Source organism: Aquarana catesbeiana, linkage group LG02 (assembly GCF_042186555.1).
Source record: "Aquarana catesbeiana isolate 2022-GZ linkage group LG02, ASM4218655v1, whole genome shotgun sequence".
NCBI classification, from domain to species: domain Eukaryota; kingdom Metazoa; phylum Chordata; class Amphibia; order Anura; family Ranidae; genus Aquarana; species Aquarana catesbeiana.
Window position 1 is genome coordinate 15282064 of NC_133325.1, and position 144179 is coordinate 15426242.

A 144179-nucleotide genomic window follows, 5' to 3' on the forward strand; every position below is an offset into this window, starting at 1 on the left:
AAGCCCCACCGAAGCCCCGCTAAGCTCCATCGAAGCTCAACCAAATCCCCAGCGAAGCCTCATTGAAGTCTCATTGAAGCCTCATCAACGCACCAAGCAAAAGCAGGTGTAAACAGGACTATAAGCTAACCAGATACAAGAGCTTTGAATGGCATTCAGAGAGCTTTAACAGAGCCTGTCTGAAGCCATGTTTTGAAGCAAGTGTAAACTAGCCCTTAAAGTGGAGTTCCACACACAAAAAAAAAAAAAAAATAGTAATGTGCTTAAAACAAATTTTGGAGCAAAATTTTTTTCTACTCACCTCTAAATGCCTGTTGCTAGGGGGTCCCTCGTAGTCTGCCTCCTTCGGTGCCTGGGCTCCTGACGTCACTTCCCTCGGCACAAGAAGGGAGATCGCCTCTCCACCCTCCCTCTTGTCAATCATCTGGGACACGTGACTGGTCCCAGATGATTGCAAGGCTAGTGACGGCACGCGGCGCGGCTCGCGCATGCGCAGTGGGTGCCCGGCTGTGCAGCCACAGCTGGGCGCCCACAGGTTAAATGCCGGCGCCGCTGAGTGGAGGGGGGGGGGATGAGCGGGGCTTCGATCTCCCGCATCGCTGGACCCTGGGACAGGTAAGTGTCCAATTAAAAGTCAGCAGCTGCAGTATTTGTCGCTGCTGACTTTTTTTTTTTTTTTAAATGGGAACCCCGCTTTAAGAGCATTCAATCCTAGGATGAAATGTCCCAAGAACATTCGATCCTATGAGAAAATGCCCTAAAAACATTTGACCAGAAGAGAAAATATCCCAAGAACATTCAATCCTAGGAAGAAAAATCCCAAGAACATTCAGAGGAAATGCCCAAGACTTCACTTCATCACATGTGAAATTACCCTAAAAGCAGGAGGAAATACCCTAAGAACATTCAATCCTAGGAGGAAATACCCCAAGAACATTCAATCCTAGGAGGAAATACCTTAAGAACGTTCAATCCTAGGAGGAAATACCCCAAGAACATTCAATCCTAGGAGGAAATACCCTAAGAACGTTCAATCCTAGAAGGAAATACCCCAAGAACATTCAATCTTAGGAGGAAATACCTTAAGAACATTTAATCCTAGGAGGAAATACCTTAAGAACATTTAATCCTAGGAGGAAATACCCTAAGAACATTCAATCCTAGGAGGAAATACCCCAAGAACATTCAATCCTAGGAGGAAATACCCTAAGAACATTCAGTCCAAGGAGGAAATACCTTAAGAACGTTTAATCCTAGGAGGAAATACTCCAAAAACATTCAATCCTAGGAGAAAATACCCCAAGGACATTCAAGCCTAGGGGGAAATACCCTAAGAATATTAAATCCGAGGAGGATATACCCCAAGGACATTCAACCCTAGAAGGAAATACCCTAATGTCCCGTACACACGATCGGAAATGCCGCCAGCAAAACACTGTGAGAGGTTTTGGTCGGAAAATGTGACCGTGTGTACGCTCCATCCGACTTTTGCTGTTGGAATTCCAGCCAGCAAAAAATTGAGAGCATGTTTCTATTTTTCGGTCGGAAAAAGTTCCTATTCGAAAATGCGATCATCTGTATGCAATTCGGACGCGCAAAAAAATCACACATGCTTTGAAACATCAATCCTAGGAGGAAATACCCTAAGAACATCAATCCTAGGGGGAAATATCCTAAGAATATTCAATCCTAGGAGGAAATACCCCAAAAACATTCAATCCTAGGAGAAAATGCCCTAAGAACATTCAATCTTAGGAGGAAATACCCCAAGAACATTCAATCATAGAAGGAAATACCCTAAGAACATTCAATCTTAGGAGGAAGTACCCCAAGAACATTCAATCCTAGGAGGAAATACCCTAAGAGAATTCAATCCTAGGAGGAAATACCCTAAGAACATTCAATCCTAGGAGGAAATACCCTAAGAACATTCAATCCTAGGAGGAAATACCCCAAGAACATTCAATCCTAGGAGGAATTACCCTAAGAAGATTCAATCCTAGGAGGAAATACCCTAAGAACATTCAGTCCAAGGAGGAAATACCTTAAGAACGTTTAATCCTAGGAGGAAATACCCCAAGAACATTCAATCCTAGGAGGAAATACCCCAAGAACATTCAATCATAGAAGGAAATACCCTAAGAACATTCAATCTTAGGAGGAAGTACCCCAAGAACATTCAATCCTAGGAGGAAATACCCTAAGAGAATTCAATCCTAGGAGGAATTACCCCAAAAATATTCAATCCTAGGAGGAAATACCTTAAGAGCATTCAATCGTGAAAGAAAATACCTTAAGAACGTTTGATTTTGCATTCACACAACAGCCTCAGCTTTATACATTATGCAAAAAAACTCCCTAAAACAAAGGAGTGCATGCTGGTGAATTCACACAGAACGAATGTACACGCACTTTTTCTGGACGCACAGCTGTGCAAACTTTTGGCTATTTTTCAACACTTTGGCGGTTTTAGTAACATGACCTAAGTACAGAAAACCTCCTGTGTCCTCCTACACCTTCTACATCGAAGGTCAGTAAAACTGTCTCAAGGACAATGTATATAATCCAACCAATGAAAACCATTGTACAGTATATACAATGTATCCATAAAAACATAACAATGTGAGAGTGCGGAGTTGTGCGCAGGGTGGCGGGGAGGGATCGCTCCCAGATGGTGTTTGTCTCACGGCTTCTCTCCTCTCACTGAACAATTACATTTAATGGTGAGCAATCAGCGCTGACAGGTTTATACCTGAACGACCTCGGCTTTCCTCATTATCCGCCCAGACAGAATCGCGTGCGGCACTGGACGGAGGAGCGCAGAGGACGACTGTCACTGGGGCTGGTAAGTCGTCTTCTACATTCCAATTGGGAACTTTTCTTTTTTTACTTTTATGTTCTAAAAACTTCCAAAAAGAAATGAGGGTGGAGCAAAGGAGAAAAATGATTTGACTTTCAGGGTGAGGAGGTGTTCTTTACGGGAACAGCGCTAAAGCCATGAAATTATGACCCCCAAACATAAAAAATTAGGGAGGAGCAAAACGGAATGCTTTTAACTTCGGTTAAAAACTTTGCCATTTCGGTTTAAGCGCGTTGGGGACAATGGTGAAGGCGTCTTTCATACTGGTATTATGTTCGCCGCTCTCTGAAAAGCGATCTAGTGTGGAAAAAACGTGGCTCGGCCTCCTGTTTTTACCACCCCAAGGCCGCCTGTGTGAAAGAGCCACGATTGCAAAATCTTGATTATTTCCTATGAGCATAAGTGCCAATTATTTGACATAATATGTGTAATATGTTTATTTCCTATGATTGTCAGCACCATCTAGTGGTCATAATGCAGTATTTTTCTTTTTTCTGAAATCCCTCAATCGGATAAATACCACATTACGGCCACTAGATGGTGCTGACAATCATAGGAAACAATCATTGAATCATTATCAAACGCTTGAGAGCCGACAGGAGGCGGTCCCGATCATGTGACCGCTGTGACGCCCAATCACATGACCAGGAGATTCCACTCCACCTCAATCAGAACCCCTTAAAGGGCTGATGGAGGTCATCAGCTGTACAAATGTGACAATTATTCCCTTGGCCGCAAGGTAAATTCACCATATGTCCTTTCATTTGATTATTTCCTGTGATCATTAGTGCCACCTAGTGGCCATAATGTGGTATTTTTTTCTGAAATCCCTCAACGGGTAAATACCACATTATGGCCACTAGATGGTGCTGACAATCATAGGAAACAATCACTGAATCATAATTAAACGCTTGAGAGCTGGTGTGAGGGGGGCGCTCGCAATCATGTGACCACTGCGACACCCAGTCACAGCGGTCACATGACCAGGAAGCTCACCTCCACCTCAATCAGAACCCCTTAAAGGGCTGGCGGGAGTCATCAGCTGTACAAAATGTGGCAAACATCCGTTCGGCTGCAAGGTAAAAATCACCACATGTTGTTTCATTTGATTATGAGTGCCACCTAGTGGCCATAATGTGGTATTTTTTTCCTAAATCCCTCAATCAGGTAAATACCACATTATGGCCACTAGATGGTGCTGACAATCAAAGGAATCATAATCAAAGGATTGGGAGCTGGTGTGAGGGGGGCTCGAGGACCAGGAACCCTCCTCCAGGACCAGGAAACCTCCTCCAGGACCAGGAACCCTCCTCCAGGACCAGGGAACCTCCTCCAGGACCAGGAAACCTTCCTCCACCTCAATCAGAACCCCTTTAAGGGCCGGCAGGAGTCATTGACTGTATAAATGTGGTAAACATTCCCTCGGCTGCAAGGTAAAAATCACCATATGTTGTTTAATTTGATTATGAGTGCCATCTAGTGGCCATAATGTGGTATTTTTTTCTAGATCCCTGAATCAGGTAAATACCACATTATGGGCACTAGATGGCACTCATAATCAAATTAAACAAACATATGGTGATTTTTACCTTGCAGCCGAGGGAATGTTTGCCACATTTGTACAGTCAATGACTCCTGCCAGCCCTTAAAGGGGTTCTGATTGAGGTGGAGGGGGGTTCCTGGTCCTGGAGGAGGGTTCCTGGTCCTCGAGCCCCCTCACACCAGCTCTCAATCCTTTCATTATGATTCCTATGATTGTCAGCACCATCTAGTGGCCATAGTGTGGTATTTACCTGATTGAGGGATATTGGAAAAAAATACCACATTACGGCCACTAGATGGCACTCATAATCAAATGAAACAACATATGGCGATTTTTACCTTGCAGCCGAACGGATGTTTGCCACATTTGTACAGCTGATGACTCCCGCCAGCCCTTTAAGGGGTTCTGATTGAGGTGGAGGTGAACTTCCTGGTCATGTGACCGCCGTGACCGGGTGTCGCAGTGGTCACATGATTGCGAGCGCCCCCTCACACCAGCTCTCAAGCGTTTAATTATGATTCAATGATCGTTTCCTATGATGGTCAACACAGTCAGTGGCCATAATGTGGTATTTTTTTCCTAAAACCCTCAATCAGGTAAATACCACATTATGGCCACTAGATGGTGCTGACAATCATAGGAATCATAATCAAAGCATTGAGAGCTGGTGTGAGGGGGCTCAAGGACCAAGAAACCCCCCTCCAGGATCAGGAAACCTCCTTCCCCCTCAATCAGAACCCCTTTAAGGGCTGGCAGGAGTCATTGACTGTACAAATGTGGCAAACATTCCCTCGGCTGCAAGGTAAAAATCACCATATGTTTGTTTCATTTGATTGATTCCTGTGATCATTAGTGCCACCTAGTGGCCATAATGGTTTTTTTTTTTCTGAAATCCCTTAATCAGGTAAATACCACATCGTGGCCACTAGATGGCGCTGACAATTATAGAAAACAATTACTGAATCATAATCAAACGATTGAGAGCTGGTGCGAGGGGGGCTCGCGATCATGTGACTGTTTGTGACACCCAGTTACAGTTGTCACATGACCAGGAAAGTCACCTCCACCTCAAATCGGAACCCCTTTAAGGGCTGGTGGGAGTCATCGGCAAGGTGTTAGTAAACCTTCAATCACGCAGTCATTGGAGGTCGATGTAATGAATTCATCGTATTTTAGACATTTTCTTGCCCTGTCCAAACTTTTATACCGACGCCATTTCACAAAAAGCTGCAAAAGAATGATATCAGGGACATTGGGCAATCCTGCAATGTTTATGTGTGGGTATAGTCGTATATAACGGTGACATCTCTAGTAATAAATAATTTTCGTTAGTGCTCAGAAATTTCACAGTAATAAATCACAGCTGAGAGATCAGCCACCAGAGGATCAGACGATCCCAATAAAATACCTCCATTCCCAAGGCCGGTATAGACATTGGTGGGTGCAGGCCAAATCAGTTACGGCAGAGAGACAAACCGTGCTCAGAATCTGTTTACAGAAAGATTGTAGGAATGTAGCTAGTCTGCCACTAGGTGGCTCTGATCCAGAATAGAACAAGTAAAAAGGCGCAAAGCACAATTACCTTCAACAAAACCAATTAGTCCAGAAGCTTAAAATAAATGAGAGAAATGCATGCAAATGTTCATGCATATGTGTTAGGAGGACATAAATGTAGGTCAGTCAGGGCGGCCACCGATGGAGCCAAAAGCGGGATCCAGCAAGCTAGAACAATAACAAGGAAAGGGGCGCCTCTGAATATATATCACAAACAAATTTTATTAAAAACAGCAATATCCACTCACATGAGGGTAGAAGAAGTTGCGTTCAGGTCAGTTGGCTGAGCAGTGGAACTACAAGTCGCAGCGGTTCCTGCAGGGGATGTGAGATCCAGAGATGGGAAATAGCTGGTGCAGCCAGATGCAGACTTTAGTAGTAATCAGTCCAACACATATCCTGTGTTTATCCTGGCGATTTCCTGGATATCAGGATAAGGGTTCCAGATAAGAGGACAGGAGAAGGGGGGGACGTCACTGCGACCGTAGAGCCGCGCTGCCGCTCACCGCTGTTAATGGAGCGCCTCTGAGCTGTAACACGGCCGGCCGTGTGAGAGACCAAAGCGAGGCTTGGAAGGCAAACAGAGCATGGCAAAGATGCTTGATAAAGGAATGCGGCCATTCTACCATCAATGTCAAGCCGATTCAGAAACGCGTCGCACTAATGTGACGTCATCACCGGGTGCCACGCTCTGTTTGCCTTCCAAGCCTCGCTTTGGTCTCTCACACGGCCGGCCGTGTTACAGCTCAGAGGCGCTCCATTAACAGCGGTGAGCGGCAGCGCGGCTCTACGGTCGCAGTGACGTCCCCCCCTTCTCCTGTCCTCTTATCTGGAACCCTTATCCTGATATCCAGGAAATCGCCAGGATAAACACAGGATATGTGTTGGACTGATTACTACTAAAGTCTGCATCTGGCTGCACCAGCTATTTCCCATCTCTGGATCTCACATCCCCTGCAGGAACCGCTGCGACTTGTAGTTCCACTGCTCAGCCAACTGACCTGAACGCAACTTCTTCTACCCTCATGTGAGTGGATATTGCTGTTTTTAATAAAATTTGTTTGTGATATATATTCAGAGGCGCCCCTTTCCTTGTTACTGATCCGGAATAGTGTCTGGTTACAGCAGACGGTGTCATCAGGTGTTAGGCCCCTTTTAGTTAAAGCCGTCCTGCAGTGATATCATGGATGAGTCAGCGCCCAGTTCTAAGCCAGGTTGGGAAGAGCCTTAGTGCACTTGGGGCTTGGGAACCAAGTACCCCCCCCCCCCTCCACACCAGCACAGATGTAACCAGCATGTGGAGGCCCTGTACAGGCCAGGAGGCCCGGGAAGGAGTAGTCTTCCACCCAGGAGAGCTGGCTGTAGACTTTCTATCCCCTGTGGAGGTGGAGGCTAGAGCGGGTTGCAAATGGCCTTTTAGACCAGGCCAAGAGTTCCCTGAGTAAACCTTTTCCTAGAGTTGCCCGGACAGTACGGGTTTTGAATCATGTGTCCGGGTTTCAGACCGTCACAAAACCTGGACACATTATTTAGAATGGACTGCGGTTCCATCAGAAACCATGAAATCAGGCCAAGACAGAAGTACAGTTAAATCACACTTGTTTAATAATAAAAGTAAAAAGAACAAACGTAGTCAAGAGATAGCCAAAGTTCAGTAACCGGAAAGGATAGTCAGACAAGCCAAACGTCAGGGATCAATGTAGTGGAACAGCAAGCAGGATCTAGAGCCAGAAGGGATGTCAGCAAAGCCAGTCTTTAAACAGGAATGCAGGAGATAGTTTCTGTGATGTTGACCAAGGCGAAGGCAGAGATCCTCTGGGCTGGACGACTTAAGTAGGCAGGACTGATGAGCAGGATATCATCAACAGCTGAGTACCTGTGGAGAGATAGGAGCTGGCAATTAGCCGACAGCTGAGCGGCCAGCTCAGAGAAGGAAGGGCTGAGCCCAGCCCTGACAGGTTCCCCAAGTAACCGAGTACCACAACCACCAAGTACGTAGGTGTGCGCAGGGGCCCCACCCCATACATGTACAGGAGAGGAGAGACGGCTCCTCCTCCTCCCACCCTTACCCCTCGGTCTGCCCACCCACACTCCAATCCCTGGCGTTGTGTGCCTCAGGAAAGGGATGGGTGAGCTGGAAGTTTGAAGCTCGGCAACCGGCAGATACATTGAGGATGAAAGGTGTCGATGTCTGAGCCTCCATCCTCAGGGAGTGAGCGTACCATCCACTGTCTGCGACTGAAGTCTCTCCCTTCCCTCCCTTCTCTCTCCTGCCTCTGAGTGAGTACACTAAGAGAAGAGGGGCTCGGATGTAAGGGGGGCCCTGTGGACTCTGATGTAAGGGGGACAACACAACATCCACAGCGTTCGCCCTTAAAGGCTTGAAGTAAAGGTGGCAACCCTAGCTATTCCCCTGGAGGGTCCCAATTGAGGTGTGCCTATGGAGAAGGTGACTACAGAGAGTCCAGTCCTGTAGGTACAAATGACTAGAGGTGGGCTTTAGATGTGTTTGGGGGTCCTAGTCCCAACCCACCTGCCCAATCCCGCCAGGAAGCCATCACTGCACACCACCAATCAGAGGCAGTGAGATATTTTCCGGTCTATGCAGCTGCGGATCGGGAAATGTCTCACTGCCTGTGATTGGCGGTGTGCAGTGATGGCTTCCTGGTGGGATCAGGCAGGTGGGTTGGGTCTAGGACCCCCGAATATGCCTGAGCCCATCTTTATTATTTACCCCAGGCAGAAGGAAAGACTGTAAGGGAGATGGTTGCTGAGGTGCTGCATATACTTTTAATGCTTTCACATGTGACTACTGTGGACTGTCCACTGAATGTGCTTGTTTAATGTCAAGTGACTCCAGAAAGTTCATCAGTAAAGTGCAGCAATTCTACTTCTATGTGTGGACATTCCTTCCTTGGGATATAAAGGTCGACAGCTGGGAATGTTGTGTGTGGAGGCCTTTGACATGGAGTGGAGCACAATATGGGGGGGGGATTGGCCTCGGCAGGAGGGGCAGGACTAGAACGGGAGTAGCCAATTCTAGCCAACCTCGAAAGCCCCTCAAGATGAACACTGTATCCACAATGATTGGTGACTTGTCACGGGTGGAAGCTCTTGTTGCATTTATAATGTTTCCCCAATGAATGTCTTCTAAGTATTGGTCCAGTTGATGGTATGATGATGAAAGGGGTTCACACCAACTTTACTTTCTTTGAAAGGACCCCAGAAAGTTCATAGGGCGGATAGAGAGTTGAGCACACACACGTATGCATAGTTGCCAACTGTTCCAAAAAGTTTTTAGGGATACCTTTTTTTCCGTGTCCAGAAAGCATCACTTTAATTGGGGGGGGGGGGGGGGCATTTATGTATTATGGGTGTGGTTCTATAAGAAGGAGGAGAAATAAAAAAATGTGTGGTTTAAAATACGCTAAATGTTGGGAATTGCCCCCCCCCCCTATGCTGTTGCCTCCTGGTCCCCCTATGCTGTTTTCACATTGGGCCTCCTATGCTGTTCCCTCCTAGCCCCCCTTATGCTGTTGCCTCCTCCCCCCCCTGCTGTTGCCTACTGCCCCCCCATGCTGTTCCCTCCTGGTCCCCCTATGCTGTTCCGATTGGGCCTCTTATGCTGTTCCCTCTTTGCCCCCAGTGCTATGCTGTTCCCTCTTTGCCCCCTATGCTGTTCCCTCCTGCCCCCCCTATGCTGTTCCCTCCTGAGGCCCCTATGCTGTTCCCTCCTGGCATCCCAGTGCTGTTCCCTACTGGCGTCCTTGTGCTGTTCCCTTCTGGTGCCCCTGTGCTGTTCCCTCCTGGTGCCCCTGTGCTGTTCCCTCCTGGCCCCCCATGCTGTTCCCTCTTGGCCACCCTGTGCTGTTCCCTCTTGGCCCCTTTATGTTTTTCCCTCTTGGCCCCCTTATGCTGTTACCTCTTGGCCCCATTATGATATTCCCTCCCGGCCCCCTTATGCTGTTACTTCCTGGCCCCTCTATGCTGTTTCCGTTGAACCCCCTATATTGTTCCCTCCTGCCACCCCTATGCTGTTCCCTCCTGACCCCCCATGCTGCTCCCTCCTGGCTCCCCTGTGCTGTTCCCTCTTGGCCCCCTTAGGCTGTTCTCTCCTGGCCCCCTATGCTGTTCCCTCCTGGCCCCCCTGTGCTATGCTGTTCCTTCCTTGCCCCCCTGTGCTATGCTGTTCTGTCCCAGCCCCCCTATGCTGTTCCGTCCCGGCCCCCCTATGCTGTTCCCTCCTGGCCCCATGCTGTCCTCTCCTGCCCCTCCCCCATGCTGTTCCCTCCTGGCCATACTATGCTGTTCCCTCCTGACCCCCCTATGCTGCTCCCTCCTGGCTCCCCTGTGCTGTTCCCTCTTGGCCCCCTTATGCTGTCCTATCCTGCCCCTCCCTAATGCTGTTCCCTCCTGGCCATACTATGCTTTTCCCTCCTGGCCCCCCTGTGCTATGCTGTTCTGTCCCAGCCCCCCTATGATGTTTCGTCCCGCCCCCCCCCTATGCTGTTCCCTCCTGGCCCCCATGCTGTCCTCTCCTGCCCCCCCCCCTATGCTGTTCCCTCCTGGCCATACTATGCTTTTCCCTCCTGCCCCCCCTGTGCTATGCTGTTCTGTCCCAGCCCCCCTATGCTGTTCCATCCCGCCCCCCCCATGCTGTTCCCTCTTGGCCCCCTTATGCTGTTCTATCCTGGCCCCCTTATGCTGTTCTCTCCTGGCCCCCTGTGATATGCTGTTCCTTATTTGCCCCCCTGTGCTATGCTGTTCTGTCTAAGCCCCCCTATGCTGTTCTGTCCCAGCCCCCCTATGCTGTTCTGTCCCAGCCCCCCTATGCTGTTCCCTCCTGGCCCCCTATGCTGTCCTCTCCTGCCCCCCTATGCTTTTCCCTCCTGGCCCCCCTGTGCTATGCTGTTCCCTCTTAGCCTCCCTATTCTGTTCCTTGTAGCTGCAGAGAGATGAGTGTCCAATCACTGCGTTTCAGTGTTCTAGAGACTCCCACTGCTCCCTGTGCCCTATCCAAGTTATCCTGTATTAAACTTTATAAGGCAACCCCTAGACTATTCATTAAGCCAGAAGAGTGGATGTTGCTGAGTGCCTGGCTGTTGCTGCACATATTGGGAAAAGAACCTGAGACAAGGGGTAGTGCTACATATAGAGTACAGTGTTCAGAAGAAAGCAACAAAGTGTAAGGATCAGGAGTATGGAATGCTCAAAGTGCAGAGGTCAGGAGTGTGTAATAAATGAAGCGCAGGTTCAGGACTATGTATCAAAGTGTAGTGGGCAGGGGTATGTAATTCTCAAATGCAGGGGGTCAGAAGAGTGTAATGTATGGAATACAGAGTTCAGGAGTATGTAGCAAAGTGTAAGGGTCAGGATTATGGAATGCTCAAAGTGCAGGGGTCAGGTGTGTGAAATATACAGATTGTAGGGTTCAGGAGTAAGCAACAAAATGTAAGGGTCAGGAGTATGTAATGCTCAAAGTGCAGGGGTTAGGAGTGTGTAATGTATGGAGTCCAGAGTTCAGGAGTAATCAATAAAGTGTAAGGGTCAGGAGTATGTAATGCTCAAAGTGCAGCGGTTAGGAGTCTGTAATGTATGGAGTCCAGAGTTCAGGAGTAATCAATAAAGTGTAAGGGTCAGGAGTATGTAATGCTCAATGCACAGGGGTCAGGGGTGTGCAATGTATGCAGTACAGGTTTAGAAGTATGTATCAAAGTGTAAAGGTCAGGAGTATATAATGCTCAAAGTGCAGGGGTCAGAAGTGTGTAATGTATGGAGTGCAGGTGCAGATCTATGTATCAAAATTTAAGGGGCAGGGGTATGTAATGATCAACGTGCAGGGGTCAGGAGTGTGTTATGTATGGGGTCCAGGGGTCCAGAATATTTAACAAAGTGTAAGGGTCAGGAATATGTAATGCTCAAAGTGCAGGGGTCAGATGTGTGTAATGTATGGAGTGCAGGTTCAGGAGTATGTATCAAAGTGTAAGGGTCAGTGGTATGTAATGCTCAAAGTGCAGGGTTCAGCAGTGTGTAATGTATGGCGTGCAGGATCAGGAGTATGTATCAATGTATAAGGGGCAGGTGTATGTAATGCTCAAAGTGCAGGGGTCAGGAATGTGTAATGTATGGAGTACAGGGTTCAGGAGTAAGCAACAAAGTGTAAGGTTCAGGAGTATGTAAAGCTAAAAGTGTAGGGGCCAGGACTGTGTGTATTGTAAGGGAGTGCATGTTCAGATCTATGTATCAAAGTGTAAGGGGTAGGTGTATGTAATGCTCAAAGTGCAGGGCTCAGGAGTGTGTAATGTATGGAGTACAGGGGCCTGGAGTACTCAACAAAGTGTAAGGGTCAGGAGTATGCAATGCTCAAAGTGCAGGGGTCAGAAGTGTGTAATGAATGGAGTGCAGGTTCAGGAGTATGTATCAAAATGTAAGGGGCAGTGGTATGTAATTCTCAAAGCACAGGGGTCAGGAGTGTGCAATATATGGAGTGCAGGGTTCAGGAGTGAGCAGTATATGGAGTGCAGGGTTCAGGAGTGTGTAATGTATGGAGTGCAGGGTTCAGCAGTGTGTAATGTATGGAGTGCAGGGTTCAGGAGTGTGCAATATATGGGGTGCAGGGTTCAGGAGTGTGTAATGTATGGAGTGCAGGTTTCAGCAGTGTGTAATGTATGGAGTGCAGGGTTCAGGAGTGTGTAATGTATGGAGTGCAGGGTTCAGGAGTGTGTTATGTATGGAGTGCAGGGTTCAGGAGTGTGTAATGTATGGAGTGCAGGGTTCAGGAGTGTGTAATGTATGTAGTGCAGGGTTCAGGATTGTGTTATGTATGGAGTGCAGGGTTCAGGAGTGTGTAATGTATGGAGTGCAGGGTTCAGGAGTGTGTTATGTATGGAGTGCAGGGTTCAGGAGTGTGTAATGTATGGAGTGCAGGGTTCAGGTGTGTGTAATGTATGGAGTGCAGGGTTCAGGAGTGTGTAATGTATGGAGTGCATGGTTCAGGATTGTGTTATGTATGGAGTGCAGGGTTCAGGAGTGTGTAATGTATGGAGTTGCAGGGTTCAGGAGTGTGTAATGTATGGAGTTGCAGGGTTCAGGAGTGTGTTATGTATGGAGTGCAGGGTTCAGGAGTGTGTAATGTATGGAGTGCAGGGTTCAGGTGTGTGTAATGTATGGAGTGCAGGGTTCAGGAGTGTGTAATGTATGGAGTGCATGGTTCAGGATTGTGTTATGTATGGAGTGCAGGGTTCAGGAGTGTGTAATGTATGGAGTTGCAGGGTTCAGGAGTGTGTAATGTATGGAGTGCAGGGTTCAGGAGTGTGTAATATATGGAGTGCAGGGTTCAGGAGTGTGCAATATATGGAGTGCAGGGTTCAGGAGTGTGTAATGTATGGAGTGCAGGGTTCAGGAGTGTGCAATATATAGAGTGCAGGGTTCAGGAGTGTGTTATGTATGGAGTGCAGGGTTCAGGAGTGTGTAATGTATGGAGTGCAGGGTTCAGGAGTGTGTAATGCATGGAGTGCAGGGTTCAGGAGTGTGTAATGTATAGATCTCTGGAGTCAGGAACACATGACACACAAAGAGCAGAATTCTTGTGATCAGTGATCTTGTGGGTCAAATTGAGTCCTGCACATAGAACTTCAGCTGTCAAACAGTGCAATTCAAATAAGAGCCACTCCCCTTCGTCAGGATAAGACATGCAAAGGTTCCAAGTCCTCTCCTGGATTTGCATAATATTGCCCTTTCTATACTTATCAGCAGATGCAAATCCAAAGTGGTCATCATTCTATCCTACCAGCCCCGAAGCATTGTGCTGTGTGTGCCCAGAGGTGCCCCCGGTCTAGAAGAACTCTAGAAACACTTTTGGCAGGACTCTCTTCCTGACCTGTCAGCTCACCGGCTACGAGCAAATGGTGTTCTATTAACGATCAGACTTTTCAACAGGAGGATGTCATTAAGGAAGTATTATGAGTGCCGTAGATGAACGTAACAAACTCTTCCATTTTGACAGGTAACTAATCATTGTGGATACATCGTTGTTCTTCCTATGAACACATTGTGAGGATTACTTTTTTGGATTACTAAAAACAGAAAAAAAGTTTTACACTTCTACTATACGGAGTGACAGTGCAGTCTCATGGACACCACAAACAACATGGATAATTTGGGGTCAATTTAAAAAAAAAATGAATTGTCTGAATGCCTCAAGGATGTACATGGCCATCAAGAATACTGTGTGTAATATGTATATTTGCTATGATTGTCAGCTCCATCTAGAGGCCATATTGTGGTATTTTCCTGATTGAGGTATTTTGTGAAAATGTCATTTGTTGGCCACGAGATGAAGCTGACAATCCTTATGACACATTATGTCAATTATTCGTGATGGTTGTGGAATGCTTGAGGAATTTGGACAGTACATTTTTTAATGTTTTTAAAAAAATAGACCCCCTTGTGTCTCCCTCATGCTCTTGCATCAGGTCTTTCCTTCTGTGTGCAGCTGCTGGCTTCCTGCCAATTAGAGGGGTTGTCTTAAAGGGCTGGGGTGTGGGTTGCTTAGGCTCGGTTCACACTAGGACGACTTGTCAGGCGACCTAGGTCGCCTGACAAGTAGCGTCCCTTTTAGTACAATGGAACCATTCTAATCGGAGCGACGCAAGTCGCTCCGACTTAGAAAAAGGTTCCTGTACGACTTTGGGGGCGACTTGGGGCGACTTGCATAGACTTCTATACAGAAGTCGTTTTGCAAGTCGCCCGGGCAGTCGTATGCAGGTCGCCTCGGTGAGGCGACCTGCAAGTCGTGCCGCCTCTGGTGTGAACCGAGGCTTAGTGTTTAAGCAAGGCAGCCACATGCTAGCAGCCAAGCCCCTTGTGTTCCTCAGCATATTCTCAAGTGTTTTCAAGTGTCTCCCAGTATTGGCCTTAAAGTGTTCCCAGTGTCCTTCAAGCCTGTATCCAGCTCCTGTGTGCCTCAGTGGTCCCAGCGTCATCAGTCATTCCAGCCTTGTGACCTCTGTGTACTCCAGCTTCTGACCCCCACGCCTGATCCTGTGATCCTTGTGATCCCCAGTCTGGATCCTGCTTCAGGAGCTCTGCTGAAGGAAAGCCGGCTCCTTAGACTGGTTCCTTAGACCCGAAGGTACTGGTGGAGAACCCAAAGTCCTTGAAGGACAGGAGAAGTGAGAGCCCAAAGAAAGGTTGAGGTGCAGACCTCAACCTTTCTTTGGGCTCTCACTTCTCTTGTCCTTCAAGCACTTTGGGTTCTCCACCAGTGCCTTCAGGTCTCCAGCTCATCCCAGACTCCTCGTAGGCACCTGTGTCTCCTCCATGGCCAATGCCACTGGCTAGTCTCAGCAGTTACTACTAACCGCTGGTTACCTGGCCCACCCCCTAGTGGGAGCAGATTTCCTATTCTATGACACCTTGTCTAAGCCCGCCTTCATTAAAATAAATGGAAACAGAACATTGAGACAATAAACAGTCATGTGTACTCCAGCTTGTGACTCCATGCCTGCTCGTGTGAGTACATACAGGGGTCGCTGGGGTTCACAATTGTGACTCTGCCCCATGTTCATGACAGCAGATTCTCTATTCTTTGACACCTTGTCTAAGCCAATCTTTTCTAAGTAAATAGAAACTACACAGAACATTGAGACAATAAACAGTCATGTGTACTCCACCTTGTGACTCCATGCCTGCTCGTGTGATCCTCGTGATTCCCAATCTGGATCCTGCTCCAGGATCTCTGGTGAACACAAGGTTGCTCCTTTACTCCTTAGACTCCTTAGACTCTACACCTCAAACTTTTCTATGGGCTTTCACTTCTCCTGTCCTTCAGGCACTTTGGGTTCTCCACCAGTGCCTTCAGGTCTCCAGCTCATCCCAGACTCTTTATAGCCACCTGAGTCTCTTCTGTGGCCAATACCACTCAGCTAGTCTCAGCTGCTATTACCAACTCCTGCTTATCCAGTCCACCCCCTTGTGGGAGCAGATTCCCTATTCTGAGCCTACTGTACCTTCTATAGAATGATGGGAAACTACACGACAATGTTGAAAACATGGGAGTACATACAGGGGTCGCAGGGGTTCACAATTGGGACTCAGCCCCATGTTTCAGGGAGCCCTCCTAGGCACTTTGGGTTTTCCACCAGTTCCTTCAGGTCTCCAGCTCATCCCAGACTCCTCTTAGCTACCTGTGTCTCCTCCGTGACCAATGCCATTGTCTAGTCTCAGCAGTTACTACCAACTCCTGGTTACCTGGTCTAGTGGGAGCAGATTCTCTATTCTTTGACAGCTTGTCTAAGCCAATCTTTTTCTAAGTAAATAGAAACTACACAGAACATTGAGACAATAAACAGTCATGTGTACTCCACCTTGTGACTCCATGCCTGCTCGTGTGATCCTCGTGATTCCCAATCTGGATCCTGCTCCAGGATCTCTGGTGAACACAAGGTTGCTCCTTTACTCCTTAGACTCCTTAGACTCTACATCTCAAACTTTTCTATGGGCTTTCACTTCTCCTGTCCTTCAGGCACTTTGGGTTCTCCACCAGTGCCTTCAGGTCTCCAGCTCATCCAAGACTCTTTATAGCCACCTGAGTCTCTTCTGTGGCCAATACCACTCAGCAAGTCTCAGCTGCTATTACCAACTCCTGCTTATCCAGTCCACCTCCTAGTGGGAGCATATTCCCTATTCTGAGCCTACTGTACCTTCTATAGAATGATGGGAAACTACACGACAATGTTGAAAACACGGGAGTACATAGAGGGGTCGCAGGGGTTCACAACTGGGACTCAGCCCCATGTTTCAGGGAGCCCTCCTAGGCACTTTGGGTTTTCCACCAGTTCCTTCAGGTCTCCAGCTCATCCCAGATCCTCTTAGCTACCCGTGTCTCCTCCGTGACCAATGCCATTGTCTAGTCTCCGCTGTTACTACCAACTCCTGTTTACCTGGTCTAGTGAGAGCAGATTCTCTATTCTTTGACACCTTGTCTAAGCCAATCTTTTTCTAAGTAAATAGAAACTACAGGGAACATTGAGGCAATAAACAGTCATGTGTACTCCGGCTTATGACCCCAAGCCTGCTACTGTAATCCTTGTGTTCCTCGGTCTGTATTCTGCTTTAGTGACACCCAGGGCCAGGAGAAGGAGGAGGGGTGGGATGGCTGCCCTGGGCACTGGGACACATGTGAGGTGGGGGGCTCCACAGGAAAATTGGGGAGGGGCAATTTGGGGGCCGACAGGGGTAAGAATTGTTCTAGTTGTGGAAATTCTGCGTGGGGGGTGCTAGGAGTGATGATTTAGGGGATTTACGTTTGGTAGGGGGGGTGGTAGGGTGGAATAGGGTTTGTGCTAGAAGGGGGGGTTTGGGGGATTTGTGCTTGAAGAGGTGATATGGTAGAGGGGGAGGTCATTTTTTCTGTGAGGGAAACATTTTTTTGTGGGGCAGGGTTTGTGGTTGGAGGGGTGATTTTTTTTTTTTGCAGGGGGATTTGGGGAGAGAGAGGAAAAGAGGTAGGAGAGGGGACGGGGGTGCAAATATTTGTGCTGTTAGGCGCCTTGTGATAGCAATAACATTAAAGTGGTTCTAAAGGCTGAATGTGCTTTCTATGCATTAAGATAAAAAACCTTCTGTGTTCAGCAGCCCCCTAAGCCCCCCCTAATAGTGACCTGAGCCCATCTTGATCCAGCTGTGTGCACAAATGCCTCTCGCTCCTGATTGGCTGAGACACAGCAGCGATACCATTGGCTCCCGCCGCTATCAATCAAAGTCAGCTAGACAATGAGGAGAGAGAGGGGGGCAGGGCCGAACCGCGGCTTCAGTGTCTGAATGGACACAGAGAGATGCAGCTCGGCTCAGGTGTCCCCATAAAAACAAGACTTTAATATCACTTTAAATCACTTTATATAAAAAAAACTGTAAAAAAAAAAAAAAAAATACATTTTGAAAAGTAAATTAAACAAAAAAAATGGAAAAAATTTATTTATAAAAAAAATACATTTACAAAAATTAATTAGACAAATAAGTGTAAACAATTTAATTATAAAAAAAAAATGTAAAAAATGAATTAGGCAAAAAAAGTGTAAAAAATCAAATTATAAAAAAACGTTAAAAAAAATAATTAGGCAAAAAATGTGTAAAAAAAATTAAATTATAAAAAAATACATTTTAAAAAATTAAAATCAACTCCATTGCCCCATGCACACTTGCAAATGTGTGCATGTGGCACACACGTATATTTAAACAGTGATTGCGTCATACATGTGAGGTATGAGCGAGAGCAATAATTCTAGGGTCATAATTCACAGTTAACTGTAAACTGATGACTTATAAAGGCTTTTAAAGCATCACCTATGGAGAATTTTGGGTGCTGTCATCTTTTGCCATTTCACCCTCACGTTAAATTTGTGTGGCCTCTATTTACTCAAAACAACCCCATCTTTTTCATTTGAAAAAAAAAAAATGGATTATATTGCATTTATGTGCACTAAAATTAGTTTTAGTTTTTTTTTTCCTGAAATTATAAATTTGATAAACATTTTTTTAAAAATGCCTCAGACGCAAAGTAGAAACATGGGACTATATTGCGCTTGTGTGCACTAAAATTCATTTTAGTTTTCCCTGAAACTACTGGAATGGTACCAGCTGATTGGAGAAAAGCCAATGTAGCACCAATGTTTAATAAAGGGGGCCAAAACACATCCTGGGAATTACAGACCAGTTAGCCTAACATCAATAGTATGTAAACTCTTGGAGGGGATGATAAGGGACTATATACAAGATTTTAGTAATGAGAACGGTATCATTAGCAGTAATCAGCATGGATTCATGAAGAATCGTTCTTGCCAAACCAATCTATTAACCTTCTATGAGGAGGTGAGTTGCCATCTAGATAAAGGAAGGCCCGTAGACGTGGTGTATCTGGATTTTGCAAAAGCATTTGACACAGTTCCCCATAAACGTTTACTGTACAAAATAAGGTGCGTTGGCATGGACCATAGGGTGAGTACATGGATTGAAAACTGGCTACAAGGGCGAGTTCAGAGGGTGGTGATAAATGGGGAGTACTCAGAATGGTCAGGGGTGGGTAGTGGGGTCCCCCAGGGTTCTGTGCTGGGACCAATCCTATTTAATTTGTTCATAAATGACCTGGAGGATGGGATAAACAGTTCAATCTCTGTATTTGCAGACGATACTAAGCTAATCAGGACAATAACTTCTCCGCAGGATGTGGAAATCTTGCAAAAATCTGAACAAATTAATGAGGTGGGCGACTACATGGCAAATGAGGTTCAATGTAGAAAAATGTAAAATAATGCATTTGGGTGGCAAAAATATGAATGCAATCTATACACTGGGGGGAGAACCTCTGGGGGAATCTAGGATGGAAAAGGACCTGGGGGTCCTAGTAGCAATGGCAATGGCATGCAATGCCAAGCTGCTGCTAATAAAGCAAACAGAATATTGGCATTAAAAGGGGGATCAACTCCAGAGATAAAACGATAATTCTCCCGCTCTACAAGACTCTGGTCCGGCCTCACCTGGAGTATGCTGTCCAGTTCTGGGCACCAGTCCTCAGGAGGGATGTACTGGAAATGGAGCGAGTACAAAGAAGGGCAACAAAGCTAATAAAGGGTCTGGAGGATCTTAGTTGTGAGGAAAGGTTGTGAGCTCTGAACTTATTCTCTCTGGAGAAGAGACGCTTGAGAGGGGATATGATTTCAATTTACAAATATTGTACTGGTGACCCCACAATAGGGAGAAAACTATTTTGCGGAAGTGAGTTTAACAAGACTCATGGCCACATATTAAAATTAGAAGAAAAGAGGTTTAACCTTAAACTACGTAGAGGGTTCTTTACTGTAAGAGCGGCAAGGATGTGGAATTCCCTTCCACAGGCGGTGGTCTCAGCGGGGAGCATTGATAGCTTCAAGAAACTAGTAGATAAGAACCTGAATGACCACAATATACAGGGATATACAATGTAATACTGACACATAATCACACACATAGGTTGGACTTGATGGACTTGTGTCTTTTTTCAACGTCACCTACTATGTAACTATAAGATAAATTTAAAAAAACATTTGCGCAAATATCGTGCAAACCTAAAAAAAATTGCAGCTGCTGCCATTTTATTTTTCAGAGCCTCTGTTTTCAGAAAATATGGAACTGTTCGGGTGATTTTAGGTAATTTTGTAGCAAAAAAAAAAATGCATATTTTTAAAGTGTGTAAAAATTGCCTCAGACACAAAATAGAAAAATGGGATTCTTAAAAGACATAAAAGTGACAATTTAAAAAAAAAAAAAGAAACAGTGTAAAAATAAAAAATAAAAGGTAAAATAAATAAGAATACATTTTTTTTTTTTAACCGCTTGGCATCTGGAGGACGTCATATGACGTCCTCGACTTTCGGGGCTTATATCTGAATGATGTCTGAGGCTACAGACATCATTCAGATACCGGCATTTTCAGCCGGCGATTCCGTACACCATAGGAATGATCATAGCGGCTGTTCCGCCGCTTGATCGTTCTTACGGGCGGCGGGAGGGGACGTCCCCCCCCTCCCGCCGCCCTCCGGTGCTTCTACCGACTCACCTCAGCGATCGGTGAGTCGGATAGCGGATCCGCCGGCGCCGGATGTTCACCATAGAGATTTCCGGCGGACCAGATGGTCGCCAGAGTCTCTATGATCGTTCGGAGGCCGGGCGCGATGTTATGACGTCACGCCCGGCCTCTGCATTCAAAAAAACGGCGCCGCTTCGGTTGTGAAGCGGCGATCGTTTTATTTTTTTTTTTTATTTTAGGCTTCCCAGCCTAGAGGTGAGATGTGGGGTCTTATTGACCCCATATTTCACTGTATGGAGGACTGATTGTGTCATATTCCTATTACAAGGGATGTTTACATTCCTTGTAATAGGAATAAAAGTGATCAAAAAAAAAAAAAAAATTTTTAAAGTGTAAAAATAAAAATTTTTAAGTAAAATTAACAATAAAAAAAAAAAAAAATGTTTTAAAGCGCCCCTGTCCCCGTGAGCTCGCACGCAGAAGCGAACGCATACGTAAGTCCCGCCCACATAAGTCCCGCCCACATATGAAAACGGTGTTCAAACCACACATGTGAGGTATCACCGCGAACGTTAGAGCGAGAGCAATAATTTTGGCCCTAGACCTCCTCTGTAACTCAAAACATGTAACCAGTAAAAAATTTTAAAGCGTCGCCTATGGGGATTTTTAAGTACCAAAGTTTGGCGCCATTCCACCAGCGTGTGCAATTTTGAAGCGTGACATGTTAGGTATCTATTTACTCGGCGTAACTTCATCTTTCACACAATGCAAAAAAATTTGGCTAACTTTGCTGTTTTGTTTTTTTTTAAAGCATGAAACTGTTTTTTTTTCAAAAAAAACGCGTTTGAAAAATTGCTGCGCAAATACCGTGCAAGATAAAAAGTTGCAATGACCGCCATTGTATTCTCTAGGGTCTTTGCTAAAAAAAAATATATAATGTTTGGGGGTTCTATGTAATTTTATAGCAAAGAAATGATGATTTTTGACATGTAGGAGCGAAGTGTCAGAAATGGCCCGGATGCGAAGTGGTTAAACGTGCCCCATCCCGACGAGCTTGCATGCAGAAGCAAACGCACACGTGAGTAGCGCCCGCATATGAAAATTATGTTCAAACCACATATGTGAGGTATCACTGTGATCGGTAGAGCGAGAGCAATAATTCTAGCCCTAGACCTCCTCTGTAACTCAAAACATGCAACCTGAAGAATATTTTAAACATTGCCTATGGAGATTTTTAAGGGTAAAAGTTTGTCGCCATTCCACGTGCGGCGCAATTTTGAAGTGTGACATGTTGGGTATCAATTTACTTGACGTAACATTATATTTCACAATATAAAAAAAAAATTGGGCTAACTTTACTGTTGTCTTATTTTTTAATTCAAAAAAGTGTTTTTTTTTCCAAAAATGTGTGCTTGTAAGACCACTGCGCAAATACGGTGTGACAGAAAGTATTGCAACGACCGCTATTTTATTCTCTAGGGTGTTAGAAAAAAAATGTATAATGTTTGGGGGTTCTAAGTAATTTTCTATCAAAAAAAAAAATGTTTTTAACTTGTAAACCACAAATCTCAGAAAGAGGCAAGAATGCATATTTTTTTAAGGTTAGTGAAAATTTTAAAAATGGCCTTAGTCGCAAAATAGAAAAATAAGATTCTATTGCGTTTGTGTGCAGCAAAATTCAAATTTTAGTTTATTTTTTTCCCTGAAATGATACATTTTGACAAACATTTGCGCAAATATTGGGCAACCTAAAAAAATTGCAGCTGGCGCCATTTTATTTTTCAGAGCCTCTGTTTTCAGAAAATATGGAACCGTTTGGGCATATTTTTAACGTGTGTAAAGATTGCCTCAGACGCAAAATAGAAAAATGGGATTCTATTGCGTTTGTGTGCACTAAAATTCATTTTAGTTTATTTTTTCCCTGAAATGATACATTTGATAAACAGGAAATATAGAACTGTTTGGGGGATTTAAAAAGAAAACAAATGCATATTTTTTATGGTTTGCGAAAATTTAAAAAATGGCCTTAGTCGCAAAATAGAAAAATGGAATCCTATTGCGTTTGTGTGCAGCAAAATTCATTTTAGTTTAATGTTTACCTGGTTCTGGCGCACTAACGTTATTAAATCGAATGTTATGCCTCGATTTGATATATTTGTTGCAGTCACTACCCGGTGCTTCCTAACCACTTGCTTACCGGGCACCTAAGCCCCCCTCCTGCCCAGAACAATTTTCAGCTTTCAGTGCTGTCACTCTTTAAACGACAATTGCGCGGTCATACAACACCGTACCCAAATTAAATTTTTATCATTCTTTTCCCACAAATAGAGCTTTCTTTTGGTGGTATTTGATCACCTCTGGGTTTTTTATTTTTTGTTAAAAAAATTAAAAAAGACCGACATTTTTTTTAATAAATACAAAACCGTCTTATATTTTGTTAATAAATTTTTCAAACCGGTATTTTTTCTCTTTCATTGATGTACGCTGATGAGGCTGCACTGATGGGCACTGATAGGCTGAATTGATGGGCACTAATAGGCGGCACTGATGAGGTGGCACTGATGGGCACTGATAGGTGGCATTGGTGGGCACCAATGGGTGGCACTGATGGGCGGCACTGAAGAGCACTGATAGGTAGCACTGAAGGGCACCAATAGGTGGCACTGATAGGTGCACTGATAGGCTGAATTGATGGGCACTAATAGGCGGCACTGATGAGGTGGCACTGATGGGCACTGATAGGCTGAATTGATGGGCACTAATAGGCGGCACTGATGAGGTGGCACTGATGGGCACTGATAGGCTGAATTGATGGGCACTAATAGGCGGCACTGATGAGGTGGCACTGATGAGCACTTATAGGTGGCAGTGATGGGCACTGATGAGTGGCAGTGATGGGCACTGATCGGCACTGGTAGGTGACACTGATAGGCAGCACTGCTGGGTGGCATTGATGAGGCACCACTGGTGGGCATGGATCGGTGGCACTGATTGCTGGCACTTATGCACTGATTTGTGGCAATGTGTGGGCACTCTCAGGTGGCACTGGAATGCGGTAAAGGTGGGCACAGATGAGGCGGCTTCGCCTCTTTCTCTTCGGGACCGATATTCTTTCCACTAAAGGCAGTGATCGGCTTTTTTTTCTCCTCACACTGTCAGCGTCAAAAGAAACTCACGTAAAAAAAAAAAAGATTACCAATCTTCTCATTGGCTGACAGCTGATCATGTGGTAAGGGTCCGGGATCGATCTGTGATCACCCGAGTCTCGGTGACTCGATGATCACAGCGCGCGCAACGCGCACCCCGCAGCGGAGCATGCAAAAGTGGAGGACGTCTATTGATGGCCTCCCGGCAAAGTAGATCCACGCCATCATTTGGCTATAGCGTGGATCTGAAGGAGTTAAAGGACCTGCGTGCAAGGTTTTTGACGTTCATATGGGCGGGTAAACCAGCGAGGGTGCGTAGATCTATTTTGACACTTCCAAAGCCAAAAGGTGGTATCGGTTTCCCAAACCCAATAAAATACCATGAGGCAGTCCATTTATCTAGAATACTCAACTGGTGCGCCCAACAAGAAAAAAACAAAACAATGGGTACATTTAGAACAGGTGACCAGGGGGTTATACCGATACCGTTAGCTTGATTCCAAGGGATGTCATTCCAATAGAGGACAGTCAATACCCTTTGGCGGGAACCACCCTTAAGGTGGCAAGATCGTTTTTTTAAACATACTGACCTTTCACCTTCTCTGAGTCCCCTAATCCCAATTTTGGGCAATCCATCTTTTTCAACTGGACTCGATCTCCAATTTGATATACTTATTCGTCGGGGGTCCTCCCGTTTGTTGCTTTTTTGTCAAGAAAATCGGCTCATGACAAGCCATGAAATTGGTACCGTGTTTCCCCCCCGAAAATAAGCCCGGGTCTTATATTAATTTTGGCAACCAAAAACACAGTAGGACTTATTTCCGGGGTAGGGCTCGCCATTTTATGTGCTGTCTTCTCTCCCCCTCTCCCTCCCTACCTGGCAGGAATCCCCAGTGTGAAGTGAAGTAAAAGTGGTTGTAAACTGCTAGAATCCTCTCTATTACAGTAGTATATAATGTAAAAGGCGTGTGTTTCTGTAATCTATTGCGTCAAATACCTTCTTATAGCGCCGCTCGGCACTTCCATAGCACGCCGCGATCCAAGCATTGCAGAGGGAGGGGGGCTGAGATCTGACAGGCAGGAGAACAGGAGGAGATCAGCTGATTGCCGAGCACCGAAGTTATTTGACTACAGATTATATGAAAGAAACACACACAGTTTACAGGATTCTAGCAGTTTACAACCACTTGAAACTAGGGCTTATATTCAGGGCAGGGCTTATATTGCAGCCCTTCCCGAATATCACAGTAGGTCTTATTTTCGGGGGAAACACAGTAATAATTTTTCCCAAAGTTAGGACTTCCTCCGCTGTGCTCAGCTGGGTGCATATCTCCGTACTATGCCGGAGAAGTGTTCTGAGATAATAGACCGGACCACGTTCGAACAGACCTGCCTTGCAGGGAAGCCAATGAGACATTCACTATGACATCTGTACTCCTTGTCGATAAAGGCCAGCGCTCCACAGAATCTTCCTTTTCTTCAACAATGGGAAAGAGATCTAAAAAGTAGCTTCACACAAACTCAAAAAGATAGAATTTTATTATTTGCTCATAAGATGCAAAGTCGATTTTTTTTGTTTATTTATCAGCCTATAAAAATTCTTTAAAAAAGCCAGAATGAACAGGATATTCATTTTTACATTGTGTCAAACCCCTGAAAACGATTCAGGTATACAAATCAGAGTTATTGCCCGATGTTCCGTTTGGTCTGCTCATGAAAAGGTCAATGTGTCATAATTAATCTTGCTGTGTTGTTTTCATCCGGTAACATGTTTGCCAGTTGGCTGCCCATATCGGCCAATAGGAAGTCAGGATGAATCAGTAACCTTGACATTACTCCGATGATGACATAGCGCGGTATTAGCTGCAGATGAATTGCACTGATAATCCCTTTGTACACACAACGCATTTCCTGCCCGCAGAGGAGTGTGTGCACACAGGGGAGGGGGTCGCCTCCACATCATTTCTATTCCATCAGCCTGACATCTTCCTGAATTCTGCGAGTGGCACCCTTCCACAGTATTGTGACCTGTCTAGAGCTTTACAGGTGCATCCGGAAAGTATTCACTTTTTCCACATTTTGTTATTTTAGAGCCTTATTCCAAAATTGATTAAATTAATTATTTTCCTCAAAATTCCTCAAACAATCCCCCATAATGACAACGTGAAAGAAGTTTGTTTGAAATCTTTGCAAATGTATTAAAAATAAAAACAAAATCCCATGTACATTAGTATTCACAGCCTTTGCTCAATACTTTGGTGAAGCACCTTTTGGCACCAATTACAGCCTCAAGTCTTTTTGAGTATGATGCTACAAGCTTGGCACACCTATTTGTGGGGCAATTTCTCCCATTCTTCTTTGCAGGACCTCTCAAGCTCCATCAGGTTGGATGGGGAGCGTCGGTGCACAGCCATTTTCAGATATCTCCAGAGATGTTCAATCAGGTTCAATTCTCAGCTCGGAGACTTGACTGAGTTGTCCCGTAAGAGAAAATAAAAAGAGAAGAGGGCGCACCGACCCGGCAAATGAACAGCACCTCCTCTTTACTAAAGAGGGACCTTCACCATGTCCACCTAGATGGAGATCCCATACCTCCCAACATTTTGGTCTCAAAATGTTGGGAAGTATGGGATCTCCATCTTGGTGGACATGGTGAAGGTCCCTCTTTAGCAAAAAGGAGGTGCTGTTCCTTTGCCGGGTCGGTGCGCCCTCTTCTCTTTTTATTTTCTCTTTAGTTGTACGAATACCCATTGTTCTGAAGAGGGCTGCAAGACTTTAGATTTTGCCTTATATTCAAGAATGGACCACACTATCCGTGTCTAGCAAAACACTGGAGCGCAGGAGATTATTGTTTGGTTGAGTTGTCCCGTAGCCACACCTTTGTTATCTTGGCTGTGTGCTTAGGGTCGTCGTCCTGTTGGAAGATGAACCTTCGCCCCAGTCTGAGGTCCAGAGCGCTCTGGGGCAGGTTTTCGTCAAGGATGTCTCTGTACATTGCTGCATTCATCGTTCCCTCGATCCTGACTAGTCTCCCAGTTCCTGCTGCTGAAAAACATCCCCCACAGCATGATGCGGCCACCACCATGCTTCACTGTAGGGATGGTATTGGCCAGGTGATGGGCGGTGCCTGGTTTCCTCCAGACATGATGCTTGCCATTCAGGCCAAAGAGCTCAATCTTTGTTTCATCAGACCAGAGAATAGTTTCTCATGGTCAGAGTCCTTCGGGTGCCTTTTGGCAAACTCCAGGCGGTCTGTCATGTGCCTTTTACTGAGGAGTGGCTTCCGCCTGGCCACTCTACCATACAAGCCTGATTGGTGGAGTGCTACAGAGATGGTGGTGCTTCTGGAAGGTTCTCCTCTCTCCACAGAGATACACTGGAGCTCTGTCAGAGTGACCATCGGGTTCTTGGTCACCTCCCTGAATAAGGCCCTTCTCCCCCGATTGCTCAGTTTGGCCGGGCAGCCCGCTCTAGGAAGAGTCCTGGTGGTTCCAGACTTCTTCTATTTATGGATGAAGGAGGCCACTGTGCTCATTAGGACCGTCAATGCTGCAGAAATGATTCTGTCCCCTTCCCCAGATCTGTGCCTCCATACAATCCTGTCTCAGAGGTCTACAGACAATTCCTTGGACTTCATGGCTTGGTTTGTGCTCTGACATGCACTGTTATCTGTGGGACCTTATATAGACAGGTGTGTGCCTTTCCAAATCATGTCCAATCAACTGAATTTACCACAGGTGGACTCCAAGTTGTAGAAACATCTCAAGGATGATCAGTGGAAACAGAATGCAGGCAGAGGTCTATGTGCATAATTCAATTACTCGCTGACAGGGCCAGATTTATTGATTAAAGTAATATTAAATATTTTTAGCACAATAAAATAAACAATCCATGGTAAATTTTTTCTTAAAATGTAAGAAGTAGACCAATCCCCAACTTCCTCCCCAGTCCAGTACTGTCCTTGATCTGCTCCTCAGTTCAGTACTGTCCTTGGCCTCCTCCTCAGTCTTTTACTGTCCTTGGCCTTCTCCTCAGTCTTGTACTGTCCTGGGTGTCCTTCTCAGTCCAGTACTGTCCTTGGTCTACTTCTCAGTCCAATACTGTCCTTGGCTTCCTCCTCAGTCCAGTCCAGTACTGTCCTATGTGTTTTTCTATATAGCAGTCTGATGTTGTTATGGGTGCTTCTCTTAGACGTAAGGCTATTAAGCAAAATGGGTCTGCAGGACTCACATTTCAAGACATATTTACCAGGTCTGGGAATAAAGATCTTCGTCCATAGTAACAGTTTTTTTATATACATCCTGATGATTGTGTGCAGAACTGGGGAAAGCATTTAATTATTACCTATATACCATTCCAATAGTAGGCCATCAAGCTAGGGTTTTTTTTTTTGGCTGGAATAATGAAATAGCGCCTATGATCTCCTGAGTAGTAGTGGTTCTATCGAAGAAAACACAATGGCCTGGAAAGGGCTGCTGAAAGGTCAAGGGTTCCAGAAAGTTCTTGCCTGGAGGGATTACCCAGAATTTGTATATAGCTGACCACAGGGGCGTAACTAGAAATAGCAGGGCCCCAAAGCAAAATGTTGTATGGGGCCCCCCTGCAAACAGCCCCCCCCCCCCACAGCTGCCCTAGTGTCAATGCAGCATGACCTGTGCCACATATAGCATGACCTGTGCCCAATGCAGCATGACCTGTGCCCCATACAGCGTGACCTGTGCCCAATGCAGCGTGACCTGTGCCCCATACAGCGTGACCTGTGCCCAATGCAGCATGACCTGTGCCCCATACAGCATGACCTGTGCCCCATACAGCGTGACCTGTGCCCAATGCAGCGTGACCTGTGCCCAATGCAGTGTGACCTGTGCCCAATACAATGTGACCTGTGCCCCATACAGCGTGGCCTGTGCCCCATACAGCGTGACCTGTGCCCAATGCAGCATGACCTGTGCCCAATGCAGCGTGACCTGTGCCCAATGCAGCGTGACCTGTGCCCCATACAGCGTGACCTGTGCCCCATACAGCGTGACCTGTGCCCCATACAGCGTGACCTGTGCCCAATGCAGCATGACCTGTGCCCAATGAAGCGTGACCTGTGCCCAGCGCAGCGTGACCTGTGCCCAGCGCAGCGTGACCTGTGCCCCATACAGCGTGACCTGTGCCCCATACAGCGTGACCTGTGCCCAATGCAGCATGACCTGTGCCCAATGCATCGTGACCTGTGCCCAATGCAGCGTGACCTGTGCCCCATACAGTGTGACCTGTGCCCCATACAGCGTGACCTGTGCCCCATACAGCGTGACCTGTGCCCAATGCAGCGTGACCTGTGCCCAATGCAGCGTGACCTGTGCCCAGCGCAGCGTGACCTGTGCCCCATACAGCGTGACCTGTGCCCAATGCAGCATGACCTGTGCCCAATGCATCATGACCTGTGCCCAATGCAGCATGACCTGTGCCCCATACAGTGTGACCTGTGCCCAATGCAGCGTGACCTGTGCCCCATACAGCGTGACCTGTGCCCAATGCAGCGTGACCTGTGCCCAATGCAGTGTGACCTGTGCCCAATACAATGTGACCTGTGCCCCATACAGCGTGGCCTGTGCCCCATACAGTGTGACCTGTGCCCAATGCAGCATTACCTGTGCCCAATGCAGCGTGACCTGTGCCCAATGAAGCGTGACCTGTGCCCCATACAGCGTGACCTGTGCCCCATACAGCGTGACCTGTGCCCCATACAACGTGACCTGTGCCCAATGCAGCGTGACCTGTGCCCAATGCAGCGTGACCTGTGCCCCATACAGCGTGACCTGTGCCCCATACAGCGTGACCTGTGCCCAATGCAGCGTGACCTGTGCCCCATACAGCGTGACCTGTGCCCCATACAGCGTGACCTGTGCCCAATGCAGCGTGACCTGTGCCCAATGCAGCGTGACCTGTGCCCAATACAGCGTTGCCTGTGCCCAATACAGCCTGGTCTGCCTGTGCCCCATACAGCCTCACCTGTGCAGAGGAAGAGGCAAGCCACCCGGATCAGCAGAGAGCGGGATTGCCCGCTGTAATAGCTTTCATTTGAATTTCCCGTCTTCCCGGGGCTCATCGTCACATAGCTCCACCTCTTGGCCTAACGCCTTTGATGACGTCACACATCCCGCATTGGATTGGCGTTCTGTCTATCACAGGCGCCGAGCCAAGAGGTGGAGCTATGTGATGTGAGCCACGGGAACACTGGAAGTTCTAATGAAAACTCTTACATCGGGCAATTCAGCTCTCTGCTGATCTGGGTGGCTTGCCTCTTCCTCTGCACAGGTGAGGTTGTATGGGGCACAGGCAGACCAGGCTGTATTGGGCACAGGCAACGCTGCATTGGGCACAGGTCACAGCTTGCCTCTTCCTCTCATCTCTCTTCCCCTGGCTGGGAGACTGTGCCGACGGTGCTCTCATCCTCTCTGGGCCCCACTTGCCTGCGGGCCCCATAGCGCCCACATGGGTCGCTATGGTGGTAGTTACGCCCCTGGCTGACCATACAATTGAGCAAATGCTTTAATAGTTTGCCATGGTTCAGTTGCCAAAGTGTTAATGGAGTTCACAAACCTGGGAATGGAGGACATTGGAATTGCCAACCAGGACAAGAAGGCCAAAGCTTTACTGTTTTTCCCCCATGAGCTTTAAGATTGATATAGAAGTGATTCCACCAGAACAGATTGGGTACCTGGTAGTGGGTCATTAGCTTAATTTGTTTTTCCCTGTTTATTTTCCGTCTCTAAGGCCTGTAGCGTGCTCTTAGAAGCTTTCTGAAAAGTGGATATGTGATAAATAAAGGTGCCTCTGATTACAGCTTTTAAATCATCCCAAGTGGAAGAGCTACAAGAATGAGTAGAGTTTAATAGCCATTAATCCTCCATTCCCTTTCCTATCATTAATGTGTACAGTCTCTTTAGATAGCCATAAGGGCCTTAATTTCCAGTTTCTGAATAAGGGCTCATGTACTATAGAAAGAGACAGTATAATTGGAAAACAGGTTAATGTAATGAATATCAAACACCCAGGACAATATGGTTTATTTGGGAAGGCCATAGCCCATTTAATTCTAGATAGGACCCTAAAAGATTTAGGTTGGCATGAAAAATCCCTTGAAATTAGGGTGCTTCCATCTCCATTTTATCACTGTAGTCATAGTTCTGTGATATGGGGTGACTAAGATCTTCTGGTAGATATGTATTAGTGAGACATGTCAGTCTGAACTTGCGGTTTAATGGCCTGGTAGCCCATTTTTATTAAAAAAGGGCAAAGCAAAGTCCCACACAATATACAGTTCACAACTTTGTCATTACAACAGATAACTGAAAATGCTAGCCCACCTGACTACAATTCAGCAGCTTCACTGCATTGGTCTTCCAGACCACAGGTTCTCCAGGCTCACTTAGCCTTTTATCACAGCACCTCCCTGTACGGGACCACTCCTGGCCTCCAGGTAAGGTTCTCCAAGCACTCTTCTTGGGAACTAAGACTCCCTTCAGCCCCTCCAGACTGGAGCTGTGTTACTCTTGGTGTCAGGATGGGCAATGTCAGTAGACCAGTGGCAGCCAGTGGAACTTTTTTTTTTTTGGGGGGGTGGGGCGGTAAACGGTATGCCACCCCCCCATCATTTGGTCAGTAGCACTGCTCTCCACGGGTCATCACTGCGGCAGCTTCCGTTACCCCCCACCCCCTCTGCGGCCAATCGGGAGTCTTCTTTTTTCGGCCAATCGGAAAACGGGTCTCACACCCGCTTCTGATTGGCAGGATTGAGGATCAGTGTTTCAACCGCCAATATTCATTCGTTGTTGTAACACACCTGGGTGGGATTGGAGCGCAATCCTCTGCCACCCGAGCCCATCCTATTTTGAAAAAGGATCAAAAGGGCGCTAGCTGGACAACCTAGTGGAATGCAAACCAAATTAATTAAGTGAATGAATAACTTAATTAAATTAATAAGTGAATAGTTGCATAAATAAATTAACCTCTTGCCGACCAGCCGCCGCAGTTGTACTGCGTCAACATGGTTCGGCTGTGCGAATCGCCGTCATGTTATGTCGCTTCTATGTGTGGCCACTAGGGGCGCGCGCCCGCTGCTCGCCCCCGCAGCCGATGCGAGTACCCAGCGGTCGTGATGACCGCTGGGCTCCCGCGATCGCTCGTGACACGCCGAGAACCGGGATCTCTGTGTGTAAACACAGAGATCCCGGTTCTCTGAGGGGAGAAGAGACTGATCGTGTGTTCATACAAAGTATGAACACTGATCTATCTCTTCCCCTAGCTAGTCCCATCCCCCCTTCAGTTAGAACACACACTGGGGAACACAGTTAACCCCTTGATCGCCCCCTAGTGTTAACCCCTCCCCTGCCAGTGACATTTTTACAGTAATCAATGCATTTTTATAGCACTGATCGCTGTATAAATGCCAATGGTCCCAGAAAATGTGTCAAAATTGTCCGATGTGTCCGCCATAATGTCGCAAAATAAACACGGCAGAGGCGATCAAATACCACCAAAAGAAAGCTCTATTTGTGGGGAAAAAAAGGAATATTGTTTGGGTACAACGTCGCACGACCGCGCAATTGTCAGTTAATGCGACGCAGTGCCGAATCACAAAAAATGCTCTGGTCATTCAGCAGCCAAATCTTCTGGGGCTAAAGTGGTTAAAACATCCAATATATGATCAAATTCATGCAATAGAATGTGTACAATAATCAAATTTCCAACTAATACAGTGGGGGTTATTTACGAAAGGCAAATCCACTTTGCACTACAAGTGTAAAAGGTACTTGAAATTGCACTGAAAGTGCACCTGGAAGTGCAGTCGCTGTAGACCTGAGCTGGACATGGTAGGTCGATGAAGAGCCCCAGGTGGCTTGGTGGGCTACTATTTCAAACCTCAGGGTGGAACTCTTGACTCATTATGGGATGAAAGAACTGGGTACCAGTCACATAACATTTAAAGAGTTTATTAACACAGTAAACTTAGGGAGAGATGGTTAGAGCACGGGATACACAAAAAGTGACAAAATGCAACTCCAGACTTCTAAACTTCTAATCACAGTCAATGCAAATATAAGGGCCTTCAAGCCAAGACCAGCAGTCTATACCCCATCACTTCTCAGACTGTAAAACACGACCAGGCAGTACAAGTACATACCTTTAAAATGGGAAGTTTCTGCAGAATACACCAGCAACAGCTTATACCCAGCCCTCCAGGACACTCTTCGGCAGCAAAGTTTCTCCTTAACTAATTTGCTCCTGGCCTATTGTAAAATGGTGGCCAGACGGGACTTTCCTCGTTCTGGGTGGATGTCATAGGCACACCTCCCAACATTTTGAGATGGGAATGAGGGACACCTACTTGCAAACGTATGTAGGCATAAGACACGCCCCCGACACACCCCCTTAAAGGAGAATTGACCCAAAAAAAGGTTAATTAAATCCACAAGGACTTTTTTTGCCACTCCTATTCCTTTATGTTGGCTTTTAACATTTACAAATGCAGCCATTTAGAAATCAGATGAAAGGTTTAGTGCTGGAAAACACTTTTTGAAAGATAAAAAGTGCATTTTATATAGAACTATATGGATCAGACCAAAATGAGGGACAAATGAGGGGGAAAGAGGGACAGGGGGACATTGATCCAAATCAGGGACAGTCCCTAGAAATCAGGGAAGTTGGGAGCTATGCCATAAGACATCCTCCCGTAACGTGTCCCGCAGGTGGCCGTGCGGCACGATGTCACCAGCTGTTTCCAACGGATGCAGCCGATGACTGATCACTGTAATGGCTCGGTGCTGTTACCATGTGATCACTGTGACCAATTACAGCAGATCACATGACAATTGTAAACAATGAATGGCTTCCTTTTCATGCCATTGATTGTGTACAATTGTTATGTAATGTGCTGTGATTGGTCACAGTGATCACATAGTACAGACAGGGTCAATCACAGCCCTTCTGTACCATGTGATTAGCTGTGGCCAATCACAGCTAATCACAACAATACATACTGAATGAATCCATTTCATTCAGTGAAAATGGTTGTTTACATCAGTGAAATCCACTGGTATAAGCAATCATAATGTGTTTAAAAAAAATTCCTGATCACGTCCCCAGAGTAGTACAGAGTGGTCATAAAAAGAAAAATTGAAAAAAAAAATATTATTATTATTTTTTTTAAATATTGTCACCAGTCAGTGTCCCTGATCGCCGCCACACCAGTTTCTAGATTGTAAGCTCTAATGAGCGGCAGGGCCTTCTGATCCCTCCTGAATTGATTTGTATTGTAACTGTACTGTCCGCCCCATGTTGTAAAGAGCTGCGCAAACTGTTGGCGCTATATAAATCCTGTATAATAATAATAATATATAGTAATGCACTGGTCACATTCTTCAATTTCCATAAAATATTTACAAAAAAATAACAACTTTAAAAATACTCTTACTAAATACCTTGTACTGTCTACGTTCCAAAAAGGGGTCATTTGGGGGGTATTTGTACTGTCCTGGCATTTTTGGGCCTCACGGAATGAGACCGGCAGTACATCGGGACTGATCCATTTTCAGAAACTGTATATATACCATAGTTTGCGGACTCTATAACCATCCTACAGACTAAATAATATACACTGATTTTCACCAAAGAAATGTAGCTGAATACATTTTGGCTTGAATTCATGAAGAAAGATGACTGATTTGCAATCTCCCCCCCCTCCCCCTTATCCTTGCCACCCCCTATATGCAGTGGATAGATTCATGCATAGCATGAACTGGTCCCCAAAAAGTGTCACTTGGCATCAGATATGTCCACCGCAATGTCGCAGTCCCGCTAAAAATCACTGATCGCCGCCATTGCTAGTAAAAAGTATATAAAAAGAAAAAGTTCATAAATCTATCTCATAGTTTGTAGATGCGATAACTTTTGCGCAAACCAATCACTATACGCTTATTGGGATTTTTGTTGCCAAAAACATGTAGCAGAATACATATTGGACAACATTTATGAATAAATTTGATTTTTTATTTTTTTGATGTTTTATAGCAGAAATTAAAAAAATATTGTTTTTTTTTTTTTTTTCAAAGTGGTCGTTTTTTTTGTTCATAGTGCAAAAAATAAACATGGCAGAGGTGATCAAATACCACCAAAAGAAAGCTCTATGGGGGAAAAAGGACATCAAGTTTATTTGGGTACAGCGTCGCACGACCGCACAATTGTCAGTTAAAGCAACGCAGTGCCGTATCGCAAAAAAATGCTCTAGTCAGGAAGGAGGTGAAAACTTCTGAAGTGGTTAAAGGCCCGGGAGGTGCCTGCTCCAAGGGGTTAAAAACGCGACTTTTACGGGCATTGAGACTTTTGTTTGTGCTCCCAGCTTGCGATCGGGAGCTTTCCGACCATGTGACCGCCAAATACAGTGGTTACATGATCATAAACCCCACCCCGCCTCCTGGCATCCTAAACCCCTTGAAGGGCTGGGAGGCCCCTGCTCCAAGGGGTTACAAACGCGGCTGTTGCGGGCATTGAGACAGGCTTTTTTTCTTTTAGCGCTCCCAGCACAGTTACCGGCGGCTAAAGGAAAGCTTCCGATCTCTGCTTGAGAATGGGAGCTTTCCAACCATGTGACCGCCATGACAGCTAATTTACGGCGGTCACATGATCATAAACCCCGCCTCCCGGCATCCTAAACCTCTTTAAAAGGCGCCTGCTCCAGGGGGGTTAAAAATGCGTTAAACGCTAAAAACGCGCCTTTTACGGGCATTGAGAGTTTTGGGTTTTTTTTAGCCTGTAAAAGCATCTCTATGTTGATGCCCATGCACACATTTACAGGCATAATAAAAAAGGAGCATTTACAGGCTAAGAAAAAAAACGCCAAGGGCACGTTCAGCAAAGGAGCTAAAGAGCAGAAAAAACATGGAACATGCCAAAATGCACATAAACGTTAATACATTCCAATGGATAGGATAAATGAATATTCTGGCCAACAGAATGCAATAATGTCAAAATGCTAGATGCACCTAAACGCGTGTACTATAAGGGGCTTGTAGCGTATTTTTAAGCAGCATTTACCAGGAGTGCCCCAGAAACAAGTGGTTAAACTGTCTAGAGGATGACTTTTTATGATTTATTGCTTGTAGGACTTGTAACAGGAGAGCAATAGGGGTGGTATGGGATACTCCAAAAATGAGGACTTGTAACAGGAGGACACACTTCACAGGTTGCAGTGTCTATTTAGTCATAAAATAAAGCAGATCAACTGACTAAAACTTCTTTATTTTGTCTGGTCTCTATGCAGCTACAGTACATATTACCCTTGAATTTGGTATCACTGACTAACAGGTGCCAGGTATCTGTACCTGAACTTAAAGATTCCACTACACAATGGCAGGACTGTATATGACCCACCTCTCCGACACTGCTTAGTCCAGTGGTCCAGGATAGCTACCCAAGAACCTACGCTTACCAAAGTGTTGTGCACTAACAAGAGCAACCATGTCTCCCCATGGTAATACAGTCTATAACCAACCTCTCTGACACTGCTGAGTCTAGTGGTCTAGGGCAGCTACCAAAGAACATACGCTTACTGAAGTGTTGTGAACCATCAAGAGAAACCATGTCTCCCCATGGTAATACTGTCCATAACCAACCTCTCTGACACTGCCGAGTCTAGTGGTCTAGGGCAGCTACCAAAGAACATACGCTTACTGAAGTGTTGTGAACCATCAAGAGAAACCATGCCTTCCCAATGGTAGGGCTGTACATGACCCACCTTTCTTACACTGCCGAGTCCATTGGTTTAAAGCTGACTTTAAACAAGTAACCAGAACTGAGACCTTGTAGGAGTAGTCCTAGAGAAGGAGCTACAGCTGGCGCTCAGAGTAGAACAACACACAGTCACTGGATTCTTGAGCTTGGATCAGTACTCACAATAATCCACGGCAGATGCACACCTCCCAGCTCCCACCAGTCATTTCCTCGGAGGGTCCCCTAGACCAAATTTTTAGCTCCAGGAGTAATTAAAAAAAGGACCCCTAGCTCTACCACACTTCAATGAACATTAGCAAACTCCGGCAAAACTGCCTCAGAGGCACCCCCAGAGGTTGTGAAACTTCTCCAGCAGGACAAGAACATGGCTGCTCCAGGCCTCAGACTATTTATGTTCCCCTCTGGCCACCTACTAGGCACAGCTTAAATACAATAAATACAGGCTTTTCATTTGACTTTGCCAGCCCTCTATGTTCTGAAAGCCTCCAAAATGCAGGTGTAAGCAATCAAACCTGCAGCCTGTGAAATCTAGAACAGCCCAGAGAAATCAACAGTTGTTCTAATGATTACAGAGGAGCCAAAATAATTACATTTACCTATCATCCTAGCAACCTACCTAGGAGGGTACTACATCTGCATACAAAACTATCAAGGTTCCAGGTCTTTCTGAGGTTCTCCAAACAAGTGTATTGAGGGAGAGTATAACCATTCAAATAAATACACACATATAACAACTGAACAAAGACGGACTCACACAGGAAGCTGACAACAGGTCAACAAAAACGCTTCTGCTCAACTCATATCCCAATTAAATAGTCCTAAACGCCGAACTTGATCTAACAGGAGGAAACATGTATCTAGCAACAGAATTGAAAGTCAGTTACCCAGTGCTCACACCGTACCAGTTCCCAATAAAAAAAAAATTAGACAAGCAATCAATGAGTTGAGGGACCCAATAATTCAGGAGAAGCTTGCGTATTTAGATGGAAAAATCCTGGCATGATGAGACCTGAGCATTTTCAATGCATCGTTATCCTTAATTCTAGCTTGACAGTGGATGTGTTCCCTATTTCTCTAATTCAGGGGCTTCATTATCATAGGGTGAGGAGGATGCCCAGGGGGTGGTTGGCGATCAGGGATTCCAAGGGCTCCTTCACTGATAAATCAGTAAGGAACCAGTGTTCCGGAAGTTCCTCTTGTCGTTGCCCCCTAATTTCTCTTGAAGGCTGACCAGCCGTATGTTATTATAATGAAGGTTTGTTTTGCAGGTCATCATTTTTATCTTTGATCATTTTAATTCTAGTCACTGGTCCTTGACACATAGGGGAGAAAGGCAGAGCTGCCAATGGGGGGGGGGGGGGTTAGAGTCAGCCCTCCTCTATCATTAGTTTAGGAAAGGACCTGGTGGCAGAGGGGGCCTCTCTTTGGTCAAAAGCAGAGTAATTCTACAGCTTCCTTCAATTAAATAAGAGTTCAGCAGGGGGGCCAGGGACATTCATTTACGGGATCAGGTGGATTAATCCTCTGTGCTGCAGCTCCTGACGATAAATTTAAATTTCTGACCTGCAGCAGTGAATTGATATAGAAGAAGAGGCCAAAACTTTAATTTAATTGACAGGAGCCCCAGCATGGAGGATTACTATTCCTGCTATGGAAAAATAAGTAAATAGTCTCTACTCTGTCCACAGGCCCTTTGCTGAACTCATGGTGCTCAGGGAACATTTCTTTAATTGCTGGGACCAAAGGTACTTAAAGAGTCCCCTCTCTGCTCCCTGCTGAACTGATGAACCCTGCACTCTGTGCGTTACATACTCCTAACCCCTGCATTCGCTACATTCATACTCTTGACCCCTTTGCTCTGTATGTAGGCTCAGGTTTTAAGCTCCTATGATAAATAGTGTCATTTTGCTCTGGGTGCCTGGGGGGGGGAGTCGGGGGGGAATCAGGGGGTCAGGTAGGCTGTATTGGATTCCATGATTTCTAATGGTGACCCTGGTGAAGGGGGTTGAGCCTTCCAGTTCTCCAATACGTTGTTTAGTCGCAGACGTTCTGCCATGTACTTTCTAGAGATCTTGGCGCAAAATATTCTTTCAACTTTGCCCATTGGGGAGGCATGGTTGTTCTTGATGGTGGCTGTCCTGGACCGCTGAACTCAGAAATGTCAGAAAGGTTGGTAATGGAGAGTCCTGCTATTGAGGGGGCATGGTTGCTTATGATATTGCACAACACATTGGTAAGGGTAGGTTCTTGGGTAGCTATCCCGGACCACTCAACTCTGCAGTTTCAAAGAGGTGGGTCAAAAACAGTCCTGCCATTGGGAAGGCATGGTTTCTCTTGATGGTTCACAACACTTCAGTAAGCGTAGGTTCTTTGGTAGCTGTCCCAGACCACTAGACTCGGCAGTATCAGAGAGGTTGGTTATGGACAGTATTACCATGGGGGAGACATGGTTGCTCTTGTTAGTGCACAACACTTTGGTAAGCGTAGGTTCTTGGGTAGCTATCCTGGACCACTGGACTAAGCAGTGTCGGAGAGGTGGGTCATATACAGTCCTGCCATTGTGTAGTGGAATTTTTCAGTTCAGGTACAGATACCTGGCACCTGTTAGTCAGTGATACCAAATTTAAGGGTAATATGTACTGTAGCTGCATAGAGACCAGACAAAATAAAGAAGTTTTAGTCAGTTGATCTGCTTTATTTTTTGGCGCTTTTAGACTAAATATAGCAAATGACATATGTAAGGTAGGTTGTGTCAAGATATAAGTTGATCAATCAAAGCTTAATAAGATCTACAGTAAGCATAGAGTTAATCGTCTTGTGATTATGGTTCATCGAGAAGTCACCATCGAAGGATGTCCAGCCATTGGAGAGGCATGGCTGCTCGTGATGGTGCACAACACTTCGGTAAACGTAGGTTCTTCAGTAGCTGTCCTGGACCAATGGACTCAGCAGTGTAAGAAAGGTGGGTCATGTACAGGACTACCATTGGGAAGGCATGGTTCCTCTTGATGGTTCACAACACTTCGGTAAGTGTAGGTTCTTTGGTAGCTGCCCTAGACCACTAGACTCGGCAGTATCAGAGAGGTTGGTTATGGACAGTATTACCATGGGGAGACATGGTTGCTCTTGTTAGTGCACAACACTTTGGTAAGCGTAGGTTCTTGGGTAGCTATCCTGGACCACTGGACTAAGCAGTGTCAGAGAGGTGGGTCATATACAGTCCTGCCATTGTGTAGTGGGATCTTTCAGTTCAGGTACAGATACCTGGCACCTGTTAGTCAGTGATACCAAATTCAAAGGTAATATGTACTGTAGCTGCATAGAGACCAGACAAAATAAAGAAGTTTTAGTCAGTTGATCTGCTTTATTTTTTGGCACTTTTAGACTAAATATAGCAAATGACATACTGTATGTAAGGTAGGTTGTGTCAAGATATAAGTTGATCAATCAAAGCTTAATAAGATCTACAGCAAGCATAGAGTTAATCGTCTTGTGATTATGGTTCATCGAGAAGTCACTATCGAAGGATGTTTATCGCTTTTGGCTTTTGGATATCATTCAACAGACAGCTATCTGGTTGGGTTTCCAGGAACTTACTTTGCCACAGTTTCTCCAACTATAAATCATATGTTTCAGTAGTCATCAGAATTATTTATGCCATATGCCGTGTACATGAAAGATAAGAAACAAGCTCAGATTATTATTTTTATAATGAAGCCATTTTGTTCTAAGCAGCCATCTTGCCACCTCACATTGGAAGGCATGCTTGCTCTTGATTGTGCACAACACTTCGGTTCTTCGGTAGCTGCCCTGGACCACTGGACTCAGCAGTGTCAGAGAGGTTAGTTATGGACAATCCTGCCATTGGGGAGGCATGCTTGCTCTTGATGGTACACAACACTTTGGTAAGGGTAGGTTCTTCGGTAGCTGTCCTGGACCACTGGACTCGGCAGTGTCAGAGAGGTGGGTCATGTACAGGTCTGCCACTGGGAGGCATGGCAGCTCTTGATGGTGCACAACACTTCAGTAAGCCTTCTTCGGTAGCTGCCTTGGACCACTCAACTCGGCAGTGTCAGAGATGTTAGTTATGGACAATCCTGCCATTGGAGAGGCATGGTTGCTCTTGATGGTACACAACACTTCGGTAAGCGTAGGTTCTTTGGTAGCTCTCCTGGACTACTGGATTCGGCAGTGTCAGAGAGGTGGGTCATGTACAGGCCTGCCATTGGAAGGCATGGTTGCTCTTGATGGTGCACAACACTTCAGTAAGCGCTTTTCAGTAGCTGCCTTGGACCACTCAACTCGGCAGTGTCAGAGAGGTTGGTTATGGACAGTCCTGCCATTGGGGAGGCATGGTTGCTCTTGATAGTGCACACTTCTGTAAGCGTAGGTTCTTTGGTAACTGTCCTGGACCACTGGATTCGTCAGTGTCAGAGAGGTGGGTCATGTACAGGCCTGCCATTGGGAGGCATGGTTGCTCTTGATGGTGCACAACACTTCAGTAACTGTCCTTCCGTAGCTGCCATGGGTCACTGAACTCGGCAGTGTCAGAGAGGTTGATTATGGACAGTCCTGTCATTGGGGAGGCATGGTTGCTTTTGAAGGTACACAACACTTTGGTAAGGGTAGATTCTTTGGTAAAATAAACCACAAAAAATACCGCGCTACCATAAAAGGTGTGCTACTAATAATTAGTAGAATATTGCAAGCTGCAGTCCTAAAGTGAGGCGTGCACACATATATACAAAGAAAAATCAAAAAAAGACTGCGCTAAAATTAGAACACATATTAAACAACATATATGATTATGTGAATATTAAGAAATTCAATCAATCAAGTAATCGAAAATAAATGTGCTTAAGTATAAACCATATAGTGGGAATATATGGAAAATGTGGTGAACCAGATATGACACAAAATTGCAATATTGGAATTGTATGTGTCAAATGGCAAAAGTATATCCAAAAGTGTGGTAGAAATGTTCAAAGGAAATAAATCCTTGGAGCCAAAGCAGATGGAATAGGTGATCAAACGGTTAAACACTCAACACCCAGTGAGAAATCCTCCACCTTAATAGATATACGCTTACCAGAGGTAAGCTAGATAACAGCTTATCAATGGATATCCACACGGGGGACACAACTCCTTGGATCTCCTCACAAGGAAGGGGTAGGCAGGAACTTTCTTACAGCGAACCTCAGACAGCATGCCAAGGGAACCCTTATCTTTTTCCTGTTAGCTACATTTAATACAATGTCCGCCGCAGTATCACAGTCCTGCTATAAGTCGCTGATTGCCTCGGACCTGTATTATCTCTTCCAGCATGCACAGTAATGGAGGCAATATAATCACCCGGTGCACTTGCAGTGTTCTCATGAGAAAAGTTGTAGTTTCTGCATCCCTTTAGAAGTATTTATCCCTTGGGGAGTATCTCACCAAAAGCGAAATTCCTATTGCAGAGGATGCCTAAAATCTGACCTGTATCTTAATGCCGACTTCAGGATAAATCAGTGACCCATTCTTACAACCAGGGCGCGTTCGGTACACCGGCAATCTATAGAGCCATATTGCACTGAATTTTACAGAAAATTATAACGGCTGGGGATTGAAAATGAATTTTTTTAAATAACAATAAAACACAACATGGCTTTTGTAGTAATTGTATATATATTTTATTATCATATTTTATTTGGTATATTTTTTTTTTCATGAAAGGGGAGTTAACCTTTAAGCTTAGCCCTCATGCTGTGGAAATTCCCATACTATTGTAAGTCATTAAACCTGCGGCCTCTGTCTGTGTACACAGCAGTCTATCACAAATGATATAAAGTGCACATAAAACACAAACCAAATACCGCTCCATCTGGTTCATTCTCAGGCTGTAAAAATGTATTTCATCCTTCGGGTGGGAGAGAATGTTTAACTTTTTATGGTCTGCTAATTAGGACTGAAATTTACAGACTGTGACCTGCTCTCCATGTGCTGCGAGGTATATTGAAATGACGTTATGTATGGTGATTATATGGTAATTATATCACTCAGGTTGTAAAATTAAATTGTGTGTAATTCAGGGAAATATTTGCTACAATATTAAAGCTGAACTTGAGGCAAACAACGGATGAAATACTCTACATATAGGAAGATAGGAAGATGTTTTACTGATCCAGACCTATCCAGACGCTATAAGAAAAAATAAATAAATAAATATATATATATCAGCTTTGCTGACTTGATCCAGAACCCTATTAAATAAAATGTTTAAAAAAAAGATTAATTTTTTTCTTTTTTTTTTTCAACTCTCTTTAAAATAAAATAAAAAAATGGCTAAATACACAGATTTAATATTTATAAGGGTGATAAATAAAAAGTGTAAAAAAAAGATTTTTTTTTCACTCTTTTTAAAATAAAATTTAAAAAATGGCTAAATACACAGATGAAATATTTATGAGGATGATGTTTTACTGACTTGATTCAGAACACTGCTTAAATAGAATAAAAAAAAAAAAAAATATATATATATATTTTATATATAAGGGCATTAGCCAATGTATCCCATTGGGTAATAAATTTAAAAGAGCGAACAAACATCCTGGATGGCTTAACTCCAATGTAAAAATGCATATAAAAGCAAAGGAGAAGGCCTTCAAAAAATACAAGGTTGAGGGATCATCCTCAGCATTCAGACTTTATAAAGAATGCAATAAGAAATGTAAGGGTGCAATTAGGATGGCTAAGATAGAACATGAAAGACACATAGCGGAGGAGAGCAAAAAAAATCCCAAGAAATTCTTTAAGTATGTAAACAGTAAAAAAGGGAGGACAGACCATATTGGCCCCATAAAGAATGAGGAAGGACATCTGGTTACAAAGGATGGGGAGATGGCAAAGGTATTGAATTTATTCTTCTCCTCAGTCTTCACGAGTGAATCGGGGGGCTTCAGTAACCAAAACTGCAGTGTTTATCCTCATGACACAACACAGGAAGCACCTCCATGGTTAACAGAGGACGGAATTAAAATTAGACTTGAGAAACTTAACATTAATAAATCCCCGGGACCGGATGGCTTGCATCCGAGGGTACTTAGGGAACTCAGTCAGGTGATTGCCAGACCGTTGTTCCTAATTTTTACAGACAGTCTATTGACTGGAATGGTACCAGCTGATTGGAGAAAAGCCAATGTAGCACCAATATTTAAAAAGGGCCCAAAAAACATCCCTGGGAATTACAGACCAGTTAGCCTAACATCAATAGTATGTAAACTCTTGGAGGGGATGATAAGGGACTATATACAGGATTTTAGTAATAAGAATGATATCATTAGCAGTAATCAGCATGGATTCATGAAGAATCGTTCTTGCCAAACCAATCTATTAACCTTCTATGAGGAGGTGAGTTGCCATCTAGATAAAGGAAGGCCCGTAGACGTGGTGTATCTGGATTTTGCAAAAGCATTTGACACAGTTCCCCATAAACGTTTACTGTACAAAATAAGGTCCGTTGGCATGGACCATAGGGTGAGTACATGGATTGAAAACTGGCTACAAGGGCGTGTTCAGAGGGTGGTGATAAATGGGGAGTACTCAGAATGGTCAGGGGTGGGTAGTGGGGTTCCCCAGGGTTCTGTGCTGGGACCAATCCTATTTAATTTGTTCACAAACAACCTGGAGGATGGGATAAACAGTTCAATCTCTGTATTTGCAGACGATACTAAGCTAAGCAGGGCAATAACTTCTCCGCAGGATGTGAAAACCTTGCAAAAAGATCTGAACAAATGAATGGGGTGGGCAACTACATGGCAAATGAGGTTCAATGTAGAAAAATGTAAAATAATGCATTTGGGTGGCAAAAATATGAATGCAATCTATACACTGGGGGGAGAACCTCTGGGGGAATCTAGGATGGAAAAGGACCTGGGGGTCCTAGTAGATGATAGGCTCAGCAATGGCATGCAATGCCAAGCTGCTGCTAATAAAGCAAACAGAATATTGGCATGCATTAAAAGGGGGATCAACTGCAGAGATAAAACGATAATTCTCCCGCTCTACAAGACTCTGGTCCGGCCGCACCTGGAGTATGCGGTCCAGTTCTGGGCACCAGTCCTCAGGAGGGACGTACTGGAAATGGAGCGAGTACAAAGAAGGGCAACAAACTAATAAAGGGTCTGGAGGATCTTAGTTATGAGGAAAGGTTGCGAGCACTGAACTTATTCTCTCTGGAGAAGAGACGCTTGAGAGGGGATATGATTTCAATTTACAAATACTGTACTGGTGACCCCACAATAGGGATAAAACTTTTTCGAAGAAGAGAGTTTAATAAGACTCGTGGCCACTCATTACAATTAGAAGAAAAGAGGTTTAACCTTAAACTACGTAGAGGGTTCTTTACTGTAAGAGCGGCAAGGATGTGGAATTCCCTTCCACAGGCGGTGGTCTCAGCGGGGAGCATTGATAGCTTCAAGAAACTGTTAGATAATCACCTGAATGACCGCAATATACAGGGATATGTAATGTAATACTGACACATAATCACACACATAGGTTGGACTTGATGGACTTGTGTCTTTTTTCAACCTCACCTACTATGTAACTATATATATATATATATATATATATATATATATATATATATATATATATATATATATATATATACAATACAATTATACAATGGTTGCCACTGTTAACATATCAGAGATAAAAAAAATGGGCCTGGGTGCGCAGCAAAGACCGTAGTGCATATAATCCAAAAGAGAGAGCGGCACTCACAGGTCATGAAAGGTGAACGCACAGTGAAGGTTTTATTTCGATGAGGCATAAGCTCGTCTTCCTCAGGAAGAGGAATATACAGTATCTCACAAAAGTAAGTACACCCCTCACATCTTTGTAAATCTTTTCTTCTATCTTTTCATGTGACAACACTGAAGAAATGACACTTGTCTACAATGTAAAGTAGTGAGTGTACAGCTTGTATAAGAGTGTAAATTTGCTGTCCCCTCAAAATAACTCAACACACAGCCATTAATGTCTAAACCGCTGGCAACAAAAGTGAGTACACCCCTAAGTGAAAATGTCCAAATTGGGCCCAATGAGCCATTTTCCCTCCCCGGTGTCATGTGACTCATTAGTGTTACAAGGTCTCAGGTGTGAATGGGGAGCAGGTGTGTTAAATTTGGTGTTATCGCTCTCACTCTCTCATACTGGTCACTGGAAGTTCAACATGGCACCTCATGGCAAAGAACTCTCTGAGGATCTGAAAAAAAAGAATTGTTGCTCTACATAAAGATGGCCTAGGCTATATGAAGATTCAAGACCCTGAAACTGAGCTGCAGCACTGTGGCCAAGACCATACAGAGGTTTAACAGGACAGGTTCCACTCAGAACAGGCCTCGCCATGGTCCACCAAAGAAGGTGAGTTCACGTGCTCAGAGTCATATCCAGAGGTTGTCTTTGGGAAATAGACATATGAGTGCTGCCAGCATTGCTGCAGAGGTTGTAGGGGTGGGGGGGTCATCCTGTCAGTGCTCAGACCATACGCCGCACACTGAATCAAATTGGTCTGCATGGCTGTCGTCCCAGAAGGAAGCCTCTCCTAAAGATGATGCACAAGAAAGCCCGCAAACAGTTTGCTGAAGACAAGCAGACTAAGGACATGGATTACTGGAACCATGTCCTGTGGTCTGATGAGACCAAGATAAACTTATTTGGTTCAGATGGTGACAAGCGTGTGTGGCGGCAACCAGGTGAGGAGTACAAAGACAAGTGTGTCTTGTCTACAGTCAAGCATGGTGGTGGGAGTGTCATGGTTTGGGGCTGCATGAGTGCTGCCAGCACTGGGGAGCTACAGTTCATTGAGGGAACCATGAATGCCAACATGTACTGTGACATACTGAAGCAGAGCATGATCCCCTCCCTTCAGAGACTGGGCCGCAGGGCAGTATTCCAACATGATAATGACCCCAAACACACCTCCAAGATGACCACTGCCTTGCTAAAGAAGCTGAGGGTAAAGGTGATGGACTGGACAAGCATGTCTCCAGACCTGAACCCTATTGATCATCTGTGGGACATCCTCAAATGGAAGGTGGAGGAGCGCAAGATCTCTAACATCCACCAGCTCCGTGATATCCAAATTAAAACTCCATCTGCCCCAAATGATCGGAGGCGGCAACCAGGTGAGGAGTACAAAGACAAGTGTGTCTTGTCTACAGTCAAGCATGGTGGTGGGAGTGTCATGGTCTGGGGCTGCATGAGTATGTTTGCTCTATTTCTTCTAAATAGAATTCAGTTCTGCAACCAAATTAAAACTCCATTTGCCCCAAATGATCTATAATACATTAAAATGTTCCTTGTTATACTCACAGTGGAACCTGAGGGGTTAATCCTCTGCATTGTGTAAAACGGATGTTTGGTCCTGTCTTCTCTGATCCTCCTCTTCTTCCACTGTCCCCAATCCATCTCCTGATAGAACAGAGCCTTGGGGGCACTCTGCATATGCTCAGTTTGGTGTGTATTGAGTTATTTTTTGTTTTCTTAGGTGAGTGCATGTGATCAGCTCAGGGTCAATCAACTCTCAAGACAGAAGGTCAGGGGTCCTGCAGCCTCATAGGACAGTCAGAGTAGAATGAAAACTCCCCCTACAAGCTTTAACCAGACACTGATAGCAGTCACCAGACTGCTATATACTGCTGATGAGAAAAGGTAATTATCAGTTTATATTTACTAAAATGATTGAATTTACATAGTAGGTGAGGTTGAAAAAAGACACAAGTCCATCAAGTCCAACCTATGTCTGTGATTATACCTACAGGTCTGGTATGGATTTTAAGGGGAACCCCTCGCCAAAATTTAAAAAAAAAATGGTGTGGGGTCCCCCCAAAAATCCATACCAGACCCTTATCAGAGCAGGCAACCTGGCAGGCCGCAGGAAAAGAGGGGGGATGAGAGAGCGCCCCCCCTCCTGAACCGTACCAGGCCACATGCCCTCAACATTGGGAGGGTGCTTTGAGGTAGCCCCCCAAAGCACCTTGTCCCCATGTTGATGAGGACAAGGGCCTCTTCCCCACAACCCTTACCCGGTGGTTGTGGGGGTCTGAGGGCAGGGGGCTTATCGGAATTAACAAGGGGACCCCCAGATCCCGGCCCCCCGTGTGAAATGGTAATGGGGTACAAAAGTACCCCTACTATTTCACAAAAAAAGTGTCAAAAATGTTAAAAAAGAGACAGTTTTTGACAATTCCTTTAAAGACTTCTTCTTTCCATCTTCTTCAGGTCTTCCTCCATCTTCTTCTTCCTCTGGTTCTTCCTCTGATCCTCTGCTTCTTGCTCCGGTGTTCTCGTCCGGCATCTTCCTCCGCGGCATCTTCTTCTCCGCTTCGTTCTTGGGCCGCTCCGCATCCATGATGGGAGGCTTCCGCTATGTGATGCTTCTCTTCTTCTGACACTTCTTATATAAAGGAGGGCGGGGCCACCCGGTGACCAGGGATCCTCCAGTGGTTGCTTGAGGTTCTTTGAGCTGTGGCTCCCATTTGATGGTGCCAGCATAGCTCTGGAGCCCACACCCACGTTACATATCCAGCTGTATGACACCAATTATCTTTATAGCCGTCTGTAGGGGGGGGATTCTTACCACTGGTCACCAATATGAGGGAAGATTTGGAACTGACCCTCATAGGGTGGCTGATAAGGGTGTAGCACCAGTCCTCCTGTACTGGGCCCAGAAGACAAGGCAATCAGATGTAAGCAGGAGAGGGGTGATCGGTGCTGCAGGAACTGATCCCCTGTGTGTCTCTCCCTGCAACAGCTGAAAGTTATCTTCTCCTCTCCTCCCTCCGGCTTTCAGCTGCTGCAGGGAGAGATGCACAGGAGATCGGCTCCTGTAATTGTCACACGGTGTGACAATTACAGGAACCGATCCCCTGTGTCTCTCTCCCTGCAGCAGCTGAAAGACGGAGGGAGGGAGAAGAGGAGAAGACAACTTTCAGCTGTTGCAGGGAGAGACACAGAGGGGATCAGTTCCTGCAGTTCCTCTGCTATCTTCTGCTCTTTTGCCGGCTATTTTGATAGCGTTGGCCCGGTCTTCTCCATCATCTTCTTCCCTCCAGTCTTCTTCCGATGTTGACACGACGCTCCCTCCCGCTGTAATGCCGTGTGCGCGGTGCACAGCGACTTATATAGGCATGGGGCGTGGTCACCGGGTGATGTCATCCGGTGACCCCGCCCCTTGTGACATCACCGCCCCATCATGCCACGGGCATGGGGGTCGTGACGGCATGGGGGTCCCCCCAAAATCCATACCAGACCCCTATCCGAGCACGTAGCCCGGCCGGTCGCTCGTCTCCACCCCCTTTCCTGACCGGCTGGGCTGCATGCTCGGATAAGGGTCTGGTATGGATTGCTGTTTTTTTGGCATAGGGGGTTCCCCTTAAAATCCATATCAGACTGAAGGGCCTGGTATGCTCTTGGAGGGGGAACCCATGCCGGTTTTTTATTTAAAATTTGGCACGGAGTTCCCCCTCAAGATCATCAGAGCACAAGTCGCATGCCGAAGTCGGATCATGCAAGACGGCGATCTGACTTTGATCCGACTTCAATGATAGTCAATGGGCTGAAGTAGGATCAAAGTCGGACCAAAGTAGTACAGGGAGCATCTTCAAAGTCAGACCGACTTGTGTCGGACCAGTTAAGACGGCTCCCATAGGGAAACATTGATTTTCACACGTCATGCGACATGAGCTCCCAATGTCGGAAGGTTTGTCGCACCAGTGTGAACCCGGCCTCAGGGTAGGGACTGATGTAAATTAACAATGTATATGTAAAGCGTTGCGGAAATTGACGGCGCTATATAAGTACCTGAAATAAATAAATACCGTATTTATCGGCGTAAAACACACACTTTTTCCCCCTTAAAATAAGGGTAAATCGTGTGTGTGTTATATGCCGATATAGGCTGCCACCGAGGGGAAGGAGGGAACGAGCGCTGCTGAAATAGAGCCGGATTTCCTGTGTGCTCGGCTCGGCTCGCAGTCATGCTCAGTCCCGCCCCATGGACATCTCCTAGCATTGATGTCCCGGCATTGGACCGGCGTTATGTCCATCATAGGATCCGGGCCAAGGGGCGGGACTGGGTGCGATGCCGAGCCGAGTACACAGGAGATCCGGCTCTATTTCGGCAGCGCTCGTCCCCTCCTTCCCCTCGGTGGCAGCATATATAATGGCAAGGCTGCAGATGGACACTGATCAAGCTGCAGTGAGGAGCAATGCTGCAGATGGGCACTGATTAGACTACAGATGGGCACTGATTAGACTGCAGATGGGCACTGATTAGGCTGCAGATGGGCACTGATTAGGCTGCAGATGGGCACTGATTAGACTACAGATGGGCACTGATTAGACTACAGATGGGCACTGATTAGACTGCAGATGGGCACTGATTAGACTACAGATGGGCACTGATTAGACTGCAGATGGGCACTGATTAGACTACAGATGGGCACTGATTAGACTGGATATGGGCACTAATTAGGCTGCAGATGGGCACTGATTAGACTGCAGATGGTCACTGATTAGTCTGCAGATGGTCACTAATTAGACTGCATATGGGTACTGATTAGACTGCAGATGGGCACTGATTAGGCTGCAGATGGGCACTAATTAGACTGCAGATGGGCACTGATCAGGCTGCAGATGGGCACAGATCAGGCTGCAGATGGGCACTAATTAGACTGCATATGGGTACTGATTAGGCTGCAGATGGGCACTAATTAGACTGCACATGGGCACTGATTAGACTGCAGATGGGTACTGATTAGGCTGCAGATGGGCACTAATTAGACTGCACATGGGCACTGATTAGACTGCAGATGGGCACTGATTAGGCTGCAGATGGGCACTGATTAGACTACAGATGGGCACTGATTAGACTGGATATGGGCACTAATTAGGCTGCAGATGGGCACTGATTAGACTGGATATGGGGACTAATTAGGCTGCAGATGGGCACTGAATAGACTGCAGATGGGCACTGATTGGGCTGCAGATGGGCACTGATTAGACTGGATATGGGCACTAATTAGGCTGCAGATGGGCACTGAATAGACTGCAGATGGGCACTAGGGATGAGTCGAACACCCCCCGGTTCGGTTCGCACCAGAACCTGCGAACGGACCGAAAGTTCGCACGAACGTTAGAACCCCATTGACGTCTATGGGACTTGAACGTTCAAAATCAAAAGTGCTCATTTTAAAGGCTAATTTGCATGGTATTGTCCTAAAAAGGGTTTGGGGACCCGGGTACTACCCCAGGGGACATGTATCAATGCAAAAGAAACTTTTAAAAACGGCCGTTTTTTCGGGAGCAGTGATTTTAATGATGCTTAAAGTAAAAAAAAAAAAAGTGAAATATTCCTTTAAATATCGTACCTGGGGGGTGTCTATAGTATGCCTGTAAAGTGGCTCGTGTTTCCCGTGTTTAGAACAGTCCCTGCACCAAATGTCATTTTTAAAGGAAAAAATCTCATTTAAAACTGCTTGCGGGTTTAATGTCATGTCGGGTCATGGCAATATGGATGAAAATCAGTGAGACAAACGGCATGGGTACCCCCCAGTCCATTACCTGGCCCTTTGGGTCTTGTATGGATATTAAGGGGAACCCCGCACCCAAATTAAAATAAGGAAAGGCCCTATATACTCTGAACAGCAGTATACAGGCGGTGCAAACAAGACAGGGACTGTAGGTTTGTTGTTAAGTATAATCTCTTTGTAATTTTGAACGGGTAAATTTTTAAAGCGTTTAGCTCCAGCCAAAAAATCTTTTTTAAGCTTTTTGGAAAACATAGGGAAGGGTTATCACCCCTGTGACATTTGTTTTGCTGTCTTTCCTCCTCTTCAGAAGATTTCACCTCACTTTTTGTCCCAATGAAAAATGTTTTTTGAAAATTTGGGTTTTTTGTGGAACAAGGATTGGAAAGCATCAGTGGAAAGGAGAAATTGTTTTCCCATATTAACTCTTACAGGAGAGAATTTCCCTTCCTAGGGGTAGATTTCATCTCACTTCCTGTTGTCTCCTTCCGTTTGCAAGTAGGAGTCGTTTGTAAGTTAGATGTTTGAAAGTAGGGTCCTGCCCTATATACTCAGCAGAAATTTGGGCCTTAGGTGTTGCTGTGGCCACAACACTGTAAGCCCTCACAGGGCCCTGCTGTGAAATATTAGATCAAGAATTGTAATTACATGCCCCTGTTGAACAGGAGCTGAAAAATTAGGCCTTAGGCACTGGTGCTGGTGCCACAACACTGCAACCCCTTACAGACACTCTAGTTGGAACGCAGGAACGAGCCCTGCTGCAAAGTATTGCATCAAAAATTGTAATTACACGCCCCTGTTAGACAGGGGCAGAAAAATTGGACCTTAGGCACTGGTGCTGGTGCCACAACACTGCAACCCCTCACAGACACTCTAGTTGGAACGCAGGAACGAGCCCTGCTGCAAAGTATTGCATCAAAAATTGTAATTACACGCCCCTGTTAGACAGGGGCAGAAAAATTGGGCCTTAGGCACTGGTGCTGGTGCCACAACACTGCAACCCCTCACAGACACTCTAGTTGGAATGCAGGAACGAGCCCTGCTGCAAAGTATTACATCAAAAATTGTAATTAACACGCCCCTGTTAAACAGGGGCTGAAAAATTGTGCCTTAGGCACTGGTGGTGGCGCCCAGAACCAAAAATGTTCTTACAAGCTATCAGCGTGATGATTGAGGAGGAAGAGGATAATTACTCAGGGATAGTCACTCAGCATCAGCATAGGCAGTCTTTGAAGGGATCTGAGATTTCAAAAAAAATTATTCGGTTACATCAGCATCAGGTGCTTGGTAGCTGGTGGTGATCCAAGACTCATTCATTTTTATGAAGGTCAGCCGATCGACCGAGTCGGTGGACAGACGCACCCTGTGATCGGTTACCACGCCTCCAGCAGCACTGAATGTGCGTTCCGAAAGAACGCTGGATGCAGGACAGGCCAGTAGCTCAATTGCATACTGTGCAAGCTCTGGCCAGTGATCCATCCTCAAGACCCAGTAACCCAGAGGATTTTCGGTGGGAAAGGTGTCCAAGTCTGATCTTGCCCCTAGGTATTCCTGCACCATGTAAAACAGACGCTGGCGATGGTTGCTGGAACCGATCATACCTTGGGGCTGCGGACCAAAAAATTGTCTGAACGCATCGGTCAGACGGCCACCTTCTCCACCGCTCCTTCTTTGACTGACCGAAGCCTCAGCAACACGTTGTCCAGAAACAGGAGTTTGTAACCTCCCAGTCTCTGGGAACGCGTTGCACAGACCTTTCTGCAAGGCCTCCCGAAGATGTTTCATCCTCTGCTCCCTCTGCGATGGCAAGATAAGGTCCGCAACCTTACCCTTGTAACGTGGATCAAGGAGGGTTGCCAGCCAGTATTGGTCCTTCTCCTTGATACCACGAATACAAGGATCCTTACGCAGGCTTTGCAGGATCAGGGAGGCCATGCAGCGTAGGTTTGCTGAGGCATTCGGTCCGGAGTCCTCTGGGTCACTAAGGACGACAACGTCCGCAGCCACCTCCTCCCAGCCACGTACAAGTCCATGTGTTTCTTGGGACTGATCCCTTAAAGACTGCTGCTGATGCTGAGTGCCAGGCTCCACCTCCATACTAACACAATCTTCCTCCTCCTCCTCCTCCTCCTCGTCCTCTTCCTGTGTGATCGGCGGGCACGCAGGAACACTGTCTGGATAAAGGGGGCCTTGAGAGCTAAGGAAGTCCTCCTCTTCCTGCCTCTGTTCTGCCTCAAGTGCCCTGTCCATTATTCCACGCAGCGTGTGCTCCAACAGGTGGACAAGGGGGACAGTGTCACTGATGCATGCACTGTCACTGCTCACCATCCTCGTGGCCTCCTCGAATGGTGACAGGACAGTGCATGCATCCCTGATCATGGCCCACTGGCGTGGGGAAAAAAAACCAAGCTCCCCTGACCCTGTCCTGGTGCCATAGTCGCACAGGTACTCATTGATGGCCCTCTGCTGCGTGTGCAGCCGCTGCAGCATGGCCAACGTTGAGTTCCACCTGGTGGGCATGTCACAGATTAGGCGGTTCTTGGGCAGGTTAAACTCCTTTTGGAGGTCCGTCAGCCGAGCACTGGCATTATATGACCGGCGGAAATGCACACAGACTTTCCTGGCCTGCCTCAGGACATCCTGTAAGCCCGGGTACCTGCCCAAGAACCGCTGCACCACCAAGTTAAGGACGTGAGCCAAACAGGGCACATGGGTCATTTGTCCCTGTCGGAGGGCAGAGAGGAGGTTGGTGCCATTGTCGCAAACCACCATTCCTGCCTTAAGTTGGCGTGGCGTCAACCACGTCTGAACCTGCCACTGCAGAGCTGACAGAACCTCTGCCCCAGTGTGGCTCCTGTCCCCCAAGCACACCAGCTCAAGCACCGCATGGCATCTTTTGGCCTGCGTACTTGCGTAGCCCCTTGAACGACTATGGAGCACCGCTGGTTCCGAGGAAGAGGCCATGGAGGAAGAAGAAGAGGAGGGGGTGGAGGAGAGAGGTGTGTCACAATCAGCATTTTGGAGGAGTGGTGGCGGAACAACCTCCAACACTACTGCACCTTGTCCTGCATCCTTCCCAGCTGCCAGCAGAGTCACCCAATGTGCCGTGAAACTTAGGTAACGTCCCTGTCCATGCCTGCTGGACCATGAGTCAGCTGTAATATGCACCTTACCGCTGACCGCCCTGTCCAGCGAGGCATGGACATTGCCTTCCACATGCCGGTAGAGAGCCGGAATCGCCTTCCGTGAGAAAAAGTGGCGTTTGGGTACCTGCCACTGAGGAACCGCACATTCCACAAACTCACGGAAGGGGGCAGAGTCTACCAACTGAAAAGGCAGCAATTGAAGTGCTAGCAATTTTACCAAGCTAGCATTCAACCGCTGGGCATGTGGATGGCTGGGAGCAAACTTCTTTCGGCGGTGCAGCAGCTGGGGCAGGGAAATTTGCCTGGTACAATCTGACGTCGGTGTACCAAAAGCAGATTGCCCACAAGTACTTGGCTGTGACACACCTAATTCCAGTGGCGCAGCGTAGGTTGTCAGCACCCGGGGCAAGGCAAGTAATTTGCGCCCCCCCAACCTGCGGACTTTTAGCTATCCCTGAGTCCCTTCAAATACAATAGTACTGACCTACCTGATTCCTATACTGACCACTACACTACATTGTCCACTACACTGACCACTATATTACACTGACCACTATACTGACCACAATACTATACTGACCACTACACTGACCACCATACTACACTACACTACACTGTCCACTATACTACACTACACTTGACCACCATACTACACTGTCCACTATACTGACCACCATACTACACTGACCACTATACTACACTGTCCACTATACTACATTATACTGACCATCATACTACACTGTCCACCATACTACACTGACCACCATACTACATTACACTGTCCACTATACTACACTACACTTGACCACCATACTACACTGTCCACTATACTACACTATACTGACCACCATACTACACTGTCCACTATACTGACCACCATACTACACTGTCCACTATACTGACCACCATACTACACTGTCCACCATACTACACTATACTGACCACTATACTACACTGTCCACCATACTACACTGACCACTACACTACACTGACCACCACACTACACTATACTGTCCACCATACTACACTGTCCACCATACTACACTGTCCACTACACTAACCACTACACTGACCACTATACTACACTGTCCACTATACTACACTGTCCACTATACTACACTGTCCACCATACTACACTACACTGACCACTATACTACACTGACCACCATACTATACTGTCCACTACACTAACCACTACACTGTCCACTATACTACACTATACTGACCACCATACTACACTGTCCACTATACTACACTATACTGACCACCATACTACACTGACCACTACACTAACCACTACACTACACTGACCACCATACTACACTGTCCACTACACTGTCCACCATACTACACTGTCCACCATACTACACTACACTACACTGACCACCATACTACACTGTCCACTATACTACACTGACCACTATACTACACTGACCACCATACTACACTGTCCACTATACTACACTGTCCACTACACTAACCACTACACTGTCCACTATACTAACCACTATACTACACTGACCACCATACTACACTGTCCACTATACTACACTGACCACCATACTACACTGACCACCATACTACACTGACCACCATACTACACTGACCACTACACTACACTATACTGACCACCATACTACACTGTCCACTACACTACACTGTCCACTACACTACACTGACCTCCATACTAAACTACACACTACTGACCACTATGCTAACCACTATACTATACTACACTAACCACTATACTCAGGCCCAGATTAAGAGCATCATGGGCCTGGTGCTAAGGATGTTGGTGGGCCTTTTTATGAAAATAAATAAAATGAAAACGCAAACAATTTTTTGTGAAATTTAAATTAAAGAGAGAGAGGGGGGAGAGAGAGAGAGGGGGGAGAGAGAGAGAGGGGGGAGAGAGAGAGAGAGAGAGAGAGAGAGAGAGAGAGAGAGAGAGAGAGAGAGAGAGAGAGAGAGAAAAAAAGGGGAATAGAGAGAGGGTGAAAGAGAGAGAGGGTGGTAGGGGGTGAAGGGGGTGAGAGAGAGAACAGGGTGAAAGAGAGGGGATGAGAGAGAGAGGGGGGTGGGAGTGAGTGGGTGAGTCTGTGGGGGGCACAGCATAGTACATTACACAGGAGGGGGGGTTATAGCACAGTACATCACATGGTTGGCACAACACATTACATGGTGGATACATGGATACAGCACATTTAATGGCGGGCACAGCACATTACATGGTGGGTACAGCGCATTACATGGTGGGCACTGCATGGCACAGCACATGACGTGGTGGGCACAGCGCATTACATGGTGGGCACTGAATGGCACATAACATTACATGGTGGGCACAACACATTACATGGTGGGCACTGCATGGCATAGCACGTTTCATGGTGGGAAATGCAACTGCACATTACATGTTAGGAACTGCACATGACATGGTGGGCACTGCAAGGCACATCATGACATAGTGGGCACTGCACATCACATGAAGGGCAATGCAATGCACAGCACATGACATTGTTCAGCACAGCGCATTACATGGTGGGCACTGCAACGTACAGCAAATGACATACTGGACACAGCACATTACATGGGGGGCACTGCAAGGCACATGACATGGTGGGCACAGCACATTACATGGGGGGCACTGCAAGGCACATGACATGGTGGGCACAGCACATTACATAGTGGGCACAGCACATTACATAGGGGCACTGCAATGCACATGACAGGACATGGTGGGCACAGCACATTACATGGGGGGCACTGCAAGGCACATGACATGGTGGGCACAGCACATTACATAGTGGGCACAGCACATTACATAGTGGGCACAGCACATTACATAGGGGCACTGCAATGCACATGACAGGACATGGTGGGCACAGCACATTACATGGGGGGCACTGCAAGGCACATGACATGACATGGTGGGCACAGCACATTACATGGGGGCACTGCAATGCACATGACAGGACATGGTGGGCACAGCACATTACATGGGGGCACTGTAATGCACATGACAGGACATGGTGGGCACAGCACATTACATGGGGGGCACTGCAATGCACATGACAGGACATGGTGGGCACAGCACATTACATGGGGGGCACTGCAAGGCACATGACATGACATGGTGGGCACAGCACATTACATGGGGGCACTGCAATGCACATGACATGGTGGGCACAGCACATTACATGGGGGGCACTGCAAGGCACATGACATGACATGGTGGGCACAGCACATTACATGGGGGCACTGCAAGGCACATGACATGGTGGGCACAGCACATTACATGGGGGGCACTGCAATGCACATGACAGGACATGGTGGGCACAGAACATTACATGGGGGACACTGCAAGACACATGACATGGTGGGCACTGGGCACAAGAGAGCACATTACATGGGGGAAGCAGCAGTCTGTCCCCTAGCACAATAATTACACAACATCCCCCTAACAAATGTACTGACCTTATCATAACAGCATGGGAGATGTCCTTCCTCCCGGGCTCCTGCTGGATAGGACATCAGCGCCCCTCCCCCGGACACCTCCATACTATACTACACTACATTGTCCTGCCTACAGTCTCTCTCTCTCGCCCCCCTCCCTCCCCCTCCCAGTAACATGACTCTCACACACTTACCTTCTTATCCTGGCTGCATCGATCCGGATAAGGAGGAGAACACAGCGGTGGCTCACTTTCTTCTCTCCCCTGCGCTCTGCTTGCTGCCATGTTCAGTATCCAGCGCCCTGTGATTGGGTGTATGGGGGTCATGTGCGGAGGCGGGGCGCCTCACATGACCCCCATACACCCAATCACAGGGCGCCGGACACTTAACATGGCGGCCGGAGCCCGGGGACACAAAATTAGAAATTAGGAGGAGGCAGCCAGTGACACACACTGGCGCCCCCCTAAATATCGCGCCCGGGGCCACGGCACCCCCTGCACCCCCCACGCTACGCCACTGCCTAATTCTACACCTTCATTCCTCTCACTGCAGGTCTCAGAGAGGACTGGAGGTCTAGTGGGGTTGGAAATCTCAGCTGATGAGGAGCAAGGAGAGGTCCTCTTTGTTCTTTGGTGTGGGTCTTTTAGATACGCTTGCCAACGAACTGCATGGCATACATATGTCTGGTCAAGCATGTGGTACCCAAGCGGGAGATGTTTTGGCCACGCGAGATACGCTTGAGACATATGTTGCAAATAGCAGCGGTGCGATCTGATGCACTCGTCTCAAAAAAGGCCCACACCAAAGAACTTTTTGAATAACGCGCAGAGACTGCAGCGCCCTGCACATGTGGAGCTTTGGGGTGTGATGCAGTCAATGTGCTGCCCTTAGGCTGGCCCCTGGAGGGCATCCTGCCTCGTTGGTGATGTGCCGCCTCCTCCTCCTCCTCCTCCTCCTCCTCTCTCCTATCAGGCACCCACGTTGAGTCAGTGACCTCATTATCCCCTCCCTCCTCATCACTGGAGCAAACCTGGCAGTATGCTGCAGCAGGGGGAGCATGACTGCCAGACTGCTGTCCTTCTTGGGCACCCCCTCTGTCCGTGCTCATGTTACTGCCTTCATCGAGCTCAGTATCGTCATCAGAGCCTTCCAAACGCTGGGCATCCTCCTGGAGCATGTACCCAATACTGTGGTCAAACAGTTCGAGGGAATCCTCATGAGGACATGGTGGAGCTAGGGAAGGAGTCACTGATGACATTGAGCTGAGGGAAGAGGCCGCTGCTTTGCCAGACAAAGTACCCTGGGCATGGGTGAGAGAGGATGAGGAGGATGAGGACGGCTTGGTCATCCACTCGACCAAGTCTTCCGCATGTTGCGGCTCAACACGGCCAGCTGCCGAAAAAAAGGCCAAGCGTGTCCCATGGCCACGTGCTGATGAGGATGCACCGTCTCCACGACCAGCACTAGACACAGAGCCTGCTTGCCCTCTCTTATTGGCTTGTGACTGTCTGCCTCTCCTTCTTGGCCTTCCAGACATACTAATGGCCTGTAGCTGCACTAAGCTGGGATAGAACACCAGTAATTTTCTTCAGGTAGCTTTATATACTGTAACCAGACAAGCCTGCCTGTCAGTAGGAAGATAACAGGAACGGATCTAGCTGAACACTGTGAGCAGGACGCACTGTACTAAATGTAAATAGTCTAGAAGATAACAGGAACGGATCTAGCTGAACAGTGTGAGCAGGACGCACTGCACTAAATGTAAATAGTCTAGATAGAAGATAACAGGAACGGATCTAGCTAAACTGAATACAGTGTATATATATATATGCAACACCTGGGATGCATATATATACACAATACACTTTAAGTGCAGCTAACTGACTGACTGTTCTGCCTAATCTATCTAACTCAAATCAAATGACACTGTCTCTCTCTCTCTCTCTCTCTCAATGAACGCCGGAACACACACTACACAGGGCCGCCGTGCAGGCGGCCTTATATAGTGTGGGGCATGTACTAAATCCCCTGACCCATAATTGGCCAAAGCCTCCTTGGCTTTGGCCAATTATGGCTCTTTGTTCAGGCGGCGCTGTGATTGGCCAAGCATGCGGGTCATAGTGCATGCTTGGCCAATCATCAGCAAGCAATGCACTGCCATGCCGCAGTGAATTATGGGCCGTGACGCGCCACACGAATTTGGCGCGAACGGCCCATATCGTTCGCAATTCGGCGAACGGGCAAACAGCCGATGTTCGAGTCGAACATGGGTTCGACTCGAACACGAAGCTCATCCCTAATGGGCACTGACTGGGCTGCAGATGGGCACAGATTAGACTGGATATGGGCACTAATTAGGCTGCAGATGGACACTGATTAGACTGCAGATGGGCACTGATTAGACTGCAGATGGGCACTGATTGGGTTACAGATGGGCACTAATTAGACTGCAGATGGGCACTGATTAGACTGCAGACCTCATTCACACACAGAGCTTTATTTATTAAACACTTGATGTCCAGCGCTGCAATGCTACATCGCTAGACTTCAAGTGGTTATACTGGGAGGATGCCAGGTCCCGGTGTTTTTTTTTTGTTTTTTTTAGAGCTAATAGTCGGCTCTCATGTAAAAGCAATCCTAGAGGCTGACTAGCCACTGGATTGCTTTTACAAGCAATGGGAGCCCCCCCCCCCCACCCCCACCCCGCCACCTTCCATGGCTTTTTTCAGGCTGTCCCATCGGGAGTCCTGATTGACTGTGATAACAATAAAACTGATCAAAAAAAAAAAAATTAATTAAAGCAAGTGTAAAAAAAAAAAAAATTAAAGCGCCCCGTCCCCCCTTGTGCATGCACGCAAAGGTGAACGTACGCGTCAGTCCCGCACACGCGCAAACCACGATCGTCCCACACGTGTGAGGTATTGCTGAGAACCTCAGATCATGAACAGTAATTCTAGCACCAGACCTCCTCTGTAAATCTAAAGCGGTAACCTGTAAAGGTTTGTTTTAAGTGTCGCCTATGGGTAATACAATGTATGCCGCCATTGCACAGGCGTACATAATTTAAAAGCATGACATGTTTGGTGTCTATTTACTCGGTGTAACATCAACTTTTATATTTTAGCAAATTGGGTTAAGTATTTTGCTTTTTTTTTTTTTGCATTAAATTTAAAAAAAAGTGTATTTTTTTATTTTTGAAAAAAACACTGAGCAAATACCGTGTGACAAAAAAAAATATTGCAACACCCACTAATTTATTTACTAGGGCCTCTGCTTTAAAAAAAATATATATAATAATGTTTGGGGGTTTAGCAAAAATTGCCATAAAAGGCTTTATCTTTTGGATTTAGCAGGAATTTTGTAAGCATTTTTTTTTGCTATGTATCCTGTAATAATGATTTTACTGTATTTTTAACAAAAATATTGTTTTAACCACTTCCGAACCGCCGCACGCCGATATACGTCCTCACTTTGAAGAGGAATATTGTTGTTATGGCAGCAGCTAGCTGCCATAACCCCGGTATCATCTTTTTCGGACGGCGGTCCGGTTTCCGATGATAGCGGTCTCTGCGGCGTAAGATCACTTTTATCGGCGGCGGGTTTAATATTTGGGGGGGGGGCGGCCCTGTCAGGTAGGCTATATGGTGCCCTGTGATTTCTAACAGTAGCCTTGGACCCCCCAACGAACTGGGAGGGGTGGGGGGGGGGTTCCCCAAGACCTGAAAATTATTATTTCAAAGGTTCCTCTAAAGTAAAAGTAAATGGGAAAGGCGGCTCTACAGACCGCTGTGTGTGAAAATCCTGGATAATCACATACAGAAAAATTAAAACCAGCCCCGCCCCCCCCCCCCCCCCCCCCGTCTGACCCCCAACAATCATATGGATCGAGTAAATGGTAATTGCCTTATATATGAGAGGAGGCGGAGCTCTGGGGTGAGTGGGGTGTGTGTCACGGTCTGGCCACTCAAGGAAAAAGTGAAAGTTGTTTAAACAACATCGACATCCGCGTCAAATTCACTTATCTAAGCACATTAGTATTGCATAACCATTTTCCCGTACTCCGCTTCCCTTTATTAAACCATCTGTCCTGTAAATGTGATTATTGATCTATTGATCGCTGTCTTTATTGGGCTAATTTTATCGCAATCTGTTCTTGTCAAATATCTATTTTTTTTTTTTTTTTTTGGGGGGGGGGGGAGATTTGTTCTGCTTTGACCTAAAATAATAAGTAAAATAATAATAAAATAATAATATGTAATAATAAAAAAAACAAAACAAAAACAGGTAGCCCCGCCCCTTACCTATTTAACCTCTTCAATACCGGGCACTTTCACCCGACTTCCTGCCCAGGCCCAATTTTCAGCTCTTTCAGCGCTATCGCACTTTGAATGACAATTGTGCGTTCGTGCTACACTGTACCCAAACTACATTTTTTATCATATTTGCACACAAATAGAGCTTTCTTTTGGTGGTATGTAATCACCACTGAGGTTTTTTTTTTTTTTTTTTGTTAAATTTAATTTTAAAAAGCCCTTTTTTTTTTTTCTTAAATGCGGTTTTCTTCGTTTCTGCTATACAATTTTGCATATAAATAATCTCTCTTCATAAATTTAGGCCAAAATGTATTCTGCTACATGTTTATAGTGAAAATAACCCAAATCAGTTTTTATTATTTAGACTGTAGGAAAGCTATAGAGTCCACAAATTCTGGTATATACACAACGTTTATATATTCACAACGTTTCACTTTTTCCACATTTTGTTATGTTACGACCTTATTCCATAAGTATTCACAGGCTCCTCCTATGTACATAAGTATCACAGGCTCCTCCCATGTACATAAGTATCACAGACTCCTCCCATGTACATAAGTATCACAGGCTCCTCCCATGTACATAAGTAACACAGGCTCCTCCCATGTACATAAGTATCGCAGGCTCCTCCCATGTACATAAGTATCACAGGCTCCTCCCATGTACATAAGTATCACAGGCTCCTCCCATGTACATAAGTAACACAGGCTCCTCCCATGTACATAAGTATCACAGGCTCCTCCCATGTACATAAGTATCACAGGCTCCTCCCATGTACATAAGTATCACAGGCTCCTCCCATGTACATAAGTATCACAGGCTCCTCCCATGTACATAAGTATCACAGGTTCCTCCCATGTACATAAGTATCACAGGCTCCTCCCATGTATATAAGTATCACAGGCTCCTCCCATGTACATAAGTATCACAGGCTCCTCCCATGTACATAAGTATTTCAGACTCCTCCCATGTACAAAAGTATCACAGGCTCCTCCCATGTACATACGTATCACAGGCTCCTCCCATGTACATAAGTATCACAGGCTCCTCCCATGTACATAAGTATCACAGGCTCCTCCCATGTACATAAGTATCACAGGTTCCTCCCATGTACATAAGTATCACAGGCTCCTCCCATGTACATAAGTATTTCAGACTCCTCCCATGTACAAAAGTATCACAGGCTCCTCCGATGTACATAAGTATCACAGGCTCCTCCTATGTATATAAGTATCACAGGCTCCTCCTATGTATATAAGTATCACAGGCTCCTCCCATGTATATAAGTATCACAGACTCCTCCCATGTAAACAAGTATCACAGCCTTTGCTCAATACTTTGGTGAAGCTCCTTTGGCACCAATTACAGCCTCGAGTCTTTTTGAGTATGATGTATGATGAGTATGATGCTACAAGCTTGGCACACCTATTTTTGGGCAGTTTCTCCCGTTCTTCTTTGCAGGACCCCTCAAGCTCCATCAGGTTGGATGGGGAGCGTCGGTGTACAGCCATTTTCAGATCTCTCCAGAGATGTTCAATCGGGTTCAAGTCTGGGCTCTGGCTGGGCCACTCAAGGAAATTTACAGAGCTGTCCTGTAGCCACTCCTTTGTTATCTTGGCTGTGTGCTTAGGATGGTTGTCCTGTTGGAAGATGAACCTTCGCCCCAGTCTGAGGTCCAGAGAGCTCTGGAGCAGGTTTTCTTCAAGGATGTCTCTGTACATTGCTGCATTCATCTTTCCCTCAATCCTGACTTGTTTCCCAGTTCCTGCCGCAGAAAATCATCCCCACAGCATGATGCTGCCACCACCATATTTCACTGTAGGGATGGTATTGGCCAGGTGATGAGCAGTGCCTGGTTTCCTCCAGACATTACCCTTGCTATACAGGCCAAAGAGTTCAATCTTTGTTTCATCAGATTTTGTTTCTCATGAGAGTCCTTCAGGTGCCTTTTGGCAAACTCCAGGCGGGCTGTCATGTGCCTTTTACTGAGGAGTGGCTTCCTTCTGACCACTCCACCATGCAGGCCTGATTGGTGGAGTGCTGCAGAGATATTTGTTCTTCTGGAAGGTTCTCCGCTCTCCACAGAGAAATGCTGGAGCTCTATCAGAGTGACCATCGGGTTCTTGGTCACCTCCCTAACTAAGGCCCTTCTTCCCCGATCGCTCAGTTTGGCCGGGCGACCCGCTCTAGGAAGAATCTTGGTGGTTCCAAACTTCTTCCATTCGCGGATGATGAAGGCCACTGTGCTCATTGGGACCTTGAATGCTGCAGAAATTTTTCTGTACCCTTCCCCAGATCTGTGCCTCCATACAATCCTGTCTCGGAGGTCTACAGACAATTCCTTGGACTTCATGGCTTGATTTGTGGTCTGACATGCACTGTTATCTGTAGGACCTTATATAGACGGTGCGTGCCTTTCCAAACCATGTCCAATCAACTGAATTTACCACCGGTGGACTCCAATCAAGTTGTAGAAACGTCTGAAGGATGATCAGTGGAAACAGGAGGCACCTGAGCTCAATTTTGAGTGTCGCGGCAAAGGCTGTGATACTTATGTACATGGGATTTTTTTCGTTTTTTATTTTTAATAAATTTGGAAACATTTTCAAACAAACTTTTTTCATATTGTCATTATTGGGGGATTGTTTGTAGAATTTTGAGGAAAATCATAAATTTAATCCATTTTGGAATAATGCTGTAACATAACAAAACGTGGAGAAAGTAAAGTGCTGTGAATACTTTCCGGGTGCACTGTATCTCAAAAAATTGACCAATCGTGATGTACTGACGGCCGATCTAATTTCTTGAGGCCCAAAAATGCCCGGACAGTACAAAATACCCCCAAATGACCCCTTTTTGAAAAGTAGACAGTCCAAGGTATTTAGTAAGAGGCATGGCGGGTTTTTTAAAGTTGTAATTTTTTTGTTACTATTTTTTAAAAAATGAAGAAATTTATTTTAAAAAAAAAAATTTTTTTTAATTCACAATTTTTATCATATGACTGGTGTGGCGGTGATCGGGGACTCTGAGTGGTGGCAGTATGTTAAATAAAAAAACAAACAAAAACATAAACCGTGTGGACGGCCTTCCCAGAAGTGAAGCTGTTATAGCTGCAAAGGGTGGGCCAACTCAATATTGAACCCTACGGACTAAAACTGGGATGACATTAAAGTTCATGTGCGTGTAAAGGCAGGTGTGCACAACCGTTTGAAGAGCGAGGGCCACTTTAGCGACTTGGTATCCGGTCGCGGGCTAGAGTGAGCGGAGCGGGCAGATGACAGGTCTGTGTCCACTCTGCATATGCAGAGCAGACATAGCCCGCTCTACTCTATGGGCCCTCCAGTCCGATCCGCCCAGACAGGAGGGGACGGATCCCCTTCTGTGTTTTTTAAGTGGATCGGATGGGAGATAGACGGGTGTGAAAAGACACAAGTCCATTTACTGCCATTTATCTGCCGCTCCATAGAGGTGAATGGAGAGTCCGTTTGTGTTCACATGAAAAATGGACAGGCGTGAATCAGTACTGCTTGGATCTTGAAGAAGGGGACATACCCCGAAAGCTTGTCCTGAAAAATTGTATGTTAGTGCAAATAAAAAAGTATCACGGACAGTACTCTTTTATTATCATTGTTTGTTTAGTTATTATTATATGTAGTTATTTTTTTAATGTTATTCTTTTTTGCTATTTTTAGCTATTTATTTGATTAATATTGTTTGGTAATATTATTTTTGGCCATTTATTTTATCGTTATTGTTTAGTTATTTATTTGATTATTATCGATCAGCAATTGTTATTTTTAGTTATTTATTTGATTATTTTTAGTTATTTATTTGATTGTTATTGTTTAGTTATTGTTATTTTTAGTTATGTTTTTTATTGTTTAGTTATTGGTATTTTTGTTATTTATTTGATTGTTGTTTTTAGTTATATATTTGGCTAGCATTGTTTAGTTATCGTTTTATTGTTTATGTATTATTTTTAGTTATTTATTTTATCATTATTGTTTAGTTATTTTTAGTTATTTTTTTATTATTATTATTTAGTTATTATTATTTGATTGTTACAGTTTATTTATTGTTATTATTAATTATTTTATTATCATTGTTTAGTTAATATTTATTTTAGCTATAGATTATTATTATTGTTTCATTATTGTTCGTTATTAATGTTATTGTTTATTTATTGCTATTTTTAGTTATTGATTATTATTGTTTGGTTAATATTATTTGTAGCTATTTATTTTATCGTTATTGTTTAGTTATTTATTTTGTCGTATTGTTTAGTTATTTATTTTGCCGTTATTGTTTAGTTATTTATTTTGTCGTTATTGTTTAGTTATTTTTAGTTACTTATTTTATTATTATTGATTGGGCATTGTTATTTTTAGTTATTTACTGTATTTGACTATTATAGCTTAGTTATTGCTATTTTTAGTTATTTATTTTATTGTTTATTTTTTTTTAGTTATTCATTTTATTGTTATTGTTTAGTTATTGGTATTTTTAGTTATGTGTTGTCTAGTTGTGATTTTTAGTTATTTATTTTATCATTATTGTTTATCTATCTTTTTATTATTTAGTTATTGTTATTTTTAGTTATTTATCATTATTAGTTATTTATTTGATTATTATTGTTTAGTTAATATTATTTTAGCTATATATTTTATTATTATTGTTTCGTTATTGTTATTTATAGTTATTTTTTTATGTTATTGTTTATTTATTGCTATTTTTAGTTGTTTATTTGATTATTATTGTTTTGGTTAATATGATTTGTAGCTATTTATTTTATGGTTATTGTTTAACTATTCATTTTGTTGTTATTTTATAGTTATTTATTTTGCTGTTATCGTTTAGTTATTTTTAGTTACTTATTTGATTATTATTGATTGGGCATTGTTATTTTTAGTTACTTATTTGATTATTATTGTTTGGTTAATATTATTTGCAGCTATTTATTTTGCCGTTGTTGTTTAGTTATTTATTTTGTCATTATCGTTTAGTTATTTTTAGTTACTTATTTTATTATTATTGATTGGGGATTGTTATCTTTAGTCATTTATTTGCTATAGCTTAGTGTAGTTAAATTTGGAGGGTTGGCGTCTCAGGTGCCCCATTGCTGGAGTTGGATGTGCTGGGACTGACTCTCTGCCGGGAAGGGGAAGTAGAAAAGGGGAAGTATTATATTGTAGATGTGGGTGGCAGCGAGGGGGGGGGGGGAGCGGGACATTTGGTACACAGATAAGATGGGAAAAAATAGCAGCCGATCGGCTGACGTCAGACCTTTCACAATCGGCCAGTAATGATATGTTATTCCTCCATTTATTCCGTCCTAAGGCCATGTTTTGTGTTCCAGCCTTGCCGGCCATGGACTGCGCAGATTCCCGAGACTTCCTGAGCCCGATGCGTCTGCAGAGGAATTAAAGGTAATTTCCAGCCGGATCCGGTTAGTGGGACCCAAAACTGACTTTTTATGATTTACAAACTAGAAAAAAAAAATACGGAGCCCTCAATATGAATCACCAATGAGCTAAAACGTTGTTAACTCTTATGGGTCGCTTAAAGAGGACCTGTCTGTGATGTCACACGTCTCCATGAATAACCTTTATCATTAAATAGCCATCCCTGAGCTTCAATCAGTGACTGTGTCTAGGCTGATGTCATCAGTCTGCTGCAGGCAGGAGGAAGCATTTCCCCAGTGATCAGACTGTACATTGTAACTTTGAAGAAGGAGGAGGAAGCATTTCCTAAGTCTCCCCTCCCCCAGTGATCAGACTGTACATTATAACTTTATAGAAGGAGGGGGGGGGGCATTTCCTCAGTCTCCCCTTGTCCAGGGATCAGACTGTACATTGTAACTTTGTAGAAGGAGGAGGAGTCATTTCCTCAGTCTCCCCTCTCCCAGTGATCAGACTGTACATTGTAACTTTGTAGAAGAGGGGGGGAAGCATTTCCTCAGCCCCCCCTTCCCCAGTGATCAGACTGTACATTGTAACTTTGTAGAAGGAGGAGGAAGCATTTCCTTAGTAAAGGGATCTTTCCAACCACAACATACACAGAAATATATCTCTTTAGTAGAGTAGAACATTTTCATTACATACCTTATTTTACTCTTGGTGATGACATGACTGGGTCTCTGTGCTTCTCTATGCAATGCAGGCAGATCATGGCTGGTGGGAGGGGCCAGCAGAGGCTGTACATCGCTTCCCCAAAACATCACAGCACCCTGCCCCAGTACTCCTCTCAGGAGCCCTCAGCCCTGATACAAGCAGTGGGCCGGCCCTTGGGGGGAGTTATGCAAATATTAAAGAATGCTTTGAAGGGTGAATGTCTGTCTGGATCAGTGAGCATTCCTATCGCTCACATGTGATGTTCCGTCTCCATGATTAAAAGAACTGAAATCCAATGAATAAAAGAGCTGGGTCATGAGCAGTCAGGATGGGGAGGAAAGCACTAAATGATGCTGGATATCCTCCTTATTGCAGAGATCAGAATGGTGTATGGTATAAAGTGCAGAGATCAAAACTGTGTAACATACAGAGTGCAGGGGGTCAGGTGGGTGTAGCGCACAGACTGCAGAGGTCAAGAGGGTGCAACATACAGAGTGAAATGATCAGGAGGTGGTAACATACAAAGTGTAGAGGTCAGGAGAGTGTAACATACAGACTACAGAGGTCAGTAGAGTGTAACATACAGAGGTCAGGAGAGTGTAACATACAGACTACAGAAGTCAGGAGAGTTTAACATACAGACTACAGAGGTAAGGAGAGTGTAACATACAGACTACAAAGGTCAGGAGGGTGTAACATACAGAGTGCAGAGGTCAGGAGGGTGTAACATACAAACTACAGAGGTCAGGAGAGTGTAACATACAGAGGTCAGGAGTGTGTAACATACAGAGGACAGGAGAGTGCAACATATAGTGTACAGAGGTCAGGAGAGTGTAACGTACAGAGGCCGGGAGTGTGTAACATACAAAGCACAGAGGTCAGGAGAGTGTAATATACAGTGTACAGAGGTCAGGAGAGTGTAATATACAGTGTACAGAGGACAGGAGAGTGCAACATACAGTGTACAGAGGTCAGGAGAGTGTAACGTACAGAGGTCGGGAGTGTGTAACATACAAAGCACAGAGGTCAGGAGAGTGTAATATACAGTGTACAGAGGTCAGGAGAGTGTAATATACAGTGTACAGAGGTCAGGAGAGTGTAATATACAGTGTACAGAGGTCAGGAGAGTGTAATATACAGCGTACAGAGGTCAGGAGAGTGTAACATACAGCGTACAGAGGTCAGGAGAGTGTAATATACAGTGTACAGAGGTCAGGAGAGTGTAATATACAGTGTACAGAGGACAGGAGAGTGCAACATATAGTGTACAGAGGTCAGGAGAATGTAACGTACAGAGGCCGGGAGTGTGTAACATACAAAGCACAGAGGTCAGGAGAGTGTAATATACAGGGTACAGAGGTCAGGAGAGTGCAACATACAAAGCACAGAGGTCAGGAGAGTGTAATATACAGCAGACAGAGGTCAGGAGAGTGTACTATAAAGCGTACAGAGGTCAGGACTGTATAATATACAGAGTACAGAGGACAGGAGAGTGTAACATACAGAGTACAGAGGTCAGGAGGGTGTAATGCACAGATTGCAGCGGTCAGGGTGGTATACCATGCAGAGTGCAGAGATCAGGAGTGTGTAACATACAGAGTGCTTAGGTCTGGCAAGTGTAATATACAGAGTACAGAGGTCAAGAGGGTGTAACATAGAGATTGCAGAGGTCAAGAGGGTGTAACATACAAAGTGCAGAGGTCAGGAGGGTGTAAAGTACAGAGCACAGAGGTCAGCAGGCTGTAACATACAGAGCATAAAGGTCAGGTGGGTGTATGGCACAGATTGCAGAGGTCAGGATGGTGTAAGGTACAGAGTGCAGAGATCAAGAGTGTGCAACATACAGAGTGCAGATGTCAGGCAGGTGTAGCACACAGTGCAGAGGTTAAGAAGCAGGAGGGTGTAACGTACAGATTGCAGAGGTTGGATGGATGTAGCACACAGATTTCAGAGGTCAGGAGTGTGTAGCATAGAAAGTGCAGAGGTCAGGTGGATGTAGCACACAGATTTCAGAGGTCAGGAGTGTGTAGCATACAGAGTGCAGAGGTATAGGAGGGTGTAACATACATAGTGGAAATGTTGGGAGGATGTAACACACAGATTGCAGAGGTCAGGAATATGTAACTTCCAGAGTGAAGAGGTCAGGAGGGTGTAACGTACAGCGGTGCCATTTTGGAATCCTAAGTGCCTATTGCGCCGGGTGATTGTTGAGTGGGCGTCTGTGCTGTGCAATGTTTACTGAGGGCTGCCGGGATACCAGGGGCAGACCCCTCAAAGCAGGTCCCCAGAAAACGGGACTAATGGCATCCACAGACATGCTGAGCTTTTAGTGCACAGGAGCCTGTACAACTGTGCCGAAGGGAAGGCCGGAGTTCTTCAGAATTACGTTTTGGATAGAATTGTGAGGTATTAAAACCTCAGTCAAGTTTTAAATACCGTAGTTTTTTCTGCTGTCATTAAGAAGATTTTCCTTCACTTCCTGTGTGGTCACTGAGATAGAATGTAAGCGCAATCTCCCCAGTGGGGGGCACAGGCAGAAATCATAGAGTTTGGAAGGGTAAGAAGCTTTGGTAAGTTCCTATTGTTTTCTGTGTCCCGCTGGGAAGATCTCCACATTTCCTGGTCACCAAGAGCTGTGAAAATGTAGAATAGTCTTCCCCATTTAGTCTAGGTTCTATGTGGCTGAGGTTGATGCATTTTTCAGGCACGTTTTGTGGTGCGTCTTTAAACCCGTGTTTTTGATGCGTTTTTGCATGCAATTTTCATGCATTTTTTTCCCCCCTTTAAAACCGGCAAACGTGTCCTTAATAAAGGATTAGTCATCAGCTGTCAGCGGGGTACCCCGCTGACAGTTGAATGTAAACAAAAGGCTAAAAAGGCAAAAAAAACTGTGAAAGAACCCCCCCAAATCCATAGACATTATTTTTTTATTTTTAATAAAGGAATTGTTTGTGTTTTTTTTTCTGTGACACTTTTTTTGGTGAATGAGTAGGGGCACAATGTACCCCATACTAATTCACATAGGAGGGGCAGGATCAGGGGACCCGCTTGTTAAAGGAGGCTTCCAGATTCTGATAAGCCCCTCCGTAGACCCCCACAACCACAGCCCAGGGTTGTGGGGAAGAAGCCCTTGTCTCCAGGTGGCCCAAAGCACCCCCCCCCCACATGTTGAGGGCATGCAGGCTGGTATGGTTGGGGGGGTTGCGCTCGTTTGCCCCCTTCCTTTCCTGACCTGTGAGGCTGCATGCTTGGATAAGGGTCTGGTATGGATTGGGGGGTTGGCTCACGCCATTTTTGGTGTGGGGTTCCCCTCCAAATCCATACCAGGCCCTTCAGATCTGGTATGAACTGGGGGGGACCCCACGCTGTTTTTTCATTTTTCATTTTTTAGCCGGCAATTCTTTTTTTTACATTCAGCTGTCAGCGGGGAACCCTACTGACAGCTGATAATTCATGGGCTGTTAACGACACAACGGCTGACTTCCCGGCCTGCTCCTTAGTAACCAGCTATTTACAGTGTTTTTAAAGGGGAATAAAAAAAAAACGAAAAATGCATCAAAAATGCAACACTTGCGTTTCTGGTGCGACTCCATTGAAGTCTATTACACACAAAACGCAATCAGCTGTGGGAAAAAAAGTCCCCGACCCTTTCCAAAAACGCTCCAGCCAAGAAACGCATAGATGTGAATGTGTACCATAGGAAGCCATGTTAAACAGACTGTAGTGCGTTTCTGCGAACTGCAAAAAAACACCTAAAAGCACATAGGTGTGAACGTAGGGTTAGTGTTTAGCCAAGTCTTTAGAATGCTTGAAATACAAAGGCTGGTTAAGTATCATTATACAAAATATAATTGGCTATTTATTGGATACAACATTGTTGATTGTTGTTCCATTGAATCTGGAGATCAGGAAGGACTTTTCTTCTATGTTGGACCGCCTCTTTATATGTTTTGTTTTGTCTTTCTTAAAGTCACCTGTGGTTTTAGAGTTTCATCAGTGCGTTTTTTTATTTTTATTGTTGTATCTTTATTACCTTACAAACTATGTCACTGTGTATTTTAGGGATATCCTTCTACTTGAACCTTCACCAGTCCATGGATAACCGGTCTGCCATTTCTGAACTTGTTCTGCTTGGATTCCCAGGAATTGGGGAGAAGTTTTACACCCCGGTCTCCATAGCTCTGTTCCTGGTTTATCTCACATCGCTGTTCTCGAATGGCGTAGTGATAGCACTTATCACTTGCAACCGACATCTGTACCAACCAATGTATGTGGTCATCTTGAACCTTGCCATCTCTGACTTGCTGTTTGATACCATCACTCTGCCGAAGATTGTGGCCAAGTACTGGTTTAATGATGGGTCAATCTCATATGCTGGATGCATCTTCCAAGTATTTTCTGCCCATTTCCTTGGGAGCTTTGACTCCTACATCCTTTTACTGATGGCCATTGACCGTTATGTTGCCATATGCAAACCCCTGAGGTACCAATCAATAATCAACAATCGACGCACCATCCTCGCTTGTTGCTTCTTCTGGATCTTTGCAAGTATTATTGGCATAACAATAGCTGTTTTGGACTCTGGTGAAGAACTATGTGAACAGGAAATCAGAAGCTGCTTTTGCACCAATTCAGCGGTCTTGTCCTTGGCCTGCAATGACGTGTCCTCCCTGAAGCGTACGATTTTTATCATTGCTATGTTAGTCCTTCTCTTGCCTCTGTTCATCATCCTTTTCTCTTATGGAGTCATAATCCGGGTCATCATCACACAGACCCAGTCTGTGAATCGAAGGAGAGCCTATTACACATGTGCCACCCAGTTGAGTGTTATTTGTCTATATTTTATCCCACGGATATTTGTGTATACTGCCAACCAAATCAAGTTAATCCTCAATGAAGATGTGAATGTCCTTATTCTCTGCTTTTACACATTTGTACCCCATATGGCTAACCCCATCATTTACTGTTTGAGGACTAAGGAGATTAGAAGGACCTTTAAGAACCTTATCCACAGGTGGATACTGATGAAAAATCCAAGAATGCCAGCAGTGAATGTAATTACAATCTCAGAACACCTTTAGGGGTGACCCGAAACTGTGCTATGGAGGGAATCTGGTGGACTGGATGACTTAGAGGTGTTTAACGTCTTATAGAGCTACTATGCTGTGGAAATCTCCTTCTCGAACCCTTGCCTTTGTGTATGTTGCCATCAACCATGTCAAGTTAATCCTCAATGAAGACATGAATATCCTTATTCTCTGCTTTTACATGTTCATACCACACATGGCTAACCCCATCATTTTCTGCATGAGGAGTAAGTAGATTAGAAGGACCTTTAGGAACCTCATAAACAGGTGCATACTGATGAAGGATCCAAGAATATGAGCAGTAAATGGAATTACAAGTTCCGGTTAACTTTAGGGAGTCACCCAAAACTGTGCTATAGCGGGAATTTGGTGGACTGGATCACTTAGTCTATCTTATAGGGCCACTAATATGGAGATCACCTCCTCAAGGTCTTGCCTTTGTCCAACCCATCAAGAACTCTTAATATTCCTACTGAATGAGATTGATTACCAAACCAGTTTGATAGAAAGTGTGAAACACCTTCATCATGGTCATGGCATTTGGCAGACACTGAAAGTCCAGACATCTCACTCTTGCTAAAGTTTGACTCAACCCACCTAAAACCACCAAAAAACTATTTTTTTTTTTTTTAATTCAGGAATAACCTTTCACACTTCATTTATTTATTTATAATGTCATGTTTGTGGGTGTTGTGGAGCATATTGAACGCACCTAGTGTAAGGAAGCCTTGATGGAAGCGTGGTTCATCAAAGTGGGTGTTAACAATAATGTATAAAGCTTGAAATAGCTCAGGTATGATTGGTTTCTAAGCCATGAGGTGAAGGGGTTGGGCCTGAACTCCAATAAAGGCTATGCTGAAGTAACCACCACTGACCTGAAGACCTTCAGCCCTCAGTAGAGTTGCCTTTCACCCACCCATGTTATGAAGATTGTAACGGATCCCCGTCGCACTCCACTTAAGTGTTTCCGTCAGTTCCCCCGCTTCCTCCAATCTGGACCTTCAGATATCAGATATTACAGCCCATATATTGTAACTAAGAACCAGACGAGACTAGCTCAGTTACACAGCTTGAACATGGAACTGTTTATTAGAACAAGAATACAGTCTTATATACAAAATTCAGAAGGAGGTTCCCCTCCTCCCTACCAATACAACTGTTACCAGAAACAAAAATTACCGTGAGCTAATTAACTAGTCATTTACCCAGCCTAGGTGACTCAGATGTATGACCTTTCAGGACAGACTTGCCGTCTTTTAGCTCAGAAGACACAATACACATTATCATAAATATAAACACAGGACACCTTCACACAATAGCAGGAGCTTCCGGGAAGCAGACGGACCGCCTCCTACATTGCACAGAGGCCAATGTGATCAGCTCTTTCAATTAACTTGTCGAATTCAGGATTAAACAAACCAGGAATAGTCTTTGGGAGATATTGCGGATAAATATTACTGTTACATTTTACGTAATTCAAGCCACATTTTCTCAGTCACCCTGTGCCCCTAATGGAAACAGGGTTACTTAGACATAGGGGGTACATGGGGAGCTCAAGCAAGGGTTTCCCAATCTCTCCAAGGGATTCTGGGTTCTATGGGCCCTCCCGTCACAAAGATGGTCAATGCAGTGGTTTGACCCGGCCCCCAGTTAAAATTCCTTTAATGGGTGATGCCCTCAAGTGGGTTTTTGGGCCAGTTTAAGGCCTGTGTAGAACTCAAGGTAAGGACAGGTTTTTAGACTGTCAGGTTACTGTTCATGTGTACTATAACTGGGACTGATACTGGTTATGTTATTTTGGAAATTCAATAAAATTGAAACTGTTGCTCTTCTCCAAAACTTGACCTGTCTTCATGTCATCTTTGGGCAAAGTTACATGTCATGTATGCTTTTGGCTTTAGGCCTATGCTTCTCTTCAGTGTCATTTCCTTCATCAAACATGGCTCCTCTCTCTGAATATATACAGATGTAGTCATAGCGCCACCACGTGTTATATACCTGGCACGTCACGTCTCCCTTGCTGATAATGACCAACTGTTTTTGGCTTTCAGGGACAGTCCCACATTTTGCAGCTCAGGATACTTTCAAGTCACAAAGTTTACGTATAACTAAAACTTTTTTTCTTTCATACATAGTTACATAGTAGGTGAGGTGAAAAAAGACAAAAGTCCATCAAGTCCAACCTATGTGTGTGATTACTGTATTTATTGGTGTATAACACGCACTTTTTCACCCTGGAAATCGGGTGCAAATAGCGCGTGCGTGTTATACGCCAATACTTCAATTTTAGCTGCCTCGGAAGGGACAGGGAGGGGGGCGGGACAAGCGCCATCAGATTACATACAGTGAGAATCTCCTGTTTACCTGACAGCCTCTGTAACAGGAAGTCCCATCTCCTGGGCAGCCATCGGACCACTGTTCTGTCTATCATAGGAGATTCTCACTGTATGTAATCTGTCGGCGCTCATCCTGTCCCACCCTCCCTGTCCCCTCTAGGTTGCAGATGGGCATCGATCAGGCTGCACTGATGGCAATGGTGAGGCTGCTGCATTGATGGCAATGATGAGGCTGCTGCATTGATGGCAATGGTGAGGCTGCTGCATTGATGGCAATGGTGAGGCTGCTGCATTGATGGCAATGGTGAGGCTGCTGCATTAATGGCAATAGTGAGGCTGCTGCATTAATGGCACTTGTGAGGCTGCAGATGGGCATTGATCAGGCTGCATTCATGGCAATGGTGAGGCTGCAGATGGGCACTGACCCTTATTTTGCTTCAAAGTTCCTTATTTAAAATTTTAATTTTCTTTCCTGAAACTTCCCTCTTAAAATGTGCGTGTTATATGCCTGTGCGTGTTATACGCCGATAAATACGGTATACGTCAGTATTACATTGTATATCCCTGTATGTTGTGGTCGTTCAGGTGATCATCTAATAGTTTCTTGAAGCTATCAATGCTCCCCGCAAGGGACCACCGCCTGTGGAAGGGAAGTCCACATCTTTGCCACTCTTACAGTAAAGAACCCTCTACATAGTTTAAGGTTAAATCTCTTTTCTTCTAATTTAATAAGTGGCCACGTGTCTTGTTGAACTCCCTTCTGCAAAAAAGTTTTATCCCTACCAGTACGGTATTTGTATATTGAAATCATATCCCCTCTCAAGCGTCTCTTCTCCAGAGAGAATAAGTTCAGTGCTCGCAACCTTTCCTCATAACTAAGATCCCCCAGACCCTTTATTAGCTTTGTTGCCCTTCTTTGTACTCGCTCCATTTCCAGCACATCCTTCCTGAGGACTGGTGCCCAGAACTGGACAGCATACTCCAAGTAAGGCCGAACCAGAGTCTTGTAGAGTGGGAAAATTATCGTTTTATCTCTGGAGTTGATCCCCTTTTTAATGCCAATATTCTGTTTGCTTTGTTAGCAGCAGCTTGGCATTGCATGCCATTGCTGAGCCTATCATCTACTAGGACCCCCAGGTCCTTTTCCATCCTAGATTCCCCCAGAGGTTCTCCCCCCAGTGTATAGATTGAATTCATAATTTTGCTACCCAAATGCATTATTTTACATTTTTCTACATTAAACCTAATTTGCCACGTAGTTGCCCACCCTATTAATTTTGTTCAGATCTTTTTGTAAGGTTTCCACATCCTGCGGAGAAGTTATTGCCCTGCTTAGCTTAGTATCATCTGCAAATACAGAGATTGAACTATTTATCCCATCCTCCAGGTCGTTTATGAACAAAATAAATAGGATTGGTCCCAGCACAGAACCCTGGGGAACCCCACTACCCACCTGTCATGTTTCAATAGAGTAGGGAAAGGTTAAACCCAGTCTATTTTTTGCTGTCAGTGTCCCATTGGGGAGATTTTCCTTTGTTTCTTCTCCTGAAGAAGAGAGAGAAAAACTCTACAAAATTGCACCCCCCTAAGACAGTAGTGACCTGAGCAGTGTCCCAACCAATTGGAAGAGTTCCCCTTCATTTCTGTTCTGGTGACTAATGTAAAAGTTTGAATTTCCCTTCCCTTTCTATCTATTACAATAGTCATAAGGACAAACATAGAGGATGAATCTCCTCTGTGGGATACAGACAGAATTGAAAACCTGACCAAGGGGGTCTATCCCCTCATCACCACATCTAAAATTAAAACCAAAGTTTTGGCCTTACACTTAAAGCCGAACACTGGACTTTCTTCAGTTTTGCACAGGTGTACTGGCTCCTCTCCTGGGCTGCAATGGCTTAATATGATTTCACTGCACACTGTGAGCCTATCCCAATGCGCATTAGAAGCTGCAGCAAGTCAGACAGAGCCCACCTCAGTTCCTGGCTGGAGGATATCCAACATTTAGTCTTTCCTTCTCAGCCTGACTGTCCCTTGCCTGGCCCTTTCATTCATTCATTCATTGGGTTTGAGTTCTTTCAATCATAAAGGCTCAGCATCACATGTGGGCACTACCTAGGGTGCTCTGTGGATGCAAATACAGCCTGCCTCAAGATTGACATCTACCCATCAAGGCGTTCTAATATTTGCATAACCCTCCCAAGAGCCAGTCCACTGCTTGCATCAGGAGGAGGGCTCTTGAGGGGACTACTGAAGCAGGGATGTTTTCTGGAAGCTATGTACACCATGTCAACCCTTCCCACCAATCATGATCTGCTTGCATTGCAAATTGTATTATAACATTCAGAAAAATCTCTGGCAGGTATTATTTGCTGTTTCTGGAACCATTGGAAAGATTTTCCTTCACTTTCTGTGTGGCCATTGAGATAACATGTAACCAACATCCCCTCAGCAGGGGCACAGACAGTAATTATAGCAAGTGGAAAGGTGAGAAGCTTTGGCAGGTTCTTATTGTTGTCTGTGTCCTCGTTGAGAAGATCGCCTTACTTCCTGGTCACGAAAAGCTGTAAAAATGTGGAAAAGTCTAGACTTATGCCAACTTTTGCGTGATCGTGTGTATGCAAGGCAAACTTGAGCGGAATCCCGTCGGAAAAGCCATCATATCTTTTTCCGACGAGAAAACCGATCGTGTGTACGCGGCATAAGAGTTGCTTCTAGCCAAGTCTGTAGATTGCATAAAAAAGTCTGGATATGTTTCAAAATATGCAAAATAGGCTCTTAATATTTATGTAATAAAATATTGTACATTGTCTCTGGAGATCAGGAAGGAATCTTTTTCTCTGTTGGGTCATATTTTATACGTTTTTTTAAATTTGATTGGCATGTCTTTATTACCTTACAAACTCTATCACTGTGTATTTTAGGGATATCCTTCTACTTGAACCTTCACTGGTCCATGGATAATCGGTCTGCCATCTCTGAATTGGTTCTGCTTGGATTCCCAGGAATTGGGGAGAAGTTTCACACCCCGGTCTCCATAGCTCTATTCCTGGTTTATCTCACATCGCTTTTCTCGAATGGCATAGTCATAGCACTGATCACTTGTAACCGACATCTGCGACAACCTATGTATGTGCTCATCATTAACCTCGCCATCTCTGACTTGCTGTTTGATACCATCACTCTGCCGAAGATCGTGGCCAAGTACTGGTTTAATGATGGGTCTATCTCATATGCCGGATGCCTCTTCCAAGTACATTCTGCCCATTTCCTTGGGAGCTTTGACTCCTACATCCTCTTACTGATGGCCATTGATCGTTATGTTGCAATATGCAAGCCCCTGAGGTACCAATCAATAATCAACAATCGACGTACCATCCTCATCTGTTGCTTTTTCTGGCTCTTCACAAGTATTATTGGCATAACAATCGCTGTTCTGGACTCTAGTGAAGAACTATGTGGACAGAATATCAGTAGCTGCTTTTGCACCAATTCAGCGGTCTTGTCCTTGGCCTGCAGTGATGTGACCCCTGTGAAGCATGTAACTTTTTGCCTTGCTATGTTTGTCCTTCTCTTGCCTCTGTTCTTCATTCTTTTCTCCTATGGAGTTATAATCTGGGTCATCATCACACAGACCCAATCTGTGAGTCGGAAGAGAGCCTATTACACATGTGCCACCCAGTTGAGTGTTATTTGTCTATATTTTATCCCACGGATATTTGTGTCTGTAGCCAACCAAGTCAACTTGATCCTCAACGAAGACGTGAACGTCCTTATTCTCTGCCTTTACACATTTGTACCACATATGGCTAACCCCATCATTTACTGTTTGAGGACTAAGGAGATTAGAAGGACCTTTAAGAACCTTATCAAAAGGTGGATCCTGATAAAGATTCCAAGAATTCCAGCAGTGAATGTAAATACAATATCAGATCACCTTTAGGGAGTGACCCAAAACTGTGCTATGGAAGGATTCTGGTGGGCTGGATCACTAAGTGGTGTTTGACATCTTATAAGGCTACAAACATGGAGATCACCGTCTCGAAATCTTGCCTTGAAGGAGGTGGATTAACAGAACAGTCAAAAAGTAAATGTGAAACTCCTTCATCATGGCCATGACTATCAGAAGACACTGAAAGTACAGACATCCCACTCCTGTTACTCAACCTGACTCAACCCAGCAGAATCCTCCAAAAACCAAATTAACATTTTTTTTATTTTTCTTATCTGGAGTAACTTTTTAGAGTTTATTTATTAATTATTACATGTTTTGTTGAATGATGCAGAGCATACAGAGTTGGATGTGTTATTTCCTTCATCGAACATGGCACCACTTTCTATTTGAATGATGAAGTCATAGTGCCACCATGTGTTATATATAGTATCTGGCATGTCACATACAGTATCTCTTTGTCATTGTTATCATTATCTGGCTTTCAGGGATAGTACCAAGTTTAACATTGTTTTTATCACAGGATAACTATACTTTCAAGTAACAAAGTAAATATATGTAGTGCTCAACCCCGAAAGGGCCTGCTAAGTTGTCCCAGGTTCTCTTTCCAAGCTAGTGTAGTGGCATCCAATCACACAATGACAGTCTCAATGATCTGTCTAGGGGTATCTTTTGATGCTTTATTGTAAGGTCCGTACTCACTATGTCCCTGGATATATGGATGCCTCCTTCCAATATCAAACATTTTTCAAATGAACTCTCCAGACCAGATCCTCGGTAAAACCCCTTAATAAGTTTCAGCAAGTTTCAGTAGAAGAAGCTCCCTAGCTCTAGCGTAGCTGGGACCTCGATAGTGCTACAGCTGAGCTGCCCAGAAGGGCAGCAGCCCTTTAGGCTGGGATCTTCTTCTCCCAGACAAGAACGGGGTTTCCTCAGGACCCAGACTAATAATGCACTCCTCAGTCACCTACTGGGCATCCTCCTCCAGCAATTGGCCGAGACCACATAAATATTCAAGTTCTGGATCTGCCTTTTCCAGCCCACTACATTCTAGAATCCTCCAGAAGGCAGGGGGAAGCAGTCGAACCTGCAGCCAGTGAAGCCTAGAAAAGACCAAAGCAATCACAACCTGCTTCGCTGATTATAGGGGGGCCAAAAATAACTCGGTTTGCCTAGTCTATCTAGCGGCCGATCTAGGAGAGTGTTACATGTACAGCCAAAACTTTTTTTTTGTCTTTAAGCTTTGGATAAAGTTAGTAAGGGTTAAACCCCTGTTAGCTAATGTTTTCATGTCTGTGTTCCTTTGAGATCTTCCTTTACTTCCTCTCCTTAAGACAACAGCAGCAGTCAGAAAAACCTCTATAAAATCAGGGTAATTCTCCTCTAATGCCCCGTACACACGATCGGATTTCCCAACAACAAATGTTGGACGGGAGCTTGTTGGCGGAAAGTCTGTCCGTGTGTAGACTGCATCAAACATTTGTTGTCGGACTTTCCGCCAACAAATTTTTGCTGTCGGACTTTCCGATCGTGTGTACACAAGTCCGTCGCACAAAAGTCCACGCATGCTCAGAAGCAGAAGCGGTCGGTCTTGTAAACTAACGTTCGTAATGGAGAATTAACATTCGCGACGCAGCAAATTATGAAATCTGGAAATGCAGCGCACAATTCTCTTCTTCTTTAATGGGATAATAATGAAGCTGCTTTGCTGGTGATACTGATGGAGTTTATTGTAAACAAAGTTTCAAAGGCTTTTTTTCTAGTGATATCAAGAATAATATTATTATGCTTTTCTTATTTTTTTTTTTTGTGGGCAAATTACCACAACACCATTATCCAGTAGTTTTCAAGATCAAAGATACAACTATGTTGGTGTCCCTTGTTAATTTTACATTGTGTTTTATAAAATGTAACTGCCGACTCCCAAACTGTCATTTGAAGTAAAACACACAGCCAAGTATTATTCTTCACAATTTTTTTTATTGTGCATTAAAAAAAAAAATTAAAAAATTAGACCTGCATCCAAAAATATAGAAAATATACCAAATCAAATCATTATTATTCAACCCAAAATATAATGTCAAAGCAATAACTCCAAGGCCAGTCATACATAACACGTTATCTCCTCCGATTCCGCAACATGTCTGGTTGACGAACGGCCGTTCAGAAACGAACTGAAAAGCGATAAATGAAAAACGCAAAAAGAAAAGCGCGAATCAACACTCACCAAACTTCTAACTCGAAATTAGCAGAAGGAGCCCAATAGGTGGCGCTAAAGAGCTGAAAAACCATGTGGTAGGTCTAGTACATCACTACGTTCATAATTGCATGACCGTGTGTATGCAAGACAAGTTGGAGCCAAACACATCGGACAAAGTCACGGTTTTGTTGTTGGAAAGTCCGATCGTGTGTACGGGGCATTAGACGTTTGTCCCTGAAGTCGCTGTCCACATGGAAAATGTTCCCCTCTATTCCTGTTCTGGTGTAAAATTCTGGATTTCCCATCACTTTCTACCTCGGTGACAATGGTCATCAGGACACAGACCCCAATATAAACCTCATAGATATTATAACCCTTCACCACTCCATCCCAAACTGGAACAAAAGTATTTCTAAAGTCAACACTTTTCTTAATTGTCCCGTTCAGAATGCATGACCTTCAGTCTTTAACCATTGGTTATAGGCAGTTACTTTCAGATTATTGAACATTGGTGAAAAAACAAAGCTGCAGGAACAACCCATATATAACCCTTCCCACTCCCAACCAGCCTCAGTTTCTTGACAGTTCTAGCAGTGTTGCCAACAATTTTTTTACTGACAAAAATCATGCCATTGGCTGACGGAACCACATTTTTTTACTGACACTTCAAAAAAGTACGTAAAATGGCAGCAAAACAGTGCAAATATCAATATTTAAGCTACAAACATATAGCTAGGGCGATTAGCAATATGTTTAATTTATAACAAAAGTCAAAAAACATATTTCTCCATTTACATGAAGGTCAGGTTAAGGCTACTTTCACACTGAAGCGTGCGGGCGCTGGCGGTACAGCGGTGCTAAATATAGCGCCGCTTTACCGTTGTTTTAGCAGCGCTAGCGGGGCGGTCTTAACCCCCCGCTAGCGGCCGAAAATGGGTTAAAACCGCCCGCAAAACGCAGCTGCAGCGGCGCTTTGCGGGCGGGTTTGCAGCGCTGTAATACACCGCTCCTACAATGCTCCAAAGATGCGGCTTGCTGGACTTTTTAGACCGCCCTGCAAGAGCACCACTCCAGTGTGAAAGCCCTCGGGATTTCACACTGGAAATAAGGAGGAATGTTGCAGTCTTTGGTATAAAGAGGAACTCTGATATAAGGTGGTCTGTGGTCACCAGAGCCCCCCCTTACATCACAGTCAACAGCATTCCCCTTTACATCACAGTTCCCACTTACATCAGGGTCTGTAGCGTTCTGCAGACTGTGGTGTAAAGGGGAAAGGGGAACTCTGAGGACACTTATTTAAGGGGGGACACTGGGAACTCTGATATGGGGGGGGGACTCTGGTGACCACAGACCACTTTCTACAGAGTGAATACACTACGTTAAGGGGGGGGGTGTTACTGATATAAGGGGGAACCTTTATATCAGTGACCCCCCTTACCTTACTGTATTCACTCCCCCCTTACATCAGTGACCACCCCACCCCCCTTAGATTGGCCTCACAACGCTGTCACTGACCCCCTCAGTCAGACGGTCCTCTCTGGTTCCATCCTATATTCTTCTCTCCACAGTCCATATACCTTGGACTCCTCCCGTGACCCCCCCGTCCTGGTCAGGCCTCCGCTCTTTACTCCTCTCCAAGCTCCTCCTCAGAGACTACAGACATGATACAAGACAAGAGATGGCCAGAGATTGTGGACATGATACAAGAGATGGTTAGAGAATGTGGACATGATACAGGAGATGGTTGGAGATGATACAGACATGATACAGCTGATGGTGAGAGGCTGCAGGCAGGATACAGGAGATGGTTAGAGTCTGCAGACAACGGAGGCAGGTGGACAGAGGAGAAGTGGTTATGGAGCCAGGTGGAGGGGTGGATGGAGAAGAGGGAGGTATGGAGCCAGGTGGAGGGGTGGATGGAGAAGAGGGAGGTATGGAGCCAGTTGGAGGGGTGGATGGTGGAGAGGGAGGTATGGAGCCAGGAGGAGGGGGTGGATGGAGGAGATGGAGGTATGGAGCCAGGTGGAGGGGTGGATGGAGAAGAGGGAGGTATGGAGCCAGGTGGAGGGGTGGATGGAGGAGAGGGAGGTATGGAGCCAGGTGGAGGGGTGGATGGAGAAGAGGGAGGTATGGAGCCAGTTGGAGGGGTGGATGGTGGAGAGGGAGGTATGGAGCCAGGAGGAGGGGGTGGATGGAGGAGATGGAGGTATGGAGCCAGGTGGAGGGGGTGGATGGAGGAGATGGAGGTATGGAGCCAGGTGGAGGGGGTGGATGGAGGAGAGGGAGGTATGGAGCCAGGTGGAGGGGTGGATGGAGGAGAGGGAGGTATGGAGCCAGGTGGAGGGGTGGATGGAGGAGAGGGAGGTATGGAGCCAGGTGGAGGGGGTGGATGGAGGAGAGGGAGGTATGGAGCCAGGTGGAGGGGGTGGATGGAGGAGAGGGAGGTATGGAGCCAGGTGGAGGGGGTGGATGGAGGAGAGGGAGGTATGGAGCCAGGTGGAGGGGTGGATGGAGGAGAGGGTGGTATGGAGCCAGGTGGAGGGGTGGATGGAGGAGAGGGTGGTATGGAGCCAGGTGGAGGGGGTGAATGGAGGATAGAGGGGACAGAGCCAGGTGGACAGAAGAGAGGGAGGGTGGATCCAGGTGGAGGAGAGGATGGTCTATCCTCGGCCTTACTCAACAACAGATGGATCCCAGCTGCAGACCCCTTTGATCTTCCTTCAGGAAAATAACAGATCCCTTCAGACATGTCTTGATGGCACAGAGCACACAGCACAGAAGGCTGGAAGTATTTATGCAGGGTGGTCATCCTGTGCCTGTTAGTCAGCCGTACTGCACACCTCGTCGTTCATACCTTGATTCTTGCACTGGTGGTGGCTGTGTTACAATTGGGAGTTATGTGGAAGAGGTGCCACTGACAGCAGGGTTACCCAATCATGATCATCACTGCGCTCCCTCCTGAGTCCACTCCTGGCTCCCCCCGGTCCCCTGGCCCTTCTATATCTTTTTAAAAAGGTCACTTTAAATTACACTTTAAGTTAGGGGTCTCCAAACTGCAGCCCCATGGCCAGATGCAGCCCTTTGCTTACCTTTATCCGGTCCTTGGCACACTATCCCTCCCACAGATACAAGGCACTATTCCTTCCACTGACACCAACAGTGGGGCATATTTCCTGCCATTGATACCAACAATGGGGCACTATTCCTCCGACTGGGCGTTATTTCTTCCACTGGCATCATTGATAGGGCAATATTCCTTCCACTGACATCAATGCTGGGGCACTATTCCTTTTCCTGATACCAACAATACGGCACTATTCCTCCCAAAAATACCAATGATGAGGCACTAATCCTTCCACTGATGCCAATAATAGGCCATTCTTTACTTCCATTGATGTTGGGGCATTTTCTACTCTGGCCACAGTCCGGCTCCATGAGAGTATGAGCGTGTCACCTAGACGCGTTCCATCATAGGAATGCAAAGGCGTCACATTATTATCCACTGCACACTATCTGCATTTGAGAACCGGGGGACATCATTGGAGGTAATCCACCATAGAGACCCCACCTAGAGGAGACTGTTGGGATCGCACTGTGATAGAGGATTAACCTGGAGGAGATTGCACTAGGATAGGTCCCCCATAGTGACCTGCAAGCACAATTGACTCCTTTAGCCATAAGGCAAGGGTAGTCCAACCTATCTGGTGAGTGCGGACCTGTTACCATTACCCCCAAGAGGTGGAAACAGGGACACCGATGGGACACAGAGCACCATAGCACTTTGTGAGTTATTATTGTATCTGAATTTCCTTGCATATTGCTCATATTCAGTTTAATGTTATGTACTATGAGTGGTATAGCAGAGCTGGATATAACTAAGTAGGTTTCGTAGTTGCTGTCTGATGCTAACCTTACTGCATGGAAGTACACGGGAAGGTCTCAAAACTCCTTTCCCTAGAGGAAAAGCTGGTGGCCAGGGCCTAGGCACATACCTAGTTTTTGTGATGTAGGTTTTTTCTGCCTTCCCCATTACTGGCTGTAGTGATCCAGGAATTCCTATGGTGGGGAAAAAGGCAAGGTTTTTCTTTATGGCCCTTAATAGCCAAAACCCTCTTGGTGGTGCCATGCTACACAGACAGTGCAAGTCTCCTCATAGGATACTCCTAGTCAACAATGATCTAATGGTCTAGGGCTCAATCCTACTCTCCGAGGCCACCGCACGGCTTACTGACTATTCAGCATTTCAGGATGTCTTTCTTTTATACACTGTTGGACAAGGACAATTGTTTTTTAGGATATTTAGCCTTTACAAAATCCCACTATATGTTTATTCCAGACTGGTTACTTGTTATAATAGTCCTGAGGTTGCCTAGGCTCCGGGCTTAGGTGTTGGTGATAACTCCCCTATTTTCAAACCCTTCCTAAGAGAGGAAACCAAGGCATAGTATTTTATCTTAGGCAATCCAAATGATGGGAAAAATTAAAGTAACCTTTTGGTACTATTTACAGGACCCAAGTCAGTTGTTCGGGTGTCACTGTAGGTGGTGGATCACGTTCACCTTTTCCTGGCACACTGTACATCATTTTAAAAGTCGAACTGCCCAGTGGATTTGGGTCATTTCTCAGGTCTTTGACCTCAGCGTGGACAGAAACACACAGTGGCACATAATTGTGAATTAGAAGAATGAAAAATGGTTTTCAATTTTTTTTTACAAATTAAATATGTGAAAAGTGTGGGGGGCATTTGTATGGCGCCCCCCGGAGTCAATACTTTGTAGAACCCCTTTTCTCTGCAATTACAGCTGCAAGTCTTTTTGGGGATGTCTCTACCAGCTTTGCACATCTAGAGAGGGACATTTTTGCCCATTCTTCTTTGTAAAATATCTCAACTTCTGTCAGATTGGATAGAGAGCCTCTGTGATCAGCAATTTTCAAGTCTTGCCACAGATTATCAATTGGATTTAGGTCTGGACTGTGACTGGGCCATTCTAACACATGAATATGCTTTGATCTAAACCATTCCATTGTAGCTCTGGCTGTATGTTTCGGGTCGTTGTCCTTCTGGAAGGTGAACCTACATCCCAGTCTCAAGTCTTTTTTGTAGTCTCTAACAGGTTTTCTTCTAAGATTGTCCTGTATTTGGCTCTATTCATCTTCCCATCAACTCTGACCAGCTTCCCTGTCCCTGCTGAAGAAAAGCATCCCCACAAAATGATGCTGCCACCACCATGTTTCACGGTGGGGATGGTGTGTTCAGGGTGATGTGCAGTGTTAGTTTTCCGCCACACATAGCGTTTTGCTTTCAAGCCAAAAAGCTTAATTTTGTTGTTATCTAGCCAGAGCACCTTCTTCCACATGTTTGCTGTGTCCTCCACATGGCTTCTCGCAAACTGCCAACAGGACTTCTTATGACTTTCTTTCACCAATGTCTTTCTTCTTGTCACTCTTCATAAAGGTCAGATTTGTGGAGAGCACGACTAATAGTTGTCCTGTGGACAGATTCTCCCACCTGAGCTGTGGATCTCTGCAGCTCCTCCAGAGTTACCATGGACCTCTTGGCTCTTCTCTGATGAATGTTCTCCTTGCCCGGCCGGTCAGTTTAGGTGGACGGCCATGTCTTGGTAGGTTTGCAGTTGTGCCATACTCTTTCCATTTTGGGATGATGGATTGAACAGAGCTCCGTGAGATGTTCAAAGCTTGGGATATTTTTTTATAACCTAACCCTGCTTTATACTTCTCCACAACTTTATCCCTGACCTGTCTGGTGTGTTCCTTGGCCTTCATGATGCTGTTTATTCACTAAGGTCATCTAACAAACCTCTGAGGGCTTCACAGAACAGCTGTATTTATACTGAGATTACATTACACACAGGTGGACTCTATTTACTAATCAGGTGACTTCAAAAGACAATTAGTTCCACTAGATTTTAGTTAGGGGTATCAGAATAAAAGGGGCTGAATACAAATTTGCATACACACTTTTCAGATATTTAATTTTGAAAACCATTTATCATTTTCCTTCCACTTCACAATTAAATGCCACTTTGTGTTGGTCTATCACATAAAATCCCAATAAAATACATTTACATTTTGGTGGTAACATGACGAAATTTGAAAAATGTCAAGGGGTATGAATACTTTTTCAAGGCACTGTATTTTGAATGCTAGTGCAAATAATAATGAATGCTGCAGTCTCATACATGCATTGGCTGACAGCTGATAACGTGGTCAAGGGCTGCTGTGATTGGCCCTTTACCTCGATCTGTGATCGCCGAAGGAGTCGGCAATCACAGAACACGCCACCCACGGGCAGCGAGACCACGGGAGGAGGTTCATGGACACCCTCCTGGCAAACTAAGCCCACGTTTTAGCCGTCTTTCAGCTATAGCTGGTAGTTAATTGAAGTTGAAGTCTACATACTACATACTCACTCATTTATTCACCACAAATTGTTTTCTGTATTGCATATTGATAGTTTTTATGTAATGCTTTGTTTATTTTCAGAGTTATAAGTTGTTTATGTACTATTTGTCGTATGCAGCCAGCGGCCACTTTATTAGGTACACCTGAACAGCCGCTAGGATCGTTCTTATTGTGCTCAGAATCGCCTGCTTTAAAAAAAGTGATATTTGGATGATGCCTGTTATCTGCACCCATCATTCAGATATCTCCACTGAAAGCCAAGGACGTCATATGATGGCCTGCGGCATGGAAGTGTTTTTTTTTTTTTTTTTTTTGCCACTTCAGCGAAGTATTTTCAGGGACTATGTTTTCAACTTTTCAGTTCAAGCCTATCCCAATAAGCATTCACATCACTGTGGCTATTTTTCCTTCTTTGATTCAAAAATTCAAAAGAAAAATTCTAAAAAAGACATCTCCTATAGAAAAAAAAAAAAAGAAACATAGTTCCTTCCCCTGTGACCCACCTACGCCTACACTCCCCCTACCCCCCCACCATTGCTCCCGTGTATCCCTACCCATTCCCTACTCCAACTCCTACACCCGTATCTCCAATGTAAGTTCAAAGCCAATATGCTATTCCTAGTTTAGCAGGTTACTACCTAGGTAGTTTTTTTTTTTTTTTTTTTAACATTAAATTCCCCACAGTTCTGCCGCTTGAAGTGAGTACCTAAAATTCACCCAATCCTTCCATATCTCCTCGAAGGTTTTCATCTCTACTCCTTCACTATACTTCAAGTATTCAAGACTATAAATCTCGTTTATCTTGCCTAGCCACTCCCGTACCGTAGGTCTCCTTTTATCTTGCCAATATCTGGGGATGAGGCTTTTTGCAGCGTTTAAGAGGTGGGGAAATAACGACTTCAGATATGCCTTCGTGGGAACTTTCCTCCCGTGGTGTAAAAACACCCAGGGGTCTAGGGGGATGTCTGTCTTTAAGATCTTGTTGATAATTTGCCTAATCTCCCCCCAAAATTCCATGATTACCGGGCACTGCCACCATATGTGCGCCATAGTCCCTATTCCTCCACAACCTCTCCAACATAACTGTGACCTTCCCTCCGTAATTCTATGCGCTCTATCTGGAGTTATATACATCCTTGTGAGGATCTTGTAGTTCATTTCTGAAAGCTTGTAATTTACTGAAGTAGCGTTCACCCTTTTCATAATCCTCCCCACCTCCTGTCTGTCAATCTTAATACCCAGCTCTTCCTCCCACTTCTCCACAAATCTCAGGTCTCCTACTCCCTCTAACTCATTGAGCGCTCTATAGGTCTTGGATATACCTCCCTTCCCTTTTTTCTCAACACAAAGTTTCTCCAGAGGAAGTAGTTTCTCTATCGGTCTGATTGGTTGCGGGAGTGAATCTACAAAGTGTTTCAGTTGGCAGTATCGCCAGGGATCTATTGTCAACCATTCATTTTTAGCTTTTATTTCCTCCACTGTACACATCTTCCCCTGTTTCATGACATCTTTTAATTGCAAATCCTCCTTCATGATCCACCTCCCAAACACCTCTTCTTTCCCTGGTGCAAAATAATCTGTATTTTTTAAAGGAATTAATGGTGAATTGAACTCCCAGTGCTCTTTTTTGTGTACATTATCCCAAATATTAAGTATATGCTTTGTTATATACATTGTTTCTGTGCCCAATTTCCTATACTGTGGTGGGATCCAAACCATCTTACTCAGATCAGCTTCACTCAGACTTTTTTCCATTTTCACCCATAATTTTTCTTCATTATTTTTTACCCAGTCTAACAAACGTGATAAAGCAATCGCAAAATAATACTTTCTAATGTCTGGTGCCCCCCACCCCCCCTTCTTCTTATCCTTTATTAATTGTGCAAATTTTAATCTAGGTTTTCTCCCTCTCCATATAAATCTTAAGAAGACAGTGCGTAGCTTATTGAAATAAATCTGAGGGATTGGGATTGGTAACATTTGCATTTTGTAGATGATTTTTGGCAAAATTGACATCTTGAATAGGATGATTCTCCCTCCCCATGATAGTTGGGTGTGTGAGATTCTGTTAAGGTCAGTTTTGACTTCGTTAAGGAGTGGTATGAAGTTTACGTGGAATAGAGACTCCTTGGTGGTGGTTATTTTAATACCTAGGTAGTTGAGCTCTTTTGCCCCCCATTTGAATGGAAATGACGATTGATACGCCGTATCGCTCGTGCTACCCTTTATTATCTCCAGCGTTTCTGATTTGGCCTGGTTCACTCGGAAATTGGACAGTCTGCCGTACTCTTTAAGAGTCGCTACCAAGTTCGGGAGTGAGATCATCGGGTGCGTGATATAGAACAGTACGTCGTCCGCAAAGGCGGCAAGTTTATACTCCTCTTCACCCAGCTTTACCCCCCTAATATCCGGGTTGATTCTTATCTTTGCCAGGAGGGGTTCTAAAGCAATCACAAACAACAATGGGGAGAGGGGGCACCCCTGTCTCGTACCATTGTACATTCTGAATGGTTTCGATAGGGTTCCATTTATTTTCACTCGCGCTGAAGGGTGTGAATATAAAGCTTTTATCCAGCCAATCAGTCTATCTCCTAGGCCAATCTCCTCCAGGGTGTCCCATATGAAGCCCCAGTCAACCCTGTCAAAGGCTTTCTCAGCGTCAATTGACAGGAGAAGACCTGGGGCCCCACTGTCTTGGACACCCTGGACTGCCAGTAGCGTCTTGATGGCATTATCCCTCCCCTCCCTGCCTGGCACAAAGCCCACCTGGTCTGGGTGGATGACTCCATTGATTATTCTTTTCAGCCTGTCAGCTAGGATTTTAGCGAATAGCTTCGTATCGACGTTCAAGAGTGAAATGGGCCTGTAGCTCGAGCAAAGCGTGTTATCTTTTCCTTCTTTCCAGATTACAGTAATGCTGGCCTCCAGTGCTTCTTTCCTCATCTCCCATTTCTCCCCTATTCCGTTCATATACGAACACAACCTGGGAGTCAAGAGTTCCTGAAATTTTTTGTAGTATAGAGCGGTCAGGCCATCAGGCCCGGGGCTTTTACCATTTGGGATTTCCTGAATGGCTTTCTTGATCTCTAACTCCGAAATGGGGGCCTCTAGTATGCATTTGTCGCTTTCTGTTATCCTGGGTAGCATTGCTTCCTTTAAAAACTTTTTAGTTCTTACACTTTTGCTACTTTTATTCTCTTGTGTGTTTTTAGTATTGATGGCATAAAGCCCTCCATAGAATTCTTGGAAGGTATCTGCTATATCCCCTGTTCTAAATCTGATTTCCCCAGACTTTGTCCTTATTTTCTCTACATAGTTGTTATTTTTCTTTTTTTTTAGGGCCCTTGCTAATAACTTCCCCGGTTTGTTCCCGTTGATATATCTGTCTTTTTTCACTAGATTGAATGTCTTGCGTGTTTCCTGCTCCATTAAATCCCTCAACTCTTCTCTTCTCCTCAATAATCTGGCCAGTATCTCCCCGTCTCCCGATATCTTGTGTTGTTGCTCTAACCCCTGGATATTCTTTAATAAGGTATTCTTCTCCTTGGCCCTGCTCCTTTTTTTTTCGGATCCCACCATCATAAATATGCCCCTGATGTAGGCTTTATGCACCTCCCAAGTTGTGGCTTCAGATGTCTCTCCTGGTACATTAATTTTAAAATACAGGTCTAATTCTTCTTTGATTCTTTTTTCTACCTCTTTATCATGAAGGAGCTCCTCGTTTAACCTCCAGCCACTACTCTGTACTTGGGGCATCTCTGTTATCCATTGGAGACTCACCGGGGCATGGTCAGAAAATGTGATGCTGCCAATGCTCGACTCAGGTACCACCTCTAGCAGTCTATGTTCTATAAGGAAAAAATCTATTCTCGAGTACGTCCCGTGAACGTGGGAGCGGTAAGTGTAGTCTCTGAGATTTAAATGCTGTGTCCTCCATATATCCACAAGCTGGAGTTGGTGCAGCTTCCTTTTTAACTTATACCCCCACCCTCCGCTCAACTCGCGCACACGGGACGTACTGTCCATCCCTGGGTCCAGACACAGATTAAAATCACCTGCTATTATGGCGCCCTCTCTCCTGAACTCCTCAAACTTGGATAGAACTCCCAATACGAATTTGATTGTGTTCTTGTTTGGGCTGTATATGTTTGCCAGGGAGCAGGCAGATCCGTTTATTTTGCCTCTTAGAAAAATATACCTTCCTTCCGGATCGGTCCTTCTCTCCTCTAGCTCAAACCTTACCCCTCTGGCAAACCCTATGGCGACTCCTTTTGCTCCCCTGACAGGGGAGTCCCCATAAAACCATACCGGAAAATCCCTGGAATATATTTTTTGGTGATTACTAATACATAGATGTGTCTCTTGGAGCATAGCGACATCAGCTTTTAAGAATTTTAGCTCACTTAATATATTGGCTCGTTTTATAGGGGCATTCATGCCTCTCACATTATAAGATATAAAATTTACCCTAGACATTATAAATTATTTTCTTTTTTCCTTTCTTTTTTTTTTTTTTTTTTTGACTTCCGGGTGTCTACACTTAGTAGGGAGCAGGGCCGCCCTTCTCCCCTCCACTCTGGTGCCCCCCCCCCCTCCCCCACCCTAACCCCCCATTGCTTTCCCAATCCCTCCCTCTCCTTCCTCCCCCCCCCCTCGTCCACCCAATCCCCCCCTCCCGTCCCCCCCCACCCTCCCCATCCTCCCCCTCTATCCCAGTCGCCCGGGGTGGGCTATCCTTCCTCAGTCTCCTGATTGGATAGGAGAAAGAAGACGAAGAAAGAAACCGGTCACCCTCTCCCATCTCCTGGCTACCCCGTTTACCCCTCTGAGGTTGAGCTCCGATGCTGACGCTCGACGGGGATCGTTTTTTTTTTTTTTTCCCCCAGATGTGTTTTGGGGGGGAAAGTGTCCCACCTCAGCCCGGGCTCCCCCGTCCCCCACCCATCACCCCTCAGCCCAACCGCCCATTGCCCCTATCTACTATTTAGGATTTAATGATCTGGTCTCTTTCAAGTTTCTTTTACTATAGCTGAGTATTTAAATTTATCAACGTCTGGAATGGTTAACTGGTTGCCATGTCTGTGATTCTTCTGCGATTCCTCCGGTTGCCCGGTTTTCCCACCATCCGGGTATTTCTATTATTGGCAGATTGAAGTGTTTTCAAAATTTAGGCGTGTCTTCTGGGAACCTCAAGATTGCCGTTCTTCCCTCTTTACATCCCGTTAGACATGCCGGGAATCCCCATTGGTATTGAATCTCCTGCGACTTCATCTGCTCTAGTAGGGGTTTTAACGTCCTTCTCCTTGCTAGGGTCTCTACTGCTAGATCAGGAAAGATTTGAAGGGTGGATTCCCCATACTTTAAAGGTTGGTTTGTTTTCATGAAAATCCTAATCTTTTCTTTCTCCTGAAAGTTGTGGAATCTCGCTATGACGTCTCTTGGCACTTCTCCCGAGATTTTGGCAGGCTTCCTCACCCTATGAATTCTTTCAAACTTGATTTTTTTGTCTGATCCTGCTTTGTTCACTATATGACCGAAGATGCTATTTATTTTTTCTTGTAGATCGTCATTTTCGCCTCTTATCTCAGGTAGACCTCTAATCCTCAGGTTTTTCCTTCGACTACGGTTTTCTTGGTCCTCGATTTTATACAATAGGTTTCTTTGGTCTCTTTGCATCTCGGCCATCTGTGATTTAAGCCTTTTAATCTCCTCTCCCTGTGTCGTCGAGTTCTCTTCTGTGGCCTCCACCCTTTGCAATAGGTGATTCATACTTTCTTGTATTGTTGCGATTTCGCCTTTTATTGACATTTCTAATTTTGCGAACATTTCCGCCATTTCATCCTTGGTTGGTAGCTGTTTTTTTTGTCGGGTCTCCATTGTTGATTCGTCTAGCGGCGTCGCACCTCCTCCTGCTGGGATCTCCGTCGCTACCAGTTGTTTCTTTGCTCCGTTCTTCTGCGGGCTCTCTGTTTGTTTATTTTTTGTTCCTAAAGAAGTCTCCGGGTTTTCTTTTATCACTTCTTGGGTCATATATTTTCTTATAGTCCCTGGACTGGCGCTTACTCTAGGTGGAATTCCTGGGGTCCCTTTCCCGGCCTTACCCCTCATCTCCTCCTGATTCCTAACTGAAGGTTTTTTCTGAAGTCCAGTTCGCTGATTGGTCGCTTCTTCCTATACCTCCAATAGTTATCTGATGCTTATTGCGAAGAGGAATGGGGGTGAGGGTCTGCTCAGATCTATTGTCTGGGCTCAGATCTTATCTACTACACTCCACTTCATTGACACTAGGGCAGGAGTAGTCCTTTGACTAATCAGTTCAGTCCCCCTCGTCATGCAAGTCAGACAAGTCAGGTGTCTCTACAACGTTTAACGCGACGTGGTTACGGCAAAGGAAGCATACAATGACACAGCATACAATGCAAAGTTCCCCAACAGTCCTGCATATGACTCCTCTCTCGTTTGCCCCTTATGGGCTTTCTCAATCCTGCATCTTAGACCATAAACTTCTATTCAGCATATTCCATAAACAACTGTCACAGCTGCGTTTTTCAGACTCACCCGGGGCGCTGCCGCTACTTCCTCCTCTTGGGACCGGCAAACCTCAGTTTAATACATCAGATGTTTTTTTTTTTTTTTTTACCTCCTCCGCCGATCTCCAGCCCTTTTCAAAGCTCCGAGGTTAGCACTCGCAGCGATCCTCTCTCTCAGCTGTTCTAATCCTCCTTACTGCCTCGCTGCCGCTCTGCTGCCCATCAAGCTCTCTCCTCAACTCCGGTTCTTAGTCTCATCACCAGGGGGTTCGGCGGGTGTCCTGCCGCTTACTGTCGGCTTTGGGGAGATGGGCGGGGGGGCTATGCAGCCTTGTCCCCAATCAGCTGCATGTCAGGAGAGCCCGTGCTGCGTGCACACAGGACGAGCTCGGCGTCCGCACTAACCCCGCCTCAACATCCGGCTCCTCCCTCTGAAAAAAAAAAAAAAAGCGACATGGAAGTGGTTATTAATAGATATGTGCAATTCGGTTAGTTCCAAATTCGTTTTATAACGAATTTTGTCAAATTCGTTAATTCTGTAATCTCCGAATTTCGAATTTCCAAATTTTTGAAAATTCGAACTTTCGGAAATACAGAAATTCGAAATTTCGGAAATCGGAAATTCGGAATTCGGAAATTCGAGATTTCGGAAATTTGAAAATTCCAAATTAGGAAATTCGAATATTCTAAATTTCATAAATTTGAAAACGAAAACATTTAGAAATGTGAAAATCCAAAAATAAGAATGAAAATTCAAAAGAATGGAAATCTGAAAATTTAAAAACCCGAAAACCTGAAATAATAACTAACTAATAATAAATATTAATTTAAATAGGAATTTCCTTTCAAATTCGGATTTTCACATTTTTGAATTTCCGAATTCCGAAAAATCAGAAAATTCATTGAATGAGTTTACCAAAAATGTAAATGTTGTAGACTATACAGCCTCGTGCCACATAACTAAGCTCCATTTCATGCTGAAGAAACTAAATTATTAATGTATCTTAAATAGAAAACTAGGTTTAGATAGATCTTTGCTCCAAAAGCATGTTCTTAAAATAAATTTGATAAAAATAAAAAAAAATCGATTTAAATAAAAAAAATCTGATTTAAATAAAAAAAAAACTCAGACTCAATCATACAGTTTGTAGTGTACATAGATTTGCAAAACAATGGGATAAAGGGATAATATTTGGTTTATCTCATGGTTGCTGTGAAATTGTGTGAATGCATCAATGCAGTGCATGTTATCTCAGCTTGCAGAGCTTGGATTAATTGAATGAGTTTACCAAAAATGCAAATATTGTAGAATATACAGCCTCATGCCACATAACTAAGCTCCATTTCATGCTGAATAAACTAAATTATTAATGTATCTTAAATAGAAAACTATCTTTCTTTTACATACATCACGGGACACAGAGTCAGGCTAATATTCATTACCTGCTGGGTTGTTATACTCCATCTCCAAATGAACGGACACTGGTAGACCAAAGGTCTTTAGACAGGAAGTGGTCCCTTATATAACCCCTCCCACACAGGAAGCACTTCAGTTTTTTTTATTTATCAGTGTCTGCAAGGTGGATGGTACGGTTTGTTTGAGCTCACTGGGTTCCAGCTCTCTAGTCTCACAAACGGTTCTTAAATGCATCAAGGGGTTGATGGATCAGATCCGTTTGACACAGGCTTTCTATACATAGATAAATGGTACCCGAGCCTCGCAAAGAAGACTCAAGATCCTGCGAGCTTTTGCCTGTAATTCGGCCTCCGGGCGCTGGACCCTGCGAAGTGGAATCCTGGAGCTAAGGCATTTCCTGCAGGGTGCTGTACAGGTCCAAGGAAGTGGACCCTAAACGTGAAAAGGGTACCCAAGTCCTTGAAGGTCCTCAAGTGAAAGGAACCCGCCGTGATGGGTGAAGTTTGGGCCCTTAGTTTCTAAGTGTGATGATTAGTGATAGGGTTTGGTAAAGTGAGAAGGTCGCCTCTGAGGAGAAGACAGTCTCACTGTAAGTATAAAAAAGGTTATGTATAGCATAGTTAGGGATGTTCAGCCATTTCCCCATCATCCAGTTTTGTTTGGTGTGTGGGGGGGGGGTGCACTAACATAGTGCACCTGGCAAAAAATGCTCTTTAAAAATAATATTTGTACTGCGGATGTCTATATTTTTCTACGTAATTTATTGTCACATATGGGGTACGCCCCATGGCCCTGCACATATGTTATTCCCCATTTTCCCCTTTCCAAGTTTGTGGGATACTCTGTATATAATTTTTACAGGTATTTTTGTAGGGGCAGATGCACAAAGCCAATGAGGACATGGCTTGTTTTGGTGGGGGGATGGATGTAGCACCCTCCTAGGTAGGTGCTGGAAGAGAGTATAGTTTTTGGTCTTTTTGATTACCAGGAAGATGGTCAGGTAAAACTTAGAGTGATCTCTGCCTTCCAGGGAGCAGGATCTATTGGTTAGGTCTGCTCATTGTACCCAGGTGCAGCTCAGCTTGTCAGACTGTCCCATACTGGTCCAATAGGGAGGCATATTGGACAGTGGGAGGGGACCTGACAAGCGGGTGCACAGATTTTATTACAGTCCTGGCAATTGGCAGAGGAAAAGTGCCACATTGCATGTTGGGCTACTGTATAAAAGCCCAGGGCACATGTGCTCAGAGTCAGTTGATCCAAGGAACAGAGTTCAGGAATAGGGATGAGCCCAACATTTTTCGGGAGCAGTGATTTTAATAATGCTTAAAGTGAAACAATAAAAGTGTAATATCCCTTTAAATTTGGTACTTGGGGGGTGTCTATGGTATGCCTTTAAAGGGGCGCATGTTTCCCGTGTTTAGTCTGACAGCAAAATGACATTTCTAAAGGAAAAAAGTCATGTAAAACCACTATCACTAGCGCCGGCTATAATGAATTGTCAGTCCGGCAATACACATAAAAGTTCATTGATAAAAACGGCATGAAATTTCCCCACAGGGGAACCCCGAACCAGAATTTAAAAAAAAAATGTGTGGGGGTCCCCCTAAATTCCATACCAGGCCCTTCAGGTCTGGTATGGATTTTAAGGGGAACCCCACACCAAATTTTTTTTTAAAAATGGCATGGGGTCCCCCCAAAAATCCATACCAGACCCTTATCCGAGCACACAACCTGGCAGGCCGTAGGAAAAGAGGGGGGACGAGAGAGCGCCCCCCCTCCTGAACCGTACCAGGCCACATGCTCTCAACATGGGGAGGGTGCTTTGGGGTAGCCCCCAAAGCACCTTGTCCCCATGTTGATGGGGAGAAGGGCCTCATCCCCACAACCCTTGCCTGGTGGTTGTGGGGGTCTGCGGGCGGGGGGTTTAACAAGAGGACCCCCAGATCCCTCCCCCCCGTGTGAATTGGTAATGGGGTACAAATGTATCCCTACCATTTTACAAAAAAAGTGTCAAAAAGGTTAAAAAAAACACAAGAGACAGTTTTTGACAAGCCCTTTATTAATTTCTTCTTCTTTCCGCTTCTTCTTCCATCTTCTTTCTTCTGGTCTTCCTTTGGTGTTCTTCTTCCTCCATCTTCTTCTTCTCCATCTTCTTATTCCTCCGCTCTTCTCATCCTGAATCTTCCTCCGGCTTCTTCTCCGCTCCATCAGCACGATCCGCCTCAGTGGGTGTGTCTTCAGCCGTGTGATGCTTCAGTTCTTCTGACACTTCTTATATAACGGAGGGCGGGGCCACCCGGTGACCCCTCCTCTGACGCACGGGGACTTCAAGGGGACTTCTCTGTGGCTTTCCCCATGTTGTCAGAGGGGGGCGGGGTAAATGGGTGACCCCGCCCCCTCTGACAACACGGGGAAATAATTGCAGGTATTTGGTGGTATTTGATTGCCTCTGCGGTTTTTATTTTTTGCGCTAGAAACAAAAAAAGCGACAATTTAAAAAAAACAATGTTTTTTTACCTTTTGCCATAATAAATATCCCCAAATTAAAAAAAAAAAAAAAAAAATTCTTCCTCAGTTTAGGCCAATATATTCTTCTACATATTTTTGTTTGTTTGTACCCACAAATCCCCGTTCTGGCTCTTTTAGAAGTGATTGCGGGGGCCCGGCGGACATCGCGGCCGCCAGGCGCACGTATTGGCCCCTCAGTGACACGGTGGGCGCGCGCACCCCCTATACCCCTTAAAGCGGCTGCCGTAAAGCTACAGTGCTTCGCGCAGGGGAGCCGGCGGCAGGCGGTCGGCAAGCGGTTAAAATGGACCTTCAGTCATTTGTTCATCTTTCCATCTATTAAATCTTCTGCCCTTGTTGTTATTTTAACTTTGGATAGTAAAATATTTTTTTTCTGCCAGTAAATCCCTTATACAGCCAACTTCCTGTTTCTTGTCTGGTCATTAGCCTAGTCTTATGACATCATGCACAGCTCTCTCTCTCACTCTTGTGAGAGTTTGCCAGGAAGGGGGGGGGGGGAGGTGAGTCATAAGAGGGCCAATGAGAGCTGCAGAACTGGAGGTGTGCCTCTGTGTAAATCCAGGAAGTGAACAGGCAGCAGCTTCAGATGTCCACAGTTAAAATGGCTGCAGCCAGACTCAGCGGAGGGAGATTTCTACAGCATATTTGGCAAGTACAGAATCACAGTATATATAAAATAATATGCAACGTGGTTGGAGTGAAGCTTCAGAATGTCAAAGATGTTTTTATTACAAACTATGTGAGCAGACTGCATTTCCTATTTAACCACATACTCTTCAATTTCCTTCTGCATACAGTGCCTTGAAAAAGTATTCATACCCCCTTGAAATTATCCACATTTTGTCATGTTACAACCAAAAACATAAATGTATTTTATTGGGGTTTTATGTGATAGACCAACACAAAGTGGCACATAATTGTGAAGTGGAAGGAAAATGATAAATGGTTTTCCACATTTTTTACAAATAAATATGTGAAAAGTGTGTGGGGGGGCATTTGTATTCAGCCCCCTTTTACTCTGATACTCCTAACTAAAATCTAGTGGAACCAATTGCCTTCAGAAGACACCTAAATAGTAAATAGAGTCCACCTGTGTGTAATTTAATCTCAGTATATATATATATATATGTATATACAGCTATTCTGTGAAGCCCTCAGAAGTTTGTTAGAGAACCTTAGTGAACAAACAGCATCATGAAGGCCAAGGAACACACCAGACAGGTCAGGGATAAAATTGTGGAGAAGTATAAAGCAGGGTTAGGTTATAATAAAATCTCCCAAGCTTTGAACGTCTCACGGAGCTCTGTTCAATCCATCATCCCAAAATGGAAAGAGTATGGGACAACTACAAACCTACCAAGACATGGCTGTCCACCTAAACTGACCGGCCGGGCAAGGAGAACATTCATCAGAGAAGAGCCAAGAGGTCCATGGTAACTCTGGAGGAGCTGCAGAGATCCACAGCTCAGGTGGGAGAATCTGTCCACAGGACAACTAATAGTCCTGTTCTCCACAAATCTGATCTTTATGGAAGAGTGACAAGAAGAAAGACATTGGTGAAAGAAAGTCATAAGAAGTCCTGTTTGCAGTTTGTGAGAAGCCATGTGGAGGACACAGCAAACATGTGGAAGAAGGTGCTCTGGTCAGATGAGACCAAAATTCAACTTTTAGCCTAAAAGCAAAACCCTGTGTGTGGCGGAAAACTAACACTGCACATCACCCTGAACACACCATCCCCACCGTGAAACATGGTGGTGGCAGCATCATGTGGTGGGGATGCTTTTCTTCAGCAGGGACAGGGAAGCTGGTCAGAGTTGATGGGAAGATGGATGGAGCCAAATACAGGGGAATCTTAGAAGAAAACCTGTTAGAGTCTGCAAAAGACCTGAGACTGGGGCGGAGGTTCACCTTCCAGCAGAACAACGACCCAAAACATACAGCCAGAGCTACAATGGAATGGTTTAGATCAAAGCATATTCATGTGTTAGAATGGCCCAGTCACAGTCCAGACCTAAATCCAATTGAGAATCTGTGGCAAGACTTGAAAACTGCTGTTCACAGACACTCTCCATCCAATCTGACAGAGCTTGAGATATTTTCCAAAGAAGAAGAATGGACAAAAATGTCCTCTCTAGATGTGCAAAGCTGGTAGAGACATCCCCAAAAAGACTTGCAGATGTAATTGCAGTGAAAGGCTACAAAATATTGACTCCGGGGGGCGCCGTACAAATGTACCCCCCACACTTTTCACAGATTTCTTTGTAAAAAAATGTTGAAAACCATTTATCATTTTCCTTCCACTTCACAATTATGTGACACTTTGTGTTGGTCCATCACATAAAATCCCAATAAAATACATTTATGTTTTTGGTTGTAACATGACAAAATATGGAAAATTTCAAGGGGTATGAATACTTTTTTCAGGCACTGTAAATGGCCAGTAAAATTGTTCATGTGCTAAATGGGTTACTTTGTCAGTGCCAATGTGACCCGTGTTATCATGTAGTTTTTTTCAACACCAATGGTTTCCACCTTTCTGGTAGGATCCACTATTTCCGATATGCGGTGAGTACAGAATCCCCTCCTCAGTATACTGTATGTAGTATACATACTGATTTTGTAAATGTAAAATATTGATTTTTTACTTGTAAACAAAAAGTGCCAGAAAAGGTCTGTTCTTCACATGGAGACCATGCAGCGCTTTATGGTTTAAAAAAAAAAAAAAATTGGTCCAGCTAACTGGCACAAAGGTTTATCCGGGACCCCAAATGTCACGTCCTCTGGACTGGTCATGGACCCATGGTTACAGATAATTGGAACCTCATCCCTTGTGACAGGTTTATCAGCACAAGAACAACATACACAGACCGTCCATAGATTCTGTTCTTATTTACATTGTCATGTTGTAAATGGGGGGGGGGGGGACTGCCCCAGTTCCAGAATGACAACCCTGCTGGAAGAATTCAATTGTTGTACCAGAGATCTCCACAAGATGGCAACAAAGCAGCATAAACAGTCATCAGTTTATTCACTTTAATTCCGAGCACTTCCACTCCTATCCTGCCAAGCATAAATTCGCACTGTGCGGTTGTGCAACACTATACACATAGGACATTTTTATTATTTTTTTTTCACACAAATAGAGCTTTCTTTTGGTTGTATTTAATCATTGTTGGGTTTTTAATTTTTTGCTGAATGCTTTGGCATTTTACAAAAGTTACAAAATGAAATTTTTAAGTGCAAATTTCAGTATTTAGGCTACAAACAAGTACACTAGGCAAATAGCAATGTGATCTAAGGTAGATATTAAGATAAAAAAAACATATTTCTGTTATTTTCAATCTAATAATGGCGGATTATTTAGTTCATCAGTTTTTGTCACCTATGTCCAATCACATCCAGCCTTCATCACCCCCTGTCTTCATCACCCCCCCCCCCCCCACCACCACCACCATCACCCACTGCCTCCATCACCCCCTTCCTCCATCACCCCCTGCAACCATCACCCCCTGCCACCATCACCCCCTGCCTCCATCACCCCCTGCCTCCATCACCCCCTGCCACCATCACCCCCTGCCTCCATCACCCCCTGCCACCATCACCCCCTGCCACCATCACCCCCTGCCTCCATCACCCCCTGCCACCATCACCCCCTGCCACCATCACCCCCTGCCTCCATCCACCCCGGTGCCACCATCACCCCCTGCCACCATCACCCCCTGCCTCCATCACCCCCTGTCTTCATCACCCCCTGCCTCCATCACCCCCTGCCACCATCATCCCCTGCCACCATCACCCCCTGCCACCATCACCCCCTGCCACCATCACCCCCTGCCTCCATCACCCCCTGTCTTCATCACCCCCTGCCTCCATCACCCCCTGCCACCATCACCCCTTCCACCATCACCCCCTGCCTCCATCACCCCCTGCCACCATCATCCCCTGCCACCATCACCCCCTGCCACCATCACCCCCTGCCACCATCACCCCCTGCCACCATCACCCCCTGCCACCATCACCCCCTGCCACCATCACCCCCTGCCTCCATCCACCCCGGTGCCACCATCACCCCCTGCCACCATCACCCCCTGCCTCCATCACCCCCTGTCTTCATCACCCCCTGCCTCCATCACCCCCTGCCACCATCACCCCCTGCCTCCATCACCCCCTGCCACCATCACCCCCTGCCACCATCACCCCCTGCCTCCATCACCCCCTGCCACCATCACCCCCTGCCACCATCACCCCCTGCCTTCATCCACCCCGGTGCCACCATCACCCCCTGCCACCATCACCCCCTGCCTCCATCACCCCCTGCCACCATCACCCCCTGCCTCCATCACCCCCTGTCTTCATCACCCCCTGCCTCCATCACTGCCACCATCACCCCCTGCCTCCATCACCCCCTGCCACCATCACCCCCTGCCACCATCACCCCCTGCCTCCATCACCCCCTGCCACCATCACCCCCTGCCTCCATCACCCCCTGCCACCATCACCCCCTGCCACCATCACCCCCTGCCTCCATCACCCCCTGCCACCATCACCCCCTGCCACCATCACCCCCTGCCTTCATCCACCCCGGTGCCACCATCACCCCCTGCCACCATCACCCCCTGCCTCCATCACCCCCTGTCTTCATCACCCCCTGCCTCCATCACCCCCTGCCTCCATCACCCCCTGCCACCATCACCCCCTGCCACCATCACCCCCTGCCTCCATCACCCCCTGCCACCATCACCCCCTGCCACCATCACCCCCTGCCTCCATCACCCCCTGCCACCATCATCCCCTGCCACCATCACCCCCTGCCACCATCACCCCCTGCCTCCATCACCCCCTGCCACCATCACCCCCTGCCACCATCACCCCCTGCCTCCATCACCCCCTGTCTTCATCACCCCCTGCCTCCATCACCCCCTGCCACCATATCCCCTTCCACCATCACCCCCTGCCTCCATCACCCCCTGCCACCATCACCCCCTGCCTCCATCACCCCCTGCCACTATCACCCCCCTGCCTCCATTACCCCCTGCCACCATCACCCCCTGCCACCATCACCCCCTGCCACCATCACCCCCTGCCTCCATCACCCCCTGTCTTCATCACCCCCTGCCTCCATCACCCCCTGCCACCATCACCCCTTCCACCATCACCCCCTGCCTCCATCACCCCCTGCCACCATCATCCCCTGCCACCATCACCCCCTGCCACCATCACCCCCTGCCACCATCACCCCCTACCTCCTTCACCCCCTGCCACCATCACCCCCTGCCACCATCACCCCCTGCCTCCATCACCCCCTGCCACCATCACCCCCTGCCACCATCACCCCCTGCCACCATCACCCCCTACCTCCATCACCCCCTGCCACCATCACCCCCTGCCAGCATCACCCCCTGCCTCCATCACCCCCTGCCACCATCACCCCCTGCCACCATCACCCCCTGCCTCCATCCACCCCGGTGCCACCATTACCCCCTGCCTCCATCACCCCCTGCCACCATCATCCCCTGCCACCATCACCCCCTGCCACCATCACCCCCTACCTCCATCACCCCCTGCCACCATCACCCCCTGCCACCATCACCCCCTGCCTCCATCACCCCCTGCCACCATCACCCCCTACCACCATCACCCCCTGCCACCATCACCCCCTGCCACCATCACCCCCTGCCTCCATCACCCCCTGCCACCATCACCCCCTGCCTCCATCACCCCCTGCCACCATCACCCCCTGCCACCATCACCCCCTGCCTCCATCACCCCCTGCCACCATCACCCCCTGCCACCATCACCCCCTGCCTCCATCCACCCCGGTGCCACCATCACCCCCTGCCACCATCACCCCCTGCCTCCATCACCCCCTCTCTTCATCACCCCCTGCCTCCATCACCCCCTGCCACCATCATCCCCTGCCACCATCACCCCCTGCCACCATCACCCCCTGCCACCATCACCCCCTGTCTTCATCACCCCCTGCCTCCATCACCCCCTGCCACCATCATCCCCTGCCACCATCACCCCCTGCCACCATCACCCCCTGCCACCATCATCCCCTGCCACCATCACCCCCTGCCACCATCACCCCCTGCCTCCATCATCCCTGCCACCATCATCCCCTGCCACCATCACCCCCTGCCACCATCACCCCCTGCCTCCATCACCCCCTGCCACCATCACCCCCTGCCACCATCACCCCCTGCCACCATCACCCCCTGCCTCCATCACCCCCTGTCTTCATCACCCCCTGCCTCCATCACCCCCTGCCACCATCACCCCTTCCACCATCACCCCCTGCCTCCATCACCCCCTGCCACCATCACCCCCTGCCACCATCACCCCCTGCCTCCATCACCCCCTGTCTTCATCACCCCCTGCCTCCATCACCCCTTCCGCCATCACCCCCTGCCTCCATCACCCCCTGCCTCCATCACCCCCTGCCACCATCATCCCCTGCCACCATCACCCCCTGCCACCATCACCCCCTGCCACCATCACCCCCTGCCTCCATCACCCCCTGCCACCATCACCCCTTCCACCATCACCCCCTGCCACCATCATCCCCTGCCACCATCACCCCCTGCCACCATCACCCCCTGCCACCATCACCCCCTACCTCCATCACCCCCTGCCTCCATCACCCCCTGCCTCCATCACCCCCTGCCACCATCTCCCCCTGCCTCCATCACCCCCTGCCACCATCACCCCCTGCCTCCATCACCCCCTGCCACCATCACCCCCTGCCACCATCACCCCCTGCCACCATCACCCCCTGCCACCATCACCCCCTGCCACCATCACCCCCTGCCTCCATCCACCCCGGTGCCACCATCACCCCCTGCCACCATCACCCCCTGCCTCCATCACCCCCTGTCTTCATCACCCCCTGCCTCCATCACCCCCTGCCACCATCACCCCCTGCCTCCATCACCCCCTGCCACCATCACCCCCTGCCACCATCACCCCCTGCCTCCATCACCCCCTGCCACCATCACCCCCTGCCACCATCACCCCCTGCCTTCATCCACCCCGGTGCCACCATCACCCCCTGCCACCATCACCCCCTGCCTCCATCACCCCCTGCCACCATCACCCCCTGCCTCCATCACCCCCTGTCTTCATCACCCCCTGCCTCCATCACTGCCACCATCACCCCCTGCCTCCATCACCCCCTGCCACCATCACCCCCTGCCACCATCACCCCCTGCCTCCATCACCCCCTGCCACCATCACCCCCTGCCTCCATCACCCCCTGCCACCATCACCCCCTGCCACCATCACCCCCTGCCTCCATCACCCCCTGCCACCATCACCCCCTGCCACCATCGCCCCCTGCCTTCATCCACCCCGGTGCCACCATCACCCCCTGCCACCATCATCCCCTGCCTCCATCACCCCCTGTCTTCATCACCCCCTGCCTCCATCACCCCCTGCCTCCATCACCCCCTGCCACCATCACCCCCTGCCACCATCACCCCCTGCCTCCATCACCCCCTGCCACCATCACCCCCTGCCACCATCACCCCCTGCCTCCATCACCCCCTGCCACCATCATCCCCTGCCACCATCACCCCCTGCCACCATCACCCCCTGCCTCCATCACCCCCTGCCACCATCACCCCCTGCCTCCATCACCCCCTGTCTTCATCACCCCCTGCCTCCATCACCCCCTGCCACCATATCCCCTTCCACCATCACCCCCTGCCTCCATCACCCCCTGCCACCATCACCCCCTGCCTCCATCACCCCCTGCCACTATCACCCCCCTGCCTCCATTACCCCCTGCCACCATCACCCCCTGCCACCATCACCCCCTGCCTCCATCACCCCCTGTCTTCATCACCCCCTGCCTCCATCACCCCCTGCCACCATCACCCCTTCCACCATCACCCCCTGCCTCCATCACCCCCTGCCACCATCATCCCCTGCCACCATCACCCCCTGCCACCATCACCCCCTGCCACCATCACCCCCTACCTCCTTCACCCCCTGCCACCATCACCCCCTGCCACCATCACCCCCTGCCTCCATCACCCCCTGCCACCATCACCCCCTGCCACCATCACCCCCTGCCACCATCACCCCCTACCTCCATCACCCCCTGCCACCATCACCCCCTGCCAGCATCACCCCCTGCCTCCATCACCCCCTGCCACCATCACCCCCTGCCACCATCACACCCTGCCTCCATCCACCCCGGTGCCACCATTACCCCCTGCCACCATCACCCCCTGCCTCCATCACCCCCTGCCACCATCACCCCCTGCCTCCATCACCCCCTGCCACCATCACCCTCTGCCATCATCACCCCCTGCCTCCATCACCCCTTGCCACCATCACCCCCTGCCACCATCACCCCCTGCCTCCATCACCCCCTGCCACCATCACCCCCTGCCTCCATCACCCCCTGTCTTCATCACCCCCTGCCTCCATCACCCCCTGCCACCATCACCCCTTCCACCATCACCCCCTGCCTCCATCACCCCCTGCCACCATCATCCCCTGCCACCATCACCCCCTGCCACCATCACCCCCTGCCTCCATCACCCCCTGCCACCATCACCCCCTGCCTCCATCACCCCCTGCCTCCATCACCCCCTGCCACCATCACCCCCTGCCTCCATCACCCCCTGCCACCATCACCCCCTGCCACCATCACCCCCTGCCTCCATCACCCCCTGCCACCATCACCCCCTGCCACCATCACCCCCTGCCTCCATCACCCCCTGCCACCATCACCCCCTGCCTCCATCACCCCCTGCCACCATCACCCCCTGCCACCATCACCCCCTGCCTCCATCACCCCCTGCCACCATCACCCCCTGCCTCCATCACCCCCTGCCACCATCACCCTCTGCCATCATCACCCCCTGCCTCCATCACCCCCTGCCACCATCACCCCCTGCCACCATCACCCCCTGCCTCCATCACCCCCTGCCACCATCACCCCCTGCCTCCATCACCCCCTGTCTTCATCACCCCCTGCCTCCATCACCCCCTGCCACCATCACCCCTTCCACCATCACCCCCTGCCTCCATCACCCCCTGCCACCATCATCCCCTGCCACCATCACCCCCTGCCACCATCACCCCCTGCCTCCATCACCCCCTGCCACCATCACCCCCTGCCTCCATCACCCCCTGCCTCCATCACCCCCTGCCACCATCACCCCCTGCCTCCATCACCCCCTGCCACCATCACCCCCTGCCACCATCACCCCCTGCCTCCATCACCCCCTGCCACCATCACCCCCTGCCACCATCACCCCCTGCCTCCATCACCCCCTGCCACCATCACCCCCTGCCTCCATCACCCCCTGCCACCATCACCCCCTGCCACCATCACCCCCTGCCTCCATCACCCCCTGCCACCATCACCCCCTGCCACCATCACCCCCTGCCTTCATCCACCCCGGTGCCACCATCACCCCCTGCCACCATCACCCCCTGCCTCCATCACCCCCTGTCTTCATCACCCCCTGCCTCCATCACCAGCTGCCACCATCACCCCCTGCCACCATCACCCCCTGCCACCATCAACCCCTGCCTCCATCACCCCCTGCCACCATCATCCCCTGCCACCATCACCCCCTGCCACCATCACCCCCTGCCTCCATCACCCCCTGCCACCATCACCCCCTGCCACCATCACCCCCTGCCTCCATCACCCCCTGCCTCCATCACCCCCTGCCACTATCACCCCCCTGCCTCCATTACCCCCTGCCACCATCACCCCCTGCCACCATCACCCCCTGCCACCAGCACCCCCTGCCTCCATCACCCCCTGTCTTCATCACCCCCTGCCTCCATCACCCCCTGCCACCATCACCCCTTCCACCATCACCCCCTGCCTCCATCACCCCCTGCCACCATCATCCCCTGCCACCATCACCCCCTGCCACCATCACCCCCTACCTCCATCACCCCCTGCCACCATCACCCCCTGCCTCCATCACCCCCTGCCACCATCACCCCCTGCCACCATCACCCCCTGCCTCCATCCACCCCGGTGCCACCATCACCCCCTGCCACCATCACCCCCTGCCTCCATCACCCCCTGCCACCATCACCCCCTGCCATCATCACCCCCTGCCACCATCACCCCCTGCCTCCATCACCCCCTGCCACCATCACCCCCTGCCTCCATCACCCCCTGCCTCCATCACCCCCTGCCACCATCACCCCCTGCCTCCATCACCCCCTGCCACCATCACCCCCTGCCACCATCACCCCCTGCCTCCATCACCCCCTGCCACCATCACCCCCTGCCTCCATCACCCCCTGCCACCATCACCCCCTGCCACCATCACCCCCTGCCACCATCATCCCCTGCCACCATCACTCCCTGCCACCATCACCCCCTGCCTCCATCACCCCCTGCCACCATCACCCCCTGCCTCCATCACCCCCTGCCTCCATCACCCCCTGCCACCATCACCCCCTGCCTCCATCACCCCCTGCCACCATCACCCCCTGCCACCATCACCCCCTGCCTCCATCACCCCCTGCCACCATCACCCCCTGCCACCATCACCCCCTGCCTCCATCACCCCCTGCCACCATCACCCCCTGCCTCCATCACCCCCTGCCACCATCACCCCCTGCCACCATCACCCCCTGCCTCCATCACCCCCTGCCACCATCACCCCCTGCCACCATCACCCCCTGCCTTCATCCACCCCGGTGCCACCATCACCCCCTGCCACCATCACCCCCAGCCTCCATCACCCCCTGTCTTCATCACCCCCTGCCTCCATCACCCCCTGCCTCCATCACCCCCTGCCACCATCACCCCCTGCCACCATCACCCCCTGCCTCCATCACCCCCTGCCACCATCACCCCCTGCCACCATCACCCCCTGCCTCCATCACCCCCTGCCACCATCATCCCCTGCCACCATCACCCCCTGCCACCATCACCCCCTGCCTCCATCACCCCCTGCCACCATCACCCCCTGCCACCATCAGCCCCTGCCTCCATCACCCCCTGTCTTCATCACCCCCTGCCTCCATCACCCCCTGCCACCATATCCCCTTCCACCATCACCCCCTGCCTCCATCACCCCCTGCCACTATCACCCCCCTGCCTCCATTACCCCCTGCCACCATCACCCCCTGCCACCATCACCCCCTGCCACCATCACCCCCTGCCTCCATCACCCCCTGTCTTCATCACCCCCTGCCTCCATCACCCCCTGCCACCATCACCCCTTCCACCATCACCCCCTGCCTCCATCACCCCCTGCCACCATCATCCCCTGCCACCATCACCCCCTGCCACCATCACCCCCTGCCACCATCACCCCCTACCTCCATCACCCCCTGCCACCATCACCCCCTGCCACCATCACCCCCTGCCTCCATCACCCCCTGCCACCATCACCCCCTGCCACCATCACCCCCTACCTCCATCACCCCCTGCCACCATCACCCCCTGCCAGCATCACCCCCTGCCTCCATCACCCCCTGCCACCATCACCCCCTGCCACCATCACCCCCTGCCTCCATCCACCCCGGTGCCACCATTACCCCCTGCCACCATCACCCCCTGCCTCCATCACCCCCTGCCACCATCACCCCCTGCCTCCATCACCCCCTGCCACCATCACCCTCTGCCATCATCACCCCCTGCCTCCATCACCTCTTGCCACCATCACCCCCTGCCACCATCACCCCCTGCCTCCATCACCCCCTGCCACCATCACCCCCTGCCTCCATCACCCCCTGTCCTCATCACCCCCTGCCTCCATCACCCCCTGCCACCATCACCCCTTCCACCATCACCCCCTGCCTCCATCACCCCCTGCCACCATCATCCCCGGCCACCATCACCCCCTGCCACCATCACCCCCTGCCTCCATCACCCCCTGCCACCATCACCCCCTGCCACCATCACCCCCTGCCTCCATCACCCCCTTCCACCATCACCCCCTGCCTCCATCACCCCCTGCCACCATCACCCCCTGCCTCCATCACCCCCTGCCACCATCATCCCAGGCCACCATCACCCCCTGCCACCATCACCCCCTGCCTCCATCACCCCCTGCCACCATCACCCCCTGCCTCCATCACCCCCTGCCACCATCACCCCCTGCCTCCATCACCCCCTGCCACCATCACCCCCTGCCTCCATCACCCCCTGCCACCATCACCCCCTGCCTCCATCACCCCCTGCCACCATCACCCCCTGCCACCATCACCCCCTGCCTCCATCACCCCCTGCCACCATCACCCCCTGCCACCATCACCCCCTGCCTCCATCCACCCCGGTGCCACCATCACCCCCTGCCACCATCACCCCCTGCCTCCATCACCCCCTGCCACCATCACCCCCTGCCTCCATCACCCCCTGCCACCATCACCCTCTGCCATCATCACCCCCTGCCACCATCACCCCCTGCCACCATCACCCCCTGCCTCCATCACCCCCTGCCACCATCACCCCCTGCCTCCATCACCCCCTGTCTTCATCACCCCCTGCCTCCATCACCCCCTGCCACCATCACCCCTTCCACCATCACCCCCTGCCTCCATCACCCCCTGCCACCATCATCCCCTGCCACCATCACCCCCTGCCACCATCACCCCCTGCCTCCATCACCCCCTGCCACCATCACCCCCTGCCTCCATCACCCCCTGCCTCCATCACCCCCTGCCACCATCACCCCCTGCCTCCATCACCCCCTGCCACCATCACCCCCTGCCACCATCACCCCCTGCCTCCATCACCCCCTGCCACCATCACCCCCTGCCACCATCACCCCCTGCCTCCATCACCCCCTGCCACCATCACCCCCTGCCTCCATCACCCCCTGCCACCATCACCCCCTGCCACCATCACCCCCTGCCTCCATCACCCCCTGCCACCATCACCCCCTGCCACCATCACCCCCTGCCTTCATCCACCCCGGTGCCACCATCACCCCCTGCCACCATCACCCCCTGCCTCCATCACCCCCTGTCTTCATCACCCCCTGCCTCCATCACCAGCTGCCACCATCATCCCCTGCCACCATCACCCCCTGCCACCATCACCCCCTGCCACCATCATCCCCTGCCACCATCACCCCCTGCCACCATCACCCCCTGCCTCCATCACCCCCTGCCACCATCATCCCCTGCCACCATCACCCCCTGCCACCATCACCCCCTGCCTCCATCACCCCCTGCCACCATCACCCCCTGCCACCATCACCCCCTGCCTCCATCACCCCCTGCCTCCATCACCCCATGCCACTATCACCCCCCTGCCTCCATTACCCCCTGCCACCATCACCCCCTGCCACCATCACCCCCTGCCACCAGCACCCCCTGCCTCCATCACCCCCTGTCTTCATCACCCCCTGCCTCCATCACCCCCTGCCACCATCACCCCTTCCACCATCACCCCCTGCCTCCATCACCCCCTGCCACCATCATCCCCTGCCACCATCACCCCCTGCCACCATCACCCCCTACCTCCATCACCCCCTGCCACCATCACCCCCTGCCACCATCACCCCCTGCCTCCATCACCCCCTGCCACCATCACCCCCTGCCACCATCACCCCCTGCCTCCATCCACCCCGGTGCCACCATCACCCCCTGCCACCATCACCCCCTGCCTCCATCACCCCCTGCCACCATCACCCCCTGCCTCCATCACCCCCTGCCACCATCACCCCCTGCCATCATCACCCCCTGCCACCATCACCCCCTGCCTCCATCACCCCCTGCCACCATCACCCCCTGCCTCCATCACCCCCTGCCTCCATCACCCCCTGCCACCATCACCCCCTGCCTCCATCACCCCCTGCCACCATCACCCCCTGCCACCATCACCCCCTGCCTCCATCACCCCCTGCCACCATCACCCCCAGCCACCATCACCCCCTGCCTCCATCACCCCCTGCCACCATCACCCCCTGCCTCCATCACCCCCTGCCACCATCACCCCCTGCCACCATCACCCCCTGCCTCCATCACCCCCTGCCACCATCACCCCCTGCCACCATCACCCCCTGCCTCCATCCACCCCGGTGCCACCATCACCCCCTGCCACCATCACCCCCTGCCTCCATCACCCCCTGTCTTCATCACCCCCTGCCTCCATCACCCCCTGCCACCATCATCCCCTGCCACCATCACCCCCTGCCACCATCACCCCCTGCCACCATCATCCCCTGCCACCATCACCCCCTGCCACCATCACCCCCTGCCTCCATCACCCCCTGCCACCATCATCCCCTGCCACCATCACCCCCTGCCACAATCACCCCCTGCCTCCATCACCCCCTGCCACCATCACCCCCTGCCACCATCACCCCCTGCCTCCATCACCCCCTGTCTTCATCACCCCCTGCCTCCATCACCCCCTGCCACCATCACCCCTTCCACCATCACCCCCTGCCTCCATCACCCCCTGCCACCATCACCCCCTGCCTCCATCACCCCCTGCCACTATCACCCCCTGCCTCCATCACCCCCTGCCACCATCACCCCCTGCCACCATCACCCCCTGCCTCCATCACCCCCTGTCTTCATCACCCCCTGCCTCCATCACCCCCTGCCACCATCACCCCTTCCACCATCACCCCCTGCCTCCATCACCCCCTGCCACCATCATCCCCTGCCACCATCACCCCCTGCCACCATCACCCCCTGCCTCCATCACCCCCTGCCACCATCACCCCCTGCCTCCATCACCCCCTGCCACCATCACCCCCTGCCACCATCACCCCCTGCCTCCATCACCCCCTGCCACCATCACCCCCTGCCACCATCACCCCCTGCCTCCATCCACCCCGGTGCCACCATCACCCCCTGCCACCATCACCCCCTGCCTCCATCACCCCCTGTCTTCATCACCCCCTGCCTCCATCACCAGCTGCCACCATCATCCCCTGCCACCATCACCCCCTGCCACCATCACCTCCTGCCACCATCATCCCCTGCCACCATCACCCCCTGCCACCATCACCCCCTGCCTCCATCACCCCCTGCCACCATCATCCCCTGCCACCATCACCCCCTGCCACCATCACCCCCTGCCTCCATCACCCCCTGCCACCATCACCCCCTGCCACCATCACCCCCTGCCTCCATCACCCCCTGCCTCCATCACCCCATGCCACTATCACCCCCCTGCCTCCATTACCCCCTGCCACCATCACCCCCTGCCACCATCACCCCCTGCCACCAGCACCCCCTGCCTCCATCACCCCCTGTCTTCATCACCCCCTGCCTCCATCACCCCCTGCCACCATCACCCCTTCCACCATCACCCCCTGCCTCCATCACCCCCTGCCACCATCATCCCCTGCCACCATCACCCCCTGCCACCATCACCCCCTACCTCCATCACCCCCTGCCACCATCACCCCCTGCCACCATCACCCCCTGCCTCCATCACCCCCTGCCACCATCACCCCCTGCCACCATCACCCCCTGCCTCCATCCACCCCGGTGCCACCATCACCCCCTGCCACCATCACCCCCTGCCTCCATCACCCCCTGCCACCATCACCCCCTGCCTCCATCACCCCCTGCCACCATCACCCCCTGCCATCATCACCCCCTGCCACCATCACCCCCTGCCTCCATCACCCCCTGCCACCATCACCCCCTGCCTCCATCACCCCCTGCCTCCATCACCCCCTGCCACCATCACCCCCTGCCTCCATCACCCCCTGCCACCATCACCCCCTGCCACCATCACCCCCTGCCTCCATCACCCCCTGCCACCATCACCCCCAGCCACCATCACCCCCTGCCTCCATCACCCCCTGCCACCATCACCCCCTGCCTCCATCACCCCCTGCCACCATCACCCCCTGCCACCATCACCCCCTGCCTCCATCACCCCCTGCCACCATCACCCCCTGCCACCATCACCCCCTGCCTCCATCCACCCCGGTGCCACCATCACCCCCTGCCACCATCACCCCCTGCCTCCATCACCCCCTGTCTTCATCACCCCCTGCCTCCATCACCCCCTGCCACCATCATCCCCTGCCACCATCACCCCCTGCCACCATCACCCCCTGCCACCATCATCCCCTGCCACCATCATCCCCTGCCACCATCACCCCCTGCCACCATCACCCCCTGCCTCCATCACCCCCTGCCACCATCATCCCCTGCCACCATCACCCCCTGCCACAATCACCCCCTGCCTCCATCACCCCCTGCCACCATCACCCCCTGCCACCATCACCCCCTGCCTCCATCACCCCCTGTCTTCATCACCCCCTGCCTCCATCACCCCCTGCCACCATCACCCCTTCCACCATCACCCCCTGCCTCCATCACCCCCTGCCACCATCACCCCCTGCCTCCATCACCCCCTGCCACTATCACCCCCTGCCTCCATCACCCCCTGCCACCATCACCCCCTGCCACCATCACCCCCTGCCTCCATCACCCCCTGTCTTCATCACCCCCTGCCTCCATCACCCCCTGCCACCATCACCCCTTCCACCATCACCCCCTGCCTCCATCACCCCCTGCCACCATCATCCCCTGCCACCATCACCCCCTGCCACCATCACCCCCTGCCTCCATCACCCCCTGCCACCATCACCCCCTGCCTCCATCACCCCCTGCCACCATCACCCCCTGCCACCATCACCCCCTGCCTCCATCACCCCCTGCCACCATCACCCCCTACCACCATCACCCCCTGCCTCCATCCACCCCGGTGCCACCATCACCCCCTGCCACCATCACCCCCTGCCTCCATCACCCCCTGCCACCATCACCCCCTGCCTCCATCACCCCCTGCCACCATCACCCTCTGCCATCATCACCCCCTGCCACCATCACCCCCTGCCACCATCACCCCCTGCCTCCATCACCCCCTGCCACCATCACCCCCTGCCTCCATCACCCCCTGTCTTCATCACCCCCTGCCTCCATCACCCCCTGCCACCATCACCCCTTCCACCATCACCCCCTGCCTCCATCACCCCCTGCCACCATCATCCCCTGCCACCATCACCCCCTGCCACCATCACCCCCTGCCTCCATCACCCCCTGCCACCATCACCCCCTGCCTCCATCACCCCCTGCCTCCATCACCCCCTGCCACCATCACCCCCTGCCTCCATCACCCCCTGCCACCATCACCCCCTGCCACCATCACCCCCTGCCTCCATCACCCCCTGCCACCATCACCCCCTGCCACCATCACCCCCTGCCTCCATCACCCCCTGCCACCATCACCCCCTGCCTCCATCACCCCCTGCCACCATCACCCCCTGCCACCATCACCCCCTGCCTCCATCACCCCCTGCCACCATCACCCCCTGCCACCATCACCCCCTGCCTTCATCCACCCCGGTGCCACCATCACCCCCTGCCACCATCACCCCCTGCCTCCATCACCCCCTGTCTTCATCACCCCCTGCCTCCATCACCAGCTGCCACCATCATCCCCTGCCACCATCACCCCCTGCCACCATCACCCCCTGCCACCATCATCCCCTGCCACCATCACCCCCTGCCACCATCACCCCCTGCCTCCATCACCCCCTGCCACCATCATCCCCTGCCACCATCACCCCCTGCCACCATCACCCCCTGCCTCCATCACCCCCTGCCACCATCACCCCCTGCCACCATCACCCCCTGCCTCCATCACCCCCTGCCTCCATCACCCCATGCCACTATCACCCCCCTGCCTCCATTACCCCCTGCCACCATCACCCCCTGCCACCATCACCCCCTGCCACCAGCACCCCCTGCCTCCATCACCCCCTGTCTTCATCACCCCCTGCCTCCATCACCCCCTGCCACCATCACCCCTTCCACCATCACCCCCTGCCTCCATCACCCCCTGCCACCATCATCCCCTGCCACCATCACCCCCTGCCACCATCACCCCCTACCTCCATCACCCCCTGCCACCATCACCCCCTGCCACCATCACCCCCTGCCTCCATCACCCCCTGCCACCATCACCCCCTGCCACCATCACCCCCTGCCTCCATCCACCCCGGTGCCACCATCACCCCCTGCCACCATCACCCCCTGCCTCCATCACCCCCTGCCACCATCACCCCCTGCCTCCATCACCCCCTGCCACCATCACCCCCTGCCATCATCACCCCCTGCCACCATCACCCCCTGCCTCCATCACCCCCTGCCACCATCACCCCCTGCCTCCATCACCCCCTGCCTCCATCACCCCCTGCCACCATCACCCCCTGCCTCCATCACCCCCTGCCACCATCACCCCCTGCCACCATCACCCCCTGCCTCCATCACCCCCTGCCACCATCACCCCCAGCCACCATCACCCCCTGCCTCCATCACCCCCTGCCACCATCACCCCCTGCCTCCATCACCCCCTGCCACCATCACCCCCTGCCACCATCACCCCCTGCCTCCATCACCCCCTGCCACCATCACCCCCTGCCACCATCACCCCCTGCCTCCATCCACCCCGGTGCCACCATCACCCCCTGCCACCATCACCCCCTGCCTCCATCACCCCCTGTCTTCATCACCCCCTGCCTCCATCACCCCCTGCCACCATCATCCCCTGCCACCATCACCCCCTGCCACCATCACCCCCTGCCACCATCATCCCCTGCCACCATCACCCCCTGCCACCATCACCCCCTGCCTCCATCACCCCCTGCCACCATCATCCCCTGCCACCATCACCCCCTGCCACAATCACCCCCTGCCTCCATCACCCCCTGCCACCATCACCCCCTGCCACCATCACCCCCTGCCTCCATCACCCCCTGTCTTCATCACCCCCTGCCTCCATCACCCCCTGCCACCATCACCCCTTCCACCATCACCCCCTGCCTCCATCACCCCCTGCCACCATCACCCCCTGCCTCCATCACCCCCTGCCACTATCACCCCCTGCCTCCATCACCCCCTGCCACCATCACCCCCTGCCACCATCACCCCCTGCCTCCATCACCCCCTGTCTTCATCACCCCCTGCCTCCATCACCCCCTGCCACCATCACCCCTTCCACCATCACCCCCTGCCTCCATCACCCCCTGCCACCATCATCCCCTGCCACCATCACCCCCTGCCACCATCACCCCCTGCCTCCATCACCCCCTGCCACCATCACCCCCTGCCTCCATCACCCCCTGCCACCATCACCCCCTGCCACCATCACCCCCTGCCTCCATCACCCCCTGCCACCATCACCCCCTGCCACCATCACCCCCTGCCTCCATCCACCCCGGTGCCACCATCACCCCCTGCCACCATCACCCCCTGCCTCCATCACCCCCTGTCTTCATCACCCCCTGCCTCCATCACCAGCTGCCACCATCATCCCCTGCCACCATCACCCCCTGCCACCATCACCTCCTGCCACCATCATCCCCTGCCACCATCACCCCCTGCCACCATCACCCCCTGCCTCCATCACCCCCTGCCACCATCATCCCCTGCCACCATCACCCCCTGCCACCATCACCCCCTGCCTCCATCACCCCCTGCCACCATCACCCCCTGCCACCATCACCCCCTGCCTCCATCACCCCCTGCCTCCATCACCCCATGCCACTATCACCCCCCTGCCTCCATTACCCCCTGCCACCATCACCCCCTGCCACCATCACCCCCTGCCACCAGCACCCCCTGCCTCCATCACCCCCTGTCTTCATCACCCCCTGCCTCCATCACCCCCTGCCACCATCACCCCTTCCACCATCACCCCCTGCCTCCATCACCCCCTGCCACCATCATCCCCTGCCACCATCACCCCCTGCCACCATCACCCCCTACCTCCATCACCCCCTGCCACCATCACCCCCTGCCACCATCACCCCCTGCCTCCATCACCCCCTGCCACCATCACCCCCTGCCACCATCACCCCCTGCCTCCATCCACCCCGGTGCCACCATCACCCCCTGCCACCATCACCCCCTGCCTCCATCACCCCCTGCCACCATCACCCCCTGCCTCCATCACCCCCTGCCACCATCACCCCCTGCCATCATCACCCCCTGCCACCATCACCCCCTGCCTCCATCACCCCCTGCCACCATCACCCCCTGCCTCCATCACCCCCTGCCTCCATCACCCCCTGCCACCATCACCCCCTGCCTCCATCACCCCCTGCCACCATCACCCCCTGCCACCATCACCCCCTGCCTCCATCACCCCCTGCCACCATCACCCCCAGCCACCATCACCCCCTGCCTCCATCACCCCCTGCCACCATCACCCCCTGCCTCCATCACCCCCTGCCACCATCACCCCCTGCCACCATCACCCCCTGCCTCCATCACCCCCTGCCACCATCACCCCCTGCCACCATCACCCCCTGCCTCCATCCACCCCGGTGCCACCATCACCCCCTGCCACCATCACCCCCTGCCTCCATCACCCCCTGTCTTCATCACCCCCTGCCTCCATCACCCCCTGCCACCATCATCCCCTGCCACCATCACCCCCTGCCACCATCACCCCCTGCCACCATCATCCCCTGCCACCATCACCCCCTGCCACCATCACCCCCTGCCTCCATCACCCCCTGCCACCATCATCCCCTGCCACCATCACCCCCTGCCACAATCACCCCCTGCCTCCATCACCCCCTGCCACCATCACCCCCTGCCACCATCACCCCCTGCCTCCATCACCCCCTGTCTTCATCACCCCCTGCCTCCATCACCCCCTGCCACCATCACCCCTTCCACCATCACCCCCTGCCTCCATCACCCCCTGCCACCATCACCCCCTGCCTCCATCACCCCCTGCCACTATCACCCCCTGCCTCCATCACCCCCTGCCACCATCACCCCCTGCCACCATCACCCCCTGCCTCCATCACCCCCTGTCTTCATCACCCCCTGCCTCCATCACCCCCTGCCACCATCACCCCTTCCACCATCACCCCCTGCCTCCATCACCCCCTGCCACCATCATCCCCTGCCACCATCACCCCCTGCCACCATCACCCCCTGCCTCCATCACCCCCTGCCACCATCACCCCCTGCCTCCATCACCCCCTGCCACCATCACCCCCTGCCACCATCACCCCCTGCCTCCATCACCCCCTGCCACCATCACCCCCTACCACCATCACCCCCTGCCTCCATCCACCCCGGTGCCACCATCACCCCCTGCCACCATCACCCCCTGCCTCCATCACCCCCTGTCTTCATCACCCCCTGCCACCATCATCCCCTGCCACCATCACCCCCTGCCACCATCACCCCCTGCCACCATCACCCCCTGCCACCATCATCCCCTGCCACCATCACCCCCTGCCACCATCACCCCCTGCCTCCATCACCCCCCGCCACCATCATCCCCTGCCACCATCACCCCCTGCCACCATCACCCCCTGCCTCCATCACCCCCTGCCACCATCACCCCCTGCCACCATCACCCCCTGCCTCCATCACCCCCTGTCTTCATCACCCCCTGCCTCCATCACCCCCTGCCACCATCACCCCTTCCACCATCACCCCCTGCCTCCATCACCCCCTGCCACCATCACCCCCTGCCTCCATCACCCCCTGCCACTATCACCCCCTGCCTCCATCACCCCCTGCCACCATCACCCCCTGCCACCATCACCCCCTGCCTCCATCACCCCCTGTCTTCATCACCCCCTGCCTCCATCACCCCCTGCCACCATCACCCCTTCCACCATCACCCCCTGCCTCCATCACCCCCTGCCACCATCATCCCCTGCCACCATCACCCCCTGCCACCATCACCCCCTGCCACCATCACCCCCTACCTCCATCACCCCCTGCCACCATCACCCCCTGCCACCATCACCCCCTGCCTCCATCACCCCCTGCCACCATCACCCCCTGCCACCATCACCCCCTGCCTCCATCCACCCCGGTGCCACCATCACCCCCTGCCACCATCACCCCCTGCCTCCATCACCCCCTGCCACCATCACCCCCTGCCTCCATCACCCCCTGTCTTCATCACCCCCTGCCTCCATCACCCCCTGCCACCATCACCCCTTCCACCATCACCCCCTGCCTCCATCACCCCCTGCCACCATCATCCCCTGCCACCATCACCCCCTGCCACCTTCACCCCCTGCCTCCATCACCCCCTGCCACCATCACCCCCAGCCTCCATCACCCCCTGCCTCCATCACCCCCTGCCACCATCACCCCCTGCCTCCATCACCCCCTGCCACCATCACCCCCTGCCACCATCACCCCCTGCCTCCATCACCCCCTGCCACCATCACCCCCTGCCACCATCACCCCCTGCCTCCATCACCCCCTGCCACCATCACCCCCTGCCTCCATCACCCCCTGCCACCATCACCCCCTGCCACCATCACCCCCTGCCTCCATCACCCCCTGCCACCATCACCCCCTGCCACCATCACCTCCTGCCTCCATCCACCCCGGTGCCACCATCACCCCCTGCCACCATCACCCCCTGCCTCCATCACCCCCTGTCTTCATCACCCCCTGCCTCCATCACCCCCTGCCACCATCATCCCCTGCCACCATCACCCCCTGCCACCATCACCCCCTGCCACCATCACCCCCTGCCATCATCACCCCCTTCCACCATCACCCCCTGCCTCCATCACCCCCTGCCACCATCACCCCCTGCCTCCATCACCCCCTGCCACTATCACCCCCTGCCTCCATCACCCCCTGCCACCATCACCCCCTGCCACCATCACCCCCTGCCTCCATCACCCCCTGTCTTCATCACCCCCTGCCTCCATCACCCCCTGCCACCATCACCCCTTCCACCATCACCTCCTGCCTCCATCACCCCCTGCCACCATCATCCCCTGCCACCATCACCCCCTGCCACCATCACCCCCTGCCACCATCACCCCCTACCTCCATCACCCCCTGCCACCATCACCCCCTGCCACCATCACCCCCTGCCTCCATCACCCCCTGCCACCATCACCCCCTGCCACCATCACCCCCTGCCTCCATCCACCCCGGTGCCACCAATCCCCCCCTGCCACCATCACCCCCTGCCTCCATCACCCCCTGCCACCATCACCCCCTGCCTCCATCACCCCCTGCCACCATCACCCCCTGCCTCCATCACCCCCTGTCTTCATCACCCCCTGCCTCCATCACCCCCTGCCACCATCACCCCTTCCACCATCACCCCCTGCCTCCATCACCCCCTGCCACCATCATCCCCTGCCACCATCACCCCCTGCCACCATCACCCCCTGCCTCCATCACCCCCTGCCACCATCACCCCCTGCCTCCATCACCCCCTGCCTCCATCACCCCCTACCACCATCACCCCCTGCCTCCATCACCCCCTGCCACCATCACCCCCTGCCACCATCACCCCCTGCCTCCATCACCCCCTGCCACCATCACCCCCTGCCACCATCACCCCCTGCCACCATCACCCCCTGCCTCCGTCACCCCCTGCCACCATCACCCCCTGCCTCCATCACCCCCTGCCACCATCACCCCCTGCCTCCATCACCCCCTGCCACCATCACCCCCTGCCACCATCACCTCCTGCCTCCATCCACCCCGGTGCCACCATCACCCCCTGCCACCATCACCCCCTGCCTCCATCACCCCCTTGTCTTCATCACCCCCTGCCTCCATCACCCCCTGCCACCATCATCCCCTGCCACCATCACCCCCTGCCACCATCACCCCCTGCCACCATCATCCCCTGCCACCATCACCCCCTGCCACCATCACCCCCTGCCTCCATCACCCCCTGCCACCATCATCCCCTGCCACCATCACCCCCTGCCACCATCACCCCCTGCCTCCATCACCCCCTGCCACCATCACCCCCTGCCACCATCACCCCCTGCCTCCATCACCCCCTGTCTTCATCACCCCCTGCCTCCATCACCCCCTGCCACCATCACCCCTTCCACCATCACCCCCTGCCTCCATCACCCCCTGCCACCATCACCCCCTGCCTCCATCACCCCCTGCCACTATCATCCCCTGCCTCCATCACCCCCTGCCACCATCACCCCCTGCCACCATCACCCCCTGCCACCATCACCCCCTGCCTCCATCACCCCCTGTCTTCATCACCCCCTGCCTCCATCACCCCCTGCCACCATCACCCCTTCCACCATCACCCCCTGCCTCCATCACCCCCTGCCACCATCATCCCCTGCCACCATCACCCCCTGCCACCATCACCCCCTGCCACCATCACCCCCTACCTCCATCACCCCCTGCCACCATCACCCCCTGCCACCATCACCCCCTGCCTCCATCACCCCCTGCCACCATCACCCCCTGCCACCATCACCCCCTGCCTCCATCACCCCCTGCCACCATCACCCCCTGCCTCCATCACCCCCTGCCACCATCACCCCCTGCCACCATCACCCCCTGCCTCCATCACCCCCTGCCACCATCACCACCTGCCACCATCACCCCCTGCCTCCATCACCCCCTGCCACCATCATCCCCTGCCACCATCACCCCCTGCCACCATCACCCCCTGCCTCCATCACCCCCTGCCACCATCACCCCCTGCCACCATCACCCCCTGCCTCCATCACCCCCTGTCTTCATCACCCCCTGCCTCCATCACCCCCTGCCACCATATCCCCTTCCACCATCACCCCCTGCCTCCATCACCCCCTGCCACCATCACCCCCTGCCTCCATCACCCCCTGCCACTATCACCCCCCTGCCTCCATTACCCCCTGCCACCATCACCCCCTGCCACCATCACCCCCTGCCACCATCACCCCCTGCCTCCATCACCCCCTGTCTTCATCACCCCCTGCCTCCATCACCCCCTGCCACCATCACCCCTTCCACCATCACCCCCTGCCTCCATCACCCCCTGCCACCATCATCCCCTGCCACCATCACCCCCTGCCACCATCACCCCCTGCCACCATCACCTCCTGCCTCCATCCACCCCGGTGCCACCATCACCCCCTGCCACCATCACCCCCTGCCTCCATCACCCCCTGTCTTCATCACCCCCTGCCTCCATCACCCCCTGCCACCATCATCCCCTGCCACCATCACCCCCTGCCACCATCACCCCCTGCCACCATCATCCCCTGCCACCATCACCCCCTGCCACCATCATCCCCTGCCACCATCACCCCCTGCCACCATCACCCCCTGCCTCCATCACCCCCTGCCACCATCATCCCCTGCCACCATCACCCCCTGCCACCATCACCCCCTGCCTCCATCACCCCCTGCCACCATCACCCCCTGCCACCATCACCCCCTGCCTCCATCACCCCCCGCCACCATCATCCCCTGCCACCATCACCCCCTGCCACCATCACCCCCTGCCTCCATCACCCCCTGCCACCATCACCCCCTGCCACCATCACCCCCTGCCTCCATCACCCCCTGTCTTCATCACCCCCTGCCTCCATCACCCCCTGCCACCATCACCCCTTCCACCATCACCCCCTGCCTCCATCACCCCCTGCCACCATCACCCCCTGCCTCCATCACCCCCTGCCACTATCACCCCCTGCCTCCATCACCCCCTGCCACCATCACCCCCTGCCACCATCACCCCCTGCCTCCATCACCCCCTGTCTTCATCACCCCCTGCCTCCATCACCCCCTGCCACCATCACCCCTTCCACCATCACCTCCTGCCTCCATCACCCCCTGCCACCATCATCCCCTGCCACCATCACCCCCTGCCACCATCACCCCCTGCCACCATCACCCCCTACCTCCATCACCCCCTGCCACCATCACCCCCTGCCACCATCACCCCCTGCCTCCATCACCCCCTTCCACCATCACCCCCTGCCACCATCACCCCCTGCCTCCATCCACCCCGGTGCCACCATCACCCCCTGCCACCATCACCCCCTGCCTCCATCACCCCCTGCCACCATCACCCCCTGCCTCCATCACCCCCTGCCATCATCACCCCCTGCCTCCATCACCCCCTGTCTTCATCACCCCCTGCCTCCATCACCCCCTGCCACCATCACCCCTTCCACCATCACCCCCTGCCTCCATCACCCCCTGCCACCATCATCCCCTGCCACCATCACCCCCTGCCACCATCACCCCCTGCCTCCATCACCCCCTGCCACCATCACCCCCTGCCTCCATCACCCCCTGCCTCCATCACCCCCTGCCACCATCACCCCCGGCCTCCATCACCCCCTGCCACCATCACCCCCTGCCACCATCACCCCCTGCCTCCATCACCCCCTGCCACCATCACCCCCTGCCACCATCACCCCCTGCCACCATCACCCCCTGCCTCCATCACCCCCTGCCACCATCACCCCCTGCCTCCATCACCCCCTGCCACCATCACCCCCTGCCACCATCACCCCCTGCCTCCATCACCCCCTGCCACCATCACCCCCTGCCACCATCACCTCCTGCCTCCATCCACCCCGGTGCCACCATCACCCCCTGCCACCATCACCCCCTGCCTCCATCACCCCCTTGTCTTCATCACCCCCTGCCTCCATCACCCCCTGCCACCATCATCCCCTGCCACCATCACCCCCTGCCACCATCACCCCCTGCCACCATCATCCCCTGCCACCATCACCCCCTGCCACCATCACCCCCTGCCTCCATCACCCCCTGCCACCATCATCCCCTGCCACCATCACCCCCTGCCACCATCACCCCCTGCCTCCATCACCCCCTGCCACCATCACCCCCTGCCACCATCACCCCCTGCCTCCATCACCCCCTGTCTTCATCACCCCCTGCCTCCATCACCCCCTGCCACCATCACCCCTTCCACCATCACCCCCTGCCTCCATCACCCCCTGCCGCCATCACCCCCTGCCTCCATCACCCCCTGCCACTATCATCCCCTGCCTCCATCACCCCCTGCCACCATCACCCCCTGCCACCATCACCCCCTGCCACCATCACCCCCTGCCACCATCACCCCCTGCCTCCATCACCCCCTGTCTTCATCACCCCCTGCCTCCATCACCCCCTGCCACCATCACCCCTTCCACCATCACCCCCTGCCTCCATCACCCCCTGCCACCATCATCCCCTGCCACCATCACCCCCTGCCACCATCACCCCCTGCCACCATCACCCCCTACCTCCATCACCCCCTGCCACCATCACCCCCTGCCACCATCACCCCCTGCCTCCATCACCCCCTGCCACCATCACCCCCTGCCACCATCACCCCCTGCCTCCATCACCCCCTGCCACCATCACCCCCTGCCTCCATCACCCCCTGCCACCATCACCCCCTGCCACCATCACCCCCTGCCTCCATCACCCCCTGCCACCATCACCCCCTGCCACCATCACCCCCTGCCTCCATCACCCCCTGCCACCATCATCCCCTGCCACCATCACCCCCTGCCAGCATCACCCCCTGCCTCCATCACCCCCTGCCACCATCACCCCCTGCCACCATCACCCCCTGCCTCCATCACCCCCTGTCTTCATCACCCCCTGCCTCCATCACCCCCTGCCACCATATCCCCTTCCACCATCACCCCCTGCCTCCATCACCCCCTGCCACCATCACCCCCTGCCTCCATCACCCCCTGCCACTATCACCCCCCTGCCTCCATTACCCCCTGCCACCATCACCCCCTGCCACCATCACCCCCTGCCACCATCACCCCCTGCCTCCATCACCCCCTGTCTTCATCACCCCCTGCCTCCATCACCCCCTGCCACCATCACCCCTTCCACCATCACCCCCTGCCTCCATCACCCCCTGCCACCATCATCCCCTGCCACCATCACCCCCTGCCACCATCACCCCCTGCCACCATCACCCCCTGCCACCATCACCCCCTGCCACCATCACCCCCTGCCTCCATCACCCCCTGCCACCATCACCCCCTGCCACCATCACCCCCTGCCACCATCACCCCCTACCTCCATCACCCCCTGCCACCATCACCCCCTGCCAGCATCACCCCCTGCCTCCATCACCCCCTGCCACCATCACCCCCTGCCTCCATCCACCCCGGTGCCACCATTACCCCCTGCCACCATCACCCCCTGCCTCCATCACCCCCTGCCACCATCACCCCCTGCCTCCATCACCCCCTGCCACCATCACCCTCTGCCATCATCACCCCCTGCCTCCATCACCCCTTGCCACCATCACCCCCTGCCACCATCACCCCCTGCCTCCATCACCCCCTGCCACCATCACCCCCTGCCACCATCACCCCCTGCCTCCATCACCCCCTGTCTTCATCACCCCCTGCCTCCATCACCCCCTGCCACCATCACCCCTTCCACCATCACCCCCTGCCTCCATCACCCCCTGCCACCATCATCCCCTGCCACCATCACCCCCTGCCACCATCACCCCCTGCCTCCATCACCCCCTGCCACCATCACCCCCTGCCTCCATCACCCCCTGCCTCCATCACCCCCTGCCACCATCACCCCCTGCCTCCATCACCCCCTGCCACCATCACCCCCTGCCACCATCACCCCCTGCCTCTATCACCCCCTGCCACCATCACCCCCTGCCACCATCACCCCCTGCCTCCATCACCCCCTGCCACCATCACCCCCTGCCTCCATCACCCCCTGCCACCATCACCCCCTGCCTCCATCACCCCCTGCCACCATCACCCCCTGCCACCATCACCCCCTGCCTCCATCCACCCCGGTGCCACCATCACCCCCTGCCTCCATCACCCCCTGCCACCATCACCCCCTGCCTCCATCACCCCCTGCCACCATCACCCCCTGCCACCATCACCCCCTGCCTCCATCACCCCCTGCCACCATCACCCCCTGCCACCATCACCCCCTGCCTCCATCACCCCCTGCCACCATCATCCCCTGCCACCATCACCCCCTGCCACCATCACCCCCTGCCTCCATCACCCCCTGCCACCATCACCCCCTGCCACCATCACCCCCTGCCTCCATCACCCCCTGTCTTCATCACCCCCTGCCTCCATCACCCCCTGCCACCATATCCCCTTCCACCATCACCCCCTGCCTCCATCACCCCCTGCCACCATCACCCCCTGCCTCCATCACCCCCTGCCACTATCACCCCCCTGCCTCCATTACCCCCTGCCACCATCACCCCCTGCCACCATCACCCCCTGCCACCATCACCCCCTGCCTCCATCACCCCCTGTCTTCATCACCCCCTGCCTCCATCACCCCCTGCCACCATCACCCCTTCCACCATCACCCCCTGCCTCCATCACCCCCTGCCACCATCATCCCCTGCCACCATCACCCCCTGCCACCATCACCCCCTGCCACCATCACCCCCTGCCACCATCACCCCCTGCCTCCATCACCCCCTGCCACCATCACCCCCTGCCACCATCACCCCCTGCCACCATCACCCCCTACCTCCATCACCCCCTGCCACCATCACCCCCTGCCAGCATCACCCCCTGCCTCCATCACCCCCTGCCACCATCACCCCCTGCCTCCATCCACCCCGGTGCCACCATTACCCCCTGCCACCATCACCCCCTGCCTCCATCACCCCCTGCCACCATCACCCCCTGCCTCCATCACCCCCTGCCACCATCACCCTCTGCCATCATCACCCCCTGCCTCCATCACCCCTTGCCACCATCACCCCCTGCCACCATCACCCCCTGCCTCCATCACCCCCTGCCACCATCACCCCCTGCCACCATCACCCCCTGCCTCCATCACCCCCTGTCTTCATCACCCCCTGCCTCCATCACCCCCTGCCACCATCACCCCTTCCACCATCACCCCCTGCCTCCATCACCCCCTGCCACCATCATCCCCTGCCACCATCACCCCCTGCCACCATCACCCCCTGCCTCCATCACCCCCTGCCACCATCACCCCCTGCCTCCATCACCCCCTGCCTCCATCACCCCCTGCCACCATCACCCCCTGCCTCCATCACCCCCTGCCACCATCACCCCCTGCCACCATCACCCCCTGCCTCTATCACCCCCTGCCACCATCACCCCCTGCCACCATCACCCCCTGCCTCCATCACCCCCTGCCACCATCACCCCCTGCCTCCATCACCCCCTGCCACCATCACCCCCTGCCTCCATCACCCCCTGCCACCATCACCCCCTGCCACCATCACCCCCTGCCTCCATCCACCCCGGTGCCACCATCACCCCCTGCCACCATCACCCCCTGCCTCCATCACCCTCTGCCACCATCACCCCCTGCCTCCATCACCCCCTGCCACCATCACCCTCTGCCATCATCACCCCCTGCCTCCATCACCCCCTGCCACCATCACCCCCTGCCACCATCACCCCCTGCCTCCATCACCCCCTGCCACCATCACCCCCTGCCTCCATCACCCCCTGTCTTCATCACCCCCTGCCTCCATCACCCCCTGCCACCATCACCCCTTCCACCATCACCCCCTGCCTCCATCACCCCCTGCCACCATCATCCCCTGCCACCATCACCCCCTGCCACCATCACCCCCTGCCTCCATCACCCCCTGCCACCATCACCCCCTGCCTCCATCACCCCCTGCCTCCATCACCCCCTGCCACCATCACCCCCTGCCTCCATCACCCCCTGCCACCATCACCCCCTGCCACCATCACCCCCTGCCTCCATCACCCCCTGCCACCATCACCCCCTGCCACCATCACCCCCTGCCTCCATCACCCCCTGCCACCATCACCCCCTGCCTCCATCACCCCCTGCCACCATCACCCCCTGCCACCATCACCCCCTGCCTCCATCACCCCCTGCCACCATCACCCCCTGCCACCATCACCCCCTGCCTTCATCCACCCCGGTGCCACCATCACCCCCTGCCACCATCACCCCCTGCCTCCATCACCCCCTGTCTTCATCACCCCCTGCCTCCATCACCAGCTGCCACCATCATCCCCTGCCACCATCACCCCCTGCCACCATCACCCCCTGCCACCATCATCCCCTGCCACCATCACCCCCTGCCACCATCACCCCCTGCCTCCATCACCCCCTGCCACCATCATCCCCTGCCACCATCACCCCCTGCCACCATCACCCCCTGCCTCAATCACCCCCTGCCACCATCACCCCCTGCCACCATCACCCCCTGCCTCCATCACCCCCTGCCTCCATCACCCCCTGCCACTATCACCCCCCTGCCTCCATTACCCCCTGCCACCATCACCCCCTGCCACCATCACCCCCTGCCACCAGCACCCCCTGCCTCCATCACCCTCTGTCTTCATCACCCCCTGCCTCCATCACCCCCTGCCACCATCACCCCTTCCACCATCACCCCCTGCCTCCATCACCCCCTGCCACCATCATCCCCTGCCACCATCACCCCCTGCCACCATCACCCCCTACCTCCATCACCCCCTGCCACCATCACCCCCTGCCACCATCACCCCCTGCCTCCATCACCCCCTGCCACCATCACCCCCTGCCACCATCACCCCCTGCCTCCATCCACCCCGGTGCCACCATCACCCCCTGCCACCATCACCCCCTGCCTCCATCACCCCCTGCCACCATCACCCCCTGCCTCCATCACCCCCTGCCACCATCACCCCCTGCCATCATCACCCCCTGCCACCATCACCCCCTGCCTCCATCACCCCCTGCCACCATCACCCCCTGCCTCCATCACCCCCTGCCTCCATCACCCCCTGCCACCATCACCCCCTGCCTCCATCACCCCCTGCCACCATCACCCCCTGCCGCCATCACCCCCTGCCTCCATCACCCCCTGCCACCATCACCCCCAGCCACCATCACCCTCTGCCTCCATCACCCCCTGCCACCATCACCCCCTGCCTCCATCACCCCCTGCCACCATCACCCCCTGCCACCATCACCCCCTGCCTCCATCACCCCCTGCCACCATCAACCCCTGCCACCATCACCCCCTGCCTCCATCCACCCCGGTGCCACCATCACCCCCTGCCACCATCACCCCCTGCCTCCATCACCCAATGTCTTCATCACCCCCTGCCTCCATCACCCCCTGCCACCATCATCCCCTGCCACCATCACCCCCTGCCACCATCACCCCCTGCCACTATCATCCCCTGCCGCCATCACCCCCTGCCACCATCACCCCCTGCCACCATCACCCCCTGCCACCATCACCCCCTGCCTCCATCACCCCCTGTCTTCATCACCCCCTACCTCCATCACCCCCTGCCACCATCACCCCTTCCACCATCACCCCCTGCCTCCATCCACCCCGGTGCCACCATCACCCCCTGCCTCCATCACCCCCTGCCACTATCACCCCCTGCCTCCATCACCCCCTGCCACCATCACCCCCTGCCACCATCACCCCCTGCCACCATCACCCCCTGCCTCCATCACCCCCTGTCTTCATCACCCCCTGCCTCCATCACCCCCTGTCTTCATCACCCCCTGCCTCCATCACCCCCTGCCACCATCACCCCTTCCACCATCACCCCCTGCCTCCATCACCCCCTGCCACCATCATCCCCTGCCACCATCACCCCCTGCCACCATCAACCCCTGCCACCATCACCCCCTACCTCCATCACCCCCTGCCACCATCACCCCCTGCCACCATCACCCCCTGCCTCCATCACCCCCTGCCACCATCACCCCCTGCCACCATCACCCCCTGCCACCATCACCCCCTGCCTCCATCACCCCCTGCCACCATCACCCCCTGCCTCCATCACCCCCTGCCACCATCACCCCCTGCCACCATCACCCCCTGCCTCCATCACCCCCTGCCACCATCACCCCCTGCCACCATCACCCCCTGCCACCATCACCCCCTGCCTCCATCACCCCCTGTCTTCATCACCCCCTGCCTCCATCACCCCCTGCCACCATCATCCCCTGCCACCATCACCCCCTGCCACCATCACCCCCTGCCACCATCACCCCCTGCCACCATCATCCCCTGCCACCATCACCCCCTACCACCATCACCCCCTGCCTCCATCACCCCCCGCCACCATCATCCCCTGCCACCATCACCCCCTGCCACCATCACCCCCTGCCTCCATCACCCCCTGCCACCATCACCCCCTGCCACCATCACCCCCTGCCTCCATCACCCCCTGTCTTCATCACCCCCTGCCTCCATCACCCCCTGCCACCATCACCCCTTCCACCATCACCCCCTGCCTCCATCACCCCCTGCCACCATCACCCCCTGCCTCCATCACCCCCTGCCACTATCACCCCCTGCCTCCATCACCCCCTGCCTCCATCACCCCCTATCTTCATCACCCCCTGCCTCCATCACCCCCTGCCACCATCACCCCTTCCACCATCACCCCCTGCCTCCATCACCCCCTGCCACCATCATCCCCTGCCACCATCACCCCCTGCCACCATCACCCCCTACCTCCATCACCCCCTGCCACCATCACCCCCTGCCACCATCACCCCCTGCCTCCATCACCCCCTGCCACCATCACCCCCTGCCACCATCACCCCCTGCCTCCATCCACCCCGGTGCCACCATCACCCCCTGCCACCATCACCCCCTGCCTCCATCACCCCCTGCCACCATCACCCCCTGCCTCCATCACCCCCTGTCTTCATCACCCCCTGCCTCCATCACCCCCTGCCACCATCACCCCTTCCACCATCACCCCCTGCCTCCATCACCCCCTGCCACCATCATCCCCTGCCACCATCACCCCCTGCCACCATCACCCCCTGCCTCCATCACCCCCTGCCACCATCACCCCCTGCCTCCATCACCCCCTGCCTCCATCACCCCCTGCCACCATCACCCCCTGCCTCCATCACCCCCTGCCACCATCACCCCCTGCCACCATCACCCCCTGCCTCCATCACCCCCTGCCACCATCACCCCCTGCCACCTTCACCCCCTGCCTCCATCACCCCCTGCCACCATCACCCCCTGCCTCCATCACCCCCTGCCACCATCACTCCCTGCCACCATCACCCCCTGCCTCCATCACCCCCTGCCACCATCACCCCCTGCCACCATCACCTCCTGCCTCCATCCACCCCGGTGCCACCATCACCCCCTGCCACCATCACCCCCTGCCTCCATCGCCCCCTGCCACCATCACCCCCTGCCTCCATCACCCCCCGCCACCATCATCCCCTGCCACCATCACCCCCTGCCACCATCACCCCCTGCCTCCATCACCCCCTGCCACCATCACCCCCTGCCACCATCACCCCCTGCCTCCATCACCCCCTGTCTTCATCACCCCCTGCCTCCATCACCCCCTGCCACCATCACCCCTTCCACCATCACCCCCTGCCTCCATCACCCCCTGCCACCATCACCCCCTGCCTCCATCACCCCCTGCCACTATCACCCCCTGCCTCCATCACCCCCTGCCACCATCACCCCCTGCCACCATCACCCCCTGCCTCCATCACCCCCTGTCTTCATCACCCCTTGCCTCCATCACCCCCTGCCACCATCACCCCTTCCACCATCACCTCCTGCCTCCATCACCCCCTGCCACCATCATCCCCTGCCACCATCACCCCCTGCCACCATCACCCCCTGCCACCAACACCCCCTACCTCCATCACCCCCTGCCACCATCACCCCCTGCCTCCATCACCCCCTGCCACCATCACCCCCTGCCACCATCACCCCCTGCCTCCATCCACCCCGGTGCCACCATCACCCCCTGCCACCATCACCCCCTGCCTCCATCACCCCCTGCCACCATCACCCCCTGCCTCCATCACCCCCTGCCACCATCACCCCCTGCCTCCATCACCCCCTGCCACCATCACCCCTTCCACCATCACCCCCTGCCTCCATCACCCCCTGCCACCATCATCCCCTGCCACCATCACCCCCTGCCACCATCACCCCCTGCCTCCATCACCCCCTGCCACCATCACCCCCTGCCTCCATCACCCCCTGCCTCCATCACCCCCTGCCACCATCACCCCCTGCCTCCATCACCCCCTGCCACCATCACCCCCTGCCACCATCACCCCCTGCCTCCATCACCCCCTGCCACCATCACCCCCTGCCACCATCACCCCCTGCCACCATCACCCCCTGCCTCCATCACCCCCTGCCAGTGCCACCATCACCCCCTGCCTCCATCACCCCCTGCCACCATCACCCCCTGCCACCATCACCCCCTGCCTCCATCACCCCCTGCCACCATCACCCCCTGCCACCATCACCTCCTGCCTCCATCCACCCCGGTGCCACCATCACCCCCTGCCACCATCACCCCCTGCCTCCATCACCCCCTGTCTTCATCACCCCCTGCCTCCATCACCCCCTGCCACCATCATCCCCTGCCACCATCACCCCCTGCCACCATCACCCCCTGCCACCATCATCCCCTGCCACCATCACCCCCTGCCACCATCACCCCCTGCCTCCATCACCCCCTGCCACCATCATCCCCTGCCACCATCACCCCCTGCCACCATCACCCCCTGCCTCCATCACCCCCTGCCACCATCACCCCCTGCCTCCATCACCCCCTGCCACCATCACCCCCTGCCACCATCATCCCCTGCCACCATCACCCCCTGCCACCATCACCCCCTGCCACCATCATCCCCTGCCACCATCACCCCCTGCCACCATCACCCCCTGCCTCCATCACCCCCTGCCACCATCATGCCCTGCCACCATCACCCCCTGCCACCATCACCCCCTGCCTCCATCACCCCCTGCCACCATCACCCCCTGCCACCATCACCCCCTGCCTCCATCACCCCCTGTCTTCATCACCCCCTGCCTCCATCACCCCCTGCCACCATCATCCCCTGCCACCATCACCCCCTGCCACCATCACCCCCTGCCACCATCACCCCCTACCTCCATCACCCCCTGCCACCATCACCCCCTGCCTCCATCACCCCCTGCCACCATCACCCCCTGCCACCATCACCCCCTGCCTCCATCCACCCCGGTGCCACCATCACCCCCTGCCACCATCACCCCCTGCCTCCATCACCCCCTGCCACCATCACCCCCTGCCTCCATCACCCCCTGCCACCATCACCCCCTGCCATCATCACCCCCTTCCTCCATCACCCCCTGCCACCATCACCCCCTGCCACCATCACCCCCTGCCTACATCACCCCCTGCCACCATCACCCCCTGCCTCCATCACCCCCTGTCTTCATCACCCCCTGCCTCCATCACCCCCTGCCACCATCACCCCTTCCACCATCACCCCCTGCCTCCATCACCCCCTGCCACCATCATCCCCTGCCACCATCACCCCCTGCCACCATCACCCCCTGCCTCCATCACCCCCTGTCTTCATCACCCCCTGCCTCCATCACCCCCTGCCACCATCACCCCTTCCACCATCACCCCCTGCCTCCATCACCCCCTGCCACCATCACCCCCTGCCTCCATCACCCCCTGCCACCATCACCCCCTGCCACCATCACCCCCTGCCTCTATCACCCCCTGCCACCATCACCCCCTGCCTCTATCACCCCCTGCCACCATCACCCCCTGCCACCATCACCCCCTGCCTCCATCACCCCCTGCCACCATCACCCCCTGCCTCCATCCACCCCGGTGCCACCATCACCCCCTGCCACCATCACCCCCTGCCACCATCACCCCCTGCCACCATCACCCCCTGCCTCCATCCACCTCGGTGCCACCATCACCCCCTGCCACCATCACCCCCTGCCTCCATCACCCCCTGCCACCATCACCCCCTGCCTCCATCACCCCCTGCCACCATCACCCCCTGCCATCATCACCCCCTGCCTCCATCACCCCCTGCCACCATCACCCCCTGCCTCCATCACCCCCTGCCACCATCACCCCCTGCCACATCACCCCCTGCCTCCATCACCCCCTGTCTTCATCACCCCCTGCCTCCATCACCCCCTGCCACCATCACCCCTTCCACCATCACCCCCTGCCTCCATCACCCCCTGCCACCATCATCCCCTGCCACCATGACCCCCTGCCACCATCACCCCCTGCCTCCATCACCCCCTGTCTTCATCACCCCCTGCCACCATCACCCCTTCCACCATCACCCCCTGCCTCCATCACCCCCTGCCACCATCACCCCCTGCCTCCATCACCCCCTGCCACCATCACCCCCTGCCACCATCACCCCCTGCCTCCATCACCCCCTGCCACCATCACCCCCTGCCTCCATCACCCCCTGCCTCCATCACCCACTGCCACCATCACCCCCTGCCTCCATCACCCCCTGCCACCATCACCCCCTGCCACCATCACCCCCTGCCTCCATCACCCCCTGCCACCATCACCCCCTGCCACCTTCACCCCCTGCCTCCATCACCCCCTGCCACCATCACCCCCTGCCTCCATCACCCCCTGCCACCATCACTCCCTGCCACCATCACCCCCTGCCTCCATCACCCCCTGCCACCATCACCCCCTGCCACCATCACCTCCTGCCTCCATCCACCCCGGTGCCACCATCACCCCCTGCCACCATCACCCCCTGCCTCCATCGCCCCCTGCCACCATCACCCCCTGCCTCCATCACCCCCCGCCACCATCATCCCCTGCCACCATCACCCCCTGCCACCATCACCCCCTGCCTCCATCACCCCCTGCCACCATCACCCCCTGCCACCATCACCCCCTGCCTCCATCACCCCCTGTCTTCATCACCCCCTGCCTCCATCACCCCCTGCCACCATCACCCCTTCCACCATCACCCCCTGCCTCCATCACCCCCTGCCACCATCACCCCCTGCCTCCATCACCCCCTGCCACTATCACCCCCTGCCTCCATCACCCCCTGCCACCATCACCCCCTGCCACCATCACCCCCTGCCTCCATCACCCCCTGTCTTCATCACCCCTTGCCTCCATCACCCCCTGCCACCATCACCCCTTCCACCATCACCTCCTGCCTCCATCACCCCCTGCCACCATCATCCCCTGCCACCATCACCCCCTGCCACCATCACCCCCTGCCACCATCACCCCCTACCTCCATCACCCCCTGCCACCATCACCCCCTGCCTCCATCACCCCCTGCCACCATCACCCCCTGCCACCATCACCCCCTGCCTCCATCCACCCCGGTGCCACCATCACCCCCTGCCACCATCACCCCCTGCCTCCATCACCCCCTGCCACCATCACCCCCTGCCTCCATCACCCCCTGCCACCATCACCCCCTGCCTCCATCACCCCCTGCCACCATCACCCCTTCCACCATCACCCCCTGCCTCCATCACCCCCTGCCACCATCATCCCCTGCCACCATCACCCCCTGCCACCATCACCCCCTGCCTCCATCACCCCCTGCCACCATCACCCCCTGCCTCCATCACCCCCTGCCTCCATCACCCCCTGCCACCATCACCCCCTGCCTCCATCACCCCCTGCCACCATCACCCCCTACCACCATCACCCCCTGCCTCCATCACCCCCTGCCACCATCACCCCCTGCCACCATCACCCCCTGCCACCATCACCCCCTGCCTCCATCACCCCCTGCCAGTGCCACCATCACCCCCTGCCTCCATCACCCCCTGCCACCATCACCCCCTGCCACCATCACCCCCTGCCTCCATCACCCCCTGCCACCATCACCCCCTGCCACCATCACCTCCTGCCTCCACCCACCCCGGTGCCACCATCACCCCCTGCCACCATCACCCCCTGCCTCCATCACCCCCTGTCTTCATCACCCCCTGCCTCCATCACCCCCTGCCACCATCATCCCCTGCCACCATCACCCCCTGCCACCATCACCCCCTGCCACCATCATCCCCTGCCACCATCACCCCCTGCCACCATCACCCCCTGCCTCCATCACCCCCTGCCACCATCATCCCCTGCCACCATCACCCCCTGCCACCATCACCCCCTGCCTCCATCACCCCCTGCCACCATCACCCCCTGCCACCATCACCCCCTGCCTCCATCAGCCCCTGTCTTCATCACCCCCTGCCTCCATCACCCCCTGCCACCATCACCCCTTCCACCATCACCCTCTGCCTCCATCACCCCCTGCCACCATCACCCCCTGCCTCCATCACCCCCTGCCACTATCATCCCCTGCCTCCATCACCCCCTGCCACCATCACCCCCTGCCACCATCACCCCCTGCCACCATCACCCCCTGCCTCCATCACCCCCTGTCTTCATCACCCCCTGCCTCCATCACCCCTTGCCACCATCACCCCTTCCACCATCACCCCCTGCCTCCATCACCCCCTGCCACCATCATCCCCTGCCACCATCACCCCCTGCCACCATCACCCCCTGCCACCATCACCCCCTACCTCCATCACCCCCTGCCACCATCACCCCCTGCCACCATCACCCCCTGCCTCCATCACCCCCTGCCACCATCACCCCCTGCCACCATCACCCCCTGCCTCCATCACCCCCTGCCACCATCACCCCCTGCCTCCATCACCCCCTGCCACCATCACCCCCTGCCACCATCACCCCCTGCCTCCATCACCCCCTGCCACCATCACCCCCTGCCACCATCACCCCCTGCCTCCATCCACCCCGGTGCCACCATCACCCCCTGCCACCATCACCCCCTGCCTCCATCACCCCCTGTCTTCATCACCCCCTGCCTCCATCACCCCCTGCCACCATCATCCCCTGCCACCATCACCCCCTGCCACCATCACCCCCTGCCACCATCACCCCCTGCCTCCATCACCCCCTGTCTTCATCACCCCCTGCCTCCATCACCCCCTGCCACCATCATCCCCTGCCACCATCACCCCCTGCCACCATCACCCCCTGCCACCATCATCCCCTGCCACCATCACCCCCTGCCACCATCACCCCCTGCCTCCATCACCCCCTGCTACCATCACCCCCTGCCTCCATCACCCCCTGCCACCATCACCCCCTGCCACCATCACCCCCTGCCTCCATCACCCCCTGCCACCATCACCCCCTGCCACCATCACCCCCTGCCTCCATCCACCCCGGTGCCACCATCACCCCCTGCCACCATCACCCCCTGCCTCCATCACCCCCTGTCTTCATCACCCCCTGCCTCCATCACCCCCTGCCACCATCATCCCCTGCCACCATCACCCCCTGCCACCATCACCCCCTGCCACCATCACCCCCTGCCTCCATCACCCCCTGTCTTCATCACCCCCTGCCTCCATCACCCCCTGCCACCATCATCCCCTGCCACCATCACCCCCTGCCACCATCACCCCCTGCCACCATCATCCCCTGCCACCATCACCCCCTGCCACCATCACCCCCTGCCTCCATCACCCCCTGCCACCATCATGCCCTGCCACCATCACCCCCTGCCACCATCACCCCCTGCCTCCATCACCCCCTGCCACCATCACCCCCTGCCACCATCACCCCCTGCCTCCATCACCCCCTGTCTTCATCACCCCCTGCCTCCATCACCCCCTGCCACCATCATCCCCTGCCACCATCACCCCCTGCCACCATCACCCCCTGCCACCATCACCCCCTACCTCCATCACCCCCTGCCACCATCACCCCCTACCTCCATCACCCCCTGCCACCATCACCCCCTGCCACCATCACCCCCTGCCTCCATCACCCCCTGCCACCATCACCCCCTGCCACCATCACCCCCTGCCTCCATCCACCCCGGTGCCACCATCACCCCCTGCCACCATCACCCCCTGCCTCCATCACCCCCTGCCACCATCACCCCCTGCCTCCATCACCCCCTGCCACCATCACCCCCTGCCATCATCACCCCCTTCCTCCATCACCCCCTGCCACCATCACCCCCTGCCACCATCACCCCCTGCCTACATCACCCCCTGCCACCATCACCCCCTGCCTCCATCACCCCCTGTCTTCATCACCCCCTGCCTCCATCACCCCCTGCCACCATCACCCCTTCCACCATCACCCCCTGCCTCCATCACCCCCTGCCACCATCATCCCCTGCCACCATCACCCCCTGCCACCATCACCCCCTGCCTCCATCACCCCCTGTCTTCATCACCCCCTGCCTCCATCACCCCCTGCCACCATCACCCCTTCCACCATCACCCCCTGCCTCCATCACCCCCTGCCACCATCACCCCCTGCCTCCATCACCCCCTGCCACCATCACCCCCTGCCACCATCACCCCCTGCCTCTATCACCCCCTGCCACCATCACCCCCTGCCACCATCACCCCCTGCCACCATCACCCCCTGCCACCATCACCCCCTGCCTCCATCACCCCCTGCCACCATCACCCCCTGCCTCCATCCACCCCGGTGCCACCATCACCCCCTGCCACCATCACCCCCTGCCACCATCACCCCCTGCCACCATCACCCCCTGCCTCCATCCACCTCGGTGCCACCATCACCCCCTGCCACCATCACCCCCTGCCTCCATCACCCCCTGCCACCATCACCCCCTGCCTCCATCACCCCCTGCCACCATCACCCCCTACCATCATCACCCCCTGCCTCCATCACCCCCTGCCACCATCACCCCCTGCCTCCATCACCCCCTGCCACCATCACCCCCTGCCACATCACCCCCTGCCTCCATCACCCCCTGTCTTCATCACCCCCTGCCTCCATCACCCCCTGCCACCATCACCCCTTCCACCATCACCCCCTGCCTCCATCACCCCCTGCCACCATCATCCCCTGCCACCATGACCCCCTGCCACCATCACCCCCTGCCTCCATCACCCCCTGCCACCATCACCCCCTGCCACCATCACCCCCTGCCTCCATCCACCCCGGTGCCACCATCACCCCCTGCCACCATCACCCCCTGCCTCCATCACCCCCTGTCTTCATCACCCCCTGCCTCCATCACCCCCTGCCACCATCATCCCCTGCCACCATCACCCCCTGCCACCATCACCCCCTGCCACCATCACCCCCTGCCTCCATCACCCCCTGTCTTCATCACCCCCTGCCTCCATCACCCCCTGCCACCATCATCCCCTGCCACCATCACCCCCTGCCACCATCACCCCCTGCCACCATCATCCCCTGCCACCATCACCCCCTGCCACCATCACCCCCTGCCTCCATCACCCCCTGCCACCATCATGCCCTGCCACCATCACCCCCTGCCACCATCACCCCCTGCCTCCATCACCCCCTGCCACCATCACCCCCTGCCACCATCACCCCCTGCCTCCATCACCCCCTGTCTTCATCACCCCCTGCCTCCATCACCCCCTGCCACCATCATCCCCTGCCACCATCACCCCCTGCCACCATCACCCCCTGCCACCATCACCCCCTACCTCCATCACCCCCTGCCACCATCACCCCCTGCCACCATCACCCCCTGCCTCCATCACCCCCTGCCACCATCACCCCCTGCCACCATCACCCCCTGCCTCCATCCACCCCGGTGCCACCATCACCCCCTGCCACCATCACCCCCTGCCTCCATCACCCCCTGCCACCATCACCCCCTGCCTCCATCACCCCCTGCCACCATCACCCCCTGCCATCATCACCCCCTTCCTCCATCACCCCCTGCCACCATCACCCCCTGCCACCATCACCCCCTGCCTACATCACCCCCTGCCACCATCACCCCCTGCCTCCATCACCCCCTGTCTTCATCACCCCCTGCCTCCATCACCCCCTGCCACCATCACCCCTTCCACCATCACCCCCTGCCTCCATCACCCCCTGCCACCATCATCCCCTGCCACCATCACCCCCTGCCACCATCACCCCCTGCCTCCATCACCCCCTGTCTTCATCACCCCCTGCCTCCATCACCCCCTGCCACCATCACCCCTTCCACCATCACCCCCTGCCTCCATCACCCCCTGCCACCATCACCCCCTGCCTCCATCACCCCCTGCCACCATCACCCCCTGCCACCATCACCCCCTGCCTCTATCACCCCCTGCCACCATCACCCCCTGCCTCTATCACCCCCTGCCACCATCACCCCCTGCCACCATCACCCCCTGCCTCCATCACCCCCTGCCACCATCACCCCCTGCCTCCATCCACCCCGGTGCCACCATCACCCCCTGCCACCATCACCCCCTGCCACCATCACCCCCTGCCACCATCACCCCCTGCCTCCATCCACCTCGGTGCCACCATCACCCCCTGCCACCATCACCCCCTGCCTCCATCACCCCCTGCCACCATCACCCCCTGCCTCCATCACCCCCTGCCACCATCACCCCCTGCCATCATCACCCCCTGCCTCCATCACCCCCTGCCACCATCACCCCCTGCCTCCATCACCCCCTGCCACCATCACCCCCTGCCACATCACCCCCTGCCTCCATCACCCCCTGTCTTCATCACCCCCTGCCTCCATCACCCCCTGCCACCATCACCCCTTCCACCATCACCCCCTGCCTCCATCACCCCCTGCCACCATCATCCCCTGCCACCATGACCCCCTGCCACCATCACCCCCTGCCTCCATCACCCCCTGTCTTCATCACCCCCTGCCACCATCACCCCTTCCACCATCACCCCCTGCCTCCATCACCCCCTGCCACCATCACCCCCTGCCTCCATCACCCCCTGCCACCATCACCCCCTGCCACCATCACCCCCTGCCTCCATCACCCCCTGCCACCATCACCCCCTGCCTCCATCACCCCCTGCCTCCATCACCCACTGCCACCATCACCCCCTGCCTCCATCACCCCCTGCCACCATCACCCCCTGCCACCATCACCCCCTGCCTCCATCACCCCCTGCCACCATCACCCCCTGCCACCTTCACCCCCTGCCTCCATCACCCCCTGCCACCATCACCCCCTGCCTCCATCACCCCCTGCCACCATCACTCCCTGCCACCATCACCCCCTGCCTCCATCACCCCCTGCCACCATCACCCCCTGCCACCATCACCTCCTGCCTCCATCCACCCCGGTGCCACCATCACCCCCTGCCACCATCACCCCCTGCCTCCATCGCCCCCTGCCACCATCACCCCCTGCCTCCATCACCCCCCGCCACCATCATCCCCTGCCACCATCACCCCCTGCCACCATCACCCCCTGCCTCCATCACCCCCTGCCACCATCACCCCCTGCCACCATCACCCCCTGCCTCCATCACCCCCTGTCTTCATCACCCCCTGCCTCCATCACCCCCTGCCACCATCACCCCTTCCACCATCACCCCCTGCCTCCATCACCCCCTGCCACCATCACCCCCTGCCTCCATCACCCCCTGCCACTATCACCCCCTGCCTCCATCACCCCCTGCCACCATCACCCCCTGCCACCATCACCCCCTGCCTCCATCACCCCCTGTCTTCATCACCCCTTGCCTCCATCACCCCCTGCCACCATCACCCCTTCCACCATCACCTCCTGCCTCCATCACCCCCTGCCACCATCATCCCCTGCCACCATCACCCCCTGCCACCATCACCCCCTGCCACCATCACCCCCTGCCACCATCACCCCCTACCTCCATCACCCCCTGCCACCATCACCCCCTGCCTCCATCACCCCCTGCCACCATCACCCCCTGCCACCATCACCCCCTGCCTCCATCCACCCCGGTGCCACCATCACCCCCTGCCACCATCACCCCCTGCCTCCATCACCCCCTGCCACCATCACCCCCTGCCTCCATCACCCCCTGCCACCATCACCCCCTGCCTCCATCACCCCCTGCCACCATCACCCCTTCCACCATCACCCCCTGCCTCCATCACCCCCTGCCACCATCATCCCCTGCCACCATCACCCCCTGCCACCATCACCCCCTGCCTCCATCACCCCCTGCCACCATCACCCCCTGCCTCCATCACCCCCTGCCTCCATCACCCCCTGCCACCATCACCCCCTGCCTCCATCACCCCCTGCCACCATCACCCCCTACCACCATCACCCCCTGCCTCCATCACCCCCTGCCACCATCACCCCCTGCCACCATCACCCCCTGCCACCATCACCCCCTGCCTCCATCACCCCCTGCCAGTGCCACCATCACCCCCTGCCTCCATCACCCCCTGCCACCATCACCCCCTGCCACCATCACCCCCTGCCTCCATCACCCCCTGCCACCATCACCCCCTGCCACCATCACCTCCTGCCTCCATCCACCCCGGTGCCACCATCACCCCCTGCCACCATCACCCCCTGCCTCCATCACCCCCTGTCTTCATCACCCCCTGCCTCCATCACCCCCTGCCACCATCATCCCCTGCCACCATCACCCCCTGCCACCATCACCCCCTGCCACCATCATCCCCTGCCACCATCACCCCCTGCCACCATCACCCCCTGCCTCCATCACCCCCTGCCACCATCATCCCCTGCCACCATCACCCCCTGCCACCATCACCCCCTGCCTCCATCACCCCCTGCCACCATCACCCCCTGCCACCATCACCCCCTGCCTCCATCAGCCCCTGTCTTCATCACCCCCTGCCTCCATCACCCCCTGCCACCATCACCCCTTCCACCATCACCCCCTGCCTCCATCACCCCCTGCCACCATCACCCCCTGCCTCCATCACCCCCTGCCACTATCATCCCCTGCCTCCATCACCCCCTGCCACCATCACCCCCTGCCACCATCACCCCCTGCCACCATCACCCCCTGCCTCCATCACCCCCTGTCTTCATCACCCCCTGCCTCCATCACCCCCTGCCACCATCACCCCTTCCACCATCACCCCCTGCCTCCATCACCCCCTGCCACCATCATCCCCTGCCACCATCACCCCCTGCCACCATCACCCCCTGCCACCATCACCCCCTACCTCCATCACCCCCTGCCACCATCACCCCCTGCCACCATCACCCCCTGCCTCCATCACCCCCTGCCACCATCACCCCCTGCCACCATCACCCCCTGCCTCCATCACCCCCTGCCACCATCACCCCCTGCCTCCATCACCCCCTGCCACCATC

At 51.5% G+C, this 144179-nt stretch overlaps 1 protein-coding gene across 2 annotated transcripts; it reads left to right on the forward strand.

The window, feature by feature from the left end:
• Positions 1–2073: 2073 nt before the first annotated feature.
• Positions 2074–79755, forward strand: LOC141126660 (olfactory receptor 2AP1-like). 2 transcript variants are annotated; one of them, XM_073612606.1, is made up of 3 exons: positions 2074–2845; positions 67291–67360; positions 78392–79755. In XM_073612606.1, the coding sequence occupies exon 3, from the start codon at positions 78424–78426 to the stop codon at positions 79408–79410; it is 987 nt and encodes a 328-aa protein (XP_073468707.1). In that variant the 5' UTR covers positions 2074–2845; positions 67291–67360; positions 78392–78423; the 3' UTR covers positions 79411–79755. The 2 variants fall into 2 exon arrangements, with proteins under 2 accessions (XP_073468707.1, XP_073468706.1); XM_073612605.1 differs by lacking the exon at positions 78392–79755 and adding an exon at positions 72107–74901.
• Positions 79756–144179: the final 64424 nt, after the last annotated feature.

What these genes read in the sequence shown, in the direction of transcription:
- LOC141126660 (XM_073612606.1), top strand. Translation starts at nt 78,424, where the DNA reads ATGGATAATCGGTCTGCCATCTCTGAATTGGTTCTGCTTGGATTCCCA.